The sequence below is a fragment of the Bufo gargarizans genome, chromosome 2 (assembly GCF_014858855.1).
Source record: "Bufo gargarizans isolate SCDJY-AF-19 chromosome 2, ASM1485885v1, whole genome shotgun sequence".
NCBI classification, from domain to species: domain Eukaryota; kingdom Metazoa; phylum Chordata; class Amphibia; order Anura; family Bufonidae; genus Bufo; species Bufo gargarizans.
In genome coordinates, this window is record NC_058081.1 from 250,059,054 (window position 1) to 250,180,949 (window position 121,896).

The 121,896-nt window shown below is 47.7% G+C and overlaps 2 protein-coding genes across 4 annotated transcripts; both read left to right on the forward strand.

Moving 5' to 3' along the window:
* Positions 1-6,331: 6,331 nt before the first annotated feature.
* Positions 6,332-52,407, forward strand: GTSE1 (G2 and S-phase expressed 1). Its single transcript, XM_044276773.1, has 12 exons — positions 6,332-6,467; positions 24,563-24,604; positions 25,809-25,866; positions 26,121-26,787; positions 28,125-28,295; positions 30,644-30,788; positions 30,876-31,256; positions 31,354-31,423; positions 33,977-34,216; positions 36,111-36,288; positions 36,372-36,524; positions 50,733-52,407. The coding sequence occupies exons 2-12, from the start codon at positions 24,589-24,591 to the stop codon at positions 50,820-50,822; spliced, it is 2,169 nt and encodes a 722-aa protein (XP_044132708.1). The 5' UTR covers positions 6,332-6,467; positions 24,563-24,588; the 3' UTR covers positions 50,823-52,407.
* Positions 52,408-61,280: 8,873 nt separating this feature from the next.
* On the forward strand, positions 61,281-116,117 carry TRMU (tRNA mitochondrial 2-thiouridylase). Of its 3 annotated transcripts, none has more exons than XM_044280221.1 (11): positions 61,281-61,441; positions 71,245-71,410; positions 71,509-71,615; positions 84,417-84,539; positions 84,660-84,832; positions 86,876-86,929; positions 87,013-87,079; positions 89,874-89,974; positions 93,986-94,130; positions 112,945-113,027; positions 115,116-116,117. In XM_044280221.1, the coding sequence occupies exons 1-11, from the start codon at positions 61,360-61,362 to the stop codon at positions 115,269-115,271; spliced, it is 1,257 nt and encodes a 418-aa protein (XP_044136156.1). In that variant the 5' UTR covers positions 61,281-61,359; the 3' UTR covers positions 115,272-116,117. The 3 variants fall into 3 exon arrangements, with proteins under 3 accessions (XP_044136156.1, XP_044136157.1, XP_044136158.1); XM_044280222.1 differs by lacking the exon at positions 61,281-61,441 and adding an exon at positions 61,446-61,566; XM_044280223.1 differs by lacking the exons at positions 61,281-61,441; positions 71,509-71,615 and having other exon boundaries at positions 71,263-71,410.
* The last annotated feature ends 5,779 nt before the right edge of the window (positions 116,118-121,896 follow it).

Sequence of the window (121,896 nt, forward strand, 5' to 3'; positions counted from 1 at the left end):
CCCCAAATATGCCTCCAATTAGCCCCCAAATATGCCTCCAATTAGCCCCCAAATATGCCTCCAAATGCCCCCATACATCTCCAATTAGCCCCCAAATATGCCTCCAATTAGCCCCCAAATATGCTTCCAATTAGCCCCATATGCCTCCTATTTGCCCCCATAATGCCCCCAGCAGCCACATTTTTTATAAAATTAAAAAAAAAAACACTTACCTCTCCTGCTCCTGGACGGACGCCGCCTGCCATTTTCTCCCTCCTCAGTCGACTGTGCGTGCTCTAAACTGGCGCGCACAGCGTGAGGTCACAGAGCGACCTTACGCTGTGCGCAGCCCTGCACAGCCGACAGCCGAGGACCAGGAAGTGGTGAGTACAGAGCGTTCACCACTTCCTGGTCCTTCTGTACTAATGAGCGCTTCCTTAATGGAAGCGCTCATTAGTATTCACTCGGGGGAATCAGCGGGGGGGCACCTGGGGGGGCAAGGAACAACATAGGGGGGGCAATTGCCCCCCCTCGCCCCCCTCTAGCGACGCCACTAGTATCTCCTACACACTGCTTACACCGTGACCGTATCACCTACACACTGCTTACACTGTCACCGTATCTCACCTTTTGGACTCTTGTACACGACTATATGCACTAAAACATGTATAGTGATAGTTAACGGGCCATATTGATCGTGCGTACAGGAGCACATGGCATCTTGATGTTGTTCATGTTGTGCCTCACAATGGGCTATTGTCCCGCATTCATATGATCTATTCTCTATTCGTGCTAAACAATAGCCCCACCTGAAGCTCGACTTGCGCAGCATCATTGTAATCTAGGATTGTGTGTACTCCTGTTGGCATGATCAATGCCAGTGTGGGACATATGGCCCTCTTGTAGGGAATACAGTCGTGTGAAAGAGGCCTTAAAATGAGTTTTCTCATCTCAGACAATAGGGGCGTATCGCTTGGATATGCCCCCATTGTCTTATAGCTGCTGTTCCCCGCACCTATATTGAGAACTGGTCCCCGAAATTGGAGTATGGCGCAATGCGCATGCTCTGCCGCCCTCCATTCTTCTCTATGTTAGAGTTGTGGATTAGCAAACAGTGGTCGACGGACCCCATTAAATCTGGTGTCCTCCAGCCACAGCGCTACCTGCTCCGTTCTCAATATAGGTGCGTGTCCCATCGGTGGTACCCACACCTATCAGACAATGGTTGCATATTCAAGTGATATGCCACCATTGATTGGGATACCCCTTTAACAGCAGTTAGTCCCTTGTGTGTCCATTGTGGTAATCACACTAGTTATGTCATAGCGTCATAGGGAAATCATTAATCAAACTGTTAAATTACAATTTATTAATGAATTCCTGATGATGCTGATGGACCGTGACTCCCACAAGGGCTCAAATGAAAAGGGGCAAGATTGAACAACGAACAAGCCTTTGCTGTTCATGTGCCAATCATAGGGTCTGCGATCAATAAAGAGCCAAAACATAGCTCATTACTGATGGTATTGTTCATGGTTCACCTTTGGCAATAATGTAGTTTAGGGGGAAAAAAAATACCAAGGGCTTTTCAATAAACGTACAGTAGTGACCCTATGGTGGTTTTAATGTCACCACAGCGGTAGTGCCAAAGGGTACTGTTACCCTGTACCGGCCAATGAAAACACAAATACATCGAAGTTAACTATACATTTTTTTATTTTTGTATAAATTACAATATATCCATAAAAAAAAAATATATATATATATATACATACTATACAAAAAATAAATGTTTTTAGTGGAGTAGGACTGTCGTGTAGGTGGTTTGAGGTTGGCAATGGTAGCCCCCCTGTCCTCTTTATTCTCTGAGCTAAAAATACAGTCCACAAGAAAGGATGCAAGTTGAAATTGTGGGTTGTATAAGGGTCTGAGGAGGAGGGTACCCGAGCATGTGTAGAGGTGGTGGGGAAAATAGTGGGACGGAGAAGTAGAAAAGAGACAGAAGGGAACACATGCCCGGGGGCTGGGAATGGGAAGGTTGTCGGTAATGGTCACTGGTGTGGGATGGGGTTGTGGGGGCCGTGGCCAATTTCTGTGACACATTCTCTAAGCATGATATTAAACTCATGCAACTGCTCGGGCGTCATTGAGTCCACCAAATTGATTATGCTTACCCCATAATGGTAGTTAGGGCTGCATTGGATCGCCGACTCTGCTCCCTCCCAGCGGCGAATCAAGGCAGCACTAAACTCCTTCTGATGTTCGTCCAAACCTTCTACAGTGTTGGAAACAACCTCTACACGGTCCACATAATCATTTTGCTTTGGCCTACCGGATCTCTGCATGCTCAGCAGGGCTCTTAAATTTGGATGTCAACCTAAGAGCCTCTGTTGAGCAGAGGGATCCGGTAGGGGACCCGGATTCTCCCAAGCAGATGCATGAGGGACAGGAGGTCTGGCGTTGGCGATCCATTCATTTTCCGCATCAGGAGGTTGTTCAGTCTCCAGAGTGCTGCTCTTAGTTCTGTATGAAAAAAATTAAATAAAAATTTACCTTTAAAAACACCATCCATGTCCGATGCTACGTCTACATTACACCATAAGTTGGCTGTCCAAAACAGGGTAGCCAAACGCTCTGCTGTTACAGACAGTCCCTTAAAGGGAACCTGTCACTGGGATTTTGTGTATAGAGCTGAGGGCATGGGCTGTTAGATGGCCGCTAGCACATCCTCAATACCCAGTCCCCATAGCTCTGTGTGCTCTTATTGTGTAAGAAAACAGATTTGATACATATGCAAATTAACCTGAGATGAGTCCTGTCCCTGACTCCTCTCACATACAGGACTCATCTCAGGTTAATTTGCATATGTATCAAATTGATTTTTTTAAGCAATAAAAGCACACAGAGCTATGGGGACTGGGTATTGTGGATGTGCTAGAGGCCATCTAGCAACCCATGTCCTCAGCGCTATACCCCAAATCCCGGTGACAGGTTCCCTTTAAATTACATTTCTTTTTACATTTCATTTACATTTCTTTAAAAAATATATATAATTTACCTTCTTTGTGCCATTGTGCGTCGTCGTAAACCAAGGCTGCTGTATATGTACTCCCTGAGGTTGCGCCGGACCCAATCGGGACTGAACCTCCTTCTTATAGTCCATCCTGAAGCCGTCCTGGATAGATCAGCGTTGTGTAACCTGTTTAAATGTTGGAAAAAAAAAACATAACATGATGTAAGGTTAAGAACAATATGAATGTTTAAAAAAAAAAATTGCTGTTCTTACAACATATCTTCTGAGACACCGCATTTAAATCCCCCCAGGTCTCAGAAAGGTCAGAACATATGTCCCTCTATGGCCGTGTAAGCAGTGTGTAGGTGATACGGTCACAGTGTAAGCAGTGTGTAGGAGATACGGTCACAGTGTAAGCAGTGTGTAGGAGATACGGTCACAGTGTAAGCAGTGTGTAGGAGATACGGTCACGGTGTAAGCGGTGTGTAGGAGATACGGTCACGGTGTAAGCAGTGTGTAGGTGATACGGTCACGGTGTAAGCGGTGTGTAGGAGATACGGTCACGGTGTAAGCAGTGTGTAGGAGATACGGTCACAGTGTAAGCGGTGTGTAGGAGATACGGTCACGGTGTAAGCAGTGTGTAGGTGATACGGTCACAGTGTAAGCAGTGTGTAGGAGATACGGTCACGGTGTAAGCAGTGTGTAGGAGATACGGTCACAGTGTAAGCAGTGTGTAGGAGATACGGTCACGGTGTAAGCGGTGTGTAGGAGATACGGTCACGGTGTAAGCGGTGTGTAGGAGATACGGTCACGGTGTAAGCGGTGTGTAGGAGATACGGTCACAGTGTAAGCAGTGTGTAGGAGATACGGTCACGGTGTAAGCAGTGTGTAGGAGATACGGTCACAGTGTAAGCAGTGTGTAGGAGATACGGTCGCAGTGTAAGCGGTGTGTAGGAGATACGGTCACGGTGTAAGCAGTGTGTAGGAGATACGGTCACAGTGTAAGCAGTGTGTAGGAGATACGGTCACGGTGTAAGCAGTGTGTAGGAGATACGGTCACGGTGTAAGCAGTGTGTAGGAGATACGGTCACAGTGTAAGCGGTGTGTAGGAGATACGGTCACAGTGTAAGCGGTGTGTAGGAGATACAGTCACGGTGTAAGCGGTGTGTAGGAGATACGGTCACAGTGTAAGCAGTGTGTAGGAGATACGGTCACGGTGTAAGCAGTGTGTAGGAGATACGGTCACAGTGTAAGCAGTGTGTAGGAGATACGGTCACGGTGTAAGCAGTTTGTAGGAGATACGGTCACGGTGTAAGCAGTGTGTAGGAGATACGGTGACAGTGTAAGCGGTGTGTAGGAGATACGGTCACAGTGTAAGCGGTGTGTAGGAGATACAGTCACGGTGTAAGCGGTGTGTAGGAGATACGGTCACAGTGTAAGCAGTGTGTAGGAGATACGGTCACGGTGTAAGCGGTGTGTAGGAGATACGGTCACAGTGTAAGCTGTGTGTAGGAGATACGGTCACGGTGTAAGCGGTGTGTAGGAGATACGGTCACGGTGTAAGCGGTGTGTAGGAGATACGGTCACGGTGTAAGCGGTGTGTAGGAGACACGGTCACGGTGTAAGCGGTGTGTAGGAGATACGGTCACAGTGTAAGCGGTGTGTAGGAGATACAGTCGTTTAATTCTCCATTGTCACAGTATTTATAGTTACCTAATCAGTATTAATTACAGTCACTCACATTGGTTGAATTGGCACATGGATACACATGTGAGCAGTAACGCCACGTCAAGGCTTCAACCCTTGTTACTGACCAGTCACACACCATGCTTTTCATTCATACGCATTTGGTATTCCAGATGTTTTGGACTACACCTCCCATAATACTTTACCAGCATGATGGGAGATGTAATTCACAGCATGTGGACAGCCTATGGGTGCCGACCTCTGAACTCGCGGTGATCACAGTACACAGGAGCAGCTCGTCACCTGTCAGATGCCCCTTCAATGCTCCCGCCAGGGCGCGGGCCTCACACATGGGCTTCTTCTTACACTTCAGGTACTTTGTGTTCCATAGGAGAACATGCTGGTCAGAGTTGTGACACAATTTTTTTTTATTAAAATAGTTAGAGCAAATGGCAGAACAGACGCAGTGCAGCAGACGGACGGTGCACATATACACAGCAGACGGGGATTACAGAATCCAGTGAGAGACGGATTTGGTGGCAGGTGTGTCCTTCTGGATGGGGGCCGCTTCTCATCCTTCTCCAAGTGACGAGATGACTGCAGTTTCGTAGCAAAAAACATGCCATGGCATAGGAGATATAGGGAATTTTTTTTTTTTTTTGTTAAAATAGGGTTGTACACATCTAACACACAGGCCACAAATATAATACACTGCCCCCCCCCAAATATGCTGCACATACATCCCCCAATATACCGTACCGCACAGACAGCCCCCCCATATACTGCACAGACAGCCCCCCCCCATATACTGCACAGACCTCCCTATATAATGAGCAGACACCCCCCCATATACTGCACAGACAGCCCCCCATATACTGCGCACACAGCCCCCCCATATACTGCGCAGACAGCCCCCCATTTAATGCGCAGACAGCCCCCCCCATATACTGCGCAGACAGCCCCCCCATATACTGTGCGACAGCCCCCCCCATATACTGTGCGACAGCCCCCCAATACACTGCGCAGACAGCCCCCCCATACACTGCGCAGACAGCCCCCCCATATACTGCGCACACAGCCCCCCCCATATACTGCGCACACAGCCCCCCCCATATACTGCGCACACAGCCCCCCCATATACTGCGCACACAGCCCCCCATATACTGCGCAGACAGCCCCCCCATTTAATGTGCAGACAGCCCCCTATATACTGCGCAGACAGACTCCCAAATATACTGTGCAGACAGCCCCCCAAATATACTGTGCAGACAGCCCCCCAAATATACTGTGCAGACAGACCCCCCCCATATACTGTGCAGACAGACCCCCTATATAATAGAACCTATATATAGGAGGACAATCAGTCAAGAACCAATATGAGAATAGCTCCTGCAAAGGGTTAAAAGTGCTTTTGGCATGGATATTCATGTTTACCCTCGGCGCTTGCGCACTGGGACGTAATTTTTCCCTACCATCACATTGCGCAGGCGCGTCTCGGCTCCCAGACGCATGCGCAGGTTCCCGGCGTGCTGCTAAGTTCAGCCTTGAGATTTTCACTAGAGTGTCCTTTTGGGCATGCGCAGATGGAGAAAAGTGAGACACGCCCCCCGACGTCATCGCTCATGCGACAGGAAGTCAGAGGGTAGGGAAATCTCACGAGGTAGGGCAGTATAACGCGTCACCCCCTCCACCGGCTCCTGTGGCAGGCAGGCTTCGCTCAGCCCCAGCTGTGTCCGCTGAGCCTTCCTTCCGATGCTCCTGCTCCCGGACTGAGCCCTCACGCTTCCAGGTGCGGTGCATAGTGTATGGTGATCCTCCATAGTGGGTGGCTGGTGCTGTGTTATAGTTACTGGAAGTCGCCCTGGTAATGGTGGCTTGGCAGTGAATCACTTAAGGTAGGTACTTAGTAGCATGCACCTTGTCGTGGGTGGTGTGCTGCATGCTAAGTGTACAGTATAGGGATGGCCAGGGTGCTGTGTGCCCAGTATTCAGTCTATGAGGGCATGGACACACATGGTGGGGCACTAAGTGGGTTAGTAAGTGATAATGTGAGTGTAACTCCTGCCTGTGAGCAGCGATTTGCAGTAACACTTGTGGCCGGCCATACACTTTAGATGGCTGTCAGCCGATCGCTCATTTGGCCAGCTGCTTTTTTTCTCGGACCCTAAGTACACATGCACACTTGGCTGAGCCTGCATGTGTTCTGAACAGGGAGCGGGGGATAAGCTGGACACCTGTGGCGGAGGTGGCTTATTTCTCACAAGAAGGATTGAGCATGTTGAAATTCAGCCGCCTAATCTTAGATCCCAAGTCGATTTGTTCAAAACTTAGTTTGGATACTGTACGGAGCGGTATGGGCTCCAGCAAGGTGAAGGGAGTCTCTCGGGACTTTTGCGAATAACTTCAGCCATCGAGTTTTCAATAGAAATGGCCTTGCTGTTCGCCCAGCGGTCGTTTCGTGGCGAACTTTGCTCGTTCGTGGTTCTCAGAACGGGCGAACATATGGCGATGTCTGCCGGCGCCATAATTTTTTGCATTGTGCTGAACTTTGACCCATGACACATCCATCAGGTGGTACAGGACATCCAATTGAGACGTTTCAGCACATGGACATACCCCCTACCTTATAAATAGACCCGATTTGGCCGCTATTTTACATTCAGTCTTTTGCCAGTGTAGGGAGAGGTTGCTGTGTGGAGCAGGGACAGGCTGTTAGGGACACCAAACGCTAGCTAATAGGGCTACAAAAGTCCTTTTAAGGACTGGTATAGGTGTGATCTACTTATAATATATCTTCTAACATAGAAAGTATATTATAGTGGATTTGTATTGTGCAGCAGTTGTGTGCGGTTCTGCTCCGATATCGCAGCTACACAGAGTGACAAACACTATTGGAATAACTATTTGAAACTGGTGCAACAGTCTCCCTGAAATTAAGCCCTACCCCGAAAATAAGACCTAGCCCTATTTTGCAGGGTTTTGGGAGTAGGGCTTAAATATAATCCCTACTCCAAAGATGAGCCCTAGATAAATTTAATATTTCTGGAAGTGTGGGTGATTCAGGAGCGCTCACTAATGGCTCCTGAGCTGGCGGGCAGGCAGGATCTCGGCGCCGGAAATCTCTGCTCTCCTAGCTGATCGCAGGCAGGCATTACAGCAGTGCAGGCTGCCAGCACTTGGCCCTCAGTGAAACCGCTAGCCCGCGCATACATGGCGGCTTCGCTAAAACAAAAGTTATGGCGGCAGCCACGCTTCCATCTACTGTACGAGTACATCGCTGGGTGGTCTGGACAGCTTCTCTACCCTGTACTGCTTCCAGCCTGCACGTTCTAACAATGAGGCAGCAGGAGGATGTCCTCTCTGCTGCCAGGAGCTGGAGGTGCTGATTGGCGGTAAGCGCGTCCTGCTCCCTCCCCCACCACCAATCAGCACCCTGTCATCTCTCGCACCGGATCTCCGTTTTTTTGTTCAAGCATAAATGTGTGATTGTTGTTCATGGAGCCAAAATAAGCCCTACCCTGATAATAAGCCCTAACCCTTTTTTTCCGCAGGAAAAAGTCTTATTTTTGGAGAAACACGGTATATACCTGCTTCCACAAATACTGCTCTTCGCTAGGGACTTTGGCACAGGGTCATTTAGAAAATGACAGGTATATGAAGAGGCAGGCCCTTCCGCAGGGGTGGTAGGGGTCGGGCAGGTGCACCAGGCCGAAGCCTAGTTGGAAAAGGGTGGCTCACTTAGCCTTCTGTATCAGCACCCTCCTCACTCCCTGCTGTGTGCACCCCCAAAGACACCACCACCACCATAGCCCCTCCACTCGAGTCAGAGGAATTATTTTCCCATCCATTCCCAAACCTTACGATGCGCAGCCATTCTTGGCATTGGATGAGGAAGAGGAGGTAGTAACGGTGGCCACCCAGCGGTCTGACGACAGTACCCACATCAGTCTAAGGAGGGTGGTCCCCGCTGTTGCTGCCTACTCCGAGATCTCTAATGTCAGTGGTGGTGAAGGTGACTATGATGATGTGTCAATGGACGTCACGTGGGTGCCCACAAGAGAGGAAGAGAAGGGGAGTTCAGAGGGAGAGACAGAGCAGCAAATGGGGAGAAGGAGAAGCAGGCAGATCTCGCAGTGCACAGGAGGCAAAAAGCAGACTGCTAATGTATCTGGAGCGAGCCATCCACCATGCACGGTCACATCTTGCGCTCCCAGGACGCCGACACATAGCTCCGCAGTGTGGGCTTGTTTTAACGTGTCCGCTGCTGACAATAGTGTTGCCATCTGCAGCCTGTGCTGTCAATGCATAAGTCGCGGTAAGCCCAACACTCACCTAGGGACGACTGCCTTAAGAAGGCACCTGGCCTCCCATCACCGAGCCTAGTGGGAGAAACAGTCAGAACCCACAAAGCCACACTCCCGGTGCTCCACGTCCTGCCTCTTCTTCTCCCCTCTCCTCCCATTTGTCGTCCACTCCACCTTCCACCGTGCAGTCGTTCCCTGGCCCAAATGTTCGAGTGTAGAAAAATGATGACTCGGATAATCCTTTTGCCCAACGGCTGACTGCTGGCTTGTCGGAACTGCTAGCCCGCCAACTACTGCCATATAAACTGGTGGACTCGGAGGCCTTTAGAAAATTTGTGGCCATTGGCACACCGCAATTGGAGGTCCCCGAAGGAAATATTTATCCTAGAAGGGCGTCCCTAAACTATATGGTCACGTTCAGCGGCAAGTGAATGAATCTATGACAGTGTCGGTGCCAAGATACATCTGACCACAAACATGGGGTCTAGCAAACATGGGCAGGGAAGGTACATAACTTTTACTGCCCACTGGGTGAACCTTCTGACTGCTGTCAAGCATGCATCCTGTGGCACCCGTGTGGATTTGGTGTTACCGCCACGGATTGTATGCAGGCCTGCTTCGCCTCCTCCTCCTCGGCTGACTCCTCCTTTTCCACTGCTACCGCCTCTACTGCTGTACTGCTGCACCCCCCAGCTCCACAGAACCTATTCGACATGCCAGGTGAGACGTGGCCATGCTGTGCTGCGTCTGTTGTGCCTGGAAGCCAAGAGCCACGCCAGTCCTGCACTGCTTTCAGCTCTGTGTTCACAGGCCGATCAGTGGCTATCTCCGCTCAATTTAACAGTTGGTAAAGTGCTGTGCGACAACGGTGCCAATCTGCTGTGTGCTGAAACAGGGCAGAGTGACGTGCATGGCACACGTCCTGAACTTAGTCGTGCAGCCATTTGTTGCCAAATTCCCCGGGGTCCAGGATGCCTTGCGACACCACCTGCCCGTCAGACATCTGATTTGTGACAGCCTGACGCGCTGGAACTCCACCTTGTATTTCCTTGATGGGCTGCTCCAGCAGCAACGTGCCGCTAACTACTACCTGTACGAACTCTGCGACAGGACAGGTTCTGCGGAGCTTTTTTCCCCCCCCCCCACTTGCACGATCACCCGAAGACACTGGGTATCCAGCAAAACATGTTGGGATGCAGGGTGCATATGTGTATGTGCTTTTAGGCTCAGTGGCAGGAGCTCCAGATATAGGAGCAAATTATAGCTAATATAGAAATGGGGAAAAAGGGAACTCCAAGCCATGATACAATTTAACTACTATGAAGCAATATTAACTGTAGCAGCATACAGAGCTAAAGAGGGAGTGAACCCTGGCCACTGATAGTGCTCATAAAACTATGACAGATTAAAACTAATTTATATAGTGTTTTTTTTTTTTTAAGGGAGTTGATAAATAAGTGATTTTATAAAAAATACAAAAGCACATGAAACAAGACGTAGTTTGGTCCTAATAGACTATTTGTTAGTTCACTAATATAGTTAACGTCGACATGTGCTGAGAGGTCGCATCAAATTGTAGTTGTTGTTTTTGGGTTTTTTCACCGCTCCAGTGGCCATTCATGCACAATGCATGCAGACTTCTGCGGCCATTTAATGAGATCACCAAACTGGTCAGTCGCAGCCAGGGCAACATCAGTGACATCGTAACATTACGCCTTCTTTCTGGAGCGTGCATTGCGTCGTGTCATTGATCAAGCCGTCGAGGAGCAGGAAGAAGAGGAAGTCGCTATGCTGAATGAATTCCCAGGGGGGGCTACTCCATCTGAGACAAGTCAGCAGGAGTCAGAGGAGAATGGTGCCTGGAGGGGAAGAGGAGGAGCAGCAAAAGAAGGCTTCAAACTTTTCTGGGATCCCTGGTGTTGTCCTTGGATGGATTCTCCTGGGTCCTTGGATTCCGGTTCTCCTGGGTGATGAGCTGGAGCCAGGCAGCTCCATGGTTTCCAATTTAGTGCAAATGGGGACCTTCATGCTCCAGTGATTGAAGAGGGACCCCTGTATAAAAAGCATAAAGGGCAAGGACCAGTACTGGGTGGCAACGTACTTAGACCCCTGGTACAAACAAAAAATGGCGGACATGTTGCCAGCATCAGAGTGTCAGCATGCAGCATTTCCAGGCTTTGCTGCGAGAGATGCTAAATTCTGCTGTTGTGGGCGTTGGCAGAGGAATTTCCACCCACAGCGAAACAGGTGTGGGTACCAATACTACTGCGCCTGCAAGAAGAGTGGTTTGAAGATGTGTTGGTCACTTGGGCTATGAGATCATTCTTGCAGCCAAACCATTGACAGCCGCCCTCTGGATACAGCATCGGGGGACGCCTAGACTGACAGGTGTCCAACTACATCGGGTTAACGGCCAATGTGGACACTCTGAGAAGCGAGGAACCCCTTGACTACTGGGTGTGCAGGCTTGACCTGTGGCCCGAGCTGGCATAATTTGCTATGGAACTCTTGGCTTGCCCCCTCGTTGAGTGTCCTGTCCAAAAGGACGTTCAGCACAGCAGGGGGATCGTAACCGATAAGCGCACTTGTTTAGCTCAAGACGGTGTGGACTACCTCGCATTTCTAAAAATGAATGAAGCATGGGTCTCGGAGGAATTAAACACCTGTGATGACCACGTTTTAATTGAATTTCCTCATGCCAGCCCACACATCCGCCACCACTCAGAACAAAGAATAGTCCCTGTCGTATGTAAATACAGTGGCATAAAAGGCCTTTTTCTGTCCGTTAAATGCCTAATATTTGGGGCCACTGAGGAAGTCAACACCTATGATGACCACATGTTATCGAATTTCAACTATTATCATTTGGGGCTTTCAAAAAGGGGTATTTCGTTAGCCTTCTTTTTAATCCAATTTTATATTTTTAGTGCTTTTAAACATATGTAATTGTCATCTATTTGTACTGGCCTGCAGTAAAATTTATATCCAATGACCGTCTAATATACCTCCAGCCACATAATCGGTGTCCGTTCACACGTCCGTATGTGTTTTGCGGATCCGCTAAACACTGACACTGGCAATGTGCAGTCTGCATTTTGCTGACCACACATCGCCGACGTTCTCAAAGAAAATGCCTTTTCTTGTCTGCAATTGCGGATGCGGACAGCCCATTCCAACCCCATTGAAAATGAATGGGTCTGCACCATTTCCACAAAATTGCAGAAACTGATGCGGACATGTGAATGGACCTCACTTTCTGTCCGGTGAATGCCTAATGATTAGGGCCTGTACTACACTGGCCTGCAGTAAAATTGATATCCATCAACCATCTAATATACCTCCAGCCACATAATCGCTTGACCTTTTCTGTACGGTAAATGCATAATTTTTGGGGCATATAATCTAACTGGCCAACAGTAAAATTGTTATACCGTGACCGCCTAATGTACATCCAGCCATATTATCAATTGTTCTTTTCTGTATGGTGAATGAATAGTACAGTGAAAGGACCGTAGTGCCTAAAATAAAAAAAATGTCTAGGCTCCAGCTGGGCATATTTCTGAGAATTTCCCTTTTTAAGACTCATAAAATGGCCCCTGATTTAAAATACTTTATTTTTGTGAATTTTTGCCTCAAAAGTCTCACTGGGCATGCGCCGAGCCCAGTGATGTGACCTGAGCGCCGTTACCCTTGTTCTGGTTCTGACAAAGCTGCCAGTTTGATTTGATGTACTGCTCCAAATTAATTAAGATACGTGCACGGAGAGATCAGACAGACAACTCACTACATGGAGTTAATCAGTATCTCTGGTTTATTTCTGAAAACAACATGGGTTTCACGAGAGGAGGGAGTGAGGGGGGTGAAAGATAAAGTATATATTTTCTATTGGCTATGAACTCTCTACTTTTCTGTAACCTTGACGGCCAGAGGAAATTCCTTCTCCCTCCCCCCCTTGTTCCTGGGTGAAACCGTTACTTCTTTCTTTGTAGCTGCTTGCTTGAGCTGAACGGAAACCACAAAGAAACACATGATAAAAACACAAAGTAAGATTCTAGTTTATAGGTGTAGGCTGAATGTCTGGCCGCCATCTTAGCTCAACAAGCAAGTATCCATTTTGTATCAATAGTCCATAACAGTCCCCCCTTGGAGACTTGATTGTAGACTTTCCCTTCGCCTAGCGAATCCCCTGGGCATACCATTCGTATCCTCTTCACCCGCAGTGGCGACAACCTACCCCTTATAGGTAGGCTCCCGGTTGCTCGGACTTGTGGTAATACCCTGGGATTCATCTCACCCTATCTCAGCCAGGCATCATTGTGAGGAGGGGGAGCTGTGTTGAACGATGTTTCCTTCTGTCCTTCCTCATCGTAGAGGAGCATAATAGGTCGTTCATCAGTTTTCTTCATTCTTTTTTGAAAAGCGGGTCACACAAATAAGAACGAGCTTAATCACTACATATATCACCAATATTATTAGGGCTACCTGCAATATTACCTGGACAATTCCCAGGAGCCAACCCCCAATACCTTTGAACCAGTTATTGGGGTTAAGGGAAGAGAAGGTATCAGACCACCATGTATCTTTACCAGCTTTATGTGCGTCCAGCCATTTATCTCTTAAATCCGCCATTTTCTCTATACCCACCTTAACTTGCAAATTACCCTGCGGGTCTATGTAATGGCAACAAGAGGGTCCCACAACCTGGCACATACCTCCATCTTTAGCTGTAACATAATCTAGAACTAATATGTGTTGGTTGGTGACAATGATTAACTGGTTTTGCACAATGTTCGAGGTATTCATAAGTCTCATCACTTCCCATATTTGGTCATCCAGGTCGTCTGTTGCTACTACCAGATGACCCCACATCTGCGCTATCATGGGATATATGAAGATGGAACTAACAATTTTGTTGGTAATGCTCGTCTCTACTACATGTGGCTTGCCATTTGGTCTGGGTGTGTTATCTTTGGCCCTACGATACAAGGTGTGTTTAGGTACTGCATTTATGTCAATTTCAGAGTGTGGTACTATAAAGGTGGCAGGAGTAAGCCTGGCGATGGTGCACAGTCCTGTGACATTCCGGGATAACCATTTGTACACTTTGTGTCCACAAACTAAGTATATGTCGTCTGGAACTTCTGTGCCATTGAATAATCGGGTAATTAGTTTGGCTAATTGTGTCCCTTTCACCAACTCATATCCTTTTGACTGACTTTCGGTGTCGTTAGCTGATATACCTGTTAGGAGATCCTGTACAGTACGGTTGTTACAGGGCAGATCCTTTCCGTTCTCAGCATCTACACCAATACACTGCACGTGGCTGTCTGTTTTTGAATCATTGCAACCTGAGTGTATGTGTGGACTAAATGTCATACCTTTGGTTTGTACTTGGAGGCAATAACAGTGTGTCCAGCTAGGAAAACATGTGACATTAGCCCAGTGTCCCATTCATTACCCAGTGGCGTGAACACTGCAGATATGCCCACTGTCAAAGTCATGATCAGTAGATGGACCCTCATGGCTTATTGTTCCAGGATCGTCGGGACAGCCTTTACTCTTTTACAATGTGAGGCGTGGATCCAGGTAAGCCTCCATCGAGTTTCACAGAGGTCGGGGTAGTCAGCAACACCTGGTACGGCCCCTCGTATCGTGGTTCGAGGGTGCTTCTGACGTGTTTCTTGACCACCACCCACTCTCCAGGTTTGAGAGTGTGTATTCCCTCTAGGGAGTCAGGATCTGGAATGGAAGAGAAAACTTGTGCACATATGTTAGACAATTGTTTACTCAGGGCAATCACATATTTAGCAACAGATTCATAATGCATTTGCAATTGCCGTGGGAAGTACTGTCCCATCCTAGGCCGTGTCCTAAACAAAATTTGGTGTGGAGGCCTAGGGGTGTGTCTAACTGAAAATAGTGCTATTGGCAGGCATTGTACCCAACTGAGCCCTGTCTCCCCAGTCATTTTCAGCATCTTGGACTTCAGTACCCCGTTCAGTCGTTTGACTTTGTCGCCGCTTTGGGGTCTGTAGGGTGTGTGATAGGCTAAGTGTGACCCTACCATCTTCCAGACTTCTTGCGTTAATCTAGCAGTGAATGCTGGGCCCTGATCACTCTCAATGACCTCAGGTACTCCGAACCTACAGACAAGCTCCTGCATCAGTTTTTTTGCAGTAGTGGTTGCTGTCTGGTTTCGGACGGGGTAGGCTTCTGGCCACCCAGAGAACAAGTCTATCACTACTAGCACATATTGAAACCCTTGGCACATTGGCATCTGGATGTGGTCAATTTGAATCCGTTGGAACGGGTACTGGGCTTTGGGGAGACATTTGGTTGGTGTAGGCTCAGGTCTTCCCGGGTTGCACTGCGCACAGATGAGGCAAGACTGAGTATGCCTCACCAGGACAGGGGTTATCCCTGGGGCCATTGTCTATTAGTTCTTTCATGATGGTCTTAGATTGGTGGGTGGGCCCATGAGCTATTGAAGCTATCAGAGGATAGAGAGCTTTGGGCAGAGATGCTCTCCTTCCTTGGGTCCACAGTCCAGATTCTTTCTCTTCTTGGGCTGACTCTTTTAGCCAATCCAATTTTTCTTGTGGCGTGGCCTGTTTCTGCATTTGTTTCAGGAGGTCCCATGTGATTTCTTCTTGTTCCAGGTCTTCCTGTGTTATCATAATCTGGTCTGACTGGACTCTTTCCTCTTTCACTGCTGCTTCCTTGGCTGCTTGGTCACATAGGGCGTTTCCTCTGGCCTCAGAGGTGTCAGCTCGAGTGTGCCTGTAGATCAATAAAATCTTCAGAATCTCCATTATACTCCCCCCTTGGAAGAGGAAGGAGTGCAGCAGGATGGAGGATGTGGCACCTCTGAATGGTGACATTATCTGGCAGAAGCAAACTACACGGAAGCCGGAGGTGGCGCTGTGCAGCGAGGTGTTTAGGTTGAGTCTGCTGGAGGATGGCAGAAACGTCATGGGGAGCCAGAATAGTGAGGGGATGACCCAGCACAACGTCAGATGTGACGTTCAGAAGAGAGCTGGCAGCATGGATAGCTCTGACACAGGAAGGGGCTTCTCTGGCTACTGGGTCCAGTCTCTTTGTATGGCAGGACTTTGGGGTCCTTCAGGGTCACAGTGACTGGTGGGACACTGAGGTATCCAATATCCTGGGGTCCTCTGGCCCAGAGAGTATTGGGGATGAGGTGCAAAATGGTTTGCAGCGAATCCCCTTGCTCATATAAATCAGTGCAGAATTTTATTGTCAGACATCCGGCAGCCGTGGGTGTCACATAATTTGAGTGAAAACCACAAAGACCAAGAAGCGAGACAGTTTCTTATCAGAAAGAGGAGCTTAAACTAACACAGCAGAAACTAACATTTCTGTGAAAAGAAAAAAAGGTGGGGGTCAACTGATCCCCCGCAGCTGTCCTGCAATGTGGAATGATCTGCTATTTTAGCTTTTGTCCATTTCTGTAGTTGTTCTATAAAGAATTCTCCAGACTCATGATCCCGGGGGCCAAAGTTAGCACCTTTAAGTTCAGGGATGTGGATTTGATCCATTATCAGTGTGGAGTATTCATCTGTCTTGTTTTCCACTATACTTTGCAGGTCCGACCATGTGCACCCATAGGTTTGATGCACTTGGGACAGCTTCCTGAAAAAGGGCATGGGATGGGTCTCATGCTCAGGCAGTAAATTCACTATGGTGAATAACTGTTGTGGGGTGAAAGACACATATTTTGGTGGTCCCTGTGGCCGGTTAAGTGCTAGGGCTTCTTTCAGTGTCTCAAGGTTTCCCTGCTCAATTTTCTGTAAGTTCTTTTGTAACTCTGTAATCCGACCCTGCAGTATTTGATCTTGTGAACGTCGTGATGGGCGCACGGTCATGGGTACAGTCCACTGTGGTGCCAGGGGTAAAGTTGGCGGATCACCGTAGTCTGTCGGGGTACCCCGCGAAGGAGTTTGCATATTACCCGGTGCATTTTGTATGCCCATTGTGGATTCTGCAGCACCGTCTGCATCCCCCTGTTCTGCTTCATCAGGTTGCCCCCCTACCATTATAGGAGTAAGGGTGGCAGGTGAGTGGGGTAGCATGAATGTACCGTCCGGGTTAACCATGGGGTACAAGGTAGTATGAAGGGGCAAGGGTGACATAGGAGTGACGGGGGGTCCGGACCGAATGATATTAAAGGTCCGTTCATGGGCGTTGCCTGGGGACAAGATGGCGCTGTAGCTAACACAGGAAGTGATGGGACGTGCCGGGGAGTAGTTACCAAGGTGTGGTTTTGTGGGTGGGGAACCCCACAGGGAAGGCACGTATCACGGGAGGAGGGATTCTGTTGACCACATGTTTTGCAGGTCCACCCACCTGCTTTCTTCCCAGCGCCATTATAGGGTGGTGGCTAGTCATGTATCAATGCAACACCAGGCTTACAGAAATATCTCTGTCTTTTCTCATCAAAATTTAGTTCCCCCCCGGTCTGTTCAAATTCTTTACTACAGTCCAACCACACACGGACCATGTCTGTCAATTAATCATCTTCTAACTTCCCTCTCTTCTCGTTTAACAACACTTGCCAGGTAGCACTACATAGGATGCCTCCTTTACAGACACCTTTAACTCTTCTCCAACTTACTTAATCCTTTTATGAAACGTTTGCCTCTCCTGTCCGCCACGTACTGTTCAGGTGAACAGTAACCCTTCGGGACACTTTCCTCATTTCCCATTATCTCTCGTACCTACTGAAGCCGCCTAAAGACCTCTGCATAGAGTAATCACTGGACGTGAAGACCTTTGAGTTCCGGTCAGCACACTCTGGGCTACCGCGAACCGCTCTCCACCCATCTGTGATCGTCCCCTTTATGGAGATTTGAGTCAGACACCGGGCTGAACTCCGATACAGGCACACAGGAGAACTACGTGTCTCCGTCAGTGATACTTGTCAACAGGGTCTTCACAACTTATAGGCACAACACAGTACATCAAGACTTTAAGAAAACATATGGGGTTCTTACTTTCATGCCCTCGAGGACGTCCCAGACTGCTTCCGCACCCCTCCCTCAGACGAACACCAAGAGGCTACACCAGGGGACACTTTATAGGCAAGATGACTCAATTTTCCTACCTCATATCACGGGTTGCGATCCCGGTGTCCGTTAGTGCGCCTCTCCTCGTCTGGTCTCTGGGGGTACGGGAACAGAGGGTCCAATCCTCGAGCCCCACGTTGGGTGCCAAAATTGTTCTGGTTCTGACAAAGCTGCCAGTTTGATTTGATGTACTGCTCCAAATTAATTAAGATACGTGCACGGAGAGATCAGACAGACAACTCACTACATGGAGTTAATCAGTATCTCTGGTTTATTTCTGAAAACAACATGGGTTTCACGAGAGGAGGGAGTGAGGGGGGTGAAAGATAAAGTATATATTTTCTATTGGCTATGAACTCTCTACTTTTCTGTAACCTTGACGGCCAGAGGAAATTCCTTCTCCCTCCCCCCCTTGTTCCTGGGTGAAACCGTTACTTCTTTCTTTGTAGCTGCTTGCTTGAGCTGAACGGAAACCACAAAGAAACACATGATAAAAACACAAAGTAAGATTCTAGTTTATAGGTGTAGGCTGAATGTCTGGCCGCCATCTTAGCTCAACAAGCAAGTATCCATTTTGTATCAATAGTCCATAACACCCTCAGGACGTTGATGATTGCACAGGCACAGGCAGTACTGCGCCTGCGCGAGTTTTCTGGCCGCAGACAGGAAGAAGGACGGGACATTTCTATAAGGTAGACTATGACGTGGGGAGGGGGCGGAACCGTTTGCCGGGCTGTGGGAGGTTATTTGATCAGGAGGCGTTCTTGGGCACTGCAGGGGGGCGTCACTGGGCACCGGAGAGTGAAAAAAACACCCCTCTGGGCACCTTGGACCCTCGTTAGCATAACCTAAAAAGCGTTTTTATAACAAAACTACAAAATAAAGTAAAAAGAAGAGTCCTGGAAATAACTTACTTTAGTCAACATAGCGATGGTGCCAGCTTAAAATGGTAAAAGCAGGTGACAGATTCCCTTTAAAGGGAACCTGTCACCCAAAAAAAAAATTGCTTATTAAGCTGCATAGTAGTGTCCTAATACACTTTTTTTCTTCGTTTAGCCGCATTTAGCCTCCTTGAGAAATCGATGTTTTATTCAGCCGCTGCCCCGTGCTTCAAGTCAGGTTTGAAGTCAAGGGGAAGCGGCTTTGGCGTCGCCAATCCTGCTCTCCCCGCCTCCCGCCGCCTTTATTGACACGCCGGATCTCAGTGCCGGGACCGCGCTCCCAGCCCGCATGCGCAGTAAAGGGCTGCTGTAGCGCGATCCTGGCTCCTACACTCAGCCGGCTTTACTTTCGCTACTGCGCATGCGCCCGCCAGCCTTGCATACTAGCGCAGTTACAGAAGATGCCGGGCGAATGCGCAGTAGCGAAACTAAAGCCGGCTGAGTGTAGGAGTCGGGATCGCGCTACAGCAGCCCTTTACTGCGCATGCGGGCTGGGAGCGCGGTCCCGGCACTGAGATCAGGCGTGTCAATAAAGGCGGCGGGAGGCGGGGAGAGCAGCATTGGAGACGCCTAGGCCGCTTCCCCCTTGACTTCAAACCTGACTTGAAGCACGGGGCAGCGGCTGAATAAAACATCGATTTTCTCAAGGAGGCTAAATGCGGCTAAACGAAGAAAAAGTGCATTAGGACACTACTATGCAGCACTATAAGGTACTATTAACAGCTTAATGAGCGATAATTTTTTATTTTTTTTGGGTGACAGGTTCCCTTTAAAGGGAATCTGTCACCTGCTTTTACCATTTTAAGCTGGCACCATCGCTATGTTGACTAAAGTACCTTATTTCCAGCAGTCTTCTTTTTACTTTATTTCGTTTTGTAGTTTTGATATAAAAGCGCTTTTTATGTTATGCTAATGAGGGTCCAAGGTGCTCGGAGGGGCGTTTTTTCACACTCCGGTGCCCAGTGACTCCTCCTTGCAGTGCCCAAGATCGCCTCCTGATCATCAAATAACCTCCCACAGCCCAGCAAACGGTTCCGCCCCCTCCCCACGTCATAGTCTACCATATAGAAATGCCCCGTCCTTCTTCCTGTCTGAGGCCAGAAAACTCGTGCAGGCGCAGTACCGCCTGTGCGATCATCAACGTCCCAAGGGCAACAGCGCTCAGGTCACATCACTGGGCTCGGCGCATGCCCAGTGAGACTTTTGAGGCTGTTGCCCTCAGTATCGCCTACGCGAGTTTTCTGGCCGCAGACAGGACGGGGCATTTCTATAAGGTAGACTATGACGTGGGGAGGGGGCAGAACCGTTTGCCGGGCTGTGGGAGGTTATTTGATGATCAGGAGGCGTTCTTGGGCACTGCAGGAGGGTGTCACTGGGCACCGGAGAGTGAGCACCTTGGACCCTCATTAGCATAACATAAAAAGCGCTTTTATATCAAAACTACAAAACGAAATAAAGTAAAAAGAAGACTGCTGGAAATAAGGTACTTTAGTCAACATAGCGATGGTGCCAGCTTAAAATGGTAAAAGCAGGCGACAGATTCCCTTTAAATCAAATCCCGAAGTCTCCTCCCTGGAGCCCATGCATTTGAATGCTATACTTAGCCGAATCTCCATACAGCATTCAAACAGTTTTGAATGAATCGACTTCGCATCTAGGATCGGAATCTCAATTCACTCAACACTAATTGCGACCTCTAGACTCCTATGCTGAATACTGGGGTCCTTCATGACTTCTCTGCATTGTCAGGGGTGATGTGACGCAAACAATATTGATTTGACACACCACTACTAATTCTGAGAATGAGTGGCCTTTCCCCAAATTCATGGCAGAAATTGGCCTTATGTTCGCAGTCACTGTAAATGAAAGAGCTGAAAATCAGTATTCTTGGAAATGGGGAGGATTAAAGGGGTTGTCTCACCTGGAACATTGGTGGCATATTGTGCTCTTGGCTATTTTTGGAAGTCCCATAGAAATGAAGGGTGCACCGCACATATGCTCCCACCGTTCCGTTCACTTCTAGGGCAATCCCATAGAAATGAATTGCGCGTGGCTGTGCATGCATGGTGTTTTTTTTAGTTCTTGTTCTAGACCTGATATGCCCCCAACAGGTGAGAAATGTCATTTATCATGTAGAGAAAGTTAATACAAACCACTTACCAATGTATTCATTGTCCATATTGCTTTCTTTGCTGGCTGGATTCGTTTTTCCATCACATTTATACACCGCTCGTTTCCAGGGGTTATGACCACCCTGCAATCAAGCAGCGGTGGCCGTGCTTGCACACTATAGGAAAAAGTGCTGGCCTCACTGGTGGCCAGGACCACAGGAGTGTGCATAGGCAACCACTACTGCTGGATTGAAGGGTGGTCGTAAGCGAGGAAAAGAGCAGTATATAATGTGATGAAAAAATAAATCAAGCCAGCAAAGGAAGCAATATGGACAATCGCAGTACATTAGTAAGTGCCTTATATTAACTATGTCTACATGATAAATGGTATTCTCTGAACTGAGACAACTCCTTTTAACATTACTTATTAACCACTACCCGACCGCCTAACGCAGGATTGCGTCCTGCGGGCGGCCAGTGCGTCATCCCGCGAGAGGCGAGATTTCCTGTGAACGCACGTACACAGGATTGGAAGGTAAACGAGTGGATCTACAGCCTGCCAGCGGCAATCATTCGATATTTATTTATTTTTTCCTTTGAAAGGTATATCAGACGCTGTTTTGTTAACGGCGTCTGATATACCTGCTACCTGGTCCTCTGGTGGTCCCTTTTGCTTGGATCGACCACCAGAGGACACGGGCAGCTCTGTAATAAGTAGCACCACACTACACTACAAACCCCCCCCCCCCCCCCCACTTATTAACCCCTTATTATCCCCTGATCACTCCCCTGTAAGGCTCCATTCAGACGTCCGTATGTGTTTTGCGGATCCGCACATTGCCAGAACTATATAGAAAATGCCTTTTCTTGTCCGCTATTGCGGACAAGAATAGGACATGTTCTCTAGGCTCTACAAAAAACGCAGTGTTTGCCCGATCAAGCCTGATCTTGTGTTTTTTTGTTTTTTCTTCTGATCACTGCAAAAACACCATAAAATCGCTGCAGTGCTATAAAGATCACATTTGAGGGGCATGGCGAGTTCATAAAAGGTGTTTTCTTTTTTTTTTTTTCTTACAAAGTCTCATATTCCACTAACTTGTGACGACAAAAAAGAAATCTCACATGAATTCACCATACCCCTCACGGAATCCAAATGCATAACATTTTTTAGACATTTATATTCCAGACTTCTTCTCGCGCTTTAGGGCCCCTAAAATGCCAGGGCAGTATAAATACCCCACATGTGACCCCATTTTGGAAAGAAGACACCCCAAGGTATTCTGTGAGGGGTATGGTGAGTTCATGTAAAATTAAATTTTTTGTCACAAGTTAGTGGAATATGAGACTTTGTAAGAAAAAATAAATAAATCATTTTCCGCCAACTTGTGACAAAAAATAAAAACTTCCATGAACTCACTATGCCCATCAGCGAATACCTTAGGGTGTCTACTTTCCGAAATGGGGTCATTTGTGGGATGTTTCTACTGTCTGGGCATTGTAGAACCTCAGGAAACATGACAGGTGCTCAGAAAGTCCGAGCTGCTTCAAAATGCGGAAATTCAAATTTTTGTACCATAGTTTGTAAACGCTTTAACTTTTGCGCAAACCAATAAATATACACTTATTGCATTTTTTTGGTCAAAGACATGTAGAACAATAAACTTATAGAAAAATGTACATAGAAATGTAGTTTTATTTGAAAAATTTTACAACTGAAAGTGAAAGTAAAAATGTCAGCAGCAGTGAAATACCACCAAATGAAAGCTCTATTAGTGAGAAGAAAAGGAGGTAAAATTCATTTGGGTGGCAAGTTGCATGACCGAGCAATAAACCATGAAAGTAGTGTAGTGCAGAAGTGTAAAAAGTGGTCTGGTCATTAAAGAGGACCTTTCACAGACTATGACAATGTGAACTAAGAATACAGACATGGAGAGCGGCCCCGGGGATCTCACTGCACTTACTATTATCCCTGGGCACCGCTCCGTTCTGCCACTATGCCCTCCGGTATCTCCGGCCACTAAGTTATAGTAGGCTGAGATTTCAGTCAATAAGTTATGGTAGGCGGAGTCTGCCCTTGTTCTGCTCTAGCGCTGGCCAATCGCAGCGCAGAGCTCACAGCCTGGGAGGTTATTTTCTCCCAGGCTGAGCGCTCTGCAATGCGATTGGCCAGTGCTACAGAAGAACAAGGGCAGACTCCGCCTACCATAACTTATTGACTGAAATCTCCGCCTACCATAACTTAGTGACCGGAGATACCGGAGGGCATAACAGGAGAACGGAGCGGCGCCCAGGGATAATAGTAAGTGCAGTGAGATCCCCGGGCGCCGCTCTCCATGTCTGTATTCTTGGTTCACAGTGTCATAATCGGTGAAAGGTCCTCTTTAAGGGGGTTTCAGCTAGGGGGGCTGAGGTGGTTAAAGGGGTTGTGTTATGAAAAATATTCAATTTTTTTTTTTAAACCAGCACCTAGATCAGAATACTTCTTTAAGGCTACGTCTACACGACGACATTTGTCACGCGACATTTTGTTGCACTAATGTCGCGCAACAATTTTTATAATGGCAGTCTATGGTGTCGCACTGCTACATGCTGCGACTGCGATGCAGAAAATCCATTCGAGATGGATTTTTCTGCGACTGTTGGGTCGCTGCATGTTGCAGTGCGACACCATAGACTGCCATTATAAAAAATTGTTGCGCGACATTAGTGCAACAAAATGTTGCGCTACAAATGTTGCAGGGTCAGACACACCTGCTACTGGTAACGCCCAGCAGTACCTTGACTGCTGGCAACTTATTTGTAAACCTCACAGGAATGGCACAACATAGTCATAAGAATAGATGCTCCAGAATTATTACATGGGGAATGCAAGTGGTCACTAAAAGTGAACTGCCATTAGCCATTTATTCTGTTAGGAGCTGTGGCAGCTACAGCAGAGAGGGTGCACCCCCTGAGAGGTCTGCCTGAAAGAAGTCTAGCAGAACAATTGGAGCAATGATTGTGGAGATCACTGGATCCATGTGAGATACAGGGCTGGTTCTAGCTTTGTTAAAAAAAAAAAAAATTTTAATTTTTTACATCATGGGTTAATGGTTTTGACCCCTCAAAACTTCTGAAAGCACTAAATAGGTGGCTGGGACAGCACTGTAAACATACTTTGGATGATTGTCATGCATACAGGCTACAAAATCAAGAAATCAAAGTTTTTTAAAAGGGATGTGTAGTGTAAAGATATTGATGACCTATCCTCAGAAATCAATATCGGGTCTGACACTCCCAGCACCCCTACCGATTTGCTGTTTGAAGTAGTAGCCGCGCTGGTAGGAGAGTGAACTGGGTTCTAGAGGAAGGGGGATAATTAAGTTTACTAACCTGAATATAAAGATTTTGTTTCTTAGGTGGTGATTGTATTTGTGCATTCATGATCTTTCTTTCTGTCTAGGTGGTAAAATCAAGACGTTATCCATAATGGCTGCAGGTGGTGGTAAGAATGATTTTTATATGCCAAATTTTGTAAATGGATGTTTCAAAGAGTTTGTACTGTGCCAGCTGTATAATACATCAGACCCACACCATCATTTAATCCCTCGGATGCTGTTGTCAATAGTGAGTGTGGCATCTGTGGGGTTAGACAGAGATGAGGCTCACTATGTCCTCCGATCAGTGCCCCCATGGCGAAATCATAGGGATCTGATCGGTTGCTATGACAGCCAGAGACCTTGTGAAGGTTCCCAGTGCTGTTATAGCAAACTGCTTGCTAAGCGGTGTCTGAGGCATAGCTCAGCAGGCAGCCTGTTTTTTAATTATATTGCAGTGTATCGGATAAGTGATCAGAAGATCGCAGGAGACGAGCTCCATCAAAGGACTGAAAATTTCAGTAAAAAAAAGTTAAGCAAAACATAAATACTAACCCCTTCAGGACCTTCATTGTACATGTGAGGTGGGAGTCCGGGGTTTAAATATCACACCCGTGCAGGAGCTGAGCAGGTGCCATAGCTGCTGGGTGCCTGCTGTTTTACAGGCATTCTCTGTGATTGGCGATAATGCCAATCGTGACCGTTTAATCCCTCAGATGGCATGGTCAATTGGGACCACGGCATCTAAGCAGGCTTTCCCTGGAAACATTGTTCTCCTGGTGCTTGCACAGCTTGAAGACCTCCTGGTGGCTTATTGGTTCCTGTGCCATATCCAGCCTAGACATGCATAGAGCAAAAAGGGCACAGTGTTCAATAACATGGCAGTACACCTCACTGCGCTGTATATGCCAAAGGAGTTCAAGGCAACTATGTATGAACAAGATTTGTAGGGGCCCGGTGGTGACTACAGCAGGCGGGGAGATCAAGGCTGAAGTAGTGAATCGGGTACACAGCATGACTCTCTTAATTACCATGAATGATTAATTGCCTTTTTCTTTTTTTTTTTTTTTTTGGCTGTTGGGTAATCTATTACAGTATGGTGGTGGTCTAGGGTGGTAAAGTGACTTGTCTGGTTCTCCTTAAAGGGCACGTTGAGATTATTAAATGTGGACTACCCCAGTGATCAGCAGTTTGAAGGGAATATGCCTTCTTTATTGTTTACATGGGTCTGGATGCTGACCCTACTATGCTGTGGATATGCCATAAATGTATAGAATTATTTTTTTATTTTTATGATCCTAATTTAAAATGCTTTATAATCTTGTTTTTTAGATTTTACCCTTTTGGCTGATGAAAAATTTGATTTTGATATATCACTGTCTCCTACCAGGTAATTCGTTCTCTGTGGTCTCATTTATTTAGAGATGCGGACTGTGGGAGAGACTTATCAAACTGGTGTAAAGAAAAAAAGTGGCTTGGTTGCTCATAGCAACCAATCAGATTCCACCGTTCCTTTTCCAAAGTAGCTCTGAAAAAGGTGGAATCTGGTTGCTATGGGCACCTAAGCCACTTATTCTTTACACCAGTTTGATTAATCTACCCCTATGTACTAGACTTATACTTGCATTTTGTTTTTTCCATTAGTGCTACAGAAGGCAATCAGGACTGTGACGATGAAGTGTTTATTGGGCCAGTTGGACATAAAGAGAAGTGTGTTAGTGCATCATTAAAGAGTCAGAAGTCTGAGGAAAGCTCCTCTCCTCTGAGTGCTGACCTGGTGGTTTGGAGTCCCCTGAGTGGTGATAAATTTGTTGAAATTTTTAAGGAGGCCCATTTACTTGCCCTACAGCTGGAATGTTGTGCCAGTGATGACCAAAAGAAAGCAGAACCTGAACAGACAGAACCAAATCCAGCTGTGGAGAAATTTGTGCACGCGTCAAAGACAAAACTGAATCTTCTTGATGCATTTAATGAGGTTAATAAAACTCCCGTTGCCATAAAAAGAGAGACTTATTGTATACAGGATAGCCCATTCCACCAGCTTCCCCCCTCAGTTCAGCAAAGACTTACCGGACAAAACAGAAAACCTGAAAATTCAGTCAGAGCAGAATCACAGAATCTCACTAGCCCCTTGAAGGTACCAAAACTGGTGAAAGGCCACTCATCGTCCCCACTTGCACAGAAGACTAGAGCTCCTCAAATAAAAAGTGGTGGTGGTCCATTGCCAAATGGTGGTAAACCTGTGAGCAAACTTCAACCGATGAAGGCGCCTGCTGTACATGCCAAAAACAACCGTTTAGCTGTTGAGAAGGTATCCATCAGAATGACTGCCATCTTCATTAATATGTGTGATTTCTTAGTAGTGCCTCATAATTTTGGCTTTACTGCAGTAAAGCGTCAACAGAGCTCAAAGGGGTATTCCCACCTTACACCTCTATTACATATCATCAGAGTGTGTCATACATGTCTGCCAGGCGTGGGCCCTGCCTCTGGGACCTGTGCCTATCTCCAGAACTGCTATTTCCATGTCTCCTATTGAAATCGTCAACTTTCCGTTTGTTCTCTGTGAATGTGGTGGCCAGCAGCCATCTCATCTGCACGAAATAGATGGCGCACCACTGTTCCACAGATAGGTGTGGGTCTCTGAGGTGGGATCTGTACCTATCGGATATTATGGCAAGAGAAATGAACTTTCCAACCGGTAGGATTCCCTCTTGGTTTAGAACTTTCTTTTTTGGCTCTTTGGGGCAATTTTTGAGATGATTGCATTTTACTCATTTTGGGCTAAAAAAAAAATCTTTTCTTCAATTGATCATTATTAAAATCACTAATTATAGCTAAATTCTTACCACCCTTTTAACCCCTACATCTCAAAAATAAGTGAAAATGTTTAATAATGACCAATTGAAAAACAATTTTTTTGCGTACGGCTACTTTCACACTAGCATTTTTACTGGATCCGGCAGGGTTCAGCAAAAAAGCTTCTGTTACTGATAATGCAACCATCTGCATCCGTTATGAACAGATCCGGTTGTATTATCTTTAACATTGCCAAGACGGATCCGTCAATGGGGGACTGATCCGTTTTCTATTGTCTTGCCCGCATCCCAGGATGAAAAGCAAATTGCGATAACAGAATGTATTTTGGAGCACTACGTTCTCTTCAGTTAGTGCTTCCCCCCCCCCCCTTTTTTTGTTCCCCCTCCGGTATTGAGACCAGATCTCAATACCGGAGAATATTAATGCAAGTGTGAAAGTAAAATGAGTAAAATGCAATCCTAAAACAATTGCTCAAGAGGTGTCCTATACTTTAACTAACTTTCTAAGGCCGAATGCACAGGGCCATGGTATCCCGGCCTGGCATCCTGCTGACGGCAGGAGCGCACGCAGTCATTGGTTGCTATGATGCTGTGCGCTTCATGCCGCTGCTGCACCACAGTAATACACTCATATGATCTATACATTGCTGTAGTGCAGCAGCGGCATGAAGCGCATGGCGTCATAGCAACCAACTAAAGTGTGCATTCGGCCTAAAGCCACACTATTTGAACCTGATCTCATACTGATTTGATTCTGACGTTCATGTTTTGTGGTGTGTGTTTTTTTTTTTGTTTTTTTTTGTTTTTTTTTTCTTTTCTCCCCCCTCAGCCCAAAGCCGTCAAGAAAACCAGCCCAACTAGAAGGAAAAATCTGAACAGTATAGGTTCCACTGAGGACTTGCTTTCTGATAAATCTAGCATTGCATCTGATGTCAGTGATTCTTCCTTCAATATCGGCACTGTAGGACCAAGCAAAAGGACCTTACCTGTGCCAAACAAGGTACTGGCTGGGGCAAGAATTTGGCTTTTTAGGATGTCTAGTAAAATGAGCTGCACAGATAATTTAACTGCTTCGTCCCCAAGCCTGTATGTACTTCTGTTTTACAGCTCCTGATCTAATATGAATCATTTCAGAACTATGAGGGAGATTTATCAAACTAGTGTAAAGTAGAACTGGCTTAGTTGCCCATAGCAACCAATCAGATTCCACCTTTCATTTTTACCAGCTTCTTTGGAAATTGAAAGGTTGCTATGGGCAACTAAGCCAATTCTACCTTACACCAGTTTGCTGAATCTCCCCCTATATGCTTTCAGTATTATCTTTCACTCTGAAAAGTCCTTAGCTGTGGCAAAGCTTATTAAAGAGGACCTGACATGTCTGTTCTAGTAACTACTTACATTCCCCAGGTAATAACAATTCTGGAGCATTTAGACCACCTCTTTGTTATTTCTGAATGAATTGCTAGCAGCTTGCAGTAGAGGTACTGATGGGTGATACCAGTTGGTGGGTGTCCCTGCACAGTCTGCCACTATTTCGCCATGCCCCCGGACAGCCGCACCGCCCCCCATTGACTATAATAGGGACGGGGGTGGAGCTCCGGCGCAGCAGTTCGACATGCAGTACTTTTAGTCTGACAGCCCTTCGCCGTGCACTGCCCCGTCCCCATTATAGTCAATAGGGACTGAGCGGCGGCATGGTGAAATAGCGGCAGGATGGATCCTACAGGGTGAACAGCCTGCTCAAAATTACTCCAGTGACACAAGTAAATCTTCTTGAATAGTGATTTTTTATTTTTTATTTTTTTCATCCGGCTAAGTTGTGACATTTTGGCAAACACTGCCTTTTTCAAACTGGTGCCGCTAAGACGTCTTAGATGCAGACTGTCTGTACGCAGGCGCGATGTGATCCCGGCTAGTGAGGGTGCCGGGCGCATGCGCTGAAGCTTAAATGGAGGACAATGCCCATAGGGTTGTATTGGGCATGCGCTGGATCTTGCGTCGGGGAGAGTAGTAGCCGCCCAGCGAAGTGAATATTGATGAGCTGGGCGGTGCTTCAAAACGGCAGTTGGGGACGGCTGGGTGGGCGCAATTGGAGATGAAACGCCGCCTTTTGGGCAGATTGAAGACGAGTCAAGCAGGTTATAAAACTTCAGTTTACCGTATTTATAAGGTGGACAGGGGGGATACTTATAAAGTGCATTCAAATAATCTAAGACCTGTACTGATCTATCTATCTAATATTGCTTATTGGGCCTGTCAGTGTCCCTTTAAGGAACTTGGAAAACTTGACATACGATGGCTGAGTCTAGTCCTGTGTGCTGCTGCACTGCCAGAAGGTGTCATGGCAGTGCACAGGACTTAGGGCTCATGCACACGACAGTATTTTGCGTTCAGTATACTGGACGTTTTTTTAGCTCAGTATACGGAACATATACTGAACCATTCATTTCAATGGTTCAGCAAAAAATACTGAAGTGTCTCAGTGTGCATTCCGTTTCAGTATTTCCGTGCCGTGAAAAGATAGAACATGTCCTATTCTTGTCCGCAAATCACGGTGCTTGGCTCCATTCAAGTCAATGGGTCCGCAAAAAAAACGGAACACATACGGAAATGCATCCGTATGTCTTCCGTATCCGTTCCGTTTTTGCTGAAGCATCTATTGAAAATGTTATGCTCAGCCCAATTTTTTCTATGTAATTACTGTATATGGCATACGGAAAAACGGAACGGAAAAACGGAAAGGAAACGGAAACACAACGGAAACAAAAAACGGAACAACGGATCCGTAAAAAACGGACCGCAAAACACTGAAAAAGCAATACTGTCGTGTGCATGAGGCCTTAGACTCAGCCATCGTATGTCAAGTTTTCCAAGTTCCTTAAATAGCGGCACCAGTTTGAACAAGGCTGTGTTGGCCGAAACTTAGCCGCATGAAAAAAATAATAAAAATCACTATTCAAGAAGATTTACTTGTGTCATTGGAGTAATTTTGAGCAATACTATATGGGGTAGGAACCCTACTTCCAGGGACAAGACACAGCGTCTGCTGTCTGCATCCGAGCTACCGCTTACACAGGATGAACAGCCTGTCGGATCCGTCCTGCCGCTAGTGTGAAAGTAGCCTAAGAATTATTACGTGGTGAATGCAAGTAGTTACTAAAACGGACACCTCTGGGGAGGTGACAGGTCCTCTTTAACAAAACAAAATGGTTTAATTTGTATTCCTTGTAAGAGATGTGGCACCACATTACTTGGTAATGCCACTTGCACTTATTCAGTACTGAACTGCGTCTGCTGTATGACACTTTTTTATAGATGCGTTTTTTTTTTGTCATTTTATTCATTCAGCTTGGGTTAAACAAAGCACAGTTCAAAACCCCATCAGCTACATCCGGTTTGAGGAGGACCACCACCTCCTCCTCCTCCTCATCGTCTCACTCCAGCATGAATGCTAGTCTGAACTCCAGCTTGTCCTCTTCACCTGCAGCTAATGGTAAGGGGCACTCCGCTTCATGATGTTACCTTTGCTGCTCGTTTGTTGGGTTTGCTTCCAGTTTACAAACTGCTCTGTACTTTTCAGCCAAAATAACTTCATCTCTTAACACCAACCTGAACACATCGGTCACCAGTTCAAGACTAAAGCCATGCACAAACCGGCTTGCACTTGTTCGCCCTCTTGGTGGTGTAGGTTCATCTTTAAAGAACACCACTGATCTATCTAATGGTCAGCTCAAACCCAGTACAGCAGCAAAACCAGCTGGTAATAAATCTGCTTCCATGTCTGTTTCCCAACCCCGAACACCAGCTGGCAAAATTCAGAGGCAAACGTCTGCACCTAATTTACAAAGATTGCCTCCTCCAACTAAAGTGGAAAGTGCTGTAAAAGGAACAAGTGCAAAACCCCAGGCGAGGGTGATGCCTACTCCAACAAATAGGCTGAAACTTCCACAAAAGCAGGATGGTAAGAGCTTAACTGTTATCTCGGGTCTGAGCTTTGATTTCCCCCTCTTTGATTCTTGGTCAGTAGTAAATTTGGCTTTGCTTATAATTTTATGCAGGTCTGTCACCTGATCGGGCGGGAAAGTTCATTAAGCCAACGCGGCTAATGTCTTGTGGAGAAATTGGAAGGTAGTATGAGCAATTGTGGTGTTACTTGAATGGTCATTTATCCATCAATTCAAAACCTTCTAAACAAAAACCAATATAGCATGCATGCCTGCCACAATCACTTACAGAACTCTTCCCGTGTAGATGTTCCAGCTTGCATCCTTCTCATTGTCATCGGCCATGCAGACCTATACCTGCATCAAGCTACATCTCAGTTAGACCAGCTAGTCATCTGCCCTCTTGACAGAATTAACACCTCACAGCCCCTCTGCTCACTCTGTTAAGGCAATTCAAATATTTAATATAAATATATATAATATAAAAAGTGAAAAAATACTAAATGTATTCAACACATGTTGATACAGGCAACGTTTCAGCTCTCACAGCCATCAAGCCAAGTGAAACACACAATAAAGTGACTGTGCATGTATAGGAACATTCCAGGAAGTAATCGGTGCTAATTTCCTGTTTAATTCCATACTGGTGCATATAAAAATTAATTCTCTTGTGACAATTCATAGTGTAGCAACAATCGGATCCCCTCAGGTATAGTGTATCACATTTCCGTGACGGTCTTCAATTTCATAGTGCTTCATGTACTGTATACTCATGTTTTCCCAAATAGTGCTAGTGATTAAAACATCCATGGCTTGCTCCAACATAATTCACACCTGTAAAAAAAAAAACGCAACACAGGAATCCATAAAATTCTGTTACCTTATGCTCTCACGGCACTATATCACAGATGGAGCGTTCCCCCATCTCAGCGTGTCTCTGTATACTGTGCCTGCGCTGCCCTCATAGCGCCGTGCGTCATCACCCGTGTTAGAGGCAGGCCAATCTCGCAGCATGCTCTCAGTGCTACATTAAAGATGAAGTGTTCCCCCAACTCGGCGTGTCTCCCTGTTCACTACGCCTGCGCCACCATCGCATCGCGCCCACTTATGCAAATATCTTTGTTCGTTCTCTTTAGGAGCGCCTTGTCTATGTATCTTCCCACTATAGACATGTGCTTATGTGGTGGAGGTACATAGATGACGTGTTCCTCATCTGGACTGGAACCAAAGATGCTTTATCTGAATTTCATGCGTTCCTTAATAATGTGGATGAACATATCAAGTTCACATTAGTGGCATCCAGTGAAAGAGTACAATTTCCGGATACACCGGTGTATATAAAGAATGGGCAGTTGCACACAGATTTGCATGTTAAGGAAACTGATAAAAAATACTGTTACGATATACAAGTTGTCACTATGAATTGTTTTGTATGGAGTTTTTATATGCACCAGTATGGAATTAAACAGGAAATTAGCACAGATTACTTCCTGATATGTTCCTATATATGCACAGTCACTTTATTATGTGTTTCACTTGGCTTGATGATGGCTCTGTGAGAGAGCTGAAACATTGCCTGTATCAACATGTGTTGAATAAACTTAGTATTTTTTCACTTTTTATCTAAGGAGTGCTGTTACATTTATTTGGATTGTGTTTGGACCCCAGGACCCAGGGGAAAAACACTGGCACCTGAATCATTTGCATCACTTGAAGTGAGGAGTGCTGTCCTGCCATCTTTTGGATATATAAATACGGAGATATGTCGCACTAGAGTGGGAGGGAATCTCAGAGGTGCTCCCACTGACCGACAACACCCAGTCTGACAAAATGTGAATAAATAGTAGTGGGGCACTCTCTATAGTAATGGGATCTTTATTGATAACCAAATAAAATTTGGCAATAATTAGTTAGTTCAAGGTCAAGGGTATAATATAGTTCAAATGGAATGACAACAATAAATAACAATGTTAATATACTAAGAATAAACACTAAAATAAAAATACAATTTTATACATAAATATATAGATCCCAGTTAATAATGCTATTCCTAAAACCAACAACCTGTTGAATCTCCGATGGTTTAAAAGGAATCGCACTAAGACAAGTGGTAAAAATAATCGACCAGATACGGTATTCGATATAAAATATCCGAAAGTGGAATTCCTAATAAAATTCTATATGGTAAGAAAATTCGATATAGTAAAATTTCGTAAGGAAATAAAACCATCAGGTTTTTCGAATGTTCAAACAATATGCCAGGAACATTTGAAAAACCTGATGGTTTTATTTCCTTACGGAATTTTACTATATCGAATTTTATTAGTAATTCCACTTTCGAATATTTATATCGAATACCGCATCTGGTCGATTTTATTTTTACCACTTGTCTTAGTGCGATTCCTTTTAAACCTTCGGAGATTCAACAGGTTGTTGGTTTTAGGAATAGCATTATTAACTGGGATCTATATATTTATGTATAAAATTGTATTGTTTTTATTTTAGTTTATTCTTAGTATATTAACATTGTTATTTATTGTTGTCATTCCATTTGAACTATATTATACCCTTGAACGAACTAATTATTTATTGCCAAATTTTATTCGGTTATCAATAAAGATCCCATTACTATAGAGTGCCCCACTATTTATTTACATCTTTTGGATATAATTTAATATAATATAATGAATTAATATATAATATATAATTATAATTTTTTATTTATTTTTTCCTTTAGCATAATTGCTCAAAGCACACCACTGGGAACCACAAAAGGAATGATAGCCAATTCTAATACAGCATTAAGGAGTATATCTGCTACTCCCAACTCAAAGCATGTGTCTGCTCTGCCAACCCCCATCAGCCGCAGAACATCTGGAATTGTCACACCAAGAACTATCCCAAGAGCCGCTTCTTCTCTCCGACCCACACCAGCTGCCCAAGCATCCACAAAGCCTGCTAAAAAGTCACCTGTTTGGTAAGTGGATCAAAAAAATTGTTTCTTTAATGCCATTGGAATGGCTGGAGTACTTTATTGAAAGATAGCGATTCTTCATAGCTCTATGGCCATATGCAGACAGAGGATTTGTTCCTCTTCAGAGGGCCAGAGACCTGAATCAAAATCTTTTTGCATATGTAGATTCTGCCACATACTCAACCATAGTCGTGCGACAGGGGTGTTAAATGTCCATGCTGGTGCAAGGCTTAAAAATGACTCAGTGGCCAGCATGTGGGGTTAGTCAGTAACTAGAAGAACTCCCACAAAAACACTTATTCTTTGACTGGTTAGAAATGTACATGAGAAACTGTGGTGAGGTAATCTTCTTACCAGTGACTGTATTTGTGGGTTATACCCTCCCTTCTGATCCTCAAGTGTGTCATCCTCAAGTTTTGTGAGTGCTTCTTTAACAAAAGTCTCTTTACTGTGCACCAAATAGGAGTTGTAGTACATCAGCAATTATCTGTGCACAAATTCCTTTCAGATGTCTAAGCATGAGCTGAGCAAGCAGTTTGTAGCAGTAGCCCTCTAATTACTCTTCTCTGGCTAAAGTGTCTGTGCCTTGCTGACTCTCATGCTTTGGCCATCTAGACCCTCAAAACTTCCTCTTTCATTTCCTGGAGCTCTTGGTGATGTAGAAAGCTCCAGGGCTTGAAGCTGGAGTCGGGGGAGAGAAGTACATCATGTCTGCTCCCCTACCTCCACCCCTCTCCAAAATTCTCAAACGGGAATCTTTTGGAACCAGTGGGAGGGACCAGCCCCCACCCCAAGCTCCAGAGAGCACTATGCCAGGATAGCTAACTCTGGCCTACCTAGCACATGCTGGAACATCCTGATTACAAGGTGCATTACATTAACATTTCAAACAGTACAAACCAATTTTGGATACCCCCTGTTGTACTAGGGGATTGCATATTTACCTCGTTCATAGTAACTCATTAGCTATCATCTTACGGTTTGAATGTACTGCCCATTACCCGATGAACGAGCAAAACTCTCGTTCATTGGGTAATTGGATCATTAGTGCAGCAGAAAAATCCTCGTTTCCCAGTAGCAGTGCTATGTAAACACTATCTGCTGCTCGAAAATGAGTGTGTATGGGGAAGAGCAATGGCATTAGTGATCGCTCCTCCCCATACTCTGGAGGAGACTGGTGCATGTAAATGCATCTGTCTCCTCGACTAGCGATCTGCAGATTGTCTGGAAGGACCTTAAGAGGTCATAAACACTTATTTAAGCCACATTCTTATTAGGAAGAAGGATTGAGGTTTTTTAAAGGTCAGAGCAGAGATAAAGAGCCCATCAGCCCCTTTCTTGCTGAAGCAAAGAGCAAATTTAGATCCTGCTAGTAGAGCATCTCTGCTCTGTACAGAGAAAAGAACTCAAAATATTTTATAAACACCAATTGAAAGAGAATAATTTTTACCTCCTAACGAGTACAATGCACTAATAAAAAAAAAAATGCCTCCAAAGGTGTACATGGCCTTTAAGGGTACACTAAAAGGGTTGTCTCGCTTCAGCAAATGGCATTTATCATGGATCATGTCTATAATGTGATTGAAAAATGAATCAAACCAGCAATATAGGAAATTGCAATAAATTGGTAAGTGCATTGTATTAGGGGGCATTCGTCAGCAGATTTGTACCAATGAAACTGGTTGACCTGTTGCATGTGCGCTTGGCAGCTGAAGGCACCTGTGTTGGTCCAATGTTTATATGTGAACGCATTGCTGAGAAAAATGTTTTAATGTATGCAAATGTGCCTCTAGGAACAACAGGGGTGTGGACAATCTGTTACCATTGCAGAAAAATTTAGTAAGACCTAGGTTTCATTTGATGCCTCTTTAAAGTACTGTATAAAATCTGCTTGTAGGTCTGCAGAACAAGAACAGAGTAGGACAACACCTGCCAAGAATCTATGTTCACCTATTGTGGAAGACCATGCTGCTTCTACGACAGTCTGCTGCTCTTTGAACTTTTCTCCAGAAAACAAACCTGTCTCCATGGCACGAAGTGAGGAGAAACAGTTAGTGATGGAGAACCCATCAGAGGTAACGTTTTAAAATGTTTTCATGTCCTTCATCACATTATGTATGTATATATTGACGTTAACGTTTAAATCTCCCTTAACTAGGTTTTGTTGATTGACATTGAGGTGAATAAAACTGATACAAAAGTAAGGAAGCAGTCATCCATTGATGCAGAAAATCAACCTCTTATTGACCTATCAAACACCCCTGAATTTAGCAAAAGGCTTGTTCCAGTCAAGTCTGCTCATGTTGGCCAGGTAAGATGCTCTAGTTTATTACCTCGGCTTCAGATTAGTCTGATGCATTGAGGGGCATTTATTGGGCCATTTACCCAACCATTGAGTTTCTGTTGCACAGAGTGCCAGAGATGCACTTAGTTTATTAAGGGGCATCTGCTTCTTAATAAAGTAGCCGCATCTCGCTCTAGTGCAGGGGGATTAATACTGGCATATGGGAACACCAACCTTAATAAATGTACCCCGCAATGTTCGGGATGAGTTAAAAGTAGGATTTTTGTCTTACCCGTAAAATAATTTTCTCGCGTAGTTCATTGGGGGACACAGAAGACCATGGGTATAGCTGTTGCCACTAGGAGGTGACACGAAGCAAACGTGTTAGCTCCTCCTTTCAGCTATACGCCTCCTGCAGACACTGAGCTAATCGGTTTGTATGAAAGCAGTAGGAGAAGCCAACAGAAAACAAAAGGTAAGAATGGCGAAGATGGGTCAGAATCAAGAACCGCAGGGACCCATCAAAGGGCCAACAATGTACTTACGGGGTGGGAGCTGTGTACCCCAATGAACTCGGTGAGAAAAGGATTTTACAGGCAAGACTAAAATCCTACCTTCTTGCTCGTATCATTAGGTGACACAAAAGACCATGGGACATTAAAGAGCAGTACCGTGGGGAGGGAACAAGACCAGAATGAATCCAAGGCCTGTCATAAGGCCCTGCACAGAATTGGAGCCATTTCCAGGAAGGCTAGCCAGAGAGCATTATACAGATGCCCAGGCTGGGCAGAGGAAGAACAGCCCCGGGGACAGACTTCTAAAGTGGAGAGCACACTGAATATCCACAAGATGGCCAAGAATGAAAACAAGTCAGGCGCCAGAGCAAATAGAGCAACTATGGAGTATACCAGAGAGAAAACGAAGCCTGGACCCAGAAGACTTCTAAGGAAGGTGATTCCCAAGGACCAGCACCCCAGGAAAAGACCCATCCCCCTGCTCCCCCCTCGAGTGATCAAGAGTCACAACATGGCATGAGAAGAAAACAAACTGAAAATGGTGTCTGGATACCAAGGTCCAGAGAACTGCAGACGTGACAAATCTAAAACAGCATCTCGGGAAGTGCAACTACTCGCCTTGTGGAAGGGGAGAAGTAGAAGAGGCTGTTGTGGTTCAGTAGAGAACTAGTGTAAGTGGTGACAACAAGGAAAGGACAGTACAACTGCTGTACTCGGTGAGGAAAGCAGTGCAAACAACTTGGAGGCAAACTGGATAAATGCTTACCCAAGCTTCCACAAGGAGGGAACGCTGATGCTGTCACCGTAGCAGATGGTTGAGGCAATGCATGACATTTTGAAGCCAACAAAAAAACAGCGCTACAGAAATCGGTAGGTTATACCAGGTACAGAAAACTGCACTAGTGCCTACCAGAAGTGAGCAAAACGGTCACCTGTAACATGGTTTGGTATGGGCATTTGACCAGCACCATAAGGAATAAGTGAACCTATCAGCCACTGCCTCAGGAACACCATACATCGCACGCCTGGTAAATGTGTTGCAGAAAACCGCTCTAAATGCCGGGGCCGATACCCCACATGTAGGAAGGTGATGCGGCAAGAACCTCTGGGGCCGCGCCCACTGAAAATGCATCCTGTAAGCCAGAACTAGCGACTGTCTGCATTTGAAGGAAGAATGCAAAAACTCCCTCTGGTAAGGGGTCACACAGTATTAGCCATGGAACAGCAGTAGCTCAAAAATCTACGGCCAGCGCAAAGACTGCCTCATAGGAGGAGGCCATACCAGCACCCATGGCCTCTCCAGAGGGGAGACTCAACCTGAAAAATGTCAAACAGCAGTAGCGAACTGAACTATTGGTAGCACAATAGTCCACCAGGGCAGGAAGAAAAGTGGCAACATGTAAGGACGTTTGACCTACTGAAGGAGTGCACATCGAGCGTGCCAAGGAAAAGCAACAACATTAGAATGCTCTGCATGGGGACTTGAGGCATGTCGTGGGTCAACACCCTGGAAAGACTGAGGCTGCCACGTAGGCGCCTGACCCCAATCTGTACAACTACCTGAGGAAAAGGGGGGGGGGGGGGGATAGTGTGATAGTCACAGTATCCCGTGGTACTGCCAAAATAAAGCCCATGATGGGGGTGGGGGTTTGAGGGGATTGTCTGTGTCTAGCAAGGAGACCACCCTTGGAATAGGATGTAATGCGATGGGGCAGAAGATTCCAGAGTTAGTGGATGTACAGTATCCACTGGTAGAACAAGTACCACTGGTTGCGGAACTACCCTGCCGATAGAAGGGTAATGCTCCACCTAAAAAAGGCGCATAATGTGACCGGATAAACAGTTTCCTCTGAGTTATTCCGCTGACGGAAAGAGGGTAACCTGACAGATGTACAGGGTCCACTGGTAGTGCAGGCACTACTGGTTGTGCAACTACTCCGTCAATAGAAGGAGGGTAATGCAACAGGATCTAGTGTGTGCCATTGTGGTGCAACTAGTCCACCTATAGCAGGTGGAAATCCATCCGGACAGAAAACCAGAATTGGTGCACTTACTCTGCCTGCGGAAGGGGTAATGCGACAGAACATATGGTCTCTGGTGGAAGTGCAATTACTCTGCCTAAGGAAGAGAGGAATGCGACGGTCTGTATAGGATTCAGTGGTAGCGCAATTACTCCATGGAATGAGGATAATGGCACTACCTCTGGATCATATATTCCTGGTAGCATTGCCCTTCTGTGACATTACTCTGCCTATGGAAGGAGGGAAATGGTACAGAACGTATCCAGTGGTATTGCTAGTACTTGGTCTATAAAAGGAGAGTAATGTGACAGGCTGTACAGTACCCAGTGGTGAAGTAAATACTCCGCCTATGGAAAGAGGCCTTGCTACTGAATGTATAGGTTCCCATGTGCAAATACCCTGCCTATGAAAAAAGAGCAATGATACAGAATGAACAGTATCCAGTGGTAGTGCAAATACTCTGCCTAAGAAAGGACAGTAATGCTACAGGCTGTACAGTATCCAGTGATTGGGCAGGTACTCCACCTATGGAAGGGGGTAATGCTACAGGCCTGTGGCAGGGGCCAGCAGGGAAAGGTAGGTAATACTTACCTAGACGGTTTCTGCCCACCTTGATTCCAGCAGTGTTGCCTTCCTCAATGTGCTGCCCATTTGGGAGGACGGCTACACTGGTAACAGGGGGGACTTCTGGAAGTAGCAGATAAGGTGACACCGTAACTGTCGTTACCTTTGTCTTCCAGAGGTGGGGAATGAGCAGCAAGCTTGAGGACCCACTGGATTCCCCCCTCAAGTGTGGGGAAGCAGGTGGTTGGAGGCCACCTGTAGTCCGATCGGAAAAATGAAGAAAAAAAAACACTTGGGCAGACCTGCAGGAAAACATGTTTGCCTCCTATGGACACTAAGCTAAAACTGATTAGCTCAGTGTCTTCAGAAGGGGTATAGCTGAGAGGAGGAGCTAACACTTTTTTTTTTTTTTGCTTAGTGTCGCCTCCTAGTGGAAACGGCTATACCAATGGTCTTCTGTGTCCCCCAATGATACGAGCGAGAGTTTAAGTTTTCGCTAAATAAGGGCACATGCACACGAACGTATTTTCCTTCCCCGTGTTTTTTTTTTTTTTTTTTTGCAGACCATATGGTAACCATTCATTTCAATGGGTCCGCAAAAAAAATTTTTTTTTGTTACTGAATTTACAATATTGAAGTGACACATTGTCGCACAATTGGAAGTACATAAATCCATTTATTACAATGGTTAATGCGTTTTTTCTAAAGTGGATGAACTATTTGCTACATTTTAACCCCTGCAGCTTAAAGGGGTTATCCCATCATAATGATCACTGTTAAATCTGTTAATGATTTGACAGTGATCATTTTTGTAAATATACTTAACAAATTCCCACCGATTTAGGATAAAATTTATCCCCACTTACCTTATTGTTGTGACTTGGTCTCCCCTGGTTACGACCATCGCTCTTCGCCAAAATCCCGATGGTCGCGCTTGCCCAGAAGACTCCTTTTCTGCCGGCCGTGCCGCTCGCTGTTCTGAACGCGCACGCTGCTGTGCATGCACGACGGTGACTTCTTCCCGGCCAGAATAGTACAGAGCTGCGAACTCACACGCCGGCTCTGTACTATACTGGGCAGGAATAAGTCACCATTGCGCATGCGCGGCGGCGTGCGTGTTCAGTCCAGCGCGAAGACTTCAATCAAGATGAAGCCCGCCCCCAGCCAGAATCCAGGAAGTGAACGCGCGGTGGCAGCAGGTAAGTTTAAAAACGCAAAGTGGGATAACTCCTTTTAAAGGGGTTGTCCGGGTTCAGAGCTGAACCCGGACATACCCTTATTTTCACCCCGGCAGCCCCCCTGAGCCTAGCATCGGAGCATCTCATGCTCCTATGCACTCCCGTGCCCTGCGCTAGATCGCGCAGGGCACAGGCTCTTGTGTTTTCAATAACACACTGCCGGGCGGTAACTTCCGCCCAGCGGTGTGTTCGGTGACGTCACCGGCTCTGAGGGGCTAGCTTTAGCTCTGCCGTAGCCGTTTTACTGGCTAGGGCAGAGCCAAATCCCGCCCATCAGTGCCGGTGATGTCACCGGGCTTCCTGTCGGCCCCATAGAGAGCCCCGGTACGTCACCGGAACTCAGAAAAATGCCTTTGCCCTGTGCAATTTAGCGCAGGGCAAAGGAGAGCATTGGAGCATGAACTGCTCCGATGCTCATGTCAGGGGGGCTGCCTGGGTGAAAATGGAGGTATGTCCAGGTTCAGCTCTGAACCTGGACAACCCCTTTAACTGTGGATGAAGTAACCATTGGAGAAACTTCTACCTAAACACTAGGTCTCTCCTTAATTGATTATATAATATTCCCTAAACAGGTGGACTCACTTTTTTATGTATTCATTTTTTGTATTACACTTCCTTTGTGGTCCCATTGTGGATATACTACTGATTTTTATTATTGTTCTCTTTAGTCCTGTTGTGGATGAATTATTGATCACTATATTGATGAATTCTGGCTAATGTCTGTATCTATTTGATGAGTGATGCACCTTTTTATTTTTCCTGAACTATCAGAGGGCTATACAGCCACATGAGGACTATCCGAGATATTCATTACGGAGACCCCGATACTTTATGGTCCACCTGACCTTGGTCTGTACCGTTGACTATCTCTGCAATTCCCTGCACATTGGATACTGTCACATATCCGTTTTTAACATATTTAAAATAAAACTAATTATTTTACACTTTTTTTGCGGACCACAAAACACATGCAGTTGTGTGCAAATATATTATAGTGTATGTGGGGACTCGCTCTGGTAGACTTGATTAGCAGACGCAGTATAGAGGCAACAACAAGTTCTTTGGATCAAACATTTCAGTGTTAGTCACACTTGTGACAAAACAAGCAGTTATCTTCAAAAAGTCACCTTGCTTTGTTGGTGGTAATTCGCACCATGTGGCAATTCTGCCTCAGAGTCCTTGCTAATAGCAGCACCAATCTGTTTTCACGCTAAACAGGTAGCAAGCCTTCATCAAGACACAAGGCTCCCAGATCCCAACACAGAGACATGGCTTCTGAGCCCAGCTGCCTATTTAAGGACAGCCAGGAGCTGCCAAAACCCGGACCGGCATTTAAAGTCCAGTATTTGACCTCACCTGGCTGTAAATACCTGTTTTACCAGACCAAACCTCTCACTGTCAACAATATATACAAACATTAGTGCAGGACCATCAAAAATAAAGTAAGAATAACTAACCACAGCTCATCCAATGGGTGAAAAATGTGTGTCCTTTATTCACCTGGACAGGACGTTTCAGTTCTCTTACTGGGACTATTGTCAAGCAAGTGAATGATGGTCAGTAACAAATATTTTAAAGGTAGTATATGATTTGCATATGCAATAGACAAAAAAACACCATGTTATAATATAAGAAATACTGTCAGTGTACCCCATAATATCATCAATATAAAGTGCTCAGTGCATACATGTGCAATATTAAATAACATTTTAAAAAAATCGACTGTCTAAATAGATAATCACAGTGATTGATTGGTATCCATGATGTAAGGGGAGGTGACTTGCGGGTTATGTGGATCGCTAACCTGTATACCATTACAGAAGAAGATCTAAACGTGGCAACTTGGTGTGTGAAAAAACACACTGCGCATGTCAGTTGTCATAGAAAAAAGTTTATTTATAAAAGTATGCATAAGACGTAAAAAAACAAACGCTATTGAATACACAGGGCCAAGAAGTATCTTGGTCCATGAAAGGGTCTCTGGAAATAACGAGTAACATCTTGCATGGTCATACGGGAAGGGGTATAAAGGACACACATTTTTCACTGATTGGATGTGCTGCGGTTATATATATTTATATTATAGATCTCATTGTGTCTTTTACTCTCCGTTGATTCAGACTTATTTCCCCAAACTATTAGAGTAGTTGTCAGTAGGGCTGCACGATAAATCGAAAAAGTAATCGAATCGCGATAATCGGCAAATGCGATATGGCGATTTGGCCGACCGGAAAATGCCGCGATTATTTAAGGGGCCCTGGGCACATAACTGCCTTTTGCGTGTAAAGTGTTTTACTAGTGTGTGTGGGTGAAACAATCTCTCTCCTAACAGGTCCGACCTCTGTACTCACTCTGAATGCAATGCTCTGCAGCGAGCGGCAGCGAGGTGGCAGCCGGCGCGTGACTGACGTCACTTAGTAACGTTCCTCCCACTTCAGGAAGCAGGAGCGTTACTAAGTGACGTCAGGCGCCGGCCGGCCAGCTCGTGTAAAGTGTTTTACTAGTGTGTGTGTGTGTGTGTGTGTGTGTGTGTGGGGGTGAAACAATCTCTCTCCTAACAGGTCCGGCCTCTGTACTCACTCTGAATGCAATGCTCTGCAGCAAGCGGAAGCGAGGTGGCCGGCGCGTGACTGACGTCACTTAGTAACGCTCCTCCCACTTCAGGAAGCAGGAGCGTTACTAAGTGACGTCAGTCACGCGCCGGCCGGCCACCTCGCTGCCGCTCACTGCAGTGCATTGCATTCATAGTGAGTACAGAGGCCGGACCTGTTAGGAAAGAGTGTTTCACACACACACACACACACACACACACACACACTAGTAAAACACTTTACACGCAAAGGGCAGTTATGTGCCCAGTTTAGGACACATGAGGGGGACCAGCATAAGATGCTATATGTCTTAAGCTGGCCCCCCTCATGGCCCTATGTGTCCTCCACACATCCCCTATAACAGTGTCCTCCACACGTCCCCTATAACAGTGTCCTCCACACGTCCCCTATAACAGTGTCCTCCACACGTCCCCTATAACAGTGTCCTCCACACGTCCCCTATAACAGTGTCCTCCACACGTCCCCTATAACAGTGTCCTCCACACGTCCCCTATAACAGTGTCCTCCACACGTCCCCTATAACAGTGTCCTCCACACGTCCCCTATAACAGTGTCCTCCACACGTCCCCTATAACAGTGTCCTCCACACGTCCCCTATAACAGTGTCCTCCACACGTCCCCTATAACAGTGTCCTCCACACGTCCCCTATAACAGTGTCCTCCACACGTCCCCTATAACAGTGTCCTCCACACGTCCCCTATAACAGTGTCCTCCACACGTCCCCTATAACAGTGTCCTCCACACGTCCCCTATAACAGTGTCCTCCACACGTCCCCTATAACAGTGTCCTCCACACGTCCCCTATAACAGTGTCCTCCACACGTCCCCTATAACAGTGTCCTCCACACGTCCCCTATAACAGTGTCCTCCACACGTCCCCTATAACAGTGTCCTCCACACGTCCCCTATAACAGTGTCCTCCACACGTCCCCTATAACAGTGTCCTCCACACGTCCCCTATAACAGTGTCCTCCACACGTCCCCTATAACAGTGTCCTCCACACGTCCCCTATAACAGTGTCCTCCACACGTCCCCTATAACAGTGTCCTCCACACGTCCCCTATAACAGTGTCCTCCACACGTCCCCTATAACAGTGTCCTCCACACGTCCCCTATAACAGTGTCCTCCACACGTCCCCTATAACAGTGTCCTCCACACGTCCCCTATAACAGTGTCCTCCACACGTCCCCTATAACAGTGTCCTCCACACGTCCCCTATAACAGTGTCCTCCACACGTCCCCTATAACAGTGTCCTCCACACGTCCCCTATAACAGTGTCCTCCACACGTCCCCTATAACAGTGTCCTCCACACGTCCCCTATAACAGTGTCCTCCACACGTCCCCTATAACAGTGTCCTCCACACGTCCCCTATAACAGTGTCCTCCACACGTCCCCTATAACAGTGTCCTCCACACGTCCCCTATAACAGTGTCCTCCACACGTCCCCTATAACAGTGTCCTCCACACGTCCCCTATAACAGTGTCCTCCACACGTCCCCTATAACAGTGTCCTCCACACGTCCCTATAACAGTGTCCTCCACACGTCCCCTATAACAGTGTCCTCCACACGTCCCCTATAACAGTGTCCTCCACACGTCCCCTATAACAGTGTCCTCCACACGTCCCCTATAACAGTGTCCTCCACACGTCCCCTATAACAGTGTCCTCCACACGTCCCCTATAACAGTGTCCTCCACACGTCCCCTATAACAGTGTCCTCCACACGTCCCCTATAACAGTGTCCTCCACACGTCCCCTATAACAGTGTCCTCCACACGTCCCCTATAACAGTGTCCTCCACACGTCCCCTATAACAGTGTCCTCCACACGTCCCCTATAACAGTGTCCTCCACACGTCCCCTATAACAGTGTCCTCCACACGTCCCCTATAACAGTGTCCTCCACACGTCCCCTATAACAGTGTCCTCCACACGTCCCCTATAACAGTGTCCTCCACACGTCCCCTATAACAGTGTCCTCCACACGTCCCCTATAACAGTGTCCTCCACACGTCCCCTATAACAGTGTCCTCCACACGTCCCCTATAACAGTGTCCTCCCACACGTCCCCTATAACAGTGTCCTCCACACGTCCCCTATAACAGTGTCCTCCACACGTCCCCTATAACAGTGTCCTCCACACGTCCCCTATAACAGTGTCCTCCACACGTCCCCTATAACAGTGTCCTCCACACGTCCCCTATAACAGTGTCCTCCACACGTCCCCTATAACAGTGTTCTCCACACGTCCCCTATAACAGTGTCCTCCACACGTCCCCTATAACAGTGTCCTCCACACGTCCCCTATAACAGTGTCCTCCACAGGTCCCCCTATAACAGTGTCCTCCACAGGTCCCCCTATAACAGTGTCCTCCACAGGTCCCCCCATAACAGTGTCCTCCACAGGTCCCCCATAACAGTGTCCTCCACAGGTCCCCCCATAACAGTGTCCTCCACAGGTCCCCCCATAACAGTGCCCTCCACAGGTCCCCCCATAAGACAGCGCCCTCCACAGGTCCCCCCATAAGACAGCGCCCTCCACAGGTCCCCCCATAAGACAGCGCCCTCCACAGGTCCCCCCATAAGACAGCGCCCTCCACAGGTCCCCCCATAAGACAGCGCCCTCCACAGGTCCCCCCATAAGACAGCGCCCTCCACAGGTCCCCCCATAAGACAGCGCCCTCCACAGGTCCCCCCATAAGACAGCGCCCTCCACAGGTCCCCCCACAAGACAGCGCCCTCCACAGGTCCCCCCACAAGACAGCGCCCTCCACAGGTCCCCCCACAAGACAGCGCCCTCCACAGGTCCCCCCACAAGACAGCGCCCTCCACAGGTCCCCCCACAAGACAGCGCCCTCCACAGGTCCCCCCACAAGACAGCGCCCTCCACAGGTCCCCCCACAAGACAGCGCCCTCCACAGGTCCCCCCACAAGACAGCGCCCTCCACAGGTCCCCCCACAAGTCCCCCCACAAGACAGCGCCCTCCACAGGTCCCCCCACAAGACAGCGCCCTCCACAGGTCCCCCCACAAGACAGCGCCCTCCACAGGTCCCCCCACAAGACAGCGCCCTCCACAGGTCCCCCCACAAGACAGCGCCCTCCACAGGTCCCCCCACAAGACAGCGCCCTCCACAGGTCCCCCCACAAGACAGCGCCCTCCACAGGTCCCCCCACAAGACAGCGCCCTCCACAGGTCCCCCCACAAGACAGCGCCCTCCACAGGTCCCCCCACAAGACAGCGCCCTCCACAGGTCCCCCCACAAGACAGCGCCCTCCACAGGTCCCCCCACAAGACAGCGCCCTCCACAGGTCCCCCCACAAGACAGCGCCCTCCACAGGTCCCCCCACAAGACAGCGCCCTCCACAGGTCCCCCCACAAGACAGCGCCCTCCACAGGTCCCCCCACAAGACAGCGCCCTCCACAGGTCCCCCCACAAGACAGCGCCCTCCACAGGTCCCCCCACAAGACAGCGCCCTCCACAGGTCCCCCCACAAGACAGCGCCCTCCACAGGTCCCCCCACAAGACAGCGCCCTCCACAGGTCCCCCCACAAGACAGCGCCCTCCACAGGTCCCCCCACAAGACAGCGCCCTCCACAGGTCCCCCCACAAGACAGCGCCCTCCACAGGTCCCCCCACAAGACAGCGCCCTCCACAGGTCCCCCCACAAGACAGCGCCCTCCACAGGTCCCCCCACAAGACAGCGCCCTCCACAGGTCCCCCCACAAGACAGCGCCCTCCACAGGTCCCCCCACAAGACAGCGCCCTCCACAGGTCCCCCCACAAGACAGCGCCCTCCACAGGTCCCCCCACAAGACAGCGCCCTCCACAGGTCCCCCCACAAGACAGCGCCCTCCACAGGTCCCCCCACAAGACAGCGCCCTCCACAGGTCCCCCCACAAGACAGCGCCCTCCACAGGTCCCCCCACAAGACAGCGCCCTCCACAGGTCCCCCCACAAGACAGCGCCCTCCACAGACAAGACAGCGCCCTCCACAGGTCCCCCCACAAGACAGCGCCCTCCACAGGTCCCCCCACAAGACAGCGCCCTCCACAGGTCCCCCCACAAGACAGCGCCCTCCACAGGTCCCCCCACAAGACAGCGCCCTCCACAGGTCCCCCCACAAGACAGCGCCCTCCACAGGTCCCCCCACAAGACAGCGCCCTCCACAGGTCCCCCCACAAGACAGCGCCCTCCACAGGTCCCCCCACAAGACAGCGCCCTCCACAGGTCCCCCACAAGACAGCGCCCTCCACAGGTCCCCCCACAAGACAGCGCCCTCCACAGGTCCCCCCACAAGACAGCGCCCTCCACAGGTCCCCCCACAAGACAGCGCCCTCCACAGGTCCCCCCACAAGACAGCGCCCTCCACAGGTCCCCCCACAAGACAGCGCCCTCCACAGGTCCCCCCACAAGACAGCGCCCTCCACAGGTCCCCCCACAAGACAGCGCCCTCCACAGGTCCCCCCACAAGACAGCGCCCTCCACAGGTCCCCCACAAGACAGCGCCCTCCACAGGTCCCCCCACAAGACAGCGCCCTCCACAGGTCCCCCCACAAGACAGCGCCCTCCACAGGTCCCCCCACAAGACAGCGCCCTCCACAGGTCCCCCCACAAGACAGCGCCCTCCACAGGTCCCCCCACAAGACAGCGCCCTCCACAGGTCCCCCCACAAGACAGCGCCCTCCACAGGTCCCCCCACAAGACAGCGCCCTCCACAGGTCCCCCCACAAGACAGCGCCCTCCACAGGTCCCCCCACAAGACAGCGCCCTCCACAGGTCCCCCCACAAGACAGCGCCCTCCACAGGTCCCCCCACAAGACAGCGCCCTCCACAGGTCCCCCCACAAGACAGCGCCCTCCACAGGTCCCCCCACAAGACAGCGCCCTCCACAGGTCCCCCCACAAGACAGCGCCCTCCACAGGTCCCCCCACAAGACAGCGCCCTCCACAGGTCCCCCCACAAGACAGCGCCCTCCACAGGTCCCCCCACAAGACAGCGCCCTCCACAGGTCCCCCCACAAGACAGCGCCCTCCACAGGTCCCCCCACAAGACAGCGCCCTCCACAGGTCCCCCCACAAGACAGCGCCCTCCACAGGTCCCCCCACAAGACAGCGCCCTCCACAGGTCCCCCCACAAGACAGCGCCCTCCACAGGTCCCCCCACAAGACAGCGCCCTCCACAGGTCCCCCCACAAGACAGCGCCCTCCACAGGTCCCCCCACAAGACAGCGCCCTCCACAGGTCCCCCCACAAGACAGCGCCCTCCACAGGTCCCCCCACAAGACAGCGCCCTCCACAGGTCCCCCCACAAGACAGCGCCCTCCACAGGTCCCCCCACAAGACAGCGCCCTCCACAGGTCCCCCCACAAGACAGCGCCCTCCACAGGTCCCCCCACAAGACAGCGCCCTCCACAGGTCCCCCCACAAGACAGCGCCCTCCACAGGTCCCCCCACAAGACAGCGCCCTCCACAGGTCCCCCCACAAGACAGCGCCCTCCACGGTCCCCCCACAAGACAGCGCCCTCCACAGGTCCCCCCACAAGACAGCGCCCTCCACAGGTCCCCCCACAAGACAGCGCCCTCCACAGGTCCCCCCACAAGACAGCGCCCTCCACAGGTCCCCCCACAAGACAGCGCCCTCCACAGGTCCCCCCACAAGACAGCGCCCTCCACAGGTCCCCCCACAAGACAGCGCCCTCCACAGGTCCCCCCACAAGACAGCGCCCTCCACAGGTCCCCCCACAAGACAGCGCCCTCCACAGGTCCCCCCACAAGACAGCGCCCTCCACAGGTCCCCCCACAAGACAGCGCCCTCCACAGGTCCCCCCACAAGACAGCGCCCTCCACAGGTCCCCCCACAAGACAGCGCCCTCCACAGGTCCCCCCACAAGACAGCGCCCTCCACAGGTCCCCCCACAAGACAGCGCCCTCCACAGGTCCCCCCACAAGACAGCGCCCTCCACAGGTCCCCCCACAAGACAGCGCCCTCCACAGGTCCCCCCACAAGACAGCGCCCTCCACAGGTCCCCCCACAAGACAGCGCCCTCCACAGGTCCCCCCACAAGACAGCGCCCTCCACAGGTCCCCCCACAAGACAGCGCCCTCCACAGGTCCCCCCACAAGACAGCGCCCTCCACAGGTCCCCCCACAAGACAGCGCCTCCACAGGTCCCCCCACAAGTACAGCGCCCTCCACAGGTCCCCCCACAAGACAGCGCCCTCCACAGGTCCCCCCACAAGACAGCGCCCTCCACAGGTCCCCCCACAAGACAGCGCCCTCCACAGGTCCCCCCACAAGACAGCGCCCTCCACAGGTCCCCCCACAAGACAGCGCCCTCCACAGGTCCCCCCACAAGACAGCGCCCTCCACAGGTCCCCCCACAAGACAGCGCCCTCCACAGGTCCCCCCACAAGACAGCGCCCTCCACAGGTCCCCCCACAAGACAGCGCCCTCCACAGGTCCCCCCACAAGACAGCGCCCTCCACAGGTCCCCCCACAAGACAGCGCCCTCCACAGGTCCCCCCACAAGACAGCGCCCTCCACAGGTCCCCCCACAAGACAGCGCCCTCCACAGGTCCCCCCACAAGACAGCGCCCTCCACAGGTCCCCCCACAAGACAGCGCCCTCCACAGGTCCCCCCACAAGACAGCGCCCTCCACAGGTCCCCCCACAAGACAGCGCCCTCCACAGGTCCCCCCACAAGACAGCGCCCTCCACAGGTCCCCCCACAAGACAGCGCCCTCCACAGGTCCCCCCACAAGACAGCGCCCTCCACAGGTCCCCCCACAAGACAGCGCCCTCCACAGATCCCCCATAACTATGTCATACCCAGCCGCGTCAGCGGCTCATATGGGAAAATCCAAGCAAATAGACCACTAGCACAATTCCTTTAAAATATCGCATCGCATATCGTTATCGCAATTTTTAGGGCCCTAATCGCAATCGCACAAAATTCCCATATCGTGCAGCCCTAGTTGTCAGTCATGTAACTGTTGCTATTAAAATGAAAATTGCCTACTATTAGAATAATCCAAAGATCCAAACCCTCCTCCACTGATGGAAATTATAAACGCTGTCAACAACTCTGTATGAAATGTTCAATGCTTCCATATACAACAAACGAGCCAAGTTTAAACTCGCATGGGATTATTGGCTTCACTCCAAATTTAATACAGTCCTAACAGATTGTGTCTTTTGTATATTAAACCCTTCTAGTCTATACATAACTGTGACTCTTTTGGAGGTAACCAATTTATTTTATTTTCTCCATTTTCCAGTTGATTGATCTGAGTTCTCCTCTTATTAAGCTGAGCCCTGAAGGGAACAAAGAAAACTTTGATTATGATTCTCCACTCCTGAAGTTTTAATACTAGAGTCTGGACTGAACATAAAGAATACATTTAATTTGTCCCAAAATGCACAAAGTGGAACTTTGCTCAGAAAGCTCTGGCTGCCTTATGGCGTTCTTGAGTTCTCCTGATGGATGCTGGCTATGCAAGTACTTTTCTCTCAAAGCAGTGCGGGAAACCAAGCTCTCTGGCCGTTTACTGGGAACTAGAAGTCCTCTGTACTACAAGTTGGGGTGTTTTTGTAATATATGGTCAGGTATTAAAATTATGATTCTTACCCATATCTTGGTGGCGGCTGCCCCCATCCTGTATGACTTGAGCTCAGCCCATACATGCCTCCCTTGGGTAGATTTGGGGAACACTGTGTGGAGCTGGTCATACATGGTATACAGGTGGAAGCATGTACTTACAGAGCCGTGACCAAAGGAGGGAGAAGCAGAGGCGGAAAGGCACAGCATTTTAAATGTATCGGTAATCTTTCCTTACAGCAGCAGTTGCATTGGAAAAAAATACAAGAATAAATTACATAGAATAACCCAGGACAACAAACAAAACGGCATAAGTTTAGTTACTATTGTGTCTCCTAGATGCATTGGTCGCTTGCTGATAAATCCCTTTAAACAGGACTGGTCAGTAGGCTAATGTTTACATTTCACCTGAAATAACAAGGGTGGATAATATCTTACCTCTGCATTGTGCCATTCCTCTGTTATTCCTGCTGTAAATTTAATGTATAGATGTCAGTGGGATGTGTGCCTGCACCATCAGCAATGATTGGACAGTATCCGAGTCAAGGCGAAGAGCAGCACCCAGTCTTCAGTTTATCTGATATCCCTGGAAATCTATGAATAAACGGCACATTGCAAAGTGCTAAGGCTACTTTCACACTTGCGGCAGGACGGATCCGGCAGGCTGGTCTCAGTCGGATCTGTCCTTCCGCTGTTTCGCCGGACCGCTGCTCCGTCCCTATTAACTATAATGGCGGCGCAGCGAAAGGCTGCTGGACTAGAAGTTCTGCATGTCTGACTTTTTAGTCCTGTGGTCTCTGACCGCGAACTGCCTTACTGCGCCGGAGCGCCGCCCTGTCCCCATTAGTCAATCGGATCCGTCCTGCCGCTAGTGTGAAATTAGCCTTAGAAAAGCAGCTCCAGAATTGTCATATCACGGGCAATACAGGTATTTACTAATGTGGAGCTGAACGGTCCACTAGAAGGCCTAATTGACATATCTGTGACTGTGAGACGATACTAAATGTGGGTGAAAAAGTGCAGATCTTTCCATTATACCTTCTCTGTGTAGCCTCCACTCCTCCTGGTTTGGGCTCACAAACACCGATTGACGTCACGGACTAAAAGACCAATGTGTGAATTAAGCCTGGGGGTGTGCCACTTCTCTTGTACTCCATGCAGGTATATATGTGTAGTTCAAATGGAAAGACTACTGTTTTAATGTCTTGTCTCTATGAACATAAGGTACCTTTTACGTGTTTTAGACTAAATGTTAAAAGAATTGATTTGTAAAGAAGCAATTGTCAATATTTTGATTTTGTTTGCGAAAGTAATGTGTGTAATTAAATTAAAGATTTAATACATCTTGTGGTTCATCATCTGTTTTATCATTTAAATTTTTTATTTTTTTTTAACTTACATTGTAAGTCTGAACGGATCCGCACGGCCAGGCGGACAGCTGAACGCTGCAAGCAGCGTTCAGCTGTCCGCCTGTCCGTGCGGAGGCGAGGCTGAACGCCGCCAGACTGATGCAGTCTGAGCGGATCCGCTCCATTCAGACTGCATCAGGGCTGGACGGAGGCGTTCGGGTCCGCTCATGAGCTCCTTCAAACGGAGCTCACGAACGGACCTATGAACGCTAGTGTGAAAGTAGCCTGAGCTACACAGAACAGCTGATCTGTGGAGGTGCAGGGTGTTGGACCCTGGCCTATCCTGAGGACAGGCCATCATTTAAAGGGGTTGTCTCATTACAGAAAGTTGAGGCATATTCCTGCGATATGCCACCGCTGGGACCCGCACCTATATCGAAAACAGAGCCCCGCCATTGATATTGACTCTAGAACAGTCAATGTGCTAATGTGAATATAGTGGATACTTTCAGCTGAACTCAAGCATTTCCAGACTTCACATGTTTGTGGTTGTAGCGGAGAGCTGATATTCCACAGCCAATCTCCACCTAAGATCCCAGTGAGGCTCAGGAACAAGTATCATAAATCCTAGGGTAGTAATTCCAGCAGGCAAAATAGTCCAATAATATCCCAACAGCAATCCCAATGACTGGACGACACACAGCATCAGGAGCAGAACTAACTTTATTTGGACATGGCACACACTTTAAACCCCCCAACAGCCTTATTTACATACAATGGGGCACATAGATGACCATGGTACAAGGAAGGGTGGGGACAGACAATAGCAAGGGCTGATGGGAGATGGAGGAGGGACAGAGCAGCTAGATTACTGGTCTCCCAGTGTCCCTGAGACCACACCCTGCTGGGAAAAGAATGGGACAGGAAAAATAAAGGGGGAAGGGAGGAGGCACAGAAAAGCAATGCATCCAACACAGTAAACATTACAGTTTACAATACAAAGCCATACAATCAACCGAATGTCGTCCTTCATGATCCAAACAGGCCAGGCTAAATACAATCCGCTACACTGCTCCCCCTTGCCCACAAGCCGGCATACACAGTCTGATCCAGCACGGATCGGCTTGGGGATGTCCGGGGTGCTCACGGATCATTTCTCCAAATCAGTTTGTCTCGACAACCTGTCAGCGTTTCCATTTTGTTTGCCCGGGCGGTACTGAATATTAAAGTCAAAAGGCTGCAGCGCCAAACTCCAGCGCAGCAGCCTGGCATTGTCCCCAGCCACCCGGTTCAGCCATACTAACGGGTTGTGATCCGTGAGCAGGGAAAAGGCCTGTCCATATAAATACGGCTGTAACTTCTTTAGGGCCCACACCACAGCCAGGCATTCCTTCTCGATGGCGGCGTAGCTTACTTCTCTGGGTAACAGTTTGCGACTGATGTAAGCCACGGGGTGTTCTCCGCCATCGGCCCCAACTTGGCTCAGCACTGCCCCCAATCCAAACATAGAAGCGTCTGTGTGAACAAGAAAACGTTTAGTTGGATTGGGAGCTGCCAAGACAGGGGCATTAATAAGTGCATTTTTCAGATGTTGGAAGGCCTGCTCACACTCCGGGGTCCAGGTTACTTGGCGGGGAAGGTTCTTACGGGTCAGGTCAGTAAGGGGTTTGGCCAGGGCGCTATAATTGGGGACAAACTTTCTGTAATATCCTGCGGTCCCTAGAAATGCCAACACCTGAGTCTTAGTCCTAGGGGTAGGCCATTGGGCTACAGCCTCTACTTTGGCTGGTTCTGGCTTCTGTTTCCCACAACCCACTCGATGGCCCAGGTACTGCACCTCGGCCATTCCTATACTGCATTTGGCCGGTTTCAACGTCAAACCGGCCTCCCTAATCCTGTCTAGAACCGCTCCTATATGGGTTAAGTGCTCCTGCCAGGTATTGCTAAAAATTGCAATATCGTCGAGGTAGGCACAGGTGTAGTCCTGGAACCCATCTAGAAGTCGGTCCACCATCCGCTGGAACGTAGCCGGAGCGTTTTTCATCCCAAATGGCATAACCTTAAAGTGGTATAGGCCGAATGGGGTGACAAAGGCTGACTTAGGGATGGCGTCCGGAGCCAGGGGTATCTGCCAGTACCCCTTACACAGATCAATAGTAGTGAGGTATTGGCCTCTGGCCATCCGGTCTAGCAGTTCATCTATCCTGGGCATCGGATAAGCGTCTGATACAGTCTTTTCATTCAACCTCCGGTAGTCTACGCAGAAGCGGGTTGTACCGTCCCGCTTTGGTACGAGGACTACCGGAGATGCCCATGGGCTGTCTGAGGGCTCAATCACCCCCAGCTGGAGCATCTCGTCGATCTCCTTACGCATATTCTCTCGCACCGCTTCAGGGATGCGGTACGGGGTCTGGCGCATGGGTAGTTGCCCTGGGGTTTCTACTCTGTGAGTGGCCAGAGGAGTGTACCCAGGCACATTGGAGAAGGTCTCCTGCTTCTCTCTTAGCAGCTGTTGTACCTCGGTACGTTCCTGTGGGCTCAGCCGGTCCCCCAGTACAACTTCTCCTAAATCCCCAGACAGCTGACCGTCCCCCAGTAGATCCGGCAGGGGAAGACTGTCAAACTCTTCAGAGCTGGGTGCACAAATAGCGGTCACCTCTTCTGAGCGTTCCTGGTAGGGCTTCATCATGTTCACATGGAGCATTCGTCGCCCTCCGGTCCCTGCGCAGGGGCCAATTATATAAGTGGTGTCACATCTCTGTTCCACTACTTTATAAGGGCCTTGCCAGGCGGCCTGTAACTTATCATGTCGGACAGGTTTCAAAATTAAAACTTTCTGCCCAACCTGGAAGCTACGGTCCCTGGCGCCCCGATCGTACCATGTGCGCTGGCGCGTCTGAGCCGCCTGGAGGTTTTCCTTTACCGTCTTGGTTAGAGCTTCCAAGCGATCTCGGAGCGCCAACACATATGGTACAATGGGGGTGCCGTCTGCGCTACTGTCTCCCTCCCAATGCTCCCTAATTAAGTCCAGCGGTCCCCTTACTCTCCTCCCGAACAACAATTCGAATGGGGAGAATCCTGTGGATTCCTGCGGCACCTCCCGGTAAGCAAAGAGGAGGTGAGGCAGGAATCGTTCCCAGTCTCGGTGGGTCTCAGCAAAGGTTCGGAGCATTTGTTTTAAGGTGCCATTGAACCGCTCGCAGAGCCCGTTGGTCTGAGGATGGTAGGGGGCACTGATTATAGGTCTGATTTTGCAAAATTTCCAGAGGTGCTGGGTGACCTCTGCAGTGAATTGAGTACCCTGATCCGAGATGATCTCCCTGGGTAATCCCATCCGGGAGAAAATCTGCATCAGGGCCTCTGCCACGGTTTCTGCGTGGATGTTTGTCAAGGCTACGGCCTCTGGGTAGCGAGTGGCGTAATCCACCACCGTCAAAATATACCTCTTGCCAGAGGGGGTAGGTTTCCGGAGGGGACCTACTATATCTACGGCTATTCTATGGAACGGTTCCTCAATTATAGGTAGCGGGTGTAACTTTGCTTTCCGCCGGTCCCCCCTCTTCCCTACCCTCTGGCACGTATCACAGGTGCTGCAATATTTGCGTACTCCCTGGCTAATTCCTGGCCAAAAGAAACTTTGGGTCAGCCGATATCTAGTACGACTGACCCCCAAATGTCCGGATAACGGAATATCGTGCGCTATCCGGAGCAGTTCGGCTCGGTACCTCTGTGGTACAACTAGCTGTCTCATAACGATCGGGTCTGACCCAGCTACCTGCTTGTCTGACTCCCTGTATAATAGCTGCCTATCCCATACAAATCTTTCCCCCTCCGCCCCCGGTTGGTCAGAGGTGACTTTGTCTCTATATACCTGTAGAGTAGGGTCAGTGATCACCTCTGCCGCAAATTCGTCAGGAGGGGCCCAAGGGACACAGTCTAGGGAAGGGGAAGGTTGTCTTACCTGGACCTCCGGCAGTGTGTTGTAGTCCTGGGTGCGGGCCTGTTGCCTTGTGACCACTGGATGTGCTTCCTCAGTGGTTGTGGTTTGTGGCTCAAATGCAGATGTGAGCTTTCCCAGGTCATTTCCCAGTATCACCTCTGCGGGTAATTGGGGCATCAACCCCACCTCCACAGTCCCTGACCCCGCACCCCAATGCAAATGAACCCTTGCTGTATTCAGCCGATATACGGCTCCCCCAGCAACCCTGACAGCCACAGTCTTATTGGTTTTAGCTTTGTCCGCGACCAAGTGGCTTTGGACCAAGGTTATGGTTGCTCCCGAATCTCTGAGTCCCTGCAAAGGTTTCCCCTCCAGGTATACTGTTTGCCTGTGGTGCTGCCGATTATCCGCCTGTGCTTGTAGTGGGTTGGCTTCGTGGAGTACTTCCCACTGTTCTATAGTGGTGACTGGAACTGCAGAGCCATAAGCGGGGGGTGTCTCCTCCTGATAGTGGTGTGCTGCTGCTCTCGGTGGTGGTCCTGGTCGAATCCAGGTGGATCGGTCTCTAAGCTCCGGGCATTCCCGCTTGTAGTGTCCCCACCTCTGGCACTGGTGGCATTGCACAGAGGAGGGTGGGCGAAACCTCGGTTGATTCGCTGTAGGAGCTGGTGGGGGTAGCGGTCTCAGTGGTGTGTTGGTGCTAGCTGAAAATTGGTTTCCCCCTAGAGGTCGCACAGCTGGTTTAACACCCACGAGCTTGTGCTGCCTGCGGGCATCCATATAGTCATCAGCCTTTTTAGCTGCTTCTGTGATAGACGTGGGGTTACGGTCTCTCACCCATTCCTGCAGGTCTGCGGGTATCCCATCATAGAACTGTTCTAGTAGCAGCATTTGTAATAGGTCCTCCATGGACCGTGCCTGGTTTGCCTGTACCCATCCGAGGGCTGCCCTTTGTAAACGGCAAGCCCATTCTGCATGCGAGTCTTTTTCAGCTTTTTCCAATTCCCTGAACCGTCTCCGGTATGCCTCTGGTGTCATAGCATATCGGGCCAGGATAACCTCTTTGACACGGCTGTAATTCCTAATTTCCGTATCTGGTATCGTACGGTAGGCTTCAGCTGCCCTCCCAGTTAACCGTCCTGCTAAGATGGGTACCCAATCTTCCATATGTATTTTATGTAACGTGCATAGTCTTTCAAAGTCTTGGAGGAATGCATCTATATCTTCCTCCGCTTCTACATACATTTTAAATGCCTGGTATGGAATTTTTGGCTTACCCTCTTGCACCATAGACACTGCTGGGCTTGGTGTTTGTGGTCTCCTTTGCCGCGTTATAAATGCTTGAACCTCTGTCATTGTCTTGGAGATAATGTCCACTGGTGGGTTCTCCCCATAAAATGACAATCTGAATACGAGCTGCCTTTGGAACTCTGCTTGCTCTGTTCCGTCTGTCTCGTCCCTCTGTGCAGTGACCGAATCATCCTCTGTTCGGATTTCTGCCATTATTTCAGAGATAAGTGTTGCCTTTGTTTTGTTGCTGGCTGAAATACCTCTTGCTTCCAGAAGATCTTTAAGTGTGGATCGTTTTAAAGTGGAGTAATCAATCTCCATTAATCCTTGTTCCTCTGTGAGTCTGGATCCCAGCGCTGCCAACCAATGTAGCGGAGAGCTGATATTCCACAGCCAATCTCCACCTAAGATCCCAGTGAGGCTCAGGAACAAGTATCATAAATCCTAGGGTAGTAATTCCAGCAGGCAAAATAGTCCAATAATATCCCAACAGCAATCCCAATGACTGGACGACACACAGCATCAGGAGCAGAACTAACTTTATTTGGACATGGCACACACTTTAAACCCCCCAACAGCCTTATTTACATACAATGGGGCACATAGATGACCATGGTACAAGGAAGGGTGGGGACAGACAATAGCAAGGGCTGATGGGAGATGGAGGAGGGACAGAGCAGCTAGATTACTGGTCTCCCAGTGTCCCTGAGACCACACCCTGCTGGGAAAAGAATGGGACAGGAAAAATAAAGGGGGAAGGGAGGAGGCACAGAAAAGCAATGCATCCAACACAGTAAACATTACAGTTTACAATACAAAGCCATACAATCAACCGAATGTCGTCCTTCATGATCCAAACAGGCCAGGCTAAATACAATCCGCTACAGTGGTTATGGTTTATTTTTTTGACTTTATCCCCTTTGGGACCACATACACTTGCAAAATTGCAGGTGAAACTGTAGGCACGAACATTGGCACTCCGTTATTCTGCAGGTAGATACAATTACTGTGATTTAAAAAATATATATTTTTATTGCTTTATTACTTAGACCAAAACTGTCAATCAGAAGTGAGGGAGTTACTGGCTACAGAAATGATTGAAGTTTGGGCGCACCAAGAGCATCAGTGACACCTTTGTTGCACCAAAGGCTAATCTGCATATTGGCAAATGGTGTAAGCCTGGAATGGAGCCTCAGATGCTTTAATGAAGAAAACCACAGCTCTGTGTCTAAAAACTGTTTGATGGGGAGGTTGCTGGTAATGCTAGTTTCACACTACCGCATCACTGTCAGGCCCCATTCACAATAAGGGCTTTTTCAGTATTTTGTGGACAGTTTTTAACGGATATAATTTTCTGTTTCAGTAGTGTTTCCGGTTCCATTCCTTTTTCCATATGCCATATACAGTAATTACATAGAAAAAATTGGGCTGGGCATGACACTTTCAATAGATGGTTCTGCAAAAAACAATTTTTATTTTTTGGAACCATTCAAATGAATGGTTCCATATACGGACCGCATATGGAACTCAAATGGCCCGTATACGGAACACCAAAAAACGTTTGTGTGAACGAGCCCTAATATGTAGAGCAAAGAAGGTTATAAACTCCAAGAAAAGTATGATACGTTATCAATATGAGTATGAACAAAGACATATCTGCCTTTCAAATCAATAGCAAGGTCTTTTACCTCGCAGCTTGGTAAGTAGAGATGGCCTTGCTGTTCGCCCGACAGTCGGTTCGCAGTGAACTTTGCTCGTTCGATGAACATGCAAACACATGGCGATAGTTGCGCCCGCCTTATTCTTTTATGTTGTGCAGAACTTTGACCCATGACACATCAATCAGGTGGTACAGAACAGCCAATTGAGACATTTCAGCACATGGACACACCCCCCTACCTTATAAATAGACCTGATATGGCCGCCATTTTACACTCAGTGTTTTGTCAGTGTAGGGAGAGGTTGCTGTGTGGAGCAGGGACAGACTGTTAGGGACACAAGTCCTTTTAAGGACTGGTATAGGTGTACTCTTGTTTGATGTGCAGTATATAGGGGTATAATCTAGGCTAATAAAAGCCCTGTGTACGTGCTCAGGGCTGTTGTCCGTGCATGTGTGCGCTGATTGGTTTGTGCACTGCGCATGTGCACTTCACTAATCAGCGCGCGCACACACACACAGCAAGGTGTGTGTGTGTCAATTATATACCATCGGATCAGAGTTTTCTCCAATCCAAGGTATATTTTAGATTGAAGCGTCCCCATCACCATGGGAACGCCTCTGTTAGAATATACCATCGGATTTGAGTTAGATCGTGAAAGCTCATATCCGACAGTATATTCTAACACAGAGGCGTTCCCATGGTGATGGGGACGCTTCAAGTTAGAATATACTAAGAACTGTGTACATAACTGCCCCCTGCTGCCTGGCAGCACCAGATCTCTTACAGGGGGCTGTGATACGCACAATTAACCCCTTAACCCCCAGATCACTTCTGATATGAGATTATTCTTTCAGCCGACCCATCGACAGCTGTCCTCCAGATCCAGCATCAGGGAACGCCTAGACCGACTGGTGCCCGACTACATTGGGTTAACGGCCGATGTGGACGCTCTGAGAAGTGATGAACACCTGGACTACTGGGTGTGCAGGCTTGACCTGTGGCCAGAGCTGGCACAATTTGCAATGGAACTGCTGGCTTGCCCCTCGTCCGGTGTCCTGTCCAGAAGGATGTTCAGCGCAGCAGGGGGGATTGTTACCGATAAGTGCACTCACCTAGCTCACAACATTGTGGACTACCTCACATTTCTAAAAATGAATGAGGCACGGATCTCGGAGGAATTCAACACATGTGACCAGTAGACTATATTTGATTCAAATTCTTCATGACAGCCCACAAATATCCGCCACCACCTATAACAATTCATGGTCCCTGCAAGTGTGAAAGTAGCCTTAGCCTTACCATGGCAAGCCGGAAGCCCGTGAAGGCGTCCGGTTGCCACAGTAACCATCGCCTGCTCCCACAACAGCGGTCCCTATGGGGCTCACAGTTCTGAAACTTCTGAAAGCGCTTTTCCTATATTGTACAAGCACGGCCACCGCTGATGGATTACAGGGTGTTCCTAACCATGGAAACGCACAGTGCATAATGTGATAGAAAAATGAATCCAGCCAGCAAAGGAGGCAATATGGATAATCACAATACATTAGTAAGTGACTTGTATTAACTTTCTCTACATGATAAATGCTACTTGCTGAAGTGAGACAACCCCTTTAAGGCTGGGAGTACATGATGACTGTGTTCAAAACTCACGTGACTTAAAGGGGAATTCTGTTTTTTTCAAGTTAGCCCCTACCCACAGAATATGGGATAACTATTAGACGGGTGAATTTTTTGCTACTATCATATTGCAGTCACACCATGTCGCAGTGCGACACCATAGACCCATTATAAAAAGGTTGTGACCATGAGTTATACTGTAAGCCCACAGAAATACCCAGTACCTGTCCTATCTCTGGCTTACAGTTCCCTCTGACATTACTCTCAAGATTTATCAAACCAAATTGAAGCACCGCCATCTAGTGGCCGCTGCCGGCATTACACGGCTGTTCCCTGGGAACTGTGAGGCGGAGATGAGTTTCTGGCCGGGCCTTTATCAGTCCTGCACCCCCTTCCAGCAGCAGATAACCGGCGTGACTTTCCTTGAGAGGTACATGAGACGCAGGTGACATGCAAGCGGTGCGGCATGTGGTGTGCGCCATGTCCGGAGGGGTGGACAGCGCCGTGACCGCCCTGCTGCTGCGAAGGAGAGGTGAGGAGAATGGACGCGGCCATTACACTGCACGTTCCTAGTTTCCACCTGGAATATGGAAAGACGTCCACTTACCGTGTGTGAGGGAATATACACCGTGCCACAGGGAGGTTGATCAGTAGCTGGTGAGGTGGGCATGTACTAGTGCCAATATTAGTAAATGTGCCTATGGAAGTGTACCAGTGTTCTGCACCAGCTTTACCAACATAAAGTGTTATAGTTTTGGCAGGTCTTCCAGTCATGGCAAGAGACAACCTGGTATTTTATGGGGCAGTATGCCCGCTCAGACTGGTATATATCTCCATTGTACATTGTCTGGACAACTGTGACCCTGCACCCCGTAGAAGTGGAGGTGAAACTTAAAGGGTTTCTGTCATGAGAAATAACGTTATGTAGCTGACTAACAGCGATGGGCTAATGTCAGCAGTACATAACAGTATGACTTATATAGGGCTGCAAAGATTAATCGATGTAATCGATTATATTCGATAACTGGATTCGTTGTCGACGAATCCAGTTATCGAATAATCGCCGATTTGTTGCTATTCGGGCGGGCGGTCGCTGCATCTTTATTTTACCTTTTTACAATGACGCTCCCGCTCCTGTAACAGCCAGGCAGAGCGGACGGCGGCGTAACGTCACTCACTCACGTGACACGCCTGCTCCGCCTCCTTCATTCATGAAGTGGGCGGAGCAGGCGCGTCATGTGATTGAGTGACGTTACGCCGCCGTCCGCTCTGCCTGGCTGTTACAGGAGCGGGAGCGTCATTGTAAAAAGGTAAAATAAAGATGCAAGCATCGGGGCCGGGGCTGTTAGGGGGAAGGGGGAGGGGGGATCTGTCTATGGCACTGCTATGGGAAGGGGGGTCTGTGTATAGCACTGCTATGGGGAGGGGGGAGGATCTGTCTATGGCACTGCTATGGGGAGGGGGGTCTGTGTATAGCACTGCTATGGGGAGGAGGGGGGGTCTGTGTATGGCACTGCTATGGGAAGGGGGATCTGTGCACTGTTATGAGGAAAGGGATCTGTGCACTGTTATGCCCATAACAGTGCACATATCCCCCTCTCCATAACTACGCCGTCCACAGATCCCCCATAATAGTGTCGTCCACAGATCCCCCATAATAGTGTCGTCCACAGATCCCCCATAATAGTGTCGTCCACAGATCCCCCATAATAGTGTCGTCCACAGATCCCCCATAATAGTGTCGTCCACAGATCCCCCATAAGTGTCGTCCACAGATCCCCCATAAGTGTCGTCCACAGATCCCCCATAAGTGTCGTCCACAGATCCCCCATAAGTGTCGTCCACAGATCCCCCATAAGTGTCGTCCACAGATCCCCCATAAGTGTCGTCCACAGATCCCCCATAAGTGTCGTCCACAGATCCCCCATAAGTGTCGTCCACAGATCCCCCATAAGTGTCGTCCACAGATCCCCCATAAGTGTCGTCCACAGATCCCCCATAAGTGTCGTCCACAGATCCCCCATAAGTGTCGTCCACAGATCCCCCATAAGTGTCGTCCACAGATCCCCCATAAGTGTCGTCCACAGATCCCCCATAAGTGTCGTCCACAGATCCCCCATAAGTGTCGTCCACAGATCCCCCATAAGTGTCGTCCACAGATCCCCCATAAGTGTCGTCCACAGATCCCCCATAAGTGTCGTCCACAGATCCCCCATAAGTGTCGTCCACAGATCCCCCATAAGTGTCGTCCACAGATCCCCCATAAGTGTCGTCCACAGATCCCCCATAAGTGTCGTCCACAGATCCCCCATAAGTGTCGTCCACAGATCCCCCATAAGTGTCGTCCACAGATCCCCCATAAGTGTCGTCCACAGATCCCCCATAAGTGTCGTCCACAGATCCCCCATAAGTGTCGTCCACAGATCCCCCATAAGTGTCGTCCACAGATCCCCCATAAGTGTCGTCCACAGATCCCCCATAAGTGTCGTCCACAGATCCCCCATAAGTGTCGTCCACAGATCCCCCATAATAGTGTCGTCCACAGATCCCCCATAATAGTGTCGTCCACAGATCCCCCATAATAGTGTCGTCCACAGATCCCCCATAATAGTGTCGTCCACAGATCCCCCATAATAGTGTCGTCCACAGATCCCCCATAATAGTGTCGTCCACAGATCCCCCATAATAGTGTCGTCCACAGATCCCCCATAATAGTGTCGTCCACAATTTGTTTTAATATGCCCTTTGAACATAATTTTTCAAGTAAGATCATATAAACCTCTCTGTTTTGTAATTTTGTCGTTTTTCCCGATTAATCGATTAATCGTAGAAATTAATCGGCAACTAATCGATTATTCAAATAATCGTTAGCTGCAGCCCTAGACTTATATCTCCCTGCCTGCCGCCGTTCTCTTAAAATAAAGACTTTTATAATATGCTGAGCCTCTAGGTCAGTGATGGTGAACCTTTTAGAGACCGAGTGCCCAAACTGAAACCCAAAGCCCACTTATTTATCGCCAAGTGCCAAGCCAGTAATTTAACCTGAATAGCAATATAGTATATTTTCCATGTATCATTTAGCTATAATAGCCTGCCTACATTCAATGCACTGCCTGTGCCATTCATAGTACGCACTTCGTTGATGAAGGACAGGAAAAATCAAAGGCATATTAGTACACCAAAGACTTTTTCAAGGGTGCGGGTGCCCACAGAGAGGGCTCCGAGTGCCGCCTCTGGCACCAGTGCTATAGGTTCGCCAACACTGCTCTAGGTGCTATTAGGGTGTTGCTTCAGCACCTAGAGGCTCGGTCTACACACCCTTTGGCACGCCCAGGTCCAGTTGATTGACTTTAGAGTTCTCCTCATCAACCTGTAAATCCCGCGCCTGCGCCATCCCGTTTAGTATTTGGCGCAAGCGTAGTGAGCAAGCCGGCAGCAGGAGCACGTCCTTCACTCACTGCGCCAAATACTAAACCTCAAATCATTGAGCAGGCACCTAGGCTAAATGCGCGGGGGGATCCCGTGACCCCCCCCATGTCGGCGATCGCGGCAAACCGCAGGGATCAGAAACTTTAGGATAAAAAATTGTTTCCTGTATCCCTCCCCCCTGCACCCCTGAGTTGTTCGAGCACGGTGGGAGGTGCAGGGGGAGGGTTGCGGGAGGCGGGCGGTGCGGTAGGCGGGATCGCGATCCCCCGCCCGCCTCCCATTGCGTAATCGTTGGCGTCTAGTGGGTATACCAGGGTGCCAGCACATTGCTGGCACCCTGGTATAAACGGCTGACATCGGTGATGCGATGTCAGCCGTTTAACCCTTTCCATACAGCGGTCCATACGGACCGCTGTATGGAAAAGGTTAACAGTAAGAGGGAGCTCCCTCCCTCTCCGATCGGGGGGCTGCTGTGCCTTTGCAGTCCCCCGAATGGAGAGGGAGAGAGCTCCCAGGCAGCCCCCCAAGCCCCGTCCTTACCCTTCCCCGTCTGCGCAGTTCTGGCCACTACTGAGCAGACGGGGAAGGTTCCCATGGCAACAGGACGCCTTCTCAGGCGTCCTGCTGTCCATGGTTCTGAACAGATCTGTGCTGAAAGCATAGATCTGTTCAGACAGTGTAAGTAAAATACAGTACAGTACAATATATATTGTACTGTACTGTATTATGCAGACATCAGACCCACTGGATCTTCAAGAACCAAGTGGGTCTGGGTCAAAAAAAAAGTGAAAAATAAAGTAAAAATCAAAAAACACATTTATCACTGATTAAAAATGAAAAAAAAAAAAATTCCCTACACATGTTTGGTATCGCCGCGTCCGTAACGACCTGATCTATAAAACGGTAATGTTACTTTACCCGAACGGTGAACGCCATAAAAATAAAAAATTAAAAACTATGATGAAATTGGAATTTTGCCCACCTTACTTCCCAAAAAAGGTAATAAAAGTGATTAAAAAAGTTGCATCTACGCCAAAATTGTAACAATCAAACCGTTTTCTCATCCCGCAAAAATCATACCCTACCCATGATAATCGCCCAAAAACTGAAAAAGTTATGGCTCTTAGACTATGGAAACACTAAAACATGATTTCTTTTGTTTCAAAAATGAAATCATTGTGTAAAACTTACATAAATAAAAAGAAAGTATACATATTGGGTATCGCTGCGTCCGTATTGACCGGCTCTATAAAAATATCACATGACCTAACCCCTCAGATGACCACCGTAAAAAAATAAAAATAAAAACGGTGTAAAAAAAGCCATTTTTTGTCATCTTCCGTCACAAAAAGTGTAATAGCAAGCAATCAAAAAGTCATGTGCACCCCAAAATAGTGCCAATCAAACCGTCATCTCATCCCACAAAAAATGAGACCCTACATAAGATAATCGCCCAAAAATGTAAAAAACTATGGCTCTTAGACTATGGAGACACTAAAACATTTTTTTTGTTTTAAAAATGAAATTATTGTGTAAAACGTACATAAATAAAAAAAATTGTATACATATTGGGTATCACTGCGTCCGTGACAACCTGCTCTATAAAATTACCACATGATCTAACCTGTCAGATGAATGGTGTAAATAACAAAAAAAAAAAACGGTGCCAAAAAAGCAATTTCTTGTTACCTTGCCGCACAAAAAGTGTAATATAGAGCAACCAAAAATCATATGTACCCTAAACTTGTACCAACAAAACTGCCACCCTATCCCGTAGTTTCTAAAATGGGGTCACTTTTTTGGAGTTTCTACTCTAGGGGTGCATCAGGAGGCTTCAAATGAGACATGGTGTCAAAAAAACCAGTCCAGCAAAATCTGCCTTCCAAAAACCGTATGGCATTCCTTTCCTTCTGCGCCCTGCCGTGTGACCGTACAGCGGTTTACGACCACATATGGGGTGTTTCTGTTAACCCTTGCTTTGTAACTGGAAAAAAAATATTAAAATGGAAAATCTGCCAAAAAAGTGAAATTTTGAAATTGTATCTCTATTTTCCATTAAATCTTGTGCAACACCTAAAGGGTTAACAAAGTTTGTAAAATCAGTTTTGTATACCTTGAGGGGTGTAGTTTCTTAGATGGGGTCACTTTTATGGAGTTTCTACTCTAGGGGTGCATCAGGGGGCTTCAAATGGGACATGGTGTCAAAAAAACAGTCCAGCAAAACCTGCCTTCCAAAAACCAAACTGCGCACCTTTCACTCTACGCCCCGCTGTGTGTCCGTACAGTAGTTTACGGCCACATATGGGGTGTTTCTGTAAACGGCAGAGTCAGGGCAATAAAGATACAGTCTTGTTTGGCTGTTAACCCTTGCTTTGTTAGTGGAAAAAATTGGTTAAAATGGAAAATTAGGCAATAAAATGAAATTCTCAAATTTCATCCCCATTTGCCAATAACTCTTGTGCAACACCTAAAAGGTTAACAAAGTTTGTAAAATCAGTTTTGAATACCTTGAGGGGTGTAGTTTATAGAATGGGGTCATTTTTGGGTGGTTTCTATTATGTAAGCCTCGCAAAGTGACTTCAGAGCTGTAGTGGTCCCTAAAAATTGGGTTTTTGTAAATTTCTGAAAAATTTCAAGATTTGCTTCTAAACTTCTAAGCCTTGTAACATTCCCAAAATAATTCAAACATGAAGTAGACATATGGGTAATGTAAAGTCATCACAATTTTTAAGGGTATTACTATGTATTACAGAAGTAGAGAAACTGAAACTTTGAAATTTGCTAATTTTTCCCAATTTTTGGTAAATTTGACATTTTTTTTATGCAAAAAAAAATTTTTTTTTAACTTTATTTTACCAGTGTCATGAAGTACAATATGTGACGAAAAAACAATCTCAGAATGGCCTGGATAAGTCAAAGCGTTTTAAAGTTATCATCACTTAAAGTGACACTGGTCAGATTTTCAAAAAATGGCCTGGTCCTAAGGTGTAAAAAGGCTGTGTCCCTAAGGGGTTAAAAGCTGATGCCGGCGAATTAACCCCTTCTATGCCGCTGACGGCAACATAGAAGGGGTTTGTGGCGGGCGAGTGAGCGTATCGAGTCCCTGCGCTGCTGTGGCGGGGATCCGATGCGTGACAAGGCAGCCCGATGCCGTGCAGAGGCTGCCCAATACTTTGCACGGCATCGGGACCTGCCTTCTACGGGTGCCCAGGAGATCCAGCCTCAGGCTGGGTCTCCTAGGCAACCTGTTTGTGTACTACTCAATGTAGTACACAAACAGGCAATGCATTACAATACAGATGTATTGTAATGCATTGCAGAGGGGATCAGACCCCCAAAAGTGAACATCAGAAATAAAGTAAAAGAACAAAAAAGTAAAAAAAAGTGTTTTTTAATAAAATGAGTAAAGTAAAAAAGATAAAAAAACGCCCCTTTCCTCTTATTTTATAATAAAAAACAGAAAAAAAAACCCCCACACATATTAGGTATCGCCGCGTCCATAATGAACGGCTGTATAAATATATCACATGATCCCCCCCTGTCCGATAAACACCATAAAAAATTAAATAAAAACGGTGTAAAAAAAAAGCTATTGTCACCTTACATCACAAAAAGTGCAACACCAAGCAATCAAAAAGGCGTATGTCCCACAAAATGGTATCAATAAAACAGTCCCCTCATCCCGCAAAAAATAAGCCTCTACCTAAGAGAATCTGTCTAAAAATTAAAAAGCTATGGCTCTCAGACTATGGATACACTAAAATATCATTATTTCGGTTTCAAAAATGCTATTATTGTGTAAAACGTAAATAAATAAGAAAAAGTAGACATTAGGTATTGCCACATCCGTAACGATCTGCTCTATAAAAAAAAGTCACATGACCTAATCCCTCAGGTAAATGCTGTAAAAATAAATAAATAAAAACTGTGCCAAAACAACCAATTATTTTTTTTGGTCACCTTGCCCCATAAAGTGTAATAATGAATGATCAAAAAATCATATGTACCCAAAAATGGTACCAATAAAAACTTCAACTGACTGTTGCTGCAAAAAACGAGCCCCTGAACAAGACTATCGGCAGAAAAAAATAAATAAAATAGGGCATTCAGAAAATGGAGATACAAAAACCGAATTTTTGTTATCAAAAATGCTTTATTATGCAAAACTGAAACAAACATCATAGAAAGTAGACCTATTTGATATCATTGTATCTGTGACAAAATGCTCTATAAAAATAGTGCATGATCTAACCTGTCAGATGAATGTTGTTAAAAATTAAAACGGTGCCAAAACACCTTGCCTCACAATAAACGTAATATAGAGCAATTAAAAATCATATGTACCCCAAAATAGTACCAATAAAACGGGCACCATATCCCGTAGTTTCCAAAATGTGGTCACTTTTTTTGAGTTTCTACTGTAGGGGTGCATCAGGGGGGCTTCAAATGGGACATGGCATCTAAAAACCATTTCAGCTAAATCTGCTTTCCAAAAACCATATGGCGTTCCTTTCCTACTGCGCCCTGCCATGTGTCTGTACAGCAGTTTACGATCACCTTTGGGGTGTTTCTGTAAACCGCTGAATCAGGGAAATAAATATTGAGTTTGGCTGTTTACCCTTGCTTTGCTACTGGAAAGAATTGATTAAAATGTAAAATCTGCCAAAAAAGTGAAATTCTGAAATTTCATCTCCATTTTCCATTAATTCTTGTGGAACACCTAAAGGGTAAACAAAGTTTGTAAAATCAATTTTGTATACCTTGAGAGGTGTAGTTTCTAAAATGCGGTCATTTTTGGGTGGTTTCTATTATGTAAGCCTCACAAAGTGACTTCAGACCTGAACTGGTCCTTAAAAAGTGGGTTTTGGAAATTTTCCCAAAAATTTCAATATTTGCTTCTAGCCTTCTACTGTTCCCCCCCCCCCAAAAAAAAAAAAATCATTTTCAAAATGATCCAAACAATGAAGTAGACATATGGGGAATGTAAAGTAATAACTAATTATATGAGGTATCGCTATCTATTATAAAAGTAGAGAAATTTAAAATTTTGGGAATTTTTCACAAGTAAAGGTGAAATATATTGACTCAAGTTTTGACTATCATAAAGTACAATGTGTCTCGAGAAGACCATCTTAGAATGGCTTGGATAAGTAAGTGTTCCAAAGCTATTACCACATAAAGTGACACAGGTCAGATTTGAAAAAAATGGCCTGGTCAGGAAGACAGGCCCGGGGTTAAAGGGGTAGTGGCACAAAGAATATTGTACAGTTTTCAAACCAGCACCTGGATCTGAATACTTTCATAACTGCATGTAATTAAACATTTTGTATAACCACTGAGTTATTCAATAAAATGTATCTGTTTACCTGCTTTTTTTTTTTTTTTTTGTCCTGCTCACTGAGATGGCCGCACATGCTCAGTTTCATCCTTGAGCTGTGATAGGGAAAGTTGAGACACGCCCACTTAGCTGCAGCAGCAAAGACACTCCCCTTGAGCTGTGATGGTGAGAGCTAAGACATGCCCACTTAGCTGCAGCAGAAGACACTCCCTTGAGCTGTGATGAGAGCTGAGACACGCCCCCTTAGCTGCAGCAGAAAAAGACACTCCCTTGAGCTGTGATAAGGAGAGCTGAGACACGCCCCCTTAGCTGCAGCAGAAAAGACACTCCCTTGAGCTGTGATAAGGAGAGCTGAGACACGCCCCCTTAGCTGCAGCAGAAAAGACACTCCCTTGAGCTGTGATAAGGAGAGCTGAGACACGCCCCCTTAGCTGCAGCAGAAAAAGACACTCCCTTGAGCTGTGATAAGGAGAGCTGAGACACGCCCACTTAGCTGCAGCAGAAGATGCTCCCTTGAGCTGTGATAGGGAGAGCTGAGACACGCCCCCTTAGCTGCAGCAGAAGACACTCCCCTTGAGCTGTGATAGGGAGAGCTGAGACCCCCCCTCCCCCCTTAGCTGCAGCAGAAAAGACACTCCCCTTGAGCTGTGATGAGGAGAGCTGAGACACGCCCCCTTAGCTGCAGCAGAAAAGACACTCCCTTGAGCTGTGATAAGGAGAGCTGAGACACGCCCCCTTAGCTGCAGCAGAAAAAGACACTCCCTTGAGCTGTGATAGGGAGAGCTGAGACACGCCCCCTTAGCTGCAGCAGAAGACACTCCCCTTGAGCTGTGATAGGGAGAGCTGAGACCCCCCCTCCCCCCTTAGCTGCAGCAGAAAAGACACTCCCCTTGAGCTGTGATGAGGAGAGCTGAGACACGCCCCCTTAGCTGCAGCAGAAAAGACGCTCCCCCCTGAGATCTCGGCTTGATATAAATCTAGAAGAGCAATGAATGTGGAGATCTCTGGATCCATGTGAGGTACAGGGCTGGTTCTAGCTGTGGTAGAAAGAAATTGTCATCTTCTATATGATGTGTGATCTTCATTTTTTTTACGTGAATCATGGGATAACCCCTTTAATATTGATCTCTGAGGAGAAGTTAGAGATATAAATAAAGCCCCTTATAGTGTGTCGGAGGAGGGGGTCCCTGTGTCCTGCCTGTGGGATTGGGTATGGCCTGGGCTCCACTTCTCCATTCCTGAACCCTATAGCGGCTGCCTATATGGTGTATACCAGGTCTGGTCATAAATACACCTGTAGCCCAGATACACTGCAGGGATGACGCCCATGTTTCTGCTGAAGTATAAAGGCTATATCCCCCTCCTGTCTATATTCGGGAAGATCAAGTAGATTAGTTGTCCATAGCATGGTCCAGATTCCAGTTGACACTAGTGATTGCATTGGTTTTTATGGCCACATTATGGGTGCCCTGGTTTTTCAGTTGCCATTGACCTCATAACATATGGTGTTGATACACTAAGAGCATACAGAGCTGTCACATAACGCATTGTATGCTACGTGTCTCTAGGTTATCAGGTTACTGGTGTCTTTATGAACAACTGGGATGTGGTGGACGAACATGGCATGTGCAGTGCAGAGAAGGACTGTGAGGACGCCTATCTGGTCTGCCGGAAGCTGGACATCCCCTTCCACCAGGTGTCGTATGTGAAGGAGTACTGGCATGAGGTGTTCAGGTAATTGGGGCAATGTGGTGACCATACAGGAGATGGCACCCTCTTACTGGACATTCATATAAGACATGACTATGAATTGTGCTTTACTTGGTTTTTAGTTATTTCTTGAGTGAATATGAGAAAGGAAGGACCCCGAATCCAGACGTATTGTGCAACAAGCGTATAAAGTTTAACCACTTCCTAAACTATGCTATTGATAACCTAGGTAAGACCATGTATATAGTCGCCTCTGATCACTTGTAGGGGACTGTGCGCACATAGCAGATTTCCTGCAGTAATTTCTGTGACTGAATTTCACATCCTAAGGGCTCGTGCACAGGACTGTGTGTGTGGTGTGTGTGGTGTGTGTGGTGTGTGTGGTGTGTGTTTTTTTTTTTTTTACATATTATATGCCATGGCTATCCTATTTATGCATCGCTGTGCACTGTCCTGATTGGCTGCAGCGGTCATGTGCCAAACTAAGCAGTGGCAAGAGGACCAGACAAGCACTGCAGAGTAACCATAATTTTTTTTTATTTTAGGCTATTGGGTGACTTATCAGAAATGTTTAAATGGGTTTTCTGATCCTTAGGCCCTATGCACACGGCCGTGTTTCACAGCCGTGTGCGGGCCGTGGAACCGCGGCCTGGATCCCTCCTGAGAGCAGGAGCGCACGGCGTCACTGGTTGCTATGACGCCGTGCGCTCCCTGCTGCCGGCACAGTACAGTAATACACTGGTATAGATCATACCAGTGTATTACTGTATTGCGGCGGCAGCAGGGAGCGCACGGCGTCATAGCAACCAGTGACGCCGTGCGCTCCTGCTCTCAGGAGGGATCCAGGCCGCGGTTCCACGGCCCGCACACGGCTGTGAAACACGGCCGTGTGCATGGGGCCTTATATATAGGATAGGTCCTCAGTATCTGATTGGTGAGGGCCCGACCCCTGCCAATCAGCTGTTTGAGAAGGCACTGGCCCTTGCAGCAGCAATGCGGCTTTTTCTTAGCTTTCCCTAGGCCGCCACGTTCATCTGTTACATGGCCTCGGCGCAACTCAGCCTCATAGAAGTTAATGGGGCTGAGCGTTATACCAATCATAGCTACTATTCTGCTGCCTTTCCCCCGAAAATAAGACACTGTTATATTTATTTTTTCCTCAAGAAGGCACACTATGGCTTATTTTCAGGGGATGTCTTATTTTTATCTTTTTTTATTTTATTTATTTTTTATTTGTCTTACACAGGCCAGCAAAGCTGATGTGTAAGAACTGGCTTATTTATCGGGGATCTAGTTCCAATCTGCACAGTGGAGTTGGGATGATCTCTGTGGGCTCAGTAGCAGACTGCTTGCTGAAACTTTTCCCTTATCCCCTGGTGTTTGTGGTGGGTGAGAGAGACCCACAGACTGTTAGTGCTGGCGGAGAGAGACACACAGTGTTGAGTAAAACGGCAGCCAGAGCTTTATTCTTCCCCCTGAGAACACACAATACCTAAAGCAGAACTTCCAGCTCCTTACTTCATTGAGGAGACTTTTACTATCAGTTTCTGTCTCTCTCTCTCTGTGCTTCAGCTTGCAGCACGCACAGAAGGACCATGACCTGACGGGGGGAGCCGACCTTGTTGATGGGGCTGCCCGCACCTCTCCGGTCACCTCCGAGATTAGCCACGCCCATCACTATGTCTTATTTTCGGAGTATGGCTTTTATTGCTCAAATACGGCTTATTTTATGGGTATGTCTTATTTTCGGGGAAACACTGTATGTGCTTGGTGAACAGGAAGAAGGATTTGCCGCTGCCTTCTCAAACAGCTTATTGGCGGGAGTCCCGGGTGTCAGACACCAACAGATCAGATACTGATGACCTATTCAGAGGAAAACCCCTTTAATCATCTCGGACAACTCCTTTAAAGGGGTTAAAGTATGCTTATAGTTTATTTCTTATATAAATTATTCCAATATATTATAAAAAAAAAAATATTGTGCCGTTTGCTTTTCAGGATTGAGGGAAAGATGGGTAACAGCTGGTAAAGTCCATATTGGTGGTCAGCCAACTTTATCAGGCAGAGATTGTCAGTCTTATATTCACAGGGCAGGGATTTGTTGATAGATGGCAGTGATCACTATATAAGATGACTGTATAACACTCAGGGCTCACGCACGTGACTGTAGGCGGTCTGAAGACTGTCCATGTGCGCACCATATCACGGATGCTAACCGATTCACTTGAATGGGTCTGTAATGCGGAAGATGCAGTGTGGCATGAAGGCACGGATCAGAAGCACCACTGAGTGATTCTGTGGATTTTTATTTTTTTTTTGTCCGTGCCTACACAGTAGAAAAAAATAGTGGCTGTGGATCGTGAACCCCATTCAAGTGAATAGGTCCACAGACTGCAGGCACCTAGTTGGTGCTGTGCATCCGCAGCACAGGCATGGCCGGCACCTGGTTGTGTGCACAGGCATGGCCGGCACCTGTTGATGGAGTGTCATGTGACCAGGCAAATCACTCAGTCTCCTCCACTCAAATACAGTACACCTGTACAAAACTCCCAACATGGCAAGTACACATGGCAAATGGTGTATTTGAGGTGAGAAGGCTGAGTGACGTGTCTAGACTTATTTTTGCCTGGTCACATGACCCTCCATCAGCCATCCTCTTATGGACAGGACCTCTGTGTGGACAGCACAGAACATTTGCCTAACAAGGGGGCATGACTTATGAAATATAGCAAACGACACAGAAAATCATCAGACAATATTAGTAAGGGTCATGGCTATTTTGCATACACATTGGTCAAAAGTAGCCAGAAAGTGGCCAAACCCTTTAACCGCTTGCCGCCACGCTAACGCCGAAAGGCGTCATCGCGGCGGGTCTCCCAGGTCACACTAACGCCAATAGGCGTCATCTCGCGAGACGCGAGATTTCCTGTGAACGCGCGCGCTCACAGGAACGGAAGGTAAGCGAGTGGATCTCCAGCCTGCCAGCGGCGATCGCTCGCTGGCAGGCTGGAGATCCGAATTTTTTAACCCCTAACAGGTATATTAGACGCTGTTTTCATAACAGCGTCTAATATACCTCCTACCTGGTCCTCTGGTGGTCCCTTTTGTTAGGATCGACCACCAGAGGACTCAGGTAGGTCAGTACAGTCGCACCAAACACCACACTACACTACACTACACTACACCCCCCCCCCCCCGTCACTTATTAACCCCTTATAAACCCATGATCACCCCATATAAACTCCCTGATCACCCCCCTGTCATTGATCACCGCCCTGTCATTGATCACCCCCCTGTCAGGCTCCGTTCAGACGTCCGTATGATTTTTACGGATACATGGATCGGATCCGCAAAAAGCATACGGACGTCTGAATGGAGCCTTACAGGGGGGTGATCAATGACAGGCGGGTGATCACCCATATACACTCCCTGATCACCCCCCTGTCATTGATCACCCCCCTGTCATTGATCACTTCCCTGTAAGGCTCCATTCAGACGTCCGCATGATTTTTACGGATCCATGGATACATGGATCGGATCCGCAAAACACATGCGGACGTCTGAATGGAGCCTTACAGGGGGTGATCAATGACAGGCGGGTGATCACCCATATACACTCCCTGATCACCCCCCTGTCATTGATAACCCCCCTGTAAGGCTCCATTCAGACGTCCGCATGCGTTTTGTGGATCCGATCCATGGATCCGTAAAAAATCATGCGGATGTCTGAATGGAGCCTTACAGGGGGGGTGATCAGTGACAGGGGGGTGATCACCCTGATTACCCTGATCACCCCGTCATTGATAACCCCCCTGTAAGGCTCCATTCAGACGTCCGCATGCGTTTTGTGGATCCGATCCATGTATCCGTAAAAAATCATGCGGATGTCTGAATGGGGCCTTACTGGGGGGGTGATCAGTGACAGGGGGGTGATCACCCTGATCACTCCCTGTCATTGATAACCCCCCTGTAAGGCTCCATTCAGACGTCCGCATGCGTTTTGTGGATCCTATCCATGGATCCGTAAAAAATCATGCGGATGTCTGAATGGAGCCTTACAGGGGGGGTGATCAGTGACAGGGGGGTGATCACCCTGATCACCCCCTGTCATTGATAACCCCCCTGTAAGGCTCCATTCAGACGTCCGCATGCGTTTTGTGGATCCGATCCATGTATCCGTAAAAAATCATGCGGATGTCTGAATGGAGCCTTACAGGGGGGGTGATCAGTGACAGGGGGGTGATCACCCTGATTACCCTGATCACCCCCTGTCATTGATAACCCCCCTGTAAGGCTCCATTCAGACGTCCGCATGCGTTCTGTGGATCCGATACATGTATCCATGGATCCGTAAAAAATCATGCGGATGTCTGAATGGAGCCTTACAGGGGGGGTGATCAATGACAGGGGGGGTGATCAGGGAGTCTATATGGGTGATCACCCCCCTGTCATTGATCACCCCCCCCCCCCCCCCCCCCCCCCCCCCGGTAAGGCTCCATTCAGACATTTTTTTTGGCACAAGTTAGCGGAAATTTTTTGTTTGTTTTTGTTTTTTCTTACTAAGTCTCATATTCCACTAACTTGTGTCAAAAAATAAAATCTCACATGGACGCACCATACCCCTCACGGAATCCAAATGCGTAAACATTTTTAGACATTTAGATTCCAGACTTCTTCTCACGCTTTAGGGCCCCTAAAAAGCCAGGGCAGTATAAATACCCCACATGTGACCCCATTTCGGAAAGAAGACACCCCAAGGTATTCCGTGAGGGGCATATTGAGTCCATGAAAGATTGAAATTTTTGTCCTAAGTTAGCGGAAAGTGAGACTTTGTGAGAAAAAAACTAAAAAAAAATCAATATCCGCTAACTTATGCAAAAAAAATAAAAATTCTAGGAACTCGCAATGCCCCTCATTGAATACCTTGGGGTGTCTTCTTTCCAAAGTGGGGTCACATGTGGGGTATTTATACTGCCCTGGCTTTTTAGGGGCCCGAAAGTGTGAGAAGAAGTCTGGGATCCAAATGTCTAAAAATGCCCTCCTAAAAGGAATTTGGGCCCCTTTGCGCATCTAGGCTGCAAAAAAGTGTCACACATGTGGTATCGCCGTACTCAGGAGAAGTTGGGGAATGTGTTTTGGGGTGTCATTTTACATATACCCATGCTGGGTGAGAAAAATATCTTGGTCAAATGCCAACTTTGTATAAAAAAAATGGGAAAAGTTGTCTTTTGCCAAGATATTTCTCTCACCCAGCATGGGTATATGTAAAATGACACCCCAAAACACATTCCCCAACTTCTCCTGAGTACGGCGATACCAGATGTGTGACACTTTTTTGCTGCCAAGGTGGGCAAAGGGGCACATATTGCAAAGTGCACCTTTCGGATTTCACCGGCCATTTTTTACAGATTTTGATTGCAAGGTACTTCTTACACATTTGGGCCCCTAAATTGCCAGGGCAGTATAACTACGCCACAAGTGACCCCATTTTGGAAAGAAGACACCCCAAGGTATTCCGTGAGGGGCATGGCGAGTTCCTAGAATTTTTTATTTTTTGTCGCAAGTTAGTGGAATATGAGACTTTGTAAGGAAAAAAGAGAAAAAAATCATCATTTTCCGCTAACTTGTGACAAAAAATAAAAAATTCTAGGAACTCGCCATGCCCCTCACGGAATACCTTGGGGTGTCTTCTTTCCAAAATGGGGTCACTTGTGGCGTAGTTATACTGCCCTGGCAATTTAGGGGCCCAAATGTGTGAGAAGTACCTTGCAATCAAAATGTGTAAAAAATGGCCTGCAAAATCTGAAAGGTGCACTTTGGAATATGTGCCCCTTTGCCCACCTTGGCAGCAAAAAAGTGTGACACATCTGGTATCGCCGTACTCAGGAGAAGTTGGGGAATGTGTTTTGGGGTGTCATTTTACATATACCCATGCTGGGTGAGAGAAATATCTTGGCAAAAGACAACTTTTCCCATTTTTTTATACAAAGTTGGCATTTGACCAAGATATTTTCTCGTGCATGGCATTGGGGGACACAGCACCATGGGGACACAGCACCATGGGTATATGTCCAACTACCACTAGGAGGCACTAGACACAAAAAGTGTTGGCTCCTCCCAGGTGGGCTATACCCTCTCCACAGGCACGAGGCTATTCAGTTTTAGTCTAGTGTCCGTAGGAGGCAGACCTGTCCTGCTTTTTTGCAGGTTCTGCTGTTTTTTATTTTTATTCTTTTCTTTTTTCTCTCTTCCGCAGGTCTCGGTGTTCTCCACCGTTGTACCTGCTGCAGGCTGGGGCTCCATCGTGTTCCACTTTAGTTGCCCCCCTGCGGGCGCGTACTTCGGTACCATCGCCGGTCACCCAGTCCCCACGGACTGCATCCGCAGTGGCTTGCCGGCATTCCCACGGTTTCCGTGTTGAGTCTGCCGAAGGGGTGACCCTGCTGCGCCCGAAGACATCGGATGGTGAGTATATCTGATGGTGAGTATACTCCCCTGTGTCCCTGCCCCAGGGTTAGGTTCCCTCCTGTGGCCAGGGGGATGGGATCCACCTTAGCTGGGGGTCCTGGGGAGCCTCCATCTTCCCCCTAGCCAACCCCCCCTTTTTTCTGGGGGGGGGTTATATTCTTGTTTCCCCTCCCTTCTCTTCCCCCTTGGTTGGTCTTTTCTCTCCTCCCTGGCCACACAGTCTTCTCCCTGGCTTCTCCGCTACTTTAGTCCCCGGCTTCTGCCGGGACTAGGCCTCATCTTCTGTGGCCCGTTCCCGGCTCCCAGGTGCTCCGTTTGCCCTGATCCACCTGTCCCTAGGTGTCGCTTCTCCCCCCCTACCCTCCTCACCTATTTTTATGATTCGGTGGGCCCTCTGTCGGCCGCGGTTCGCCCCGCCCCCCTCGCTCCATTCCCGGCCGCCTTAATAAATCGAGGCCCCGGCTTTTGGGCCTGCTAGGCCGCAATCTTCCCGGCCCCTCCTCCTTGCTTCCCGGGCTTTTCTGAGCCCCGCCCGGCCCTTGGGAGGGGCTATCTCTTCACCCTTTCCTGGGCTAACGTGTTTTTTCTGCTGAAGGGGGTGGTTAACCCCTTCCCTCCCCTCAATTGCTTTATGTCCCCTGCAGCCCTACTGACCACCTCTTTTGGGGGGACAAGCTGCTGCAGCGCCTCTTTGGGGGAACAGGGCGTCCGGGTCAGGATAGACAGCCTCTGCTGGCTGCTTTTTGAGCATCTCCTCTCCCAGCCTCTCCTCGGTCGCCACGTGTTTTCACGTGCGTCCGCTGTCTGCACCTCTCTGGGTCTAACAATGGCTGCCGTGCGGTCAGCCTGTCCCTGCTGGGTGCAGTACCTCTTCCCAGATCCTTTCCCCGAACAATCCCTTTGTGTCGGTCCCCCATGAATGGGCTCCCTCCGTGTCAATGCCATGGGAACCTTGACCGCCTCTCCCTGGCGGTGTCGCTGGCCGCTACCAATCCAAATTGCGGCCACCTCTGCCCTCCCAGGGTCCTCCCTGCAGATGGGGCACGCTCAGTTAGGGGTACCTGCACCCGGGTTCGGCTAGGGGTAGCTCACGGTACTCCCTCGGGTGGTCTCAACGGGGTACCACCCCTCCTCGGCATCCTCGGATCCCCCCCAGGACAGGCCTGAGGCTGGTGACGAATCCTTCCTGTCACCCCATCCGTTGCCTCTGGGGACACCTCTGCGCCGATTCCCTCGGAACAGAGCATCAGGCGGTCTTCCTCCATACAGAAGCCCTCTGGGAGGTCAAGACGAATGTGGACGGAGGAACCTTTCCTACCCAGGGTTGGTATCCCCTCTAGTGGATTTTCGGATGGTGCTCCCCTGACCACACAGGTATTCAACCGCACAGGTAAGGCAGCCGTCCCCGTGTTTAGCATACTGAGTCACCTACGCGGTGTCTCTGATACGTACGCCTTCTCCTTAACAGGGGGATGCCTGCACCACTGCCATAGGCTGTCCCTGACAAGCCTTCCTGGTTCCCCTATACCAGGGGCTATCCTCTACATATTTGAGAGTGTTTCCACAGGGTCCCCATCCTGGTGGTGGTGTTCGCCACTCTACCTCATTACAGGGGGTTCCTGTTCTGGGCAAGCGGTTAGCTCGGCTATCGCCTCCTGTAGGTTGGGGAGTTAAGAGCAATTGTACAGCTGCCTTGCCCCTTTTCATAGGTAGTGTACCTACACCTACTCCAGATGCTGAAGCCATTACTCCTGGCTGGCTCTGGGGTGTTCCATACAGCACTATTTCTCCCTTCCGGGCGAGATGTACAGGCCGCTTCGATTGCCGTTGCAATTGCACCTGTCTGTTCCCAGCCACTTTGCTCCCGTCATAGGTAGAGTATCTACGCCATCTCCTGATGCTGTAGCCAATTCCCCTGGCTGGCGCTATGGTGTTCCGTGCGGCACTATTTCTCCCTTTCTGGCGAGATTTACAGGCCGCCTTTAATTGCCGTTGAAATTGCACCTGTCTATTCCCAGCCATTTTGCTCCCTTCATAGGTAGAGTACCTACGCCATCTCCGGTGCTGTGGTCGATACCCCTGGCGGGCTCTATTGTCTTCCAGGCGGCAACATTTCTCCCTACGGGCGAGATATAGAGGCCACTTTCTATTGCCATAGAGTTGCCCCTGTCCGGTTCAGTTACACCTGTCTGTTCCCTGCCACCTTGATCCCTTAACAGGTAGAGTACCTGCACCATCTCCGGATGTGGTAGCCGTTCCTCCTGTCCGGCTTTATGGTGTACCATGTGGCATTTTCTCTCCCTTACAGGACGAGATTTTGAGGCCTCCTCCAGTTGCCGTGGCCATTGCACCTACCTCATCATAGTGTGCACCAAACAGCCATCTTACTTCCTTCATAGGTAGAGTTCCTGAACCGTCTTTGATGCTGCAGCCGTTACACCTGTCTGACTTCTATGGTGTACTATGCGGCCCTGTTTCTGTTGCCATTGCACCTACCTGATTGTAGTGTGCACCTGTCTTGTTCTTTGTGGTACCGTGCGGCCCTATGGGTTCCATTGTTAACGCAGTTGCTGTTGCACCTCTCTGGGTCTGGGGTGCACCATGCGGCCACATTGCTTCGATCTTAAATGAAGTTCCTCTTCACAGCCATATTTCTACTTTACAGGTTGTGTACCTGTACCCTTCGAATGCTGTCGCATCCCCAGATGCTGTGGCTATGTTTCCACTCTCCTTGGTCGGCAACATGCAGCCACTTTACCTTTATTTTAGGCGTGTGTTTGTAGTACCCCAAGTGCTGGGCCCTGTGGTGCGATCTGTGGCCCAGACAGTTTCTTTCTTACTAGGTGTTTTCTGCCCACGGGTTCTAATCTGTGCTGCAGATGTTGGTTCCATCCGTTTGGTTCTTCCGTACGTCTGCCACTCCGTTACTGTCGTCCTCATTGGTCTCCTTGTGCCGCTCAAGGCACTGTCAGCACCAGGTCACCCTTGTTCAGCATGTGCATGGTTACCATATCTGGCAGGGGTGGGTCAGCCCATCCCCCACCTTATCGGTCTAGTGCTGCTTCTGGTAGCTCCAGTATATGACTGATCTGTCTGGTCCGGCGGGTGGTCCTCATTCAACCTCCTACTCCATGGCCAGGTGGTTGTTGGCCTTTGTGCTAGAGTTGCTCTTGCTTTCTCTTTAAGGTCCTACGGTATGCTGTGCTCCGCGTTACCCCATGTTATAGGGGAGTACTCACATTGTTTCCTATTGCTGAGCGGGCCATTCCTGGTGTAGTACAAGGATCTCCACTGGATCTTCTACCTTGTTTGGACATGTAGCTGGTGAGCATCGGCCGCGGCAGTGGTTTTCGGTCATCGCTGGATGTCCGCCTCACGGTATCCTTCTGGGTCCACGGCTTTTATCATTGCTGGACGTCCTCCCTGACGGGTCAAGGACAGGACCTCTGAGCGCCACACACACCTGTCTGAATTTTCAGCTGATTGCTCTGGTATCGGACAGGGCCCCGTAGTTCCTTCTGGGTCCAGGTGTTTTCGGTATTCCCTTGTATTTTCTGCTTAGTTGTGCTACATGGCGAAGGGGCAGTCCTCTTGGACCTTGCTGTCGTCTGCACCTGTCTGGTACTTTCTCCCCCCTGGAAGTTTTCTGTATGCCGGTCGCAGCTGGTTTCTACATTTCTATGTAGGCTACCCCGGTTTTTTCATGGCGACTTCTGCATTCCTTATGCATATCGATGTCTGTCGTTTTGTGGTACCTCCGAGCTGCTGTACTTGCCCTCTCTGGGACAATGTTTACGGTTTGCTGGTCAATGTTTTTGGTGCGGCTAGTTGTCCATGGCCAATGTCCCTTCCCCTATGGCGGTTTCTTTTCGCCTTTCCTGGATATGCTGGCTTGCGTTGTCTTCCGGTGGTTCAGCTCCTGGTTCCTTGTGACCCCATCTGGGTACTCCTTTCTGGAGTCCCTGTCCCTGTTCATTTGAGGTCCTCTTGGGATTTGTCTTTTTTTTTTTTCCATCCTCCCACGTAAAGTACCTGGTATTGAGTGGTTTGGTGCTACGGTTTGCAATTCCACCGTATGGTCTCCTTCGGGAGGGACCTCCTCCTGTTGTAGACCCCTTCCTCCTTAGGCTGTTTGGAGTGCTCTTCTTCTACTCCCATGTCTGTCAGTCCAGTGTGTTCCTGCCAAGGTTGCCTGGGCCTGTCTCTGGTTCCTTTTTTCCATGATACTTCACATGCCCAGAGTTTTCTCTGGTCTTGCGCTTTACAGTGCTATCTTGTTTTCGGAGGCTTGTGCCTCGTTTCCTGTTTTTGGGGACGCAGGAGCGATCGTTCTTTGTTCCTGGCTTTTACCTACAACCCCCTCCTTCTCCAAGGGTTGGCAGTTTCCTCTAGCAGCCTTGGGTTTTCGCCTTTACATGGGGCGCTTGGCTTCTTCACCTGGCCTTGCGGTGAGGGGAGTCCCTCTCCCTTCACATGTGAGCCTTGCTATGGCTTCCCTCACTCGTTTGGTTTCCAGTGCTTCCCTGTTTCTTTTCTCCCCTGGCCTTTCAGGGGATGGCCACAGGTTTATGGGTCTGAGACAATGTAGGGCGTTGGGTCGATCCAACACGCAGTGCTGTCCTAATTTTTTTCTCCAGCCCTTGGCTGCGCTTGGTGTTCCCTTTTGCCACCTTCTTGCATTTGGGATTTTCTTCCAGACATTTGTCCTGGGGTGCTGGCAGTCTTCCCTGCTTCTTCTGAGGTTTCTTCCTTGTTATGAGACCTCTTGCCCATTCCGTGTTTTTTCCTGTTGGGTCACATGGTCACATTCTCCTGCACCTGTATGCCCAGCCGGTGGCACGTCTCTTCTTTTCCCACCCTCAGGGACTGCTTTGGGACGTCCCATGGTGCTGTGTCCCCCAATGCCATGCACGAGAAAATTGGATTTTTTTGTACTCACCGTAAAATCCTTTTCTCGTAGTAGGCATTGGGGGACACAGATCCCACCCTATGTTTTTACTTCCGCTTCTCCGGGCTGGTCTCTTGATCTTTCCCGGTACGGGAGTTGTTGGCTCCTTGCTTTTCTTCTCTCTCCTACTGCTTTTGGTACAAACTGAATAGCCTCGTGCCTGTGGAGAGGGTATAGCCCACCTGGGAGGAGCCAACACTTTTTGTGTCTAGTGCCTCCTAGTGGTAGTTGGACATATACCCATGGTGCTGTGTCCCCATGGTGCTGTGTCCCCCAATGCCTACTACGAGAAAAGGATTTTACGGTGAGTACAAAAAATCCAATTTTTCTCACCCAGCATGGGTATATGTAAAATGACACCCCAAAACACATTCCCCAACTTCTCCTGAGTACGGCGATACCAGATGTGTCACACTTTTTTGCTGCCAAGGTGGGCAAAGGGGCACATATTCCAAAGTGCACCTTTTGGATTTCACCGGTCATTTTTTACACATTTTGATTGCAAAGTTCTTCTCACACATTTGGGCCCCTAAATTGCCAGGGCAGTATAACTACCCCACAAGTGACCCCATTTTGGAAAGAAGACACCCCAAGGTATTCCGTGAGGGGCATGGCAAGTTTTTAGAATTTTTTATTTTTTGTCGCAAGTTAGTGGAATATGAGACTTTGTAAGAAAAAATAAAAAAAATAAAATCATCATCATTTTCCGCTAACTTGTGACAAAAAATAAAAAGTTCTATGAACTCACTATGCCCATCAGCGAATACCTTAGGGTGTCTACTTTCCGAAATGGGGTCATTTGTGGGGGTTTTCTACTGTTTGGGCATTGTAGAACCTCAGGAATCATGACAGGTGCTCAGAAAGTCAGAGCTGTTTCAAAAAGCGGAAATTCACATTTTTGTACCATAGTTTGTAAATGCTATAACTTTTACCCAAACCATTTTTTTTTGCCCAAACATTTTTTTTTTATCAAAGACATGTAGAACAATAAATTTGGCGAAAAATGTATATATGGATGTCGTTTTTTTTGCAAAATTTTACAGCTGAAAGTGAAAAATGTCATTTTTTTGCAAAAAAATCGTTAAATTTCGATTAATAACAAAAAAAGTAAAAATGTCAGCGGCAATGAAATACCACCAAATGAAAGCTCTATTAGTGAGAAGAAAAGGAGGTAAAATTCATTTGGGTGGTAAGTTGCATGACCGAGCAATAAACCGCTAAAGTTGTGGAGTGCCGATTTGTAAAAAAGGGCCTGGTCACTAGGGGGGTATAAACCTGTGGTCCTTAAGTGGTTAATAAAAGTGAATTATTAAGTTATGTGTATCCCAATATGGTGTCACTAAAAATACAGTTTGTCCCTTTAAAAAACAATTCTTCATACGACTACATCGAGAGGACTAAATCAACAGTAGGCTGTCTTCCCCACTGTTAACATCCGCTTTGATGCTGCTGCAGTGCTGCAGCCAATTGATGGCCTCCTGAAGGGGTTTGCCAACCCCTTTAAGTTGAAAAAAAAAAATGTTTTGCCATAATCGTCCAGCCCTAGGTTTGCTTGAATAATTGTCTTTTTTTTATTTATGCATTTATTTATTTATTTTTTTCTTGCCATAACAGGGGCTGATGCCATAGCCACTGGCCATTATGCAAGAACATCACATGAGGATGAAGAAATATTTCAGCACCCATATTTAAAGGCTCCCCAGACTCTCTTTAGGAACAGATTTGAAATAAGAAGCAGTAAGTATTTGGGTACACAGTATTTGATTTGTGTGTAGCTATTACTGCCATTGTCATGAATCATGTATTACATATAGTATAGTGCTGATAACCCAGCGGTGTTCTGTATCAATCGCATAGATGTGAAGCTTCTCCAAGCTGCCGACCACTTCAAGGACCAGACCTTCTTCCTCAGTCAGATATCACAGTATGCATTAAGAAAAACCTTATTCCCACTTGGAGGTTTGACCAAGGAATTTGTGAAGAAAATTGCAGCAGAAGCGGGATTTCATCATGTTTTAAAGAGAAAAGAGGCAAGGGCTTTATATGCAAATTGTAGAAAGCAATGTGACTTAAACCTAAAGGGGTTTACCCATCTTGCTATTTGATCCTCACCTGCTGCCAGCTATGCTGTTCACTTCCTGGTTTTCTGCTTCTAAGGCTAGGCGGGCTTAGGCAGTTTGAGTGAAGGCCGGCCACGCCTTCCTATGACATCACACTGAGAACTCAGTCTTTGCGTGCTAGTTCATGTGAAGAGTATGAGTCATCAGTCTGGCAGCCTGCAGTGTCTGTGAGGCCCCTCCCCCTGCTGGGGGAATCAGAGAGCCATGTGAAGTGAGCTCAGTGTACAGTAACACGTGGCTGTTCTGCAGTTTTACACACAAAATCTCTGATCTTTTACAAACCCATTCTGTGTATAAACCTTACACTATGTATCTTTATAGATGCATATACAGCTCAGCTACATGTGTCTTCTCCAGTCCCCTAACATCACTTTGGCTGAATGGCTTCCTTTTCAGCCTTGCTACATCTTTATTCTACTCCCCCACTAGCACTGTGTCTGAAAAGCTTCATATACAGCTCTGCTACATCTGTTTCTCTTCAACCAGCACTGTGTCAGAACAGCTGCATATTCAGCTCTGCTACATCCATCAGCCCCCCCAAGTGCCTCCATCAGCCCCCATTCGTTGGTGGAATTAGTGGTGCATGTAGAAATAATACTCGCCCACCGCTTATGTCCTCCGACGCTGTCCGCACGGTCTCTTCCCTGCACGAACTGTTCGGGCAGCCGCACTTGAACAGAACTATATTAGACACGGCTCAAAAGAATATGGATCTGAGAATGCGCGGCTGGTTGGCGACGTGCGCGCTCACAGTGTGAATGAAAATGAACAATGGATAGTGACAATTCGATTTGAAAGAGAACAGTTCGATATATATTTTTTTTCCATATATATTTAGAAAAAAGTTCAATGGGGGATTAATTATTTAATGAAATATCATTTAAGAAGATGGGAATACCCCCTTTAAATACTTAAATATTCATTTATGATAAATATATTCCCAAATACCTTTCATTAGTTATAATGGCTGTCCTAATCACACAGCAGGACATGTTACTTCATAGCACTGAGGTAAAGAGCTGCCTCATTCTCCTACCTTATGGTCTCCATTCCTACAGAGATTCAGCTGAAGATCTTATCTGTATTCAGGATCATAACCCCTAACAGATAGAGCAGAGAGGGGGATGAGACAACTCTTTACCTCAGTGTTGTAAAGTAACTTGTCCTGCTGTGTGATTAGGACAGATTTTGTGTGTACAAACAGGACGGTGGCCATTTTGTTTCCCCTGATTGCTCCCTAGACAAAACGAGCCATTATAACTAATGAAAGGTATTTGGGAATATATTTATAATGAAATTATTATTTAAGAATTTTTATTTTTTTAATTCCCGGAGAGCCCCTTTTAAAGAGAAACACTAGACAAAGTTATTCTGGGTAAAAGCTGGAAACATCAAATTAACTCAAATATGCGCTCCCATATAACTTCCATGGTATATGAATCTCTGCGCTGCCATATATTCATGTAATTGGCACAACAGTACGACACAAGGGATTAAAGGGCTTTTCTAGAATTCATATATTAAAGACCTGTTCTCAGGATAGGTCATCAATATTTGTTCAGTGGGGATCTGAATCCCGGCGGGTCAGCTGCTTGAATGGGCCACGGTACTCCAGTGAGCTCGGTGGTCTCTTTCACATTCATCGGTCTTATGGCTTATTGCCACCTCGGTTCCATTCAAGTGACTGAGCTGCAATATCGAGCACAGCCGCTATTCAGTGGACGGCACTGTGAAGAGGCTGTCGCACTCACTGTAGTGCCAAGGCCTCTTCAAACAGCTGATTGGTGGGGTGCAGGTGTCGCGCCACCACCAATTAGATATTGATGACCTCTCCTTAGAATAGGCTTTCAGTATGAAACTATAGGATAACACTTTTCAAGTCTGCCCTTGCTTCTTCTGACAATCTTTGAGATGCCGCATAGAGTTGTGTACTTATTTTTTCTATCTTTGTAGAGCATGGGGATCTGTTTCATCGGTGAGAGAAATTTTGAAAGATTCATCCTTGAGGTCAGTATTTGGTGGTTTGCAGTGAGTGGTAACTGTTATTTGGCATTTATCCCTTTATATTGACTGTTATGTGTTCTTTTAAGTATTTAGAGCCCCAGTCTGGAAACTTTGTTTCAATTGAAGATGGGAAAATCTTGGGTACACACAAAGGTATTTATTTTTAATTATTTTGTCAGCCTGTTTATATGAAAGTAATTGTTTCACAAGTTTGTTCCACTTTGATTGCTTTGAGGTGCATGCTTTCTGTATGTAATATGCCGAGGGATATGCAACATGCAGTTTATAGTGTGACCATCTCTTGCACATATGAGGTGCAGCAGCTGTATGAAATCTATTCTAACTACTGCCGCCCTTACATTTGGTGAAGTTTGGCACATGCTAAAATTGTCTAAAGCCACTTAAGAGATTATGTGGAGGCCTCAAAGTGTAGCTATAACCAAAGCAAGAAACTTATACAGGGTGATCTGAAAAAAAATTAACATGCACCTATTGTCAACGGTAGGTGGGCAGTAATTTTTTATTCACTTCACTTCATTTGTGATTGAATATGCTGTAATTCCCTAATGGAATTAGTCTTTATTTTTTTTTTTTTATTTTTTTTTTATAATTCAGCTGTTTTTAACAGTTCAGTCAGCAGCTACCTTTTACAAAAGCTGTCATAGATGTGAACACGCTGCTGTCCTAAAATAATGGTATATTAGATGAGACTTTCTTTAACGACCTAACAGTTCTGCCCAAGCACAGCTCGGGCTGCAGGGGGAGGAGGGTCTGCTTTAGCTGCTCATATCTCCGTATTGGTAGCAGCTAGAGATGGGCAGTTTGAGCTTTCATACAAGACCAGACTCGCAGCATTAGCACAATATCGGCAGGAGATATCACAGTTTAAAACAAAGTTGAAATCTGCATTTACTTTCACTTTCAGCTGCATTCACTGCAATCCTGATTTCTAACAGTGATATCTTCCAATGTTAAGATAATGTTGTTGTTCTGGTATTGTTTGAAAGCTTCAAATGCCAGCTACGATATCTCTAGCTGCTACCTCTCTAGAGTTATGAACAGCTAAAGCAGCCCTCCCCCTGCTACTGGAGCATTCGGGACAGAACTGTTAGGAGGTTAAGTTACCATTTATCCTTGTACTATGAAAAGACAGATTGAGTGTGCCAGAATGGATCTCCTTTCTAGCTCATAGAGGGGAGTCCCAAGTAAATTTAGTCATATGAGGACTTCAAAGGAGTGGGGGGGAAAACTGCAGTTCCACATGTAATGTATCACTGTGAGGGGCTAGATTGACAGAACAGGAAGGACATAAATTAACCTACATACTTATTAAAAGTTAAGGATGAACGATGAACAGCTATTCTGACATTGTTTTGTTAGATTCTTTTTTTCCCCCCAGGTAAAATGGGTAATGAATGTGGCAGTTCCATTTTTGTATAGCATTGAAACAATCTGTAAAGTGTTTTTTTTTTTTTTGTTTTTTTTTTTTTTTCCACCCCCTTTCTGTAATCTCAACACTTTATTTATTCTTCAAGACTTTATTTATTCTTTAGTCTCACAGTGAGGCTTTACCCTGTGACTTCTTATATACTGCAATCCTGCAAAAATTGAAATGGAATAGTCACAAGGGTGAAGGGGTTATCCAAGATTCTTATATCGATGACACCTGGCATCCCCGCCAATCAGCTTTTTGGGGAAACTTCAGTACTTCGGTGAGTGCGGCAGATTACCATGCACAGCACCATCCATTGGATAGTGGCTGTACTTGGTATTGCAACTCAAGCTCATTGAATGGGACTGAACTGAGCTTACGCCATGTCATGTCACTGGCCTAGGAAGAAGCTGCGAGACTCACTGGAGCACCACAGCCTCTTCAAACAGCAGATTGTCAGGGTTTCCCGGTTTTCAGACCTCCACTGATCTGAAATTGATGAACTATCCTGAAGATAGGTCATCAATATCAGATTCTCTGGTATAACCCTCTTTAATTTGGCTCTTCTTTTAAGGTAACAAACTTGAGTGATAGAGTGCTGTGGATTCATTGCAGCAGCAGCCCCAGAATACTCAGTTTAAGGCCTCATGCACATTAACGTATTTCCTTTCCGTGTCGTTCCGTTTTTCAGTATGTCTGTATTTCAGTTCCGCAAACAAAATGGAACATGTCCCATTATCGTCCGCATTACGGACAAGAATGGTACTGTTCTATTAGGGGCCAGCTGTTCCGTTCCGCAAAATACAGAATGCACACGGATGTCATCTGTATTTTTTGCGGATCGGTTTTTTTTTTTATTTTTTTAATTTTTTTTTTGCGGACTGCAAAATACATATGGTCGTGTGCATGAGCCCTAACCTTGTAACTATTAGTGTTATGAGAGGTGATATACCACGGTACGCACGTGCTCTCAACACTATATCGTAAGATAAGCATCATTCCAAGTGGGATAATTTTACTTCTGTTTTAACATATTACACTATATTACAGTTTTTTGTTTGTTTTTTCCCCACTGAGTATCCTGATTGTCAGGGTAACCCGTCATAACTCCTTTAACTTTTTATGTGGGTTTTTATGGCCTTACAGAGAGGCCCCCTACCTCTGTAAAATGAAAAATATGCAGTAACTAAGATACAGCCAGGGTTGGGGAAAACTTTGATCCCAGCCATCGCAGCTGGGTGTGTAACTGGTGACACCTACTGCATATGGACAGCTGCTTAGCCTGCATAATCCATATTCCATACATTTATTGCATTGTGCAGAACTAAATACTACTAGTACCATAAATGTATGTTGCAATGTAATAAGCAGTTTATTTATGTTACCATATGTGGCAAGTATAAATCATAAATGATATATCATTTACCCTTGCATTTAATGTCATCTTAGGTGCTTGCAATTCATTACTGTGGGGGCTGAGTAAGTAAACATTTACTCTCTATGACTTCTTTTTAGGTTGGTTTCTGTTTACTTTGGGCCAGAGGGCAAGAATAGGCGGCCTGCGAGATGCATGGTTTGTGGTTGATAAAGACGTTTCCACAGGTGACATTTTTGTGGTGAGTACATTGTGCATGTCAACCTCTTAACATTTTTTTTTTTTTTTTTTTTTTACAGCTACATAATCTTTCATTTAAAAATATAATATGCCTGCCTTATAATCTGTTAAAGAGAAATTGTCACTTAGATTTGATTTAAAAAAAATAAAATAAAAAAAAACTTAAATTTTCAAATAAAGAGCATACAGAGAATGTTCATAGCCTGCAAGGCCAAAAAGATACAAATGTTACAAATCCAATATACAGCCTTGGTAAACAAACAGTATAATATGTGCAGGGAGGGGAGGGAGACAACACAGACCGTAGTATAGAATAAAAAAAAAGTATGAATGGTAGTGCACAAGAATGAAGCTATACAAAATGTATTAAAGATGATGGATTAAGAGGAAGCAAGTGGAGCTTCCACTCAGCACAGTCTTGAATACTGTATAACTCACGTCTTTAAGGCTACATTCATGTCTGCATTTTTGCTGGATCTGTCATGGATCAGCAAAAACGCTTCCGTCATGATAATACAAACGGCTGCATCTGTTATGATCTGACCCCTTGTACTATCTTTAAAATAGCCATGCCGGATTCGGCACTAAAACCATTGTAAGTCAATGGGCGCCTGATCAGTTTTCTTTTTTGTCCAGGTAAACAGATCCGGTGTAACGTTATACTTCCCTACTTCGTGAGATTTCCCTACCCTCGTCACTTCCGGTCGCACCGGACATGATGTGAGGAGGTATGCAGCGCCACACAACGACGGGTTAGGGAAATTTCACAGCAGAGTGCGCAGTAATTGGATGGATGTTCTCAGCTGGACACCGGCCGACACTGCGCATGCGCTGGGAGCCTAACCGCTGGTGAGGCTCCCAGCGCATGCGCAGTGTCGGCCGGTGTCCAGCTGAGAACATCCAATCACAGCGCCTGCGCACTGGCCCATAATTTTTCCCTACCCTAACCGCCGGCGAGGCTCACGGCGCATGCGCACTCGGCTGTGAAATTTCCCTAACCCTTCATTGTGCGCCTGCACGACGCTGCATACCTCCTCACGTGCGACCGGAAGTGACGAGGGTAGGGAAATCTCACGAAGTAGGGAAGTATAACGTTACACCAGCATCATTGACTTACACTGTGTTTCATGCTGGATCCGTCTTACTCCGCATCCCATGCCGGACAGAAACACTGCTTGCAGCGTTTTTCTGTCTACAATGGGAACGCAACCAAATAGAACGGAATGCATTCTAGTGCACTCTGTTCAGTTCAGTTTTGTCCCCATTGACAATGAATGGGAAGAAAACGGAAGCGTTTTCCTCCGGTATTGACATCCTATTACGGATCTCAATAGGGGAAAGGAAAACGCTGATGCGAAAGTAGCCTAAGGAATCGGTAATGCCAAGAGCAAGTTGGCCCATAATTACAAAAACTTAGGGCTCATGCACACTAACATATTTTCTTCCCGTGTCCGTTCCGTTTTTTGCGGACCGTATGCGGAACCATTCATTTCAATGGGTCTGCAAAAAAAAGCAGAAGTTACTCCGTGTGCATTCTGTTTCCGTATGTCCGTATTTCCGTTCCGCCAAAAAAAAGAACATGTCCTATTATTGTCCGCATTATGACAAGGATAGTACTGTTCTATTAGGGGCCAGCGTTTCCGTTCAGCAAAATAAGTAATGCACACGGACGTCATCCGTATTTTTTGCGGATCGCAAAATACATACGATCTTGTGCATGAGCCCTTAGGGTGAGATCTGGAGATCCAGCTAGACATTTCCTCAAACTGACAGATCTAATGAACCTTGTCCACCTAATTTTGGAAAGAGGGTGGAGTTGTCTGTTTCCAAAATAATGGTATCAGGGATTTTGCCGCGGTAAGATGTGTAGCTAAATTGTAGTGGAGCCAACCTTCAGAATGGCTTCCTTGATCTGGGTCCAGTATGGCTTAATTAAAGTACAGTCCCACCAAATGTGGGAGGGGGAGCCAGGCTGCCTCACACACCGAAATGTATGTATGTGGGGTTCCTGCAGTCTGATACAGGGTGAAAAAAAACACGTCGCTGTCGCAGGATACCCAGCTCCCTCTCCTACTTGGCCAAATACCTAGGTTTAAGTGGTGGCACTTAGAGAGATATTATTTTTATTTTGAAAAAAAAAATTTTTACGGTTTCAAACCAGATATAGAAACATTATCTTCTTCTAATCTGCCATTATCTGTACATAATTATGTCTGAGCCACTGCTATCAACTGGTGAGAAATATCCTTTACAGCAGCCACATGAACATAGGAAACTGTGGTCTGGCTGTACACCTGTTGTAAACGGCATTTTGTGCAACAATTTGCAAATTTTCGCCTTGCTCAACTGCTCTCACCACTTAAAGGGCAGATCTTGTGGGAAGGGGCAGGGTCACCGCATTCCAATATATTTACAATAGTTTTTCATATATTATATTATAAATTAAATCGATGCCAACTCCTAGGCTTCAGTTTATGCCACACAGACATCCCAAATGTGACAGTTTATGCCTTATAAATTGGATGCATCTTACTCCATTGGGCTTTTTACGAAGACTGGCTTGTGAAACCCCAGTCCTTACTAAATGGGACTCATTGGCAGTCATATACAAAGATTGGCCTTTTCCGCTGGTCCTTTTTATTTTTTTTCCTTGTGCTGCGGTAGGATTGGCCTAATTTATGACAGTGTGTGCCTTGTCATGAATTAGGTGCACCTCCGCCAGTCCATATGCCTTGAGTAAAAGCTACTCCTACCCCTGGCTGGATAGCCACAGCCAGGCCCTCCTTCATTCCCAAATGGGGAGGTCGACGTAAAACGCCCATGCAACAAAATATTGTCTTACTGGCATTTAAAAAGTCACCAAAATGCATCTTATGACTTTTTTTTTTTTATACACCAAAAACTAGCTTAAAAAAGTTTGTAAATGACCCCCATTGACTTCCAGAGGAAAATGAAGCTAGTTACTGCAGCGCTGCTCCCAATAAAGTGAATGAGAGCAGGGATGCCGTAACCAACCCTATTCATTTAACAACAGAGTTCTATAGCCTGACTGCTAGAGCTACTGGAGAAAAGCTGTTTGGAGGGTGTACCGGGTGAGAGATGATCCTAACACTTGGCTTCCCCCTCCCTTACACCCACAGAACCAGAAATGAACGCCTTTCATGGTACTCCCTAACTTTAAATTGGTGCTATACCCCAAATATTGCACCTAGAATGACTCTGGACTTTAATGACACCAAGAGGTAGCACTTACATTATAGCTATGGTAATCCTAAATTGGACACATTCTTTGACCGTCCCTGCACCTAGACTGAAGTCAGTAGCTGAAGTATATTCATAAATGACAGTGAATGTTCTTATAGCCGTATGAGCTGACGTCTCCCTTTTCTCTTCCTGCTCACCGCTGCTGTCTATGGCAAAGCAGCCAACAACCCCTTTAGGCGACATCACATATGTGATGTCAGTGGGGGGTAGATTAAGACTGGCGTGTAAAACGCTGGTCTTGATAAATTTCCCTGTGTCTGAAAATAGTAAAAAGCACAAATGGAAAATAACTAAAATGTTTGCTCAGTGGGCTACCTGAGAGTTTAAAGGGGGTTTTAGGTCAATACCAGATGGATGGGGGTCAGACTTCTAGCATCCCTACCAATCAGCGGTTTCCAGCCTCTGCAGCTCAGCTACCATTCACTTGAATAGAGGAAAGGTTTTTCTTTAATAACATATGTGAAATCTCTGCTGCTCTAGTGGTCTGTTTTGTATTATTATTATTTGTTTCTGGAGCCATGACCACTGCAGCCAACCATGATGATGCATGATAAGCCTTATAGATATACAGATGGTCAGGAACCAGGAAAGTAGGATTTTGAGGTTGGGGGTGGATGCCATACCTCTTGGGGAAAAAACTTCATTTTTCCGGAGGGTCATTATTGCCTTTGGAATATGTTTAGACGCTAAGCATGAAATAAGCACACTTTTACAACTACTGATGGCTATTAAACTCTCTTTTTTGAAGGCCCCTTGTACAGATCACCCAGCCTTGTTCAGGGAATTACTGCGCACTGACAGAATGCATTGGATTTCAGAAGAGCCTCCTGCAGAGCTGGTGCAGAACAAGATGATGGAGTGTCATTTTAGGTTTCAACACCAGATGGCCCTAGGTACATTTGCCATAGAACACAGGAATTGTGAATGCCTTCCATCTGAGCACTGACTTGTCCTTATTGAGATTTATGCATTTTTTTTATTTTTATTTTTTATCAGACGTAAGGGTACTTTCACACTTGTGGCAGAGTGATCCGGCAAGCAGTTCCGTCGCCGAAACTGCCTGCCGGATCCGCCAATCTGTATGCAAACAGACAGCATTTGTAGATGGATGCGGATCCATCTCACAAATGCATTGCAAGAACAGATCCATCTGTCCGTTTGTCATACAGACAAACGGATCCGTTTCTATTTTTTTCACTTTTTTTTTAAAGGTCTGCGCATGGCAGTATTTTCCTATGGAAAAAAAATGCTGAATCCGGCATTTCGGCAAGTGTTCAGTTTTTCTCGTACTTTTTTCCATTGGGGGACACAGACCATGGGTATAGCTTAGAGGTATTAGTAGGAGGGACACTATGCAAATGAAAGAGCTCCTCCTCCTCGGGCTATACCCCCTGACTCCACCAGGAGGAACTCAGTCTTTGCTTAGTGTCTGGTGAAGGAGGTTGACACTCTCTGATTCTACTCCTTTTTGTTATTTTTATTCTAGATGGGGACACAGGTCGGCATGGCGCCTTCCTGGTCCCCCGTGGAGTGCCCGCCGCCGTCTTTGGGACGTTGCCTGGCTGCCTCCATTTCCCCCCAAGAAGATAAGAGGATCCGGGCTCGACCTGTTAGCTCCGGCATCCCACCAGCTGCTGGGACGCCTGCTGCCTACCCTCCTCCAGAGCACTGTTCTCCTGGATTGGAGTCAGAAGTCTGAAGAGGTGCATCCCTGCTGGTCCTGGAGTCGAGGGAGAAGATCTGCAGGAGCAGATAAGTATTACCTGCATCCCTGCCTTACCCCCCTCCTCCACCCCTCCTCCACGTCCCTGGGAGCCTGCGGTCCCCGCTTGGGCATCTGCCATGTCCAGCGCGGCCGCTAAATTGGTCTTAGTCGCCAAGGCAACCATGTCCTTTAATCCTGTGGCGCTAACGACTCCATCTCTCTCAGTGGTCCCCACAGTGGGTGCCTGACTACGAAGAGGCAGCGTGAGCGGCAGCATCCCACCTCGGATGTCTCCCTCTCTCCACCCCCCTCACCTCGCCTGTGGCGCTTTCGGACTGCTCTTCCCCCTCCCTAGGGAGAGTAATCCGAAGGGGAATTATCCGGCTCGGACGAGCCAGGTCCTTTTTGGACTATAGGGCATTTTCAAATCCTGTGACGCCAACCACCTCTCTAAGTGGTTTTCCACAGAAGACGCCCGACTACTAACAGGGAGCGTGAGCAGCAGCATCCCTCCTCGGATGGCTCCGGCTCTCCCCCCCCCCCCTCGTCTAGAGGCGCGTTCGGGCGACTCTCCCCTCCCTTAGGGAGCGCAAGTCTGAAGGAGAATTTCCGGCTCTGATTAGGTCATGGAGCGGGACCCCTCGCCTAAGCTCTCCACCAGGGTGGCTGACTTAGTGGCGACTGTCCGAGACGCCTTTATTCTCCAAGAGGATTCTCCTCCTTCCACTGGTCAGGAGTTCCCCCTTTTTCTGTCCAGGCAGTCGGAGACTACCATGTTCCCGGTCCATGAGGGATTTTTCCGCGGTCATGTCCAGGGCCTGGGGTAGTCTTAATAAGGTTCTCGACCACCCAGCGCATGAATATACTTTCCTTTCCCTGCTGACGGCGAGGAGAGGTGTCTCCTCCCCCTAAGGTGGATCCTCCGGTGGCCGGATTAGCCAATTATATGGCCCTTCCTGTCTTAGTCAGTTCCTCTTTCCAGGATGCTGTAGACAGACGCATAGACTCTCTTCCAGGTCCTTTTTTCGCTGGCAGCGCGTCCCTGTGACCTACCTTTCACTCAGCAGGGGTAGCCAGTGCTCTCTCGGTGTGGTTACAGCACCACCACCAGGAACTGGCGGTACGAGATGCGGCTACTGACACACTGGAGTTGGTTCTCCAGATGTCTCAGGCTTCTAAGATTCTTTGCGAAGCTTCTAGGGACATTGTTTCCCTCTTTGCCCGCAGGTTGGCCATCTCTGTCACTCAGCGCGAAGAGATCTGATTGAAGGTGTGGGACGCTGACGCCTCCACCAAGCGTTCCCTTGCTAATCTCCCCTTTGGGGTTTCCAGACCTTATGGGGATCAGCTGGACGAGTTCATCTCTGCATGCCTTTTGCCGTTTCTCATCTGGTAGGCCGTCGCCTGCTTCCTCCGCCGGGGGTCTCAGGTCGCCCGCAAAGAGGCCTTCCTTTACACCAGCCTTCCCGGCACTAGAGGGCCCAGTCAGCCCGCCCTGCTGCTCCTAGGCCTATCACATGTCCCGATTGCGGAATCCCACCATCGATTCCTGCGCTTCGCCATTAACGGTCGACACTGTCAGTTTGTCGCCCTTCCTTCGGGTTGGCGACCACCCCGCGGGTCCTTGCCACGGTCCTGGACCGCTCATGGCGCTTCTTCGTACCAGGGGCATTCCTTTGCTGCCCTATCTGGACGATATCCGGATAGAGGCCCCCCTCTCTACCGCAGACCAAGGACAGCGTCCGGATCACTGTTCAGACTCTGGAACGGTTCGGCTGGCTGGTAATTTTCCCAAACTCCTGCCTCTTCCCGTCCCAGAGGCTCTCCTTCCGGAGGATGATTTTGGACACCTCGGCTGCCAAAGTATTCTGCCAGCCTTCAAGTCCTCCCAGATCCAGGGGGCAGTGTCGCATCTGCTGCGCTCCCCGTGCCGCTCCATTCGGGAATACTTGCAGGTCCTGGGTCTTATGGTAGCCTCTTTCGAGGCCTTCCATATGCCCAGTTTCACACTCGCCTGGCGCAACAGGAGATCCTTTACCTTTCAGCGGGTTCGGGCAGCTCTCCCTTGGTGGCTGTTCCCGATGAACCTGAGGTCGGGGAGTTCCTTTCTCGCATTCTCCTGGACGATCGTCACCACCAATGCCAGCATCCTGGGTTGGGGGGGCCTTTTCCAGTCTCGCACGGTTCAAGGGATTTGGTCGGCGGCAGAGTCTCGCCTTCCAATCAACTTTCTGGAACTGAGGGCGATTTTTTCCGCTCTCTCTCTCCTATTGGACCTCTCTCCTTGCGGGCCTCCCAGTGCGGGTTCAAACGGGCGATGCCGTGGCCTATATCGACCATCAGGGCGGGACCCGCAGCCGGATGGTGATGCAGGAGGTGAAGAGAATTCTGACGTGGGCGGAGACGCACGTTCCGGTGTTGTCAGCAGTTTACATTCCAGGAGTGGACAACTGGACAGCGGACTTTCTAAGCCACAACAAGGTGGATCCAAGCGAGTGGTCTCTGCATCCAGAAGGGTTTTAAGAAATCTGCCACAGATGGGACCGTCCGGATGTGGACTTAATGGCGTCCGGGTTCAACAACAAGATCCCAGTGGTCCTGGCTCGCGCCCGAGATCCGAAGGCGTACGGATGGATGCGCAGGTGTCTCCGTGGCAGGACTTCAGCCTCCTCTGTTTTCCTCTCCTACCAAAGGGTCTACGCCAGTTCGAGGCGGAAGGGAATCCGACCGTTCTCATCACCCCAGAGTGGCCTCGCCGCGCGTGGTTTTTCGGACGTGGCTCGGTTGCTGGCGGACGCCCAATGGCCTCTTCCCGACAGACAGGTCCTGAAGGTGTATCTCGCGGCTACTGCTTCCGTCCGCCGTTCTTGGCTCTCTGGATCTGCTTGGCTATTTCCGCGGCTTGTCGCGCTTGTGGTGGAGTTCCCCCGGCTAGGATTGCCGCTCACTCCACTAGGGCGGTGGGGGCTTCCTGGGCAAGACGCAATCGTGCCTCTGCGTCTCAGCTGTGTACGGCGGCCACCTGGTCGTCCTTGCATACCTTTGCAAATTTTTGTCAGTTGCATTCACTGGCTTCGGCTGATGCGGCTTTGGCCGCAGGGTTTTGCAGGCTGTGGTTCCTGTTTGACCGTTGGGCGTTCCTCCTGGCGGTGCTGATATTTTTTCCCACCCCATGGACTGCTTTTGGACGTCCCATGGTCTGTGTCCCCCAATGGAAAAAAGTACGAGAAAAGGAGATTTTTGTGAAACTCACCTGTAAAATCTTTTTCTCGTCTTTTCCATTGGGGGACACAGCTCCCACCCATTATTCCTGTTGCAGGAGGGATCTTTAGTTCAGTTTTTCTGTTTCTGGTTGGACCTTATGGCTTGTGTGGCGAAACCAACCTCGCCACTGGGTTTTGGAGAGGACTGTTTAAAAGCCTCTTGCCTCAGGATTATGGCCCATAGTAACTGTAAAGGAGAAGACAGACCGGACGCACAGCTTAAATCTGTCTGTAGAATTGTATTTTATGTTATTATGCGTTCGGTTAAATTGTATGTTATGTGAGGGCACCCAGATAGCTAATATTATTGTATTTGTGTATTCTGAGTGCCATTCACCTAATGATATGCACTCAGACTTGAGCTATCTGGGGATATGTTAAATGTCTGTGTTTGCTGTGGGGGTGTGCCATTGTGTGTTTGGGTGGTGATTCCTGTCCTGTTGTCTCCACATGTGTATTGGTGATCTCCCCTTTGTCCTGAGAGATAATTGGATTGTCTTTGGTCGTCTCCGGGACAGAGGGGAGGAAACCATGATGCATTGTGGGGATATGTTGTATCTGCAACAAACTGTAATAAAAACCAGGCTGGGTGTGCCAGCACTTCAGATCACTGCTTGACCCTCAACACGGAGCCTTGTCTCGTTATTGGGGGGATTCCCTATATGCTGTTAGAGACTGATTGCCAGGAGTGTAAGCTGACGGATACGCTTTTCCTGTTCGTCTGACTGACAGCTATTTGGGAGGTTCCAGTTTGGAGTGCTATTTTGTATCCAGTTCGGGAGGTTGGTGTTCTGCAGTAGCTGTGCGTGTCTCTCGGAAAGGGGCATATCGCCTTAACGGATTTTAACCCCTTGTCTGCTGAAACGGTGCCGTTACATTGGTGGCAAGCAGCGGGATCGTTCCTACAGCCAGAAGGACAGCTACAGGAGACACCATTTCTTTGGATTCTACAAATTTAAGGGCAACGCATGTCTCAGTACAGCGACCCTAAAAGCACCAGGATGGAACCAGCAGTGTTATACGAGGAGGAGGACCTGGATGGCCGGGATGCATTAAGGAAAGGCATCTGGTACCAGGCCCTGGATAATTTACAATACCAGCGAGGTGAGAGTCTCCCCAGTGAAGAGCAGCGGTTGCAGAAGCAAGTGGCCCTGCGGATGTCCTTCCTGGGAGAGCAGCCCCTGGAGGAATGGGTGATAGAACTAGAGCACCGGGTATGGCAGGAGCTATGGCTGGAGGATGCCTACCAGGCGCTTTGGTGGTATGTGGCACAGTTTATACCCTGGACAGCTGAGCATGACAAGCCAGAGGGAGAGGAGTTTGATGGTCCTGGCTTGTTATGGGAGTCCTTTGCAGAGCCTGACTTCGGGAGCCCTGCACAGTCCAGACTTCAGGACATTTTCTATGAGAGGGAGGCTAGGCATGAGTGGGATGACCCCCATGAAGTAGAGAAAGACCTGGCTCACCTAGCAACCCTGGAGTGGGAACTGGAGCAGGACTACCGAGATCTCTTCCACTCCATTGGGACGGCTCAGCAGGACGGTAAGGTGACAGACCCAGATCCAGACCCATTCAGCTGGGCAGATATTGTTGATGTTTACTGGGAAGAACCCCAGGTGGCCGGTGGAGATGGGACCGAGGTCTCTCCACCGGTCCTGCAGGGAATTGGGAGCCTAGTCTCCATTCCCCAGTGGCAGGCTGAGTTACAGGGGGCAGAGGTAGTCGTTCCTGCCCCCCAGCAGCAGCATGATTTTTTGGGAATTGGGAGCCGTGTCTCCATTCCCCAGCGGCAGTGTGAAATGCAGGGAGAGGAGAGCAACGGCCTCCCTCCCCAGCGGCAGGCTGAGTTACAGGGGGCAGAGGTAGTTGTTCCTGCCCCCCAGCAGCAGCATGATTTTTTGGAAATTGGGAGCCGAGTCTCCATTCCCCAGCGGCAGATGGAGTTACAGGGGGCAGAGACAGTCGGTCCTGTCCCCCAGCGGCAGAGTGTCCTACAGGGAATAGAGAGCCCAGTCTCCTTTCCCCAGCAGCAGGACACTGTATTGGGAGCGGAGGCGGTCGGTCGCCCTCCACAGCGGCTCGAAGTATGTATGGGAGAGGAGCTCGTTACCCCCTCTCCCCAGCGGCAGCTTAACGCACCAGGGGGAGACAGTAAGCCCCACAACAGGGCACATGGGACCGTGGTCTCTGCACTTACAGCACAGGGGGTAGAGACAGTCGGTCTCCCCCTCCAACAACCAGGCTCCAACCAGGCTTCTTCCGTGGTAGCGCTGGCACCAGGGCTGAGTACCGCTGATCCCTGCCCACAAAGCAACCTCCACTCCAAACCAGGGAGCAACACAGAGACCGGGAGTACCAGCTTCCAACATCACCTTGGTGGACTTACTGGACAGAGACAGGCTACGAAATTCAGCAGGTCCAGTATTGGGTTGTGGGTGGGCTGCCAGACTAACTCAGGTACCGACCGGCGTGAGGTCAGGTATCTGGTTAGTCTTCCCTGGGGGGGGGGAGATGTGTGGCGAAACCAACCTCGCCACTGGGTTTTGGAGAGGACTGTTTAAAAGCCTCTTGCCTCAGGATTATGGCCCATAGTAACTGTAAAGGAGAAGACAGACCGGACGCACAGCTTAAATCTGTCTGTAGAATTGTATTTTATGTTATTATGCGTTCGGTTAAATTGTATGTTATGTGAGGGCACCCAGATAGCTAATATTATTGTATTTGTGTATTCTGAGTGCCATTCACCTAATGATATGCACTCAGACTTGAGCTATCTGGGGATATGTTAAATGTCTGTGTTTGCTGTGGGGGTGTGCCATTGTGTGTTTGGGTGGTGATTCCTGTCCTGTTGTCTCCACATGTGTATTGGTGATCTCCCCTTTGTCCTGAGAGATAATTGGATTGTCTTTGGTCGTCTCCGGGACAGAGGGGAGGAAACCATGATGCATTGTGGGGATATGTTGTATCTGCAACAAACTGTAATAAAAACCAGGCTGGGTGTGCCAGCACTTCAGATCACTGCTTGACCCTCAACACGGAGCCTTGTCTCGTTATTGGGGGGATTCCCTATATGCTGTTAGAGACTGATTGCCAGGAGTGTAAGCTGACGGATACGCTTTTCCTGTTCGTCTGACTGACAGCTATTTGGGAGGTTCCAGTTTGGAGTGCTATTTTATATCCAGTTCGGGAGGTTGGTGTTCTGCAGTAGCTGTGCCTGTCTCTCGGAAAGGGGCATATCGCCTTAACGGATTTTAACCCCTTGTCTGCTGAAACGGTGCCGTTACAGCTTGGTCCGATGGTTTCCATGATTTTTTCTTGCTCCTTCTCCTACTGCTTGTGCAACGCCTGAGTTCCTCCTGGTGGAGTCGGGGGGGGTATAGCCCGAGGAGGAGGAGCTCTTTCATTTGCATAGTGTCCCTCCTACTAATACCTCTAAGCTATACCCATGGTCTGTGTCCCCCAATGGAAAAGACGAGAAAAAGATTTTACAGGTGAGTTTCACAAAAATCTCCTTTTTTTTAACCGGAGATAAAACCGTAGCATGCTGCGGTTTTATCTCTGTCCTGAACAGTCAAAAAGACTGAACTGAAGACATCCTGATGCATCCTGAACGGATTGCTCTCCATTCAGAAGGCATGGGGATAAAACTGATCAGTTCTTTTCTGGTATTGAGCCCCTAGGACAGAACTCGGTGCCGGAAAAGAATAACACTTGTGTGAAAGTACCCTAAGGGGGCAGATTTACTAAATCTAGATGGTGTAAACATGGACAGGCTGTCTAGACATGCACTAAGTTTATCACAGTGGCCTAGGCTGGATTATCCGTGTGGTGCAGGTCTAGACACTCATCTAATGCTATACTAACTATTGGTTGGTTTAGTTTGATATAGAATTTTATGCCAGAATTGTGGCACAATTTTGGCACTAAAAGTTACATATTAGGACACATCCCTTGTCAGCCTAGCTGCAGATAATCTGTCTATAAACATAATGTGCCAAATTGTACCACATTTTGTCTCTATTTACAGAAGAATCTAAGTGTACGGTTATTGGTGAATGTGGACCGATGTTCTAGAATATTAGCAATCCGTTTTGAGAGGAACAGCGTCTCATTTTCTGATCTTGTACTATTTAGTATATTAACTTCAGTCTTTGGCCCTTGTAGAGGTGCGGCGACACGTGGAATAAATGCTGTGTAGAAACTCTGCAGCATTTGCAGTACAAGCAAAGTGAATGAGCTTTTAGAACTCTCATTTAAATGCTGTGAAGAAAACCTGCATAGTAAACTGATTTGTGCTCTAGGTTTTAATACGCAGCATGTCAGTTGTTGCTACAGATTATTTCTGCGGCTTTCTTTGCAATGCAAAGTTTGGAAACAATCAAAGGTGCCACTGTCACCTCAGTGTTTTTTTTGCAGCTGTGGTATTTGTCCAGGCCGTTTGTAAACATCCCATAAGGCCAGTTTCGGACGGGTCTGTTCACTGCTTGAAAAAGACTCCATATGGGAGCATGAATTTCCGTAGTGAACTCTGCTTCTTTGACCGGACTGCATGGCATTATGATGATTTTATAATGCTGTGTGTCTCTGACTGATCTCAACTAATTATTTGTACTGAAGGCATCATGGGAGCACAGATAATAAAGGTAAGGTCAGGCAGAGACACACAGCATTATAAATCATTATAATGCCGTTTGGTCAAAGGAGGTAGAGTTCACTATGGAAATTCACTCTCCCACATGGAACCGCAGTGAATGCAGTTGTCTGAAACTGGCCTAAGGGTGCTTCACATGAAGGAATTTGAGACACCTCCTTTAAAAATCCGCATGGATTCCAGTGTAATATATGAAGTGGGGTTTTATATTGGGGGTGTATACTTTAACGGAAAGCTGCATTTTCTGCTTTTTGTTTTCAGTTTTTTTTCAATGGGAGATTCAGTGCAGATTACATGCCAAAATAGGGCTTGCTGCCTTTTTCTGGTATAGTATGAACTGTGCTGAAAAAAAAAAGTCAATGCTGCTTCCCAGAAAACTTATCCTGCACCAAAATCAGTGCCATGTGAATGGGCCCTAACAGGGGAGGACTGGCAGCCTTAGTCCTGGGGGGCAAATCTAGTCAAGTGGCCCATTTTTAGCCCCGCCCATCATTAAAAGCCCCTCCTACATATAATAGGCCACTCCCAACACACACTGTACAGCTGACATTTTATAGTTGCGGCCTGTCTCTACACATCATACGGAGAGGGGAGGCCGTCCTGGCTGCACTGCCTGCTTATATAACAAGCTACAGCCAGGAAGCTCCTCCGCTCTCCTCCCTACCCTGATCCTGCTCAAGGCCTGTGGTTCCTCCCACCATCTGCCACCCGCCCGTGGCCTGCTGCCCCCTTTCGTCATCCTCACCCAGTTCTGAATCCTCCTTCTGCAAATGGCAGGAGGAGGAGCCGGAGCATCTCCTCTCCTACATAGCGCCACATACCTCTTACATCCAGTGATGTCACCTTTGTTGTAGACGTTCTCTTTCCTCATCTTCTCCATTCAGACCAGACCGCCATGATGATTTTTCTGCCATCTCCCTTCACTGCAGAGATTGAGAAACAGACATTAGTTTCCTGCCACCCCCAATACTATACTGCAGAAACAGTCCCCCTGGAAATACTACTACCACACAGATAGTGCCCCCTTAAACAATTATTGGCACACAGCGCTCTAAAAAATAACTGCGCCCAGACACTAATAGTATAAAGATAATGTCCCCCAAAAATAATTGTGCTAAGCTGATACTATGCCAGGGTGCCCCCAAAGTAACAATGCTCCCCAAAATCCCACCAATAGAAATAATTCTCTGCCAGAGCACACTTAGTAGTAATAATGCCCCTATAGTGCCCTAGTAATCATGTTCTTCATAGCCCCCAGTAGTAGTAAAGCTCCCCATAATACCCCCTAGTATTACTAATTTTCCCTATAATATGACAGTACATGAAATACCCCCGCTTAGTGCCCGCAGTTGAGCTAATGTCCCCATAATGTATGCCAGTATAAAATACCCCTATATAGTGCCCCAGTAAATGCCCTCATACTGCTCCTCTCCCCCTTCCCCATAGTGTCCCCATAATATGCCAGTAAAAAAATGCCCCTTAGTGCCCCCAGCAGATGCCCCTATAGTGCTCCTCTCCCCCACAATGTACCAGTAAAAAAATGCCCCTTCTTAGTGCCACCATATGCCCCAATAGTGCTCCACTCCCCCATAGTGCCTTCCATAATGTGCCAGTAAAAAATGCCCCCTTAGTGCCACCAAATGCCATAGTGCCCCCCATAATGTTCCAATATAAAAGGCCCCTTTAGAGCCCCCACTTCCCCATAGTGCCCCCAAATAATGCCCCTATAGTAGCACCAGATGCCCCATAGTGCTGCTCTCCCCTATAGTGCCCCCCAGAATGTGCCAATAATGAAAAAAAAAGCCCCTTTAGAGCCCCCAGTTACCCCCATAGTGCTCCTCTTCCCCCATGGTGCCCCCCCATAATGTGCCAGTAAGAAATGCCCCCATAGTGCCAGCCCTCCCCCCATAGTGCCAGCCCTCCCCCCATAGTGCCAGCTCCCCCCCATAGTGCCCCCCATAGTGCCAGCTCCCCCTATAGTGCCCCCCATAGTGCCAGCTCCCCCTATAGTGCCCCCCATAGTGCCAGCTCCCCCTATAGTGCCCCCCCATAGTGCCAGCTCCCCCTATAGTGCCCCCCCATAGTGCCAGATCTCCCCCCCCCCCCATAGTGCCAGATCTCCCCCCCCCCCATAGTGCCAGATCTCCCCCCCCCCCCATTGTGCTAGATCTCCCCCCCCCCCCCCCCATTGTGCTAGATCTCCCCCCCCCCCCCCAATAGTGCTAGATCTCCCCCCCCCCCCCCCAATAGTGCTAGATCTCCCCCCCATAGTGCCAGATCTCCGGCCCCCCCCCCCCCCCCCATAGTTCCAGATCGCCGCAAAGAAGAAAAAAGAATAAAAAATACTTGCCTCCATCAGCAGCGTGTGCTGCCGGCTCAGGCGTCACGATGATAATGACGTCATCGCGCTTCCTGAGCCGGCCTCTGATAGGCTGCAGGCATTAGTGCCTGCGGCCTATCAGAAGAACAGGGGAGGGACACGCCTCTCCCTCCCCTGCCCCACAGCACGGCCGCAATTACATCCAGGGCCGCGCCGCGCCGCCTGTGGTGATCGGCGGTGCGGCCCTGAAGAATAAAATTTTTTTTTGTTTTTAGACGGGAGGCCCAGCGGCCGTTTATTTAGGGCGGCCTGGGGGGCAATTGCCTCCCTGCCCCCCGGCCCAGTCCGCCCCTGGGCCCTAATGGTTGTAGAAGATACTTTTTGGAAGTCTGCTTCCACGGCATTGTAAGGCTACTTTCACACTCGCGTTTTGGGTGGATCCGTCATGGATCTGCAAAAACGGATCCGTTACAATAACACAACCACATGCATCCATCATGAACCAGTCCGTTTGTATTATCTGTAACATAGCCAAGACCTGAACATGAACTCCATTGAAAGTCAATGGAAGACGGATCCGGTTTCTATTGTGCCAGATTGCGTCATAGAAAACTGATCCGTCCCCATTGACTTACATTGTGTGCCAGGATGGATCAGTTTGGCTCAGTTTTGTCAAGCGGACAGCAAAACGCTGCAGGCAGCATTTTGGTGTCCGCCTCCAGAGCGGAATGGAGACTGAACGAAGGCAAACTAATGCATTCTGAGCGGATCCTTTTCTATTCAGAATGCATTACGGCAAACTGATCCGTTTTGGACCTTTTGTGAGAGCCCATGACGGATCTAACATAGTAACATAGTATATAAGGCTGAAAAGACATCTGTCCATCCAGTTCGGCCTGTTATCCTGCAAGTTGATCCAGAGGAAGGCAAAAAAATAAACTGAGGTAGAAGCCAGTTTTCCCCACTTAAGGGGAAAATAATTCCTTCCCGACTCCAATCAGGCAATCAGAATAACTCCCTGGATCAACGACCCCTCTCTACTAGCTATAGCCTGTAATATTATTACCCTCCAGAAATACATCCAGGCCCGTCTTGAACTCTATTAGTGAACTCACTATCACCACCTCCTCAGGCAGAGAGTTCCATAGTCTCACTGCTTTTACCGTAAAGAATCCTTTTCTATGTTTGTGTACAAACCTTCTTTCCTCCAGACGCAGAGGGTGTCCCCTCGTCACAGTTCCAGTCCTGGGGATAAATAGATGATGGGATAGATCTCTGTACTGACCCCTGATATATGTATACATAGTTATTAGATCTCCCCTCAGTCCTCTTTTTTTTTCTAAAGTGAATAACCTAATTTTGATAATCTTTCAGGGTACTGTAGATGCCCCATTCCAGTTATTACTTTAGTTGCCCTCCTCTGGACCCTCTCCAGCTCTGCTATGTCTGCCTTGTTTACAGGAGCCCAGAACTGTACACAGTACTCCATGTGTGGTCTGACTAGTGATTTGTAAAGTGGTAGGACTATGTTCTCATCACGGACATCTATGCCCCTTTTGATGCAACCTATTATCTTATTGGCCTTGGCGCAGCTGCCTGACACTGGTTTTTACTAGGGGTGCACCGAAATGAAAATTCTGGTCCGAAACCGAAAATTCAGGATACCCCTTGACCGAAACCGAAACTGCCTTTTTGCCCAAATACTTTTAAAAGACCCCCCACCCCATAACAGTGCCATCCACAGACCCCCCCCCCCCCCCACCTCATAACAGTGCCATCCACAGACCCCCACCCACCCCATAACAGTGCCATCCACAGACCCCCACCCACCCCATAACAGTGCCATCCACAGACCCCCCCACCTCATAACAGTGCCATCCACAGACCCCCCCCACCTCATAACAGTGCCATCCACAGACCCCCACCCACCCCATAACAGTGCCATCCACAGACCCCCACCCACCCCATAACAGTGCCATCCACAGACCCCCACCCCATAACAGTGCCATCCACAGCCCCCATTGTACAATTAATAGATTAATAGAAAATATTTCAAAATAGCGGGGAGGGACTGGGAGGAGGAGCTGGGGGCCGGTGCGTTCACTGTGCTCCGGCCCCCAGCTCCAGTAGTTATAAAATGTTGTACAATTAATAAGCATTCTATTCATGAGGCCCCCTCTGCAGTATTACATTCAATACAGCCACATCATACTCACAGGGCTGTCATCTTAATGCTGGCCGGCCGGGCAGAGGAGCGGCAGCGTCACAACTGACGTCATGTGCCCGGCCTACTTTCTGAATGAAGGAGGCGGCGCAGGCATGTGACGTCAGTCGTGACGCTGCCGCTCGTCTGCCCGGCCGGCCAGCACAGCCCTGTGAGTAGGATGTGGCTGTATTGAATGTAATACTGCAGAGGGGGGCAAATGAATAGAATGCTTATTAATTGTACAACATTTTATAACTACTGGAGCTGGGGGCCGGAGCACAGTGAACGCACCGGCCCCCAGCTCCTCCTCCCAGTCCCTCCCCGCTATTTCCGGCCGATATGTAAAAATATCGGCAGAAACAGATTAGGTGCATTCTCGGCCGATATTTTCGGCCGCCGAAATTTCGGTGCACCCCTAGTTTTTACAGCTTAGTTTGCTATTCACTAAAATTCCTAGGTCCTTTTCCATGTCAGTTACCCAGTGTTTTTATCATTTAGTATGTATGGGTGACTTGCATTATTCCTTCCCATGTGCATAGCCTTACATTTGTCAGTGTTAAACCTAATCTGCCACTTATCTGCCCAAGCCTCCAATCTATCCAGATCCCTCTGTGGTAGTATACTGTCCTCATCAGTGTTAATTACTTTACACAGTTTAGTGTCATCTGCGAAAATTTATATTTTTCTATGCAAGCCTTCTACAAGATCATAAATAAATATATTGAAGAGAATAGGGCCCAATACTGACCCCTGAGGTACTCCACTAGTGACAGTGACCCAATCTGAGTGTGTACCACTAATAACCACCCTCTGTTTTCTATCCCTCAGGCAGTTACTTACCCACATACAGATGTTTTCTCCCAATCTGAGCATTCTCATTTTATATACTAACCTTTTATGTGGTACAGTGTCAAATGCTTTGGAGAAGTCCAGATATACGACATCCATTGATTCGCCGCTGTCAAGTCTAGAACTTACCTCCTCATAGAAACTGATTAAATTAGTTTGGTATGACCGATCCCTCATGAAGCCATGCTGATATGGCGTTATTTGCTTTATTTCCGTTGAGATGCTGTAACATAGCATCTCTCAGAAAACCTTCAAACAGTTTACCCACAACAGATGTTAAACTTACCGGCCTATAGTTTCCAGGCTCTGTTTTTGGACCCTTTTTGAATATTGGCACCACATTTTCTATGCACCAATCCTGTGGGACATTCCCTGTATAGAGTCTGCAAATATCAGAAATAAGGGTCTGGCTATGACATTACTTAATTCCCTTAGGATACGGGGGTGTATGCCATCTGGTCCAGGCGATTTGTCTATTTTAATCTTTTTAAGTCGCTGTGGTACTTCTTCCTCAGTGAATACATTGGAGAAAAAAATATTTAACAGCTTTGCTTTCTCCTCGTCGCTCTCTGCGACTCCCCCCTCATTACTCTTTAAAGGGTCGACACCTTCAGATTTATACTTTTTAACGTTTGTATAATTGAAGAACATTTTAGGGTTAGTTTTACTCTTTGGCAATTAATTTCTCGATCTCTAGTTTGGCCACTTTTATTTGTTTTTTACATGTTCTATTTTTTTTCCTTTATAGTTTTTCAGGGCTTCCTCGCTACCCTCCTGTTTTAGTGTTTTATATGCTTTCTTTTTGTCATTTATTGCTTTCTTTACAGTTCGGTTTATCCACATTGGTTTCTTTTTGTTCCTTGACCTTTTATTCCCATGTGGTATGGACCGCTCACAATGAGATTTTAGGATGCTTTTAAAGATATCCCATTTTGTGGCTGTATTTTTTATTTTTGAGGACTTTGTCCCAGTTAGTTATGCCTATGGCCTCTCCTAGTTGGCTAAATTTAGCTTTTTTGAAGTTTGGTATTTTTGTTCCTCCCTGTAGAAACGCTCTTTTGAATGATAATTGGAAGGTTATTACTTTATCGACACTATTTCCCAGGTGTCCCCCAACCTGCACGTGTAAAAATAGAAAATTAATAAACAAAGTATTTTAGAAACATTTTTTTTTTTTTTTTTTTTTTTTAGGGAATTAGGGACAACATATTAAAATCATTATAAAAGTTTACTTTTTAAGGTAAAGAAAAAAATGAAAATTTTAAGAAATCTCATCCACACGCTAAAAATAAATAAATTCTGCAGCGTAATTGACCTGTTATGTGGATTATAAATCTACAGCATGTCCCTTTTTTATGCTGTGGAATTCCACTATAGACCGTGCAGTGCTTAGGGTGATGGCGTGAAAGCCATGGCAAATCCACAACAAATCGGTGCAGATTTTGCTGCAAAATCACAACCAATCTGCATCAGAGTTTCTGTCCTGTGCAGCCGTACCCTAAGTGAATGGGCTGTGTTCAGCTTATATTGTACTGGACGTAAAATTCTGCAGTAAATGTGACCCCGGCCTAAGTGTTCCCAGACTGTTTAGTACTGAGTCATGCACCTTTCTGAATTAATATCTGGTTGGTCTATACAGGTTTTCAACCCTTTGAATAAAAAATTAAAAAAACATGGTTTTCATAAACTGACATCAAGCAGAAATCTTAAATATTGCTGAAATCGAAATGCAATGTTTTAGAAAAATTCCTAACTTATACATTATAAAGGAATAAGGCTTATTTAGGTTGTGTTCATATCACTGTTTTCCGTTCTTCTGATCCATCAGAAGAGCAGAAACGTTTTAAAAAAATAAAATAAAAATTATTTTCAGCTTCTGTTGTGCTTATTTTGCATGTTTATCAGTTTCGCTTGAGATACATTATTTTTGACAGACCACGCAATACCTTTTCCCTCACAAATAAGGGTACTTTCACACTAGCTTTTTTCTTTTCTGGCGCTGAGTTCCGTCCTAGGGGGCTCAAATCCGGAAAACAACTGATCAGTTTTATCCCCATGCATTCTGAATGGAGAGCAATCCGTTCAGGATGCACGCAGTTCAGTCTTTTTTACTGATCAGGCTTTTCAGAAAACCGTAGCATGTTGTATTTTTACCTCCGCCAAAAATCCGGAACACTTTGACTGAACGCCGAATCCGGCAGTTTTCCCATTGACTTGCATTAATGCCGATCCGGCGCCGTGTGTTCCATCAAACCGGTTCCGGCTTTTGCATGTTAAACCCGAAAAATGTGAAAAAAAAGTTAGTCCATAAATGGCGGATCCGTTTTTTCCAATGCATTTTTTTATTGTGATCAGAATTCAAATGTAATTCGTTTTCACACGTTTTTCCTGATCCGGCGGGCAGTTCCGTCGCTGGATTCAAACAACGCTAGTGTGAAAGTACCCAAACACGTCACAGCCAGGGAAAAGGGGAGTTGTTGTTTTTTTTTTTTTTCTCCCTGGCTGTGACGCTCTCCAATGTGATTGGACAGCGCTACAGCCAGGCGGAAGGAGACTCCCATTGAGAAACAGGACAGTCTCCTCCCTGTACCGATGCGAAAATTGGCATACAGGGTGGGAGAATTTAACGGGGGCCACAGCGGGTGAACGGAGTGGCGCCCAGAAAAAATGTTAAGTGCTATTAGATGCCCGCTGTATGCCCTACGTATCCTGATACTTAGTTTAGAAAGTCTGGACCCATGAAAGGTCCTCTGTAATCTAGCTGTTCCGTTTTCATCTGCCAGTTCTAACTGATGGAAGGTTTTGTATTAATTATGTGTAGTTTTCGTAATATTATGCATGTAGTAAACATGTCGTGTTTGTAGAATTGTCAGAGATTTACTTTAAAAATATGATGCAATCAAGCTTAGATTTTTATTTTATTTTTACTAAATCTTTATCAAACAAATAAAGTATAGGTAAAGCCATACCTGCTCTAATGCTCCAATATTACCATGCATGACTGGCCAGAAAATGGAGGAAAAAATGAGATTTTTTTAAATAAAAATTTGCTCTATGGCATTTTAATTTGTCAGATGCTTCCCAGCAATGGTATACACTGCCAACTGTGTCACATGCAGCAGTCTACAGTCTGGAACATGGGACAGAGTTTTAAATGTAAAGATGCAAATCTCAGCAAAAAAAATAAAAAATTTCCTTCCTGCCCATCGGTGCATCAATGGCTGTCGTATATCTGGACTTCTCCATCGGTGCATCTGTTTAATATTCAGTAGCCCTGAATGTGGATTGTGCATGCTACACACGAGACAGATCCCAATAATGGCTTTATTTATAAAAACCGGCACTGTGCGTTCATACATGGAGCATAAAGTAGATCCTGCCCTAATTTTATCCTGGTGGTCTCAGACCCTCTATCCAGTTTGTGCATTAGAGATTACGATGTGTCTGCAGTGTATGTAGGTATCTTTGGCTGGCATGCCTGTGTGATTATAGGAGCTCTTGGGAAGTTTGTGCATTATGCTGTTGGACCTGTTCCCTGCTGTAATGTACCCACAGTGTACTGTAATCCCCGAGAAATGCGCTGCCTGTCACGTCTTGTTGCCTAGCTTAGAATTATGTATGAGCCTTATATATTTCAATGGTTACATTGTTCACAGAAAGAGGTAAAGTTATAATTGCCACGGGCATGATATGGGATGTACCATAATTCACGTTATACACAGGGTGAGAAGCTGCTAAGCTTCATGATCCTTTCAATGATTAACTTTAGTGTTGAACCATTTGTATATCCTTTAGGGTACTTTCACACTAGCGTTTTTCTTTTCTGGCATAAAGTTCCGTCCTAGGGGCTCTATACCGCAAAAAGAACTGATCAGTTTTATCCCCATGCTTTCTAAATGGAGAGTAATCCGTTCAGGATGTCTTCCGTTCAGTCATTTTGACTGATCAGGCAAAAGAGAAAACCGTAGCATGCTACGGTTTTATCTCCGGCGAAAAAAAACCTGAAGACTTGCCAGAATGCCAGGTCCGGCATTTTTCCCCATAGGAATGTATTAGTGCCGGATCCGGCATTCAAAATACTGGTGTGCAGATCGAAAAAAAAGGTGAAAAAAATAACAACAGTATAATGGTACTCTCACACTAGCGGCAGGACCTTTTTAGTCTGGCGGTGAGAGGCCGCCGGACTAAAGTCGGACATGCAGTACTTTTAGTCCAGCGGTCTCTCACAGTGCACTGCCATGCTGCGCCGGAGCTCTGCCCCCCCCCGTCCCCATTATAGTCCACGGGGATGGAGCGGCAGTTCGGCGGCACGGCGAAATAGCGGCAGGACGGATCCGACAGGGTGAACAGCCTGTCGGATCCGTCCTGCCGCTAGTGTGAAGTACCCTGACACTGGAAAGACGGATCCAGCATTTCAATGCATTTTTTTGACTGATCAGGCATTTTTAGGACTGATCAGGATCCTGATCAGTCTTGCAAATGCCATCAGTTGGCATACGTTTTGCCGGATCCGACAGGCAGTTCCATCGCCGGAACTGCTTGCCGGATCACTCTGCTGCAAGTGTGAAAGTAGCCTTACATGAAAAAACATCATGTGGGTGCATAAATATGGAGATGGAAGATTTATTTTTAAATGAATGCAGTATTGTAACAGGATCTCATTTTTCATGTGTAATCTAGTAGATATTATAGTAGACTCTCTTGTATTTACAGTGCCGTGTGTACTGACCTTAAACCAGGATGGCACAGTTTGGGCCACATTAGTGAAGCCAATACGAGCCCTCACACCTGGACAGGTAAGCAAGAATTTGGATCCTTTATTTTTTGACCGTACTAAACTGAGAGCACTAGGTAGGGGTCATGGAGAGCAGGAAAAAAACTACCTTTTGTGGAGTTTTTCTTATGAGCACTAGTGACTGAAAGATCTGCACATGCACTGGAAGCAAAGCTTCACTGTGAATTGCTCCCTGCATTGAGCTGCTTTACAGCCGCCCTTATGCTCGGAGTCCCAGCTGTAATGGTCTCCTGGTTGGATGCTATAGCTGTCATTCAGAGCAGATGGGAAGGAAGGAGCACTTCATGGTAAAGTTCCACCAGTGTACTTGCAGTAGTTGAACCTATCGGAATAAAACTTCATATTCACAATACTCCTGGTAATGAAAACATTACAAAAGGTATGTTTGTACTGTTCTCCTTGGCCCTTGTGTTGTGCTGTCAGCAGTTTACCATGGTCCAAACTGCAGACAGATTCCCTTTTTTAACTGCTTTTATTTTTATTTTTTTTCTCTCTAATCAAATGTTACAAACTGACAAGCAGCATCGGTTCATATGTGCAGCACAGTAAAGTAAATATAGTTGGTCAGTGGTCACATAAATTACGTACAATCCTGGCAAAAAATTTTGTTTTCACAAAGTTTTCTGCTTCAGTGGTTTCAGATCTTTTTAGTCAGATGTTTCTGTGGTATACTGAAGTAAAATTATATGCAAGGGCAGATTTGCACCTTCTGCCCATAAACTGAAAACTGAGCCATTTGGCTGCCATGCTGTGCATATCTCATCCTCATTAGTGACTACTGTAACCATGGTTATAGATGATCTTAAGGAATGTCAGATACTGACAATATGTCTCCCAAATGTTAACAGAAGCGTCCAACAATATCAGTTTCCAGAAGATGTATTCCACTTGGTCACCAATCAGAATGATAAGGAAAATTTATTAAAGCGCAATTCATCTTTAAAATCGGTTCCTCCCATGATGAGTGGGTGACATGCTGCTTTTCTTGGAAGAGAAGACGTATCTGGCATCTGTTCCTCCAAAGCCGCAAATGTACAAAAATAGTGTTTATAGCAAGCTGACTTTATCACACCTATTACTCGGCCAGGCCAGGACTTTGTACAGCGGCGAGTTAACTTTACCCGACAGAATCCTTTCTGTGTATACAATGGGTAATTGGGTGAACCCAGGTTACTATTCAGTGTCATGTAATGTGAGAAATTGTCCTGGCCAATAATCAATTACCAATGTAGATGATTATATGTTCACATACTAATCTCATCACAATCGCATTTTATATTGTAATTCGAGAACCCCTAATTACCCAAAATAAGTCCAGCTAAAGAATACACACTGGATGCTGCTCGTCACTGATCTGCCTCTACATTTTCTCTCTCTTGGCATATACCCGCATACACTTAAATGTTATCTAAGAAACAGTATTTAGTCTGAATATAAAAACAAAAAACAAAAAAAAACTGACTAGAAACCCAGGAGATATCGCCATCTCAAGGGATGTTCTAATGAGCAGCAGCAGTTATATCAGCTCCTGAATGGCAAGGCCAGCAATTTATGCAGTGATGCATCATCTCTGCATCCGTGTCCTGTTTTTTTTCGGACCATATACAGAACAATTAATTTCAATGGGTCCACAAAAAAAAAAAAACAGAAGTTACTCAGTGTGCATTCGGTTTCCTTATTTCGTTCCGCATAAGAATAGAACATGTACTATTATTGTCCGCATTACGGACAAGGATAGGACTGTTCTATTAGGGGCCAGCTGTTCCGTTCCGCAAAAAACGGAATGCACACGGATGTCACCCGTATTTTTTGCGGATGTCTTTTGCAGACCGCAAAAGACATACGGTCGTGTGCATGAGCCCTAAGTTTGTTGTTTCTGAGTCTAGGAAGCGACTATCCTTTCTGAGGCGGTGGTGTCTATTTTTCCTCATCAGTTTTGAATCCTGTAAAGTCCCAAATGAAGAAGAGCATGTTGTCTGCCGGGCCCTGCTCTAGGACTTGTCCTTGTCATGCCGTTGTGGGCTTTGGAACAATTGCTATTTACAAGCCTCCAGTGTTATAACTCCTGTTTATTTTGCTTATTTGATAGTTTGCGGTTTTCTACAAAGGAGAGGAATGCCTTGGAAGTGGTAAGATTGTGCGGCTGGGACCATCACTGTACACGCTACAAATGGGCCAAGATAGAATGAAATCTGCAGCAAATGTAACGGCGGAGACTGTGAAAGATCTGGATCCATTAACCTGACTGCTGTAATCTTCCTAGCTAATTGGAAGAATACAGTGGAACCCAAGCCAGCCAATTATGAAAGAAGGAAAGCATACACTGACTCTGTGGTAATTAAGGGGCAAGTTCTGACAGACCTTGACTGGCATCCTTGCTCCGAGGTCTTCCATACACAATGATGGATTGTTTTCCGCAGACAGTCCATCAACCTGTACATCTCTCAGAATAGCTTTCCTAAGATGAAGACACTAGTTTTTTTTAATGTTTTTATTTAAAACTGTCAAGGGCTGGAATATATTTTTGGAATAATTTACTATTTTTATTGCTGTTTATTTGTTTTACACCTTGGGGGTGATTTTAAGGACTAGTCTGTTGGCCTAACAGGGAAGTTCAGAAATAAAATATGGAAGAAAAGTGTTGAGAATTCAGCTAATATTTCCAGTCACTGTTGTGCAGGCACAAGATCAAATGACTGAAGTCTCACACAATACAAATCATTAACATTTCTGTGCCCTACATGGCTGTATTATGTATGGAGTGCACAACCTTTTTTGGTCTAAAGGCATCATTGTCAAATTGTTTTATTCCAATGGGATGCATTAAAAACGTCCAATTGCACTGGCCTATTACACAGGCTGATACAAAATGAATGGAGGATGAATGATCGTGACCACAGTGGTTCCTCCCTCATTCAGGTCTACTGATTATCTGCAGCACATCCCTGATTACACAGGGAGATGTGCTGCAGATCAGGCATCTTTCATCCTTTATCAGCTAACAAAGGAGGGTTTGCTTGTTTATCAGCTGATTGGTGGCACAATTATATGGGCCAATTATCAGTAATGATTGTTCTTATGTTCTCAATAATTGGCCTGAAAAACATGCAGTGTAATAGAGCCTAAAGTAGCAGCATTTCCTTCCATGCTTCCAGAAAATTGTTGTTATATAAATTTTAATAAAGTTATTATTTTTCAAACTACCCATTGCATGACTTTTTAAATGCCTTTTGGTGCACACAATGTTTTATACCATCCTCAACTCTGAGGAGGGTTGGGGAAACTAGCATAAATGATTCAGATCTACTGCCATCAGGGGCTGGCGTAGATTTCACTTTAGGTGCACGGAGTGGGGGAGGATGCACCTAATCTATCATGAGACTCATCCTTTGACAGCTCAGGGCCAGGCGTAAAACGTGTTAGGCTCCTTTCACACTAGCGTTCGCTGGTCCGCTCGTGAGCTCCGTTTGAAGGAGCTCACGAGCGGACCCGAACGCAGCCGTCCAGCCCTGATGCAGTCTGAATGGAGCGGATCCGCTCAGACTGCATCAGTCTGGCAGCGTTCAGCCTCCGCACGGACAGGCGGACAGCTGAACGCTGCTTGCAGCGTTCGGGTGTCCGCCTGGCCGTGCGGATCCGTCCAGACTTACAATGTAAGTCAATGGGGACGGATCCGTTTGAAGATGCCACAATGTGGCTCAATCTTCAAGCGGATCCGTCCCCTATTGACTTTACATTGAAAGTCTGGACGGATCCGTCCGAGGCTATTTTCACACTTAGCTTTTTTTTTTGCCATTTTAATGCAGACGGATCCGTTCTGAACGGAGCCTCCGTCTGCATTATTATGAGCGGATCCGTTCAGAACGGATCCGCCCGAACGCTACTGTGAAAGTAGCCTTAAATGACTTCCAAAATAGTTTCACATTAACGGAGTTATAACAGTAACTGTTTTAGGCTACTTTCACAGTTGCGTTCAGAGCGGATCCGTCTGGTGTCTGCACAGACGGATCCGCTCCTATAATGCAGATGATGGGATCCGTTCAGAACGGATCCGTCTGCATTATAGTTTAGAAAAACAAGATTTTTGTATAACTTACCAGTAAAATCTCTTTCTCGCTCTTTCCTTGGGGGACACAGAAGACCTTGGGTATAGCTCATCTCCATAGGAGGCGTGACACTAAGTGAAAACTGTTAAGCCCCTCCTCCACAGCTATACCCTCAGCCTGGAGAGAGAGACTGCCAGTTGCGTGTCCAAGCAGTGAGAAAAGGCAAAGTCCAACAAGGAACCAACAAGCCAACTACCCAACGGGTAACAAAAACTTGGAAACAGTACAGAGAAAAACAATGAATGGGTGGGTGCTGTGTCCCCCAAGGAAAGAGCGAGAAAGAGATTTTACTGGTAAGTTATACAAAAATCTCGTTTTCTCGCCCAGTTTCCTTGGGGGACACAGAAGACCTTGGGACGTTCAAAAGCAGTCCAAAAGGGGGAGGGACCACAGCACCAAGGTGAAGCACCCGAAAGGCATCAATGAACCGCCGCCCGCAAACCCAGGCGGGGCAGGCAGCATCTGCCAAAGTCAGAGTATGCACCCTGTAGAACTTGTCAAGGCGTGCAAGGTAGACCTGTGGCCGCCTTGCCCAAATGCATGGCCGAAGCCCAATGCCTCCGGCCCAGGAGGCACCGACCGCTCAGGTGAAATGAACGGTGACACCAAGACAGAACCCTGCCCTAGGTGCGGGAACCTCAGCAATAGCCAATCTGAGCAAGCGGAGGACAACCACCCTGGAGTCCGTCAACCCTATGCACAGACCTCCTGGAAACCCAAGAGGCCGAACATCTACAAGAGTCGGAGAACTCCAAGGAAAAAAACGGCAAGGCCCAAACAACGTCCAAATAGGTGAGGTGTTGAAGCGAAAGGCAAACACCACCTTCAGAAGGAAGGAAGGAAGGAACGAACGAACGAAGAAAAACGGGATGTAGAACAGCCCTGTCCTGGAAAAGACAGAAGGCTCGTAACAAAAGAAGGGCCATTCCGGCACCCGTCAGAGAAACGACTGATACAGAACACAACCGTACCGGACAGAGGGGGTAGAGAGAACCTCTGTAACGGCCCCAAGGACAAGATTGGAGCGCCGAGAGCTCAGTATATAGTCCCAGGGCGGTACCGAAGGACAGTACAGAGGAACCAAAGAGCCACTCCGAGGAAGGAGGTCTTGGCAGGCCCAGAGGGCCGGGAACGCTGGAAGAGGAAGAACAGCGCCGACACAAGACACCCCAAGTAAACGACAGAACCATGGGGAGAGAAATTCAGAGTGGGGAATGCACAGCTCCCCACAGAACCCCATACAAAAAAAACCCAAGCCTTACGACAGATCCTGGACGAAACACAGCCAGGAGTGGACAGTAGCGAACCCGCTGGAGTCGCCTGGCAAGCGGGCGAAAACCCAATGTGATCAGGCGCAGACCAGTAACACGGGCAGAAGGGTCGACAAAACTAGCCCCGTCGGCCCTCGAACAACGTTGTCCCGTATCCACCCGAGTGGGGGAGCAGAGGACAGATGGAAAAAACCCAAAGGATCCGCCAGATACCAGGAGAAGACAGGCAAAAGTCCATGCTGATGTAACCACGTTGTACAGCCCCGGTGTGGGAGATCAAAGGACAATCTGGATCGAAAAAGGTAGTCCCCCCAAGTTATCAAGAAGGCAAGTCTACAGCAGGACCATGCAATCTGCACTCAGCGGGAGGACAGCACGCGGTAGACTCAGTAAATAGGCACACAGCTAATACAGCCAGTGTGAACCAGGGAGACAGCACGAGGCCAAAAGGAACACCGGAACCATCCACATGAACAACCATGCTCTCCCCAGAGGGGAGGACAGTGAAAGAACAGCCTCTGAAGTCCGGCGGGAAGCCACATCGGAGTGATCCGTACCGAGCGGGAGCCAAACAAAGCCGGCGAGATAAGGCAGCGGAGACAGAGGCCGGCATAACACCCTCCAACCGAAAGGAGGAGGGGAGGGCAACAGGGAAGCCATAGGCCAGCTGAAAAGCAGAACCCGCTACACTGAGAGACGCCCGGTCCACTGCCTCGCAGAAGGCGAATACCTTGGCGAACCCAAGGCGGAGGTCCTCCGGACCTGGGTAATCGAGCACCCAAGAGAAGTTGGGTGACCTTCCAGAGAATAGCAGCCCGAACCTGGCAGCAGATCAGACAGAAGCGCAGAGGCGCCAAGACGAAGGACTCATACCACACTGCATCCGAAGAGGAGGAAATTGCAGCAGGCAAGGGAATCGCAGTCCTGTACGAGCCAACGAAGAATTCGAGAGGCGCTGCAGACAACAGCACTCTCGAGCATGTGACCACTAGCGCAGGGGAACAATGCCGCGGGAGAACGAATGGGTACGCATCTAGGGACCACGAACACACCCCGGGCGGAAGGGCCACGAAAGGAATGAGTACCACCCAGCCAGGTGCAGTAGCGAACAAGTAGAGCCCGTCTACTGATAAAAAAGGTAGGTACCTTGAATACATTGGGCATTCATCTGCTGTTTGTTGGACACCACCTCAGGCCCACACAGTTGGACCGAATGAGCTCTTTAGAGAATAGTGCAAGGCTTGCTGGAAGCACCATATCCCAAGAGAAAAAAGTACATCTCAGGATAAAGGGGGGCATACGGACGAGCAGCCCCGTAAGCAGTGAGAAGGCCAACCCACCAATGGGAGGAGAAGGCATACACGGCCCAAACAACGGATAGAGCGCACAAGAAAGTCCGCCCACTGCAAAAATAGTCACTCAGCGAAGAATCAGCCAGAGTCCAACCGTAGCAATGGAAGTGCAAAGTGCAACCCGAAAGGTAGTCATGCACAAGACTAGCACGGCATGCGATGGAACGCAAACAGTCCGCCCAGAAAAGGGGGAAAATGTACCTGGCAACCACTGCAGAGGCCTGCCCAAAAAAAGGGGGGGATGCCAAGGCCAGAACCTACTCCGGAAAGGTAGGACATACCATACTCCGCCCAGAAGGGGGCCATGCCCATGGCCGCACATATCCAGCAGAACGCAGGAAGGTCCACTTTAGTGAAAGGGGGCATGCACAGGTTATTCTATCATTAAGTGATTGTGCAAAAAAAATCCACCCAACACCGAATGTCGTGAGAGTGCACCACTCCTCCAATGACGGGGGACGTGTACCAGTCCAGCACAGCATAAACAAGGACAGCCGTGGATCGTGTGAGCGTGCAAAATGCCGCCCATGGAATAATGGGGGGTTAAGCACAAGACCAGCACCGTATCCAATGGAAGTGCCAGCATTCCACCCAAGTTAGAGGGCAGGCTCCTGACCGGCAACGCATCCAGTGAGTGCAGTATTCCGCCCAGAAAAGGGGGTCATGCACATGGCCAGCCACGCATCCAGTGAGAGCGCCGCCATGGATGAGAGTGCACGTATGTCGCCTGAGGAAAGGAGACATGTCCATGGCCGGCAGCGAATCCAGTGAGAGTGCGGCACACCACCTACGGAAGGGGGGGTGGTCATGCAGATGGCCTGCAACGGATCCAGTGAGAGTGCAGTGTACCTATGAAAGGGGTTCACGCACACGGCCGGCACCGTATCCGGTGAAAGTGCAGTATTCCGCCTATGGAAGGTTTCATGCACATGGCCGGCAGCGAATCCAGTGTTCCGCCCATGGAAGGGGAACGTGCACAAGGCCGGCACCGTAACCGGGGAAAGTGCAGTACACCTCCTTATCCGGGGAGAGTGCAGTAGACCTCTCATGGAAGGGGTTCATGCACATGGCCAGCACCGTATCCGGTAAGAGTGCAATATTCCACTTATGGAAGGGTTCATGCACAAAGCCGGCAGCGAATCCAGTGAGTGCAGCGTCCCGCCTGTGGAAGGGGGTCGTGCATATGGCCAACACAGCATCCGGCGAGAGTGCAGCAGTCCGCCTAGAAAAGGGGGATCATGCATGAGGCCAGGCCGCAGCCAGGGAGAGTGCAGTATTCCGCCTAGGAAGGAGGGTCATGCACCTGCAGCCACCAGAACTGGAGTGGGTGACGAAGTCTGGTCAGAAAAAAAATCTGCATGCACTTGGCCAGCGCCGAATCCCGGGCGAGGGCAAGAAAAAACCGCCTGGGAGGCGCCGCGGCCGGGGAACACGACACACCGCCTAAGAGAGGGGGGCATGCATACAGACAGCAGTACTGAATGATGAGGCTCCCGCATCCTGCGCAGCCCACAAGTCCAGTTATTTAAAACAAAATAATAGTATTTTTTTTTTTTTTTTATTATTATTATCATTTATTTATTAATATTACAGCCTCCCTGAGGCAGAAAGGGGGCCACCATACAGGGGCACAGGTCGTACAGGCCCTCAGGAGCCGGCCAGTACCCCAAGGGTTAACCGGCATCTGGCCTGGGGGCGGCGCAGCGAACCCCTGGGGGTGGGGGAACCTCCAGGCGGGAAGAATCCGCGCCTGGAGAGTTCCCGCCCCCCCCCCCCAGAGGCCAGAATGTTGCGGCCTAGCAGGCCGTGAAGCCGGGGCCTAAATTTTTGCGTCGCCCGGCTGACCGGGGCCGCAAGTATTTAAAGTATCGGCCGGGCCTAAGCCGGCCGCGGGAGCACCCGTACCGGTCGCGGGTGCCCAACCCGAGCGCCGGAAGTGCGCAGCAGGCCGCTAAACAAACTATGCAGCGCCCCGGCCGGCCGCGCCGCCATGGATGAGAGAATGCACCGACGGCCGGCCGGGACCCGTTGGAACACAGCGCTATCCAATGCCGGCTGCGGGAGCCCACCCGGCAGCCGGGAGAATCAGGGACCCGAGAGGAGCGTGAGGTGCGGCCCAGTAGGCCGCGATGTCTGGGCCC

Excerpts from the sequence above, each read along its gene's own strand:
- GTSE1 (XM_044276773.1), top strand. Across the intron at positions 26,788-28,124 it reads ACCGTTTAGCTGTTGAGAAG|CCCAAAGCCGTCAAGAAAAC; the intron begins GTATCCATCAGA and ends CTCCCCCCTCAG. Across the intron at positions 31,424-33,976 it reads TCTTGTGGAGAAATTGGAAG|CATAATTGCTCAAAGCACAC; the intron begins GTAGTATGAGCA and ends TTTTTCCTTTAG.
- TRMU (XM_044280221.1), top strand. The coding sequence starts at position 61,360 with ATGCAAGCGGTGCGGCATGTGGTGTGCGCCATGTCCGGAGGGGTGGAC. Across the intron at positions 71,411-71,508 it reads TACTGGCATGAGGTGTTCAG|TTATTTCTTGAGTGAATATG; the intron begins GTAATTGGGGCA and ends CTTGGTTTTTAG. Across the intron at positions 89,975-93,985 it reads CCACAGGTGACATTTTTGTG|GCCCCTTGTACAGATCACCC; the intron begins GTGAGTACATTG and ends TCTTTTTTGAAG.